General features: G+C 37.8%; 2 long non-coding RNA genes and 1 pseudogene across 3 annotated transcripts, besides 3 other annotated features; 1 reads left to right on the top strand and 2 right to left on the bottom strand.

Moving 5' to 3' along the window:
* Positions 1–26,167: 26,167 nt before the first annotated feature.
* ST13P12 (ST13, Hsp70 interacting protein pseudogene 12) lies at positions 26,168–34,705 on the bottom strand (annotated as a pseudogene).
* Positions 27,052–28,251: an enhancer, noted in NCBI's record as "P300/CBP strongly-dependent group 1 enhancer chr5:82271083-82272282 (GRCh37/hg19 assembly coordinates)". NCBI's record gives its function as "activates an origin of replication core promoter dependent on BRD2, BRD4, P300/CBP, MED14 and CDK7 cofactors, with strong dependence on P300/CBP, by STARR-seq in HCT116 cells {active_cell/tissue: HCT116}" and the evidence as "EXISTENCE:reporter gene assay evidence [ECO:0000049][PMID:35650434]".
* Positions 27,351–27,645: a silencer, noted in NCBI's record as "tiled region #2834; K562 Repressive non-DNase unmatched - State 24:Quies". NCBI's record gives its function as "represses a minimal TATA promoter and a strong SV40 promoter by Sharpr-MPRA in K562 cells {active_cell/tissue: K562}" and the evidence as "EXISTENCE:reporter gene assay evidence [ECO:0000049][PMID:27701403]".
* Positions 27,799–90,147, top strand: LOC105379051 (uncharacterized). Of its 2 annotated transcripts, none has more exons than NR_188290.1 (3): positions 27,799–28,171; positions 82,402–82,553; positions 89,624–90,147. It is a non-coding gene; the product is annotated as an uncharacterized LOC105379051 (long non-coding RNA). The 2 variants fall into 2 exon arrangements; NR_188291.1 differs by lacking the exon at positions 89,624–90,147 and adding an exon at positions 83,553–84,132.
* Positions 33,260–34,459: an enhancer, noted in NCBI's record as "P300/CBP strongly-dependent group 1 enhancer chr5:82264875-82266074 (GRCh37/hg19 assembly coordinates)". NCBI's record gives its function as "activates an origin of replication core promoter dependent on BRD2, BRD4, P300/CBP, MED14 and CDK7 cofactors, with strong dependence on P300/CBP, by STARR-seq in HCT116 cells {active_cell/tissue: HCT116}" and the evidence as "EXISTENCE:reporter gene assay evidence [ECO:0000049][PMID:35650434]".
* LOC107986430 (uncharacterized) lies at positions 78,158–97,343 on the bottom strand. The gene is made up of 3 exons (XR_001742771.2): positions 97,274–97,343; positions 91,778–91,859; positions 78,158–78,463 (listed from the first exon to the last, which is right to left on the bottom strand). It is a non-coding gene; the product is annotated as an uncharacterized LOC107986430 (long non-coding RNA).
* Between the last annotated feature and the right edge of the window lie 42,137 nt (positions 97,344–139,480).

The raw sequence follows: 139,480 nt of genomic DNA, 5'->3' as shown, positions 1-139,480 counted from the left end.
TTTAGTTGACAGTCATTTAGCTCCCCCTTGTCATTTAATAGTGGGAAAGGTAAAAGATTTTTTTGGGGGGGATGGACACCAATCCATGGAGGACACTTGATATTTTTCATTCCAGCCATTTATTTGTTCTGTTCTGATGTCTTCTTTCCTGAAATCTAACTCCATACCCCATTTCTGCAGGAAACTAATCTTACCAAATCTAGCTATCACCCCACTAAGGGCAAAATCTTCCATCTTCCAAGGTGACAGTTAATAAATGCGGCAGGATCCCACTCATCGCAAATTTGCCTGACCCCAGGTTTTGCCCTTATTTAAACAACAGTTTTAGATTTCTGGTAAACATTTCTTCACAACTATCCCAGTTTTTGATGGGGTCTGGGTGGACCCATTAACTTCAAAATTGAAAATTTCCTTCCTGTCAAGGTAAGAGAAATATTTTGGAGTGGCTGTGCTTTATGGCATATTTCAAGTGATTCTGTAAAGGTCTAAAGATATTCTGAAATAATTATTAAATATGTATGTCAATGACTTTTGTTAGAGGGCAAGCACAGGTACTTGTCAGTCTAAAGTTATGTTTTATAAGGTGCAGCATGGAAGCAGCAAAAAATCTGGGGTCAAACAGACCAGAGTTGCAACCCTGGCTTTGCCGCTTTGGGTGTTATTGAACCACTCTGTCCTGAAATTTCCTCTACGTTAGAGAATTGCTTGGAGATTTAAGGATAATACACAAAAAGTTTCTAGCAAAAGGTGCTTGGCACATAGTAGATATGATTGTTTTTATAGGTTCAAAGATTGCATCTCCTAAGCCACACTTAGGAGCAATTGATTAATACCACGTTACAGAAAAAAAAACAAAAACAATTAGAACTCATAATAAAGAGTTCTGCTATAGTTTCCCAGCCTGCATTTTTTAATGAGCTACTTTGTAGCTTGTGATCCAATGGCTGTTAGAATTCCTTTCTTAATAGTGTTTTACCTTAGGAAAAACTAGAGAAGTATCTACAACCAGTGCCCTTTTTCCTCCTAGGATACTAGAAAAGTTATATTGTCAACATTTGCTAACATTTTGAAGATTCTGAAAAGAAAAATGCTAAATCTTAACTATGTATAGTTACAAAATAGAATTCTTCTTGATGGAAAAGTTTAAAAAAATGAATTAGAAGGGGGAGGAAATTAACAGCAGAAAGGAAACTTTATATTTTGGCAAGCTCTGAAACATGCAAACATTATTCTTTCATGGTTTTCCATGAATTTGAATCTCTTGACAGTTTCTCAATTATAGCTTGTAGCTGTGGGCTTCAAAGCAATTCTGCAGTTCAGTTCACCTGTCAGTCAGTCAATAATGTTTATTGAATTCCCATGGAGGGAAGAATACTGAGTGAGGGGCCCATTTTCGTTTTCCACAGCACGAGCGCCTTGATCCCGAGAGTCTGTTATTCGGTCAGTCAGACCTGCTAATGGTCTCTCACTTTGAATCATCTGCAGCAGTGTTTGCCCCCAGTTCCTCTGAGGCTTGAGCCGACCTCCTCCCATCTGCCACCTGACATTGTGCCTCTTCCTGCCTGTACCAGATGAAAACCCTTTAGGCCGGAAGCTTTTCCAGATTAATACCAGACCCTTAATCTCATACCACCTCCACCTCCTTCCTACCCAGCGCTGCTGCCCAGCTTTACTTTATAAATATGTGTATTGTTCGGGCTGAACTGAACCAAACTGTAATCTCCCCAGGTCTAAGGCTTAGGCTCAATTATAGAATCATATGGTATCCAAGTTCAAAGGCATTTTTAAGGTTTAGCCCAATCACTGTATTTTGTTAGATTAAAGTAAATCAAAACTAAAACTCAGAAAAGGAAAATTATTTGTCATAGTATCGTGAAAAGTAGTAGCCTTTGGAGTCAGAAAAATAAAACCCAGAGCTAGTTCCTGGCTCAGCAAATTGCTGTTTGGACTTGAACAGGTCATTGAAACTCTTTGTGCCTTACTCTGTTTTAATCTGCAAAATGGGGCTCAGTAATTATTGTAGGGTTTCTGACATTTTTAGTAATGAATGTAAAATGCTCGGCAAATTTGAGTTGTTCGATAAATAGTGACAGTTCTTGAGAGTTCCAAGGTCACAGCTGATAAATACAGGCCAGGACTGGAACCTGGAACCTTTGAGTCCAAGTTTAGTGCTTATTCTTTTCACCTGGCTTAACCAATGCTTGTTTAAACTGTTCTACAATTCCTAGGACATCCAAAGGAGTACCACCTGCCTGAGGGCATTCAATAAACATCCCTTGGTGCTGGTTATTTCCCAGACAGATTAGAATTCCTTTGAGACAGGCAGGTAGGAGGGATTTTGTTATTGTTTCTTGCCTTGGGGAAAGAGTCCATCAGTAAAGTAGCAATAAAAACTCTCCCTCTATTAAGTGGAAATGATTAACACTCCTTTAGTTAGGTAATAATTTCCCACCCATTTCTGCATCTGGCCTCACACGAACCAAGCCACACAGATGGGGGACCAGAAACCTAAGGAAACAGCAACAAATTGGTGTGGTGAGTGGATGTGGTTGGAATCTTTCATCTGGTTTGTCTCAACTGGTTGTGGAAGTTATATGGGTTTTGAATAAAGTTAAAAATCCAAGCAAAATGTTATGAATATTAAGCCACAGTTATCAAAGCTTGGAGAATCTGATGAAAAATGAACCAATGTAAACCCAAACATAAGGACATTACACACCTCCTTTCCTGAAAGCCGAATGCTGGCAGGAAGAAACACTTAACTTGTTGTAGGAAAGGGAAATGCAGCCTTTCTAATTAATTATCACCTCAGTATTTATTTTTTCAATGAGTCAGTGGGCTGGAATGATGAAAGCATATGTGGCTTAGAAACTCAGGCAGGAAGGAGTGAACTGGGACTAAAAGCTGATGCTAAATGTGCCCACATTGGCTGTCCCTGTGGAATCCAAAATAAAAAATAAAAAAGAGTTTTCCAAAGCGTAAGTACTTACACAGGCTGCTAAATTGGCCCTCCACATATTTGTGGTGATTGCTTGAAAATGGTAGTTCCAGATGGAAAGTGGGGGAAAATAAATCAATATAGAAAACGATGCACATCGTCTGTTTCCTGTGTAGAGAATCTTAATAATATTGGCATTGATATGCCATGGAGTCTTGTTTTAACTCCCAGAAGTAAAACGTTTTCCATCAGCACAAATACGTGAGACAGAGCATGTAACCTCAGTCAGACCAGTGGGTGAAACTCTGCTAGCAGGTGAGATTGAGCAGAATGGAGAAGAGTCTATTTTAAGTTCCAGAATGACAGGTAAAAACTTTTTTTTCTTACCTGGTAGCAGTTCTTCGGCCATCTTCAAAGAGTCTAGTCCTATGGAATCTTTTAGATTGAATAAATCAACAGGGTTTTTTGATTCGGTGTTTTAACAAAGAAGTGATGGAACTCTTAAAACTCACTAGGGACACTGTTTGGAAGTTGTTTTGTCATAGACCATTTTTCAAAAGCTTCTATGTGGCTATAAAACTGTGGTTTCTCAGAGCCTTAACAAAATCTGAAGTTGTTTCTGAAATTTAGAAAAGGAAGATGCAAACTAATATTTTTAGCTGTCAGGTATAATTATAATGTTTATTACTTCATAGTACAAGATGTATTCATATATAAAAGAACATTTTAAAATATATTTGCTTTACAAAAGCAGCCAATACCTGAGACCCTGGAAATTTTAATCTTATTCCAAAAATCACGTCCTGTCACAACAATACAAAATTTGAAAAATGCACCAGATCATCAGTTACAAATGTTGCAAATCAACAAAATCAATGATTCTAACAGTTTAATTTAGTAGAAAAGAAACCGGACTATGTTTATTAGCTATATAAATTTGTTAAATCTGAGTTTGGTTTTAAAATAAGGGTAATAACATATCTAACAAGGCAACAATATATAAATTATATATTTGAAATTATATAATAATTGGCACTCAATAAATGATAGTTAATCCAAAGAAAAAAATATTTGCTTTAATTGCAAACACCTGTGAACAAACCATAACCTGGATGACTGAAAGCTTTTATAGTTCAACAGTGTAAATATTCATGAAAAAAAGAGAAGTTAGGCCATTAAAAAGTCTCTAGTTAAACAAAAACATTATGCTGAACTAGTAATGAATAATCTCGAATCATTCAAAGTAATACATAATAGCAGATTTGAACTTCAAATTTTAGTTAAGAGCAAGGAGTCAATTGAGAGAAGAGCTACTTATGGATTCTTGAGAGGAAAAGGGCCTTGGAGAAATACGACATGCATAACAGCAGCCCCTTGATAACTGTCTTTTCCTTGCCTGTCATGAAACAGCGAGAATACAGGCAGGGAATTCTCTTTGGAAAAGTAAGTTTTAAGGATTTTGATTTCTTGGGTTGAACAGGCAGCAACAACAGGTAAAGTGCTTGCCAAAGCAATTAAAATACATGGATGATTAAAGGCTGTTGGTGGCTGAATCAATGTCTCTCATCCTAAACATGGCAGTAATAAAGTGACAACAAACTGCCAAACCCTGGATAGAGTTGACATCCAATTTTTTTTAAATAGAAAAATGGGTACAGTGCAAGTTGAAAATGATTTTTATTTATACCAGGTTGCAAATATCTAAATGGAAATTGGCAGCATTAGATAAATAATAATCATTGTCACTAAGGCACTACTGCAAGTACACTAGAAAATGGAGAACTGTGTAAAGACTGGAATAATCCAACTACTCTAACAAATTACTTAGCTAGGAAGTTCTGGACTTAAACTGGCGGGTGCTTATATGGTTTTCTATTATATATGATTTTAAATAGCATTTAAACTCTGCTTTTAAAATGGATTAACATTTCTAGGCCTTCATTTCAAGGTGATGAACTGAGAACAGGTTTTGGTCTCCTACTTTGTATCATTCAGGGATCATCAAGAAAACAAATCATTCTGCCTTTTTAATAAAAGGAATTTAATACAGGACATCGGTTACCACATGATGGAAATGCAAAGAAGGAAAACAGGAGAAAGAGAAATAAAAGATATAAAACAGCAGAGAGCCACTATTTCTACACTCTGGTGATAGAACTCAGGAGGTAGAGCCATCCAGCTATGGTCCCAACCCTCGCCTGGGACCCTAAAAGGAGGCAGTGAGTGGGTGCTGATGTCACAGAGGAAACAAAGCCGTTGCTCAAAATGCCAAAAGAAGCAGAGAGGAGGGAGGGAAATAATCTGGCTTTTCCCCTTCTCCAATCTTGTAATCTTTGCCAGTGCCTGTTATTTGCAAAGTGGCCCAGAAGTAGACAGGGAACCCAGAAACCGAAGTTCCCTGAAATATGAAGCAGAGAGGTGATAAAAGATCAAATTGACAGTCAATCCTTCATTATCTCTAAAAATACACGTACAACATGCCTACATATGTCACTGCTCTTGAAAATAAGACATCAAACTCAGAAGACCAAAATTTGTGATGAATTCATGAACACTGGAAAGCAGACGGGATGAAACGGAACAGAGAAATTGTAGGTAAGAATGTGTGAAAGGAAACACTAATGGTGGGCCGCAGACAGAGGCAGTGGAAGCCCAGCATAGTTGGGGCCTAGGCATTGGATAAGATCATTATTTGGAGGTCATTAGTAAGGAGCAGAAATACATACTGTGCGCTGTTCATGTTTCTACTTTGGACCACAAAACCTAGGCAGGAAGTCTGCCACCAATTAGGAACAATGAAAAGGGGTACCCTGGTTGAAGAGAAAGGGCAGTGCTCCTGATGGTTGATGTTGCTTAGATGAAGGGGGAACACCCATGATCGTGAAAACAGTGACTGCCCAGTGACATATCTTGCCCCTCCCCCTTTCTCACTAAAAACAGCATGGCATTTCTTCGGAAGCTACAGAAGCAGCTCCTACTTTCTCCCAAATAAACTATACAAATGGATGCTTCCAGCAATCTAATAAGGACTGTCAGTGGTACACATGAATGCACAATCCAAAACTGTAATATATTTAAGGAATGCCTACAGCATAAATGGAGGCGGTATACACAATATCAAAGTAAACAAAGTTAGCAAAGCAACCAGAATAGAATTTAAAATATATAAAATTAAGATTATAAATAAAAAGGATATTGTGTTCATGAAATCAGTATGAGTAGTTATGAAACGAAAAGGACAGATAAATCCAAATGTATCATTATTCACACTGAATATCAAGGACGGAGAATGGAAAAGTCTAGCTTCAAGTTTTATCCATTTTTTCCAATAAGTACTGTATTGTTAAAAGTAAAAACTTTCAGTTTAAATCTTGGCTTTTAAAAATGAGACAAACTAGAAGCAAGTACCATAAGAGGAAATTCAACTCCTACATTTTTGGTACAAGAAATGATAATATGATGCCTATTAAAATTAAATCCTCCCTCCTAGATACACAGCAACTATCCAATGTCACCCTTATGAAAAATCACTTTTTAAAAGCATGGTTTGCCCTCAGTGCTTTGCTTCTCAGTGACCTCTCAGAGATGTGTGTGTGGAAGGTGGAGGAAGGTGAAGGTGTGCATCGAAGTCAGACCTGTAGATGAAGGGCCCCATCCTGCCATCGGTTTTATGCAAAGCTCCTCCCTAAGACATCATGGGAACTCAGAGCTCAGCAGGATGAATATCTAGCTATCAGGAAAGCCTTAGATGTTGATGCTTATAAGACCCACAGAGATGTCTTGCTAGAATCATTAATACGGGTTTTCCCTTTTCCTCATATCCTGGAGGTTGATCTCCCTCTTTTACTCACTTTCAACCAGGCAGGCACCACTATAACTTCAATTACTACAGTAGAACTTACTGTACACCATCAATTTTAAAATGCATGTTTTTATCAACTTTAAATCACAAAGCAACTTAGAATTAATGGCATGTCAGCTCAACTACCAACGTTCTTCTTTTCTTAGCGGTGCACAAATAATGGTTCGTCTTACAATTAATGGTATCTTAGAGTCAATGAAATTTGGAATTTGTTTACATGTTTATTTTTACCAATGAAGAAGATGTGACTGTCTTGATAATATTCCACTTATCCATTGTCCACTGAATGAGTATATTTGGGTATGATTGTATGATGGAATTTTCTTTTTTAACAGTAAAATGTTTCCAGATGCATATTTCATAAAATGCTAGAGCACTATGCTTCTTAACTAGACCAACTAGCAGAATTACCAGAGGACTTTTTAAACAATACACCTATCTGAGCTCTCCCTCTGAGGTTCTGATTTGGGATGCAGTTGAAAATCTGCACTTTAAAAAAGCTTCAGGACTGATTCTGATGATCAGAGAGCTTTTAATAAAACCATGCTGCAAATGAGGAGAACAAAAGAAGAATGTCTATCTGCTCCATAGGAACCACATGAAAAAATATTTTAGTATTTAATTATCACTATCTTAAAGCAGGTAAAGAAAAGTCTACCAAAAATGGTGTTATTTTACATCTAAATTTCTGTTGTCTTATAAAAGCAAATATATTGCATCTGCAACATAGTTTCCTAGCATCAAGTCAACTTTATGATCCAAAATTATTTAAAAGTTAATTTTCAGTGAGCGTCAAAATTTAAATAGAATTTTATCCACAGAAAAATTATATTAATTTGCATTGAGAGTTGAAAATCAATTCAGTTCAATTTAGTGCCCCTTTTAAGTTGCCTCCATGGTTTATGGCATACTGATTGTACCAGACATTATGATATTGGACTCATTTCCTGAAATACAAGGTTTTATTTATTTAATTTTGGTAGGCTTCATTGAATATGAGGAGGCATGATTTAATGGAAAGAGCCAGGAATCACAGGACACCTCCCATTAACTGTGTGACCTTAGGCAGGTCACATAATTTCTTTTGGCCCCAATTTTCCCATCTGTAAAATAATTAAGTAGGATTAGATGACCCCTAGGTTTTCTTCCACCATCAGCATTATATGGTTTTTGTGGTCTGAATGGAGACAAAGACATATTATATGTACAGCTTATTGGCAGGAACTAATTAATTTGCAATGTGACTTTAAGAGGCAACTTTGCTACTGGTGACCTTGAACTGTGATAACTCAGTGCACTAATAAATGAGTTTCAGGAAAAGATTTTCAAGTAAACTGAACTTCAAGAAAGAAAAGATTAGGAAATTAGAGAAATTAATTTGAATGAGTTTTTAAAAGTTATTCCTAGGACAGAATTAAACATAGAAGGTATCGTTCAAAAGAAGAAATTTGAAAGAAATTTCTCGATCAAGTGAAAGAGAAAAAAATTTAAATTTAGATATAAAAGTGAGAGTGCATATCAGTTCATCATACTGTTCTGAGCCAGAGAACGGACTTTTTTCCCTTCCACCACCGCATAGATGCCTGAATTACAGTCTAGACCCACCTGAGCCAGTCACTGAAGTCAGATGATCTTTATATCCTGATTGACTTTAATCTAAATTGCTGCTCCTCCCTCAATCAACGGAGATTAGATTAACAGATTAACATCAGTCAGAGTCCATACCTGGAGGCAGGACTCTGCTACACAGCGGGAGAAGGCTGATATTCCCAAAGGTAAACTTGGATGTTCTTAATATGGCGGAAGACATGAATGGATGAGTAGATACTTAATTGGCCACTAACAAACATCTATTTCCAAGTTGAACATGTATTTTTACTTAAACCTTGAAGAAAAATAAGAACTTTACAATCCCAAGATTTTGTCTTGAGGTATAGATCAACAAAAGACACAGAAGTTAAAAATATTAACCAAAAGTAAAGGAAAGATGGTGTGAATAAACTTAATCTAACATGTATGACAACATTAACGGAGAGATTAAGCACTTCAATCAGAACACCCAGGCTGAAATCTCAGTTCGTTATATGTGACCCCTGTTCTCTTATCTATGTTGAAGTCACAGTAATAATATTTGCACCATAAGGGTTTTATTTTGTGAGAATTACATGAAAAAATATATGGAAAATATTTCTCAAAGTTGGCTGTAGATGTTTCTTACATGTTAGCGGTAGCAAGATACTGATGGAACTGATAAAGACACGAAAGGCGGTTACTCTGAAAGAGCTCCAAGTGAAGGTAAGAAAAGAAACTTTCAATAGCAATTATGTCAGTGAAAAATAAAGAAAACTCAATGCTACAAAAACTACATTTTAACAATTATTGTGCCTAAAATCAGAGAACAGTTCCTTGCAAAATGACTTGAGGGTTCATGCCTGGAATATAATGCTTTGTTTAGGGCATGCATACAGTTCAGAAAAAGATACTGCCTAATTGCACATAGGTCAGTAAAGAACAACTGAGCAGAAAACTGAAGGATTGAGTTATGAGGAAAGATTAAAAGAAAAATGAAACACTTAATTGTCAGGGAAAAATTTTTTTTTTTTTTTGAGACGGAGTCTGTCGCCCAGGCTGGAGTGCAGTGACGCAATCTCCGCTCACTGCAAGCTCTGCCCTCCCGGGTTCACACCACTCTCCTGCCTCAGCCTCCCGAGTAGCTGGGACTACAGGGGCCTGCTACCATGCCTGGCTAATTTTTTGTATTTTTAGTAGAGACAGGGTTTCACCGTGTTAGCCAAGATGGTCTCGATCTCCTCACCTCATGATCTGCCTGCCTCGGCCTCCCAAAGTGCTGGGATTACAGGTGTGAGCCATTGCGACAGCCTGTCAGGGAAAACTTTCTGAGAGCTACTAATCTCCCTAAGAAAGTGGTAGAAATTTTAATATTTTGGGACCTTAAAAATAAAATCAGATCTCCAAGTCACCTAGAACCAGTCAGACATAAAATAGGCAAATAATAAATGTGTGTAGGATAAATGAAGTTCTATGAATTATTGTGTGTTAACTAATTTGCAATTGTGGATTATCTGCCAGAGTCTGTTTCAGGAGCTTGGAACATATTAGTGAACAAAAGAGAAACAGCTGCTGCTTTCCTGAAGTTTATATTTTTTATTAGCTTTCTAAGTAAACAATTTTGTAATTTCAGAGTTCTCTTCTCTTGGAAATGCAGATTGTCTGTAAGAATCTCAATTTCCTATAGGCTAGATATTCAAGTTTTTTTTTTAGATGTAATCCCCCGAGTTTAATTAAATAAATACAAATTATATATAAAATATCATTGAAATAGAGATAAAAGTCTGTCAGTTGTCAAGACTTAAATATCCACATTTTGAATTTTAAAACACCTTAATATTTCATTTTAAAATTCTTACAGATTCATTATATCCTTGACATTCATTATTGGTACATTGAAATGTGATATAATTTCATTCTTGGTAGATTCGGTCATAGTAGCATCTATGCTCCAGGTTTCATCTCCCATATAGAACCTTTTTCAAAGTAAGTGCATGCTGTGTGTCTCCTATATGGGTGTATAGAATAAAACCTAACATAATGTCATGAGGTTAAAAACATTATTTCTCCAACATCTGTGACACAATTCCTCAGTAAGAAAACTGTATTTGTTTGGAAAATATATCTTGATAATTTTACTTGGAAGTAAAAACTTCATTCCAAGGGATGTAAGTAAGAATTGCTTGTTATTCCAGAGAGGTCAGAGCAAAGGAAGAAGAGCATGAATAGGGTGGGTCTAGTCAAATGGCAGCATGAGATGTGACCTCTTCCCACGACCTTGTGAAACTTTAGGAAAGTTTGAGAATGTGTGAAATTGTTGGTTTGAATTGATCTTTTGCAGAAATCAGCTAAGAAGCAGAATTTTGGATCTAGATCAGCAGAGGCTGAAACAAGGCAGCAGGCAGCATATACAGGCACAGGGAGAAGATGCAGTGAGTTGTCAGAAATAAGCGGAAAGCGTGGAATTTCCCGGTCATGAAAATGAGGAGTGTATGCCATGTGTACCTAAATCTTGTGTTGGGAGCATGTAGGTAAGGCCAGGGAGATGTGTTGATTGGTTGATGGCTGCAGGTGGAGGTAGGAAGGCATCCAGCTGACAACTGGGTTATGATAAATACAAACAGAACTAGCAATACATCCCTTCTCCACTGCTTGGCAAATCTGTCCCTCAGTAATTCAGCCAATTGCACCTGAAGGTCTTTAAGCTAAGCATTTTGCGTTGGTGTTTGAAATGTGGTGATAGATATACCCTGACCCTTTCCAACTTTCTTGGGGCTTGATAATAGCTGCTGACATTTATTGAGCATTTACTATATGTCAAGTGTGTTAACACTGTATAAGCAATAGCCTTTCAAACCTTTACATCAACCTGTACTGCTTTTATTTTCATTTTAAAGATGAGGACCTGAGACTTACAAATGTTAACTGGCTTTGCCAAGACCACACAACTACAAAGTGATGAAACAGATTTTTTTGTTTGTTTTTGAGGTAGGGATTTGAACTCTTGCAGTCAACTACAAAATATGCATTCTTAGACGCCATGTTTATGACTTGCATATCCTGTTAATGCCCAAAGTTTTGTATTAAAAGATAGAGAACTAGGCATGTTTAGGAATGTATTCAGTTTCCAGATCAGAGAAATGTTACCTCGTTCTAAAGAGCAGTTTCTAATCCATAGCTCACAGGTTCCTAGGGTGTCGTATAATTTTTTCAAAGTTGGCATAAATCCATACATGCTCTAAGTACTTTCTGTAAATAATATGAGTGGTCACATAAATCTTAGTCATCAGACACCAAGCACCCAACAGACCAGGCTGACAGGAAATCCCATTATAGTCACTACCGGGTTTCTTTCCCCACGTTTATGTGAAGGTTCTCGGGCTTTGTACAGCACCACGGCATGAGGAGGCCCCTGTGTTTCCCATTGGTCACCACCGCAAGGCCCAGTCTATGGCCACTTGCTATCCAGTTGCTCTCTGGCTCCTGGGCTTCTGGGATCCCTGTGGTCTCAGGATCTATCAGAATGTGATCTTCAGGCAAAATTCTGCTGTAATCCCTCTAAAAATTCTTAAGACTAGGTGAATTGAATATTTTTGCCTTTGTTGGCCCAGTAACTGTTCTTTATTTTGGCAAAGCACTCAATTTCCTTTGGGAATATACATTCTTCTTATCTTCCCTTTGCTTATAAGGGAGCAATTTTTCTTGTAATAAACCCATGACCTAGTCCTGGCCAATAAGGGCATTTCATTCCTTGGACCCTGGCTAAGAGACGGAGAGGAGACTCAAGCTAGGCCGTTAAGATCCAATCCAGGAATGATGGGGACAGTAGGATAGAGGCTGTCTCTGCTGGCGTCAATAGGCCTAGAGCTGCTGGGAGCCAGGGAGAGAGCCCTCAGGAGAAAGAAACCAGCCCAGAGGGAAGCAGAGCGGAGAGATGGGAAGAGACAGATAACATTTGAGCTTTGGTTCCAGTCATGCTTGGACTTTCCAGGGGAGCCAGTAAATAAGCTTTTGTGGTGATTTTATTTTACATTACAAAGGAGTGTCCTTACTGAAAAATCTTCACTGATAACACTGAGCTCCATGCTTGAATAAAGTTAAGGGAAAAATTTTAAAAGTAACCAAAATATACATTCGATCTCAAAACATTGCTCTTCCACATACATCTTAAACATACGGTAGAAGATTGTTTACTCAGATTATACAGAAATAACTTGTTCCAAATTAATGATATTTCCAGAGTTTAGATAGGTTAATTCAAAAAGGGCATAACGATAAAAGTAACGATTTATTTATCAAATTTTCTGGTTGTTTTCTTATGGGTTTTCTTTCTGTTATATAAATTAAGAAATGAGATGCATAAAAATATGCATTTTAACCATTGCAGCTTAAATCTTTAAAACATTTGTTACTTGCCAAAATATGCAAACAGCAAAACTGATGTGTCAGTGTTTCAATTGTTTGAGACAAATCACCCTGTCAATATTACTTATTTATTCCTGTAATATGTTGTCTTCATTGTATGTCTTATAACAAATTGCCCTTCAATTATTACAGTGATTTTTTTAAAGGGATGGTCATAAAGAAAAATGGGAAGTCTCCATTTTTGATGCTTTCATTGTTTAGACTTCCAGATATATGACCTGTATTTCCAAACTTATGTGGGTGCTGCTCTAATCTATTAAAATAAAACATTTATTTCAAAGACATAGTGAATTTATAATAGCTCACTAACATTATGTATTTCCTTAATCAACAGCTATTACATAGAGTTCTCCTGATGTTTTTTATTTCTTGTAGAAAGGGCTCTTAGTTTTGAGGCGTTGGAAACCACTAATAGAAGGGATTTGGTGCCTTGCACCATAAACCAAAGAGATTCCTAAAACCCACAGGGTTCACCCACCACTAAATCCTTAGCAGTGCTCAGAGCTATGCCTTTGGAGGCACAAATTGTCTCTTATAAATTAAAGCCTTTTGTTCAAGAATTTCACTTCTTATTCTAAATTCCCTTTAAACGTCAAACCTTCAGAAAAAAACAAACAACAACAACAACAAAAATTTCAGTTCCTGTCAGGGAAAACCAACTAACTTCTGTGAACTCATTTAATTTCAGCATCCCACGTGACAGCATGAAACTTGACACATTTAGTAGACCAAACAAAATTAATAAAAAACAAAACCAAAATAAATCCATCCATCTATTCATGCGCTGCCATCACCCCTTTCTTTCCAATTTTCCCACTTAGTGTTTATTCCCTTGCATTCTGGTTGCGTATGTATGAATGTGAGTGGGCTTCCTGGCCATGGGCATCGCACACCATAGTGTCAGAGAAATCCCTATGGGAAGAAGCTAGCATTCCACAGTTGATATTTCAAGATGGGCATGGTCAGCAGGAAGTGGGTCAAAACCTGTACCAAATGCTTATTATGACTTGGTTGGAATCAGAAGCACAGCTGAGAGGCTTGAAGGTGGTGCCCAAAAGGAGTCCAGTGACTCCCACAGATACCTCGATCATAACAGGTCCTAAAAAGAAGCCACTATTTTCTTTCCCAAACCAGTTCCTTCTGCCTTCTCTCTTGCATTAACGACAATGTCACCTAAGCAGTTCCCTAAGCTAAAAAACTAGGGGTCATCTTTATTCCCTTTTCCTCATAGTCCACATCCAAATGATCACACAATTCTGATAATTAATCCCAAAAATGTCTTCAAATCTAGACTCTCCTTTGTCTCCTCAACTCAACCACTTAGACCAGTTGTTAGATTTAAATCTGTAACATTTTCTACATGAATTGTACACACTCCAGAAAGGATATAAAATTCCAGGAAACTGGTATATGAGGGTCAAAGATGTGTTTGAATCTATTTAAAGTACTTTTGCAAAGTTAAGAGACAAGGAAATGGCAAAACCAGGGCTCCAACTGGTGTTGACTGTAGATTTGTCTTCTCTTGCTACCTTCTATTGCCTGTCATTCATTATGTGTATACTAATCATTGAACTAAGAGGAAAGACCTAATATAAAACAAATAATTAGTTTTGAGAATAGTGGATCTATTGGGCCTCATTTATTGATTTATTTATAATTTGTCTCTACCCCACTGAACCGTGGGCTTCTTTCCAAAATTTGAATAGCTAATACCTAACCAAGTACCTTCACTGTGGAGATCCTCAAAAAATATTACTTTGATTGAATTTGGTTAAAAATTGTGTTATATTTCCTCCTAGAGACATTAGTCCTTGTTTGTCTTTATTAACTATTTGTAGCAACTATTAAGTACAAACATTAAACATGACCTCATCTCATGTGTCTAATAGTTGACCTCATATACTCCTAATGTTTCATATACCACGGATTTCGCATGTTCCTTGTCAATGATAGAAAATACTCTTCTCTTCATTTTTACACTTTACCCTAAAGTGGTTTTCACCACATACACAAAAAGAAACCAAGAGATCAGTCTCTCATGAAGTACCCTATAATAGGAAATACAAGAGAACTAAGCAATTTGGGAACAGTTACCATATTCTGTATGCCAAATGTTTTGGACTATGGTCATTTTGAGATGGGCATGTGAAACCAAGGGCGATTTTCAAAATGTTGAATTACCTGTTTGCCATGCCACTGACCATTCAGAAGACACTCCAGCTAGAAGACGGGAGGAAGATCCCCAAGGTCTCCTGCCCAACCAGGCCTTAATCCTTCAGTTGTTGGATCATGCGGAGGTCCCTGGATTCCCAGGGCAGGGACTGTGGCAGCTGGGGTGATGGAGGGTGTTGTGAGCGAGGGTTTAGGTAATAAGTAGTGCTTTACATGTATAGGGGCCATGGGAAACAAATCCTTGTCTATAGACATTTGGGGATGAGTTTCTTTTGGGAGTCTTTCTATTTATATTATATATCTTTATATTTATATTATGTCTATTAATCTTTATATTATATAAACTTCTATTTATATATAGTCATATAGTCTTCTATTTATATAGAAGTCTTTGATTTATATAGAATTCTAATTATATAGAGTTCTAATTATATAGTCTTCTATTTATATTATGTATCTTTCTATTTATATTATATCTATATTAGTCTTTCTATTTATATTATTTATATTAGTCTTCTTTTTATATTAGGAGTCCATATGAAAATAACATTGGGTTGGAAAAGAGGAATACAGGTGTTAGGCTTTATCATATTTTGTTGCATAAACTTGGAAAACTAACAACCATTTTGAGCATCAATCTCTTATTTGGAAAATGGTGACTAACCCTGTCTGCCTTAAGAAGCTATTATGAAGACTAGAAAAGATGGTATATTTGAAAGTGTTTTGAAAACTCAAAAAACACTAAAGACATTTAATGTAATATTACTATGGCACCAAATTTCTTAAATATAACTTATTTTAACTTTAGGAATCTAAAACCATTTTTTATTTACCTTAATTCTATTTTGAATTATATTCTCAAGATAATATGATTATTTCTTTTGTTTCTATTACACATATAAATATTTACTATTGAGACTAGTTCATTCAAAATATTTACTATTCTTGCAATGAATTGCTTTTGGCAGAATAATTTCTTTCTTAAAATCTTGATGAATAGTATTTGGTTGCACTTATAATAGCTCAGTTAATTAAAAACACACACACACACACAAAATGCGAGACCTGCAATGTGTACATCTACACTAAGCCACCATATAATGATGAGACATTCATGAACAGCAGTGACACATTTATTCACACTAAGAAAGGACAGGACAGGACAGGACAGGACAGGACAGGACAGGATAGGATAGGATAGGACAGGACATGATGCTAGTTAAATACATGGAAGAATATGTAGGATTCCGTAAGTTTTAATGCAAAGAACATGGACTTACATATGTAAATTTATCCTTTTAAGCCTATAATTATTAAGTTCCTGGGAACTTTGGTTAAGATTTTTTTTGCTTGTTTTTTTCACAATATATAATATGATTTTTATTAAGGTGTATTTAAAAAATACTTACATTGCTGAAGAGTTTTCTTCTTCCTTAATAAAACAATAATAAGCAAAATATTTTAAACAAGGCTGGGCATGGTGGCTCAGCACTTTGGGAGGCTGAGGTGTGTGGCTCACTAAGGACAGGAGTTTGAGACCAGCCTGGCCAACATGTTGAAACCCCATCTCTACTAAAAATGCAAAAATTAGCCAGGCATGGTGGCATATGCCTGTGTTCCCAGCTACTTGGGAGGCTGAGGCAGGAGAATCGCTTGAACCCAGGAGGTGGAGGTTGCAGTGAGCCAGATGGCATCACTGCACTCCAGCCTGGGCGACAGAATGAGACCCTGTCTCAAAAAAAAAAAAAAAAAATTTAAACAAGGACACTATAGTTGCTTTGCAATGTTTAAAATAATTGCCCACCTTTGCAAAAGAAAGTATATTTTCCATGTCTTTGTGAACTAATTTTATGTTATACATGTCAGCAGAAAGAAAGAAAGCTTGTAGGCACCTTTTATTTCTTTGAAGAGCCACAGTTTATCACTCTTTCTTTGACATGTAGTCATTATGCTGTTTATGAAAGTCAACTGCAGCTCCATAGGAGGTGGCTAAGAGATTTCATAGTAAGGTATAAAAGCTTCTTCCTTAGGAAATTACCTCAAAAGCATGCAATTTACTAACCCCTAGAGACATTTCATTCTGTAAATGGCTTCAAGAGAGCTCTCCTTATGTTAATTACAGCTGAAACTGGACTTAAGCATATCTGGAAAAATACTGTAAAATTACTTCAAAACTTTCCTTTTTACAAAGGCATATGTATTTGATCAATTTATGACACATTTACAATTTACAGTGTAATAAGATTATTGCACAGCATTACAGTATAATAATAAGTATAATCAAATTCCATATCAAAACCTGTGAATCTACATCATGTTACAGATACAATGGCAACTGAGAGTAATGAGCCAGTAACTGTAAAAGAAATGTTAATATTTTTTTCTCTAGTTTGCATATGCCTTTGCAAGACCCATTCATTAATTTCATGTATGGGTTTATTTTGCTAAACAAAATAAACAGTCGATGGTTAAAATATTTTTGGCTTTCACTCTCCAAACTTTGTCAACAGAGACTTTGACCTATTGTCAATCTATTGAAACTGATACTTTTTTCCAATCCCTTATGCTAAGAAGTGATTACAAATACCACGGCCAGACCACAAGGAAGCTAGTCACTAAAGTATTTACAAAGGAGACATCTATCCAAGTTGACAGACAGCTCAGTCTTCATCTTTGAACCAGTGCCTGTGGGTTCACAGTTTAAAAAGATGTGAAATATATTCTTTTTGTCCTCCTTGTCCTTACTTTAGCATGCAAGAAGACAAATATATAACCCTAAAGAAAGAGCTCATTCCAAAGAATGTTCAATTCTAGGTGACAACTGGATTTGGGGTATAAGGCTTTCCCACCAGAACTAGGCATTTCGCTGTGTCGTTAATCTTTCATTCCAAGACAACCTTTCTTCCGTTGTTTTTTTTTTGCCTTGCAGATGTTGAAAGTGCTTTCAGGTCAGATGCAAATACAGATGCATTACCACTGACAGGCTTGTCAGTCTTCTCCTGTTTAAAATGCTTTTTGGCACTTAGGGTTTTGAGACTCGTAATCACGCCTTTTCACCTTAAATTATAAAGCCCTTTTATGGCTGTTACTGGACTTTCTAGGGAGGCCTGATGCAGTGAAGCCTGAAGTTCCTGCTTAAGGCTTTGAGCATAGAGGGTTTCTAACAAAAGGTACTAAAATCTACTGCAAAACAGATGATTTTTCATTCAGGAACATGTATTCGTGAAGACCACACTGACTGAAGTGACCTTAGTGTTTCTAAGTCAGGTTGTGCTGATCTGTCTCTCTTAGCAGCTTCTGGAGATCTAAAACAGTCGTCTAGCATGATAAATCTCTGCACTCTGCATTGTTGAGGCAGACACTGTCACGGTGGAAGTAAATGAGCATGATTTATATTTACAATTCAGAAACTTTTCTTTTAAATGGAAGCAAAGCTGGGACTATGTCTATTATGCCTAAAGACTGCAGCAATATTGCAAGTAACTACAAGGCACTTATTTACATAAGTTTTTCTTTGTTATTTCCTTCTTTCTAACCTTGCTAATATTTATTTTGACTACTTGGCAAAGTGCCTCTGACTTCATCCAGGATGAGAACAAGGCTGAATGAACGATACCACCCAGGCAGTTCGTAAAACAAAACTGCTGAGAGTTTGTTTCTTCTTTCTTTTAGTATTCATAATTGCATATTATGAAAATTATAAATCATTTTCATAATTTGAGCAATGAACTGTTAGTTCCCAGGGACACTTGTTGGGTGTTCACGAGATCAACTGCATTTATAAACATTTTATTGTATTTTTTAAGTAGCCTAGTATTTGGGATTAGATTTGACAATCTGGCTGGGAATCAGTAACCTGAAGCTCACCTAGACCAAGTGACTTTGTCAAAAAGAAGCAAAGTACAATTGTGTACGGTAATTTCCTCCAGATGGTTATAGAAGCCAAATCTGATTCTTGTCAAATGATTAGTGTTAAGGTGTTTATTTACAATAAGAAAGAATTCACACTTTTCTTAGTACAAATCAGTGGTTCTCCAATTGTGGTCTCAGGAGCAGCTTTACATGGGAACTTGTTAAAAATGCAAATTCTCAAGCACCACCACACCTACTGAATTAGAAACTCTGGGAGTGGGGGCCCAGTGAAATGTGTTTTAATAAGCCCTTTGGGTGACCCTGATGTTTCAAGTTTATGAGTAATTTAAAGCAACGCTATCATAAATCTGAATAAAATCTACACAATTACTTTATAATTTTCACTTGGGTATATGGAGATATGAAGTCAAATTTTAAAAGCAAAATGTAAAGCTTCACTCTGATTTAAGCAAAAATCTTAATGGCATTGCAGCACCATCAAATCCCTTTCTTTTCACTGGTTTTGAGTTCATTTGAGGGAAAAAAGGTGACTCTAACTTGCTGAAAACAGTGTAAGTTATGTATATACTAAACGTTTGAATTCTGATTTTGATTTATTTTTCTTTCCGTAGAGCTGCCTAGTCTGTATGATTGTTGTTTGTCATTGTCAACTGCCTGCCAAATTATACAATTGAAAAATGAAAAGGAGAATTCACCTACGTAGACAGACATCTGCTAGAAATCAGTACTTTTAAATTTCACTCACTTTCTAGAATACTTCTAGAATTTTCTATGTGAAAAAGCAAAGGAATCTAAAAGGACATGCATGGTTCTTTCTTGGGTGGGAATTTTTTTTTTCATTGATGCAAAAATAGGTGTTCATATTTTCACAGTACATGTGATCTTTCAATTCATATAACTTGTGCAGATCAAATCAGTGTATTTGGGATATCCAACACCTTAAATATTTGTCTTTTTTATGCTAGAAACACTTGAATTATTCTCTTCTAGGTAATTTTAAATGTTTAATAGATTATTGTCTATATCAATAAACTATAGTCAACCTACTGATCTATTGAACACTAGGTCTTAATTTTTCTATCAAACTGCATATTTGTACCCGTTAATCAACTTCTCTTCATCTCCCACTCCCCACTAACCTTCCTGGCCTGTAGTAACCACCAATCTACCATCTATCTTTATAAGATCCACTTTTTTAGCTCTCACATATGAGTGAGAACATGTGATATTTGTATTTCTGTGCTCGGCTTATTTTACTTAACTTAATGACCTCCAGTTCTATCCATGTTGCTGCAAATGATAGAATTTCATTCATTTTTATGTCTCAATAATAGTCCATTGTGTATCTATACTGCAATTTCTTTATCCATTCATCCACTGATGGGTACTTAGGTAGGTTCCATATTTTGGCTATTGTAAATAATGCTGCAATTAACATGGGAGTGCAGCTGCCTCTTTGATATATTGATTTCCTTTCTTTTGGGTATATACCCAATAGTAGAATTGCTGGATCATATGGTAGTTCTATTTTTAGTATTTTTAGGAACCTCAAAACTGTTCTTCATTGTGGTTGTACTAATTTACGTTCCCACCAATATGAGGGTTCCTCTTTCTCCAAATTCTCACCAGAATTTGTTATCACCCGTCTTTGTGATGAAGGCCATTTTAACTGGGGTGAGATGATATCTTATTGTGGTTTTAATTTGCATCTCTCTGAAGATTAGTGATTTTGAATTTTTTTTTCATATAGCTGTTAGCCATTGGTATGTCTTCTTTTGAGAAATACCTATTCACATATTTTTCTTACTTAAATTGGATTATTGTTTTTTGCTATTGAGTTGTTTGAGTTCCTCCTATAGTGTAGTTATTAATCCCTTGTCAGATGGAAAGATTGCCAATGTTTTGTCCCATTCTGTGGGTTGTCTCTTCACTTTGTTGACTGTTTCCTTTGCTCTGCAGAAGCATTTCAGCTTGATGTAATCTCAATTGTCTATTTTTACTTTGGTTGCCTGTGCTTTTGAGATCTCACACACAAAAATATCTTTGCCCAGATCAATGTCCTGGAGTGTTTCCCCAGTGTTTTCTTCCAGCAGCTTCATAGTTTCAGGTCTTAGATTTAAGTCTAGCTTCATTCACCTGCATATACTTATCCAATATTAACAGCACCATTTATTAGAGAGACTATTGTTCCCCCATTTATTCTTGGTGCCTTTGTCAAAGGTGAATTGGGTTTAAATGTATGGATTTATATCTGGGTTCTCTATTCTGTCCCATTGTGTTTTTATGCCAGTACCACACTGATTTGATTGCTATAGCTTTGTAGTAAACTTTGAAGTCAGGTAGTGTCTTCAAATGCCTCCAGCTTTGCTCTTTTTGCTCAGGATTGCTTTGGCTGTTTGGAGTCTTTTGTAGTTCCATACAAACTTTAGTATTGTTTTTTCTATTTCTGTAAAGAGTGTCATTGGTATTTTGATGGGGCATTTGCATTGAATCTGTAAATAGATTTGGGTAGTGTGGTCATTTTAACAATGTTAATTCTTCCAATCCATGAACATGAAATGTCTTTCTATTTTTGTGTCCCTCTCAATTTCTTTCATCTGTGTTTCATAGTTTTCTTTCACTTCTTTGGTTAAATTGATATCTAGGTATTTTATATTCTTTGGAGCTTTGATGAATGGGATTCTTTTCTTTCTTTCTTTTTCAGATCAATTGCTGTTAGCATATAGAAATGCCACTGACTTTTTAGGCTGATATGTATCCTGCAACTTTACTGAATTCATTTGTCAGTTCTATGAGGTTTTGGTGGAATTTTTAGGTTTCTCTGAATATAAGAATATATCATCAGCAAACAAGGATAATTTGAGCTCTTCCTTTCCAATTTGAATGCTCATTATTTCTTTCTCTTGCCCAATTGCTCTGTCCAGGACTTACAGTATTAGGTTGAATAAAAGTAATGAAAGTGGGCATCCCTGTCTTGTTTCAGATCCTAGAGGAAAGACCTTCAATTTCTCCCCACTCAGTATGATATTTGCTGTAGGTTTGTCATATATGGCCTTTATTATTTTGAGTTATGTTCCTTCTATACCCAGTTTGATGAGGACTTTTATCATAAAGGGGTGTTGAATTTTATTGAATACTTTTTTGGCATCTATTGAAACATCATATAGTTTTTACTTTTGGTTTTGTTAATGTTATGTATAACATTTATTGATTAGTATATGTTGAATCATCCTTGCACCCCTGGGATGAATCCCACTTGATCGTAGTAAATGATCTTTATAATGCCTTATTACATTCAGGTTGCTAGTATTTTGTTGAAGATTGTTGTACCTATGTTCATTGGTGATACTGTCCTGTACTGTAGTGTTCTTTTTTTTTTTTTTTTTTTTTTTTGGTCCTGTTGTGTTCTTGTCTGGTTTGGTATTGGGGTAATTCTGGCCTTGCAAAATGAGTTTGGTAGTATTCCCTACTCTTCAATTTTTTTTGAAGAGTTAGAGTATAATTGGTATTAGTTCTTCTTTAAATGTCTGGTAGAATTTAGCAGTGAAGGCCTAAGGTCCTGAGTTTTTCTTTGATGGGAATCTTATTCTAAATTACAGCTTAATCTTGTTGCTCATTATTGGATTGTTGAGACTTTTTTATTCCTTCATGGTTCAATCTTAGTAGGTTGTATGTGTTCAGGAATTTCTCAATTTGTTGGCGTATAGTTGTTCCTAAGAGTCTCTAATGATACTTTGTATTTCTGTGGTCTCAGTTCTTATACCTCCTTTTCTATTTAATTTTATTTATTTGTATCATCTCTCTCTTTTTCTTAGTTAGACTAACTAAAGGCTTATCATCTTTTTTTATCTTTCATAAAAACACAACCTTTTGGCTGGTCATGGTGGCTCACGCCTATAATCCCAGCACTTTGGGAGGCCAAGGTAGGTGGTCAGGAGTTCGAGACCAGCCTGGCCAGCATGGTGAAACCCTGGCTCTACTAAAAATACAAAAAATTAGCCGGGCATGGTGGCACGCGCCTGTAATCCCAGCTACTCAGGAGGCTGAGGCAGGAGAATTGCTTGAACCCGGCAGGCAGAGGTTGCAGTGAGGCTGGAGTGCAGTGGTGTGATCTCAGCTCACTGCAAGCTTGCCTCCCAGGTTCATGCCATTCTCCTGCCTCAGCATCCCGAGTAGCTGGGACTACAGGTGCCCGCTACCGCACCCGGCTAATTTTTTGCATTTTTAGTGGAAACAGGTTTCACCGTGTTAGCCAGGATGGTCTCAATCTCCTGACCTCGTGATCTGCCCGCCTCGGCCTCCCAAAGTGCTAGGATTACAGGCGTGAGCCACCGCACCCGGCTCACTCTATGGCTTTTAATTGAAGAATTGAGTCCATTTATATTCAGTGTTATTCTTGATAAGTAAGACTTACTACTGTCATTTAGTTGCTTATTTTCTGGTTGTTTTATAACTTGTCTCTTCCTTCTTTCCGTCTTTCTTTGTGGTTAAGTGATTTTCTCTGGTATTATGTTTTAATTCATTGCTTTTATTTTTAGCAAATCTATTGTAGGTTCTTGCATTGCGGGTACCAATAGGCTTACAAAAAATACCTTGTAGGTATAGTAAGTTGTTTTAAGGAGGTGACAATTTATCTTTTTTTTTTTTTCTGAGATGAAGTTTCGCTCTTGTTGCCTATGCTGGAGTGCAGTGGCGCAATCTCAGCTCACTGCAGGCTCCGCCTCCCAGGTTCAAGTGATTCTTCTGCCTCAGCCTCCCGAAGAGCTGGGATTACAGGCGCCCACCACCATGCCCAGCTAATTTTTGTATTTTTAGTGGAGACAGGGTTTCACCATGTTGGCCAAGCTAGTCTCCAACTCCTGACCTCGTGATCTGCCCACCTCAGCCTCCTAAAGTGCTGGAATTACAGGCGTGAGCCACTGCGCATGGCAACAATTTATCTTAGATCACAAAGAAAAGAATAGGTAAAAAGAAAAAAAAAGGTAAAAGTTCTACACTTCAACTCCATCTCCCCTAAATTTTGACTTTTACTTGTCTCAGTCTACCTTTTTTATATTACCTACCTCTTGACAGACTACTGTAGCTATTATTATTTGGTAGATTTGTCTTTTGGGCTTCATACTAGAATTAAGAGTGGATCGTACACTGCAATTCAGTATTCTGTGTTTGTCTGTGTCCTTCTGTCAGTGGGTTTTATACCTTCAAATGCTTTTTTTTCATGTTAATGGTCTTTCTTTCTTCTTTCTTTCCTCCCTCCCTTCCTTCCTTCCTTCCTTCCTTCCTCTTTCTTTCTTTCTTTCTTTCTTTCTTTCTTTCTTTCTTTCTTTCTTTCTTTCTTTTTCTTTTCTCCCTTTCTTTCTTTCTTTTTTTTCTGCAGGAAAAACTCCCTTTAAGCATTTCTTATAAGATGAGTCTGAAGGTGGTGAATTTTCTGCACTTTTGTTTGTCTGGGAAATACCTTATCTCGCCTTCATATTGGAAGAATGACTGCTGCATGCAGTATTTTTGATGGAAGGTTTTTCTTTCAGCACTTAGAAAATGTCATTCTACTCCCTCCTGGCATGTACAGTTTCCATTGAGAAGTCTGTTGCCAGATGAATTGTACCTCTTTTGCTATTTGTGTATTTTCCCTTACTGCTTTTAGGATCCTCTCTCTATCTTTGACCTTTGAGAGTTTGATTATTGCATACTTAGGAGTAGTCTTATTTGGGTCAAATCTGTTTAGTGTTCTCTGACTTTCCTGAACCTGGATATTTATATCTTTCTCACATTTTAGAACATCTTCTGTTATTTCTTTGAATAAGTTTTCTACCCCTTGTTCTTGCTCATCTCCCACTTGAATACTAATAATTCTTAAATTTGCTCTTTTGAGGTAATTGTCTGTATCTTGCAGGTGGTCTTTTTTCCTTATCATTCTCTTTTCTCCCCTGTGTATTCTCAAATATACAGGGCCTTTCTTTGGGCTCACTGAGTCTTTCCTCTGCTTGATCCATTCTGCTATTGAGGGCCTCTAATGAATTTTTAATTCAGCAAATATATTTCTGAGTTCCAAGATTTCCGTTTGATTTTTTTGTCAGTTATTTCAATCTCATTGTTAAATTTCTCTGATAAATTTATGTTTTTATTTATAATTTTCTTTCTCATTGGAGGGGAGGGAAAGAAAGCAAGCAGAGGTGGGGGTATGGTTACACTATTTAAGGAAGAGCTGAATACAAAGACAATGAGTCTTTCATAGTCTCAACAACTCCACAATGAATGTGGATTATCTCATTTATAATTCACATTGGATCAAAAAAATTGGTTCCCCTCTGTATATATCAATTTAATTCAAACCTTATTATCTTCAAAATACAAAGATGAATACTGCAAGATAAACTCTTACTGCAATAGGTATTTTCTAAGTAGAAGACCAAACATCAAAGGGAATCCCTCTTTCCAATGTCTTTTGATATGACAAGATTTTGCCAGAGTTGAACTCTAAAACTTAAGTAAGCATTCTCATGGCCAAGTAAGAAACTAGTTGTTTTGGGTATTATCTTACAATTCACGTATGTATTACATATTAAATTAAACTCAGCATGAAATATGATTGTATAATTATGCTGTTAATGATGATAGCAGTGATGATGCTGGTAGAAAAAACCTGTCTTTAGCCCAAGAAAAGTAAGGGAGAAAAATGTAACAAGCAGAAATCAGACAGAGAGTTGGGCATTTTTTGACTAGGAAAGAGAATTTTAAGCATAGAAATATACAAAGAAAAGTACTCCCTTATTTTCCCTATATGGAAATAGTATGAAACATTTATTAGATCTACTGGACAAGAACAGAACTAAGTACTGCAACTGTACCGCAGCATTACAAAAAATTCATCCCTTCACAACAGTGTAAGATTTAAGGGCAGCCTGCCCAAGGATGCATGTTATATAAAACACAACAAGATTGCTACTGCCCTGCCAAGTACTTCCAGTCCCTACCCAGGTCCTAGTGAAATACTGGTGTTCCCAATTAGTTTTATTAAAATAATTCTTTAAAGAAAAGATAAAGCATTTAAAAAGACAAGTCAAAATGCTTCAGGAACGACATATCCAGCACAAACTTTATCCTCAAATGAGTTACGTTTGCTTCGCACTAATAAACTTTTATTTCACTCAAATTAGAGCAATAATCTTCCATACATAAATGTTTTCCCTGCCCAATAATTCAAAAAAAATCCAAAATCATTAGTAAAAAAATATAAGAATTAACAGACCCTTTAAATTTGTTTTAAATATTTTTAAGGTTTAAAAATTGTTTAAAGTTTGTAATTCCTAGTAGGAAAACATTATCTGAATGAATACCCTAATGGCAAACCACTGTAAAATGCCTCAGCTGCATTTAGGGGAGAGGGGTAGGGATTATCTTCAAAGCACCCCAGCTCTCTTGATGAGAAGGTCAGAGGTACACTGCTTTGTATTATTGTGACATCCATAAGGTGATCTAGGTTGTTTTTCCTTCAGCAAGGGCTTTATTCATCAGAAGGGCATTACACTTGACCTCCAAATTTGGCTGACAATTTACTGATAAGATTCATAACCTTTGGGTTGCTCTGGTATTGTGACATATTTGCTGGGTTCTGAGCCACATCCTGGAAGGCCACCATAACCTCTGGACCCTGCATGGCTGCAAGAACCTCTGAATCACTAAGAATTTCATTGAGTCCAGGCATTCTGGCCATTCCAGACATTCCTCAGGGAAAATTACCAGGCATTCCCCCAGGAAAGCCACCTGGAAAAGAGCTATACTGAGCTCCTTAGTGTCATCTGGCTTCTTCCTCCCTCTGGGCTCTCTCATGCTCTTCTTGAGCCTTCTTAACTCTTTCTATTCTTGCTTTGATCTCTCACCCTTCACGTTTTCACTCATACTTTCTCTGATGTTCTGCAATTTTCTGTGCCCTAGGTTGAACTTCTTTCAGCATTGCACTAGCATCTTCATCATAATCCAATTTACAGGCAAAGGCAAGATCATGTGCTGCTTCTTCCCAGTGGCCTAGAAGTATGTGTGCTTTCCCTCACCACTTGTAAGGCTGAGCTGAATCAGGATTTATTTCAATGGCTCTGTCACAGTCTCAGATAGCAGCGTTTGGCTCCTGTAATTTGACAAAGACACTTGCCCTCTTGGCATACAAAATGGCCAAGCAAGGATTCAGCCTGATGGCATCTGTGAATAAGTCAATGGCTTTCTGCAGTTCACCATCACTTAGGGCTTCAATAGCAGCCACTTTCTTATCATTTGCCTGATTCATCATCTCCTCTGTTATCTCTGCATTTTAATCTCCCAGTTCTTGAGGGGCATCAGTGTCTGGTTCAATCACACCTTCATTATCAATAACTAGATCACTTTCCTCACTTGATGGCGTTAGATATGAGTTCTAAATTTCTCTTCAAAGAATCAATATGTCAGTATGTTCGATTCTTTGCCTTCTACTTTTAAACTTAACTTCCTCATAAAGCAACCTTTTTCAATCACCTGCTCCACTCTGACTCATTCCGATTACCTGCTCCACCCTGACTCATTCTGATCACCTGCCCCACCATGACTCATTCCAATTACCTGCTCCACCCTGACTCATTCCAATTACCTGCCTGCCTTGGCTCATTCTGATCACCTGCCCCACCCTGACTCATTATGATCACCTTCCCCAACCTGACTCATTCTGATCACTTGCCCCATCCTGACTCACTCCAATTACCTGCTCCACCCTGACACGTTCCGGTTACCTGCTCCTGCCTGACTTCTCCTCCACTCTGACTTATTCCATAACCATTTTTCCCGCTAAACCACTCACCACATCACTCTCTTTAAATTAGCCAATCGGAATTAGTTTAGCCTGTGCAGTCTAACCCTAGCCAATAGGGGAACGACACAGCAGCAGGGGCCACGTGCATCAGGAATAAGAACCCCTTTCCCACCCAGGTGTGTTCTCGCTATTGTTCCATCTGCAACTGAGCACCTTTTCTGCAGAAAGTAAAGACAGCCTTGCTAAGAGATCATTTGTCTCCAAGCTGACTTTTCTTTGCAGCACCGATTATCTATTTCTAACAATTTTGGGGGCTCGTCCAGGATTACAGTCTCCTCTAGGGTGGGTCTCCAGTCCTCTCTTGTGAGAAGGCATGCCCCACTACCTCGTTTTTGGCAGCCTCAGGGGTGAGGAACCGAGATCCACCCAGTGTGATGAATAAACTGGGACTCTCAGCAACGTGGAAAGAAACTGGCTAGCAACGTAGGGTAAAGGATCCTCACATACTGCGGTAATGACTCTGCACAGACCAAGGAAGGAGAAACCATGGGAGCTGGTAAAGTACTTCCTTGGTGGTCAAATTCTGGAGGGCCAAATGTGTGTGTGTGTGCGTGAATGATCACAAACAACCCTTCTTATGGTATTGTTCATGTGGATGGTGACAAGTCCTACTGCTGGAGTGAGTGGGTCCTCTCCACGGTTCTGTGGCTACCTCATATGGCTTAGGGCAGATCCTGCTGTGGGATTTATACCGGCATACCAATGCTAAGAGGGGTCTAATTCTTCCTTGGGGGAGCAGCCAGAGAGGACAACATGAGTGGGAAGTGTGCAAAGGACCGTCAGATGGGGAAAGGGAGGAAACAGGTCAACCTTCCAGGGCAGCAAGGCAAGACATCCCTGGTTTGAGGGGTTGAGACTTCCAGGACAGGCAAGGCAAGGCACCCCTGGTTTGAGTGGTTGAGACTTCCACAAATTTCAGGGGGTTGAACCTTACACAAACCTCTGGTAGTTAGAAAAATATTCAGAACTCCCCTTTCCTTTCTTCTTGTGGGGAAGAAAGAGTAGCTCCACTCCTGCTGGTCCCTCCCCTAGGGGAAGGGGAAGGAGAGGGGGGAACAGCAGCATAAGCAGCTGGCAGAGGCAGGGAAAGACCAGCAGAGAGGAAAGAGAAACTTGGAGAGGAAGTCAGAGAGAAAGAGACAGAGAGTCAAAGAGAGAGAGAGAGAGATAGAAGTAGTAAAGAGAAAACAGTGTACCCTATTCCTTTAAGTGCCAGGATAAATTAAAAACCTATAATTGATAGTTGAAGGTCTTCTCCTTGACCCTATAACATTCCAATACCACCTTGTTGTCAGTGTAAACAAGGGTGTAGCCTGAAAGCACTGAGGCCACTGACAACCCGTAGCCTTTCCTAATCAAAAATCCTTAACCCTGTAACCTGTGGATAGCCCAAATGCATTTAATCTGTAGTGGCGACTGCTTTGTTAACAGAAGAAAGTAGAAAAATAACTTTTAGAGGAAACTTCATTGTGAGCACACCTCATCAGGTTGGAACTATCCTAAGTCAAAAAAAAAAAAAAAAAAAGCAAAAATGTAGCATACTGACTCAAGAACCTTAAAGTATGAGGCTATTCTGTTAGAAAAAGATGATTTAACATTAAACACTGAAAATTCCCTTAACCCAGCAGGCTTCCTAACAGGGGATCTAAATCTTAATTGATTACCATACAAAGGTCCAACCAGACCTAGGAGGAACTCCCTTCAGGACAGGACAATAGATGGTTCCTCCCGGGTGATTGAGGGAAAAAGACACAATGGGTATTCAGTAAGTGATAAGGAAACTCTTGTAGAAGCAGAGTTAGGAAAATTGCCTAATAGTTGGTCTGCTCAAACGTGTGAGCTGTTTGCATTCAGCCAAGCCTTAAAATACTTACAGAATCAGGAAGGAGCTATCTATACCAATTCTAAGTTAATATGGACTGAACGAAGTCTTACTAATAGCAAAGAATAATTGAAATCCCAAACTTACAAAGTTTTCAACAAAAGTAAAATTTGCTAAAAGTTAACAGTGTAACATGTATTATCCTAACTTCTAATTTTGTGGCCTAAGGCAGCCTAGTCCACAGACATGAAGGAAGTTCACTTTGGAAAAGAATGGTTATCTTTGAAAACAAAAAATGGGGGAGAATTTATGTAAAAAGAATATTATATGGTAAATTCTTGTCCTAAAACAAATTAACTGGTTGTTTAAAGAAAGGGATGTTTGCAACAAGTCAAAAAGTTGAGGCACATTGAAGAATTGTCTGTGAAAGTCGTGAAAAAAAGTTATAAAAGGGAAATGTTGTATAATTTAAAAGTAATTAGGCCTCCTGAATGTAAAACTATTGAAGAAACAGTTTATGTGCAAGGTGTGTAAGGAAAGTAAAATGTATTTTTGGTAAAAGGATTACAAGGAGGCATAAGAATATGGATTTTTACCTACATTAAAAGGTTAAAAAAATATTTTATTGGCCGGGCGCGGTGGCTCACGCCTGTAATCCCAGCACTTTGGGAGGCTGAGGTGGGCAGATCACGAGGTCAGTAGATTGAGACCATCCTGGCTAACATGGTGCAACCCCATCTCTACTAAAAATACAAAAAATTAGCTGGGTGTGGTGGCGGGCACCTATAGTCCCAGCTACTCGGGAGGCTGAGGCAGGAGAATGGCGTGAACCCGGGAGGTCGACGTTGCAGTGAGCCGAGATAGCGCCACTGCACTCCGGCCTGGGCAAAAGAGCGAGACTCCATCTCAAAAAAAAAAAAAAAAATTTGTTTTAAAGGTTTAAGCAAGTTTTGAAATGTTAATTGTAAAGGAAATTCTGTGTGTAAACATATTGGCTAAAGTTAAAGGGGTATCCAGTTTTTCTGTGAACGGGACATTAAAATAAAAGCACAACAGATTTTTCTTAAAGCACTAACCTGCTCTTTAACAAAAATTATAAATGGTTAAAAAGAGTCTATAAAAATCTTACCTTATGGTCAGACATTAAAATTGGATAAATATGTCTATAAGGTTTCATTAAAATTAAGTTTAACATTAATAACACTAATATAAAGGTGAAATTTAGTTCATCTGGTATAAAATCATACAGGAAGCATTGTTAAATATAAAATGGTGTTTGGCTTTCTTTGGTCTAAAAACTAATAAAAATAGGTGCTAAAGAAAATTTCTCAGGCTGGGCACAGTGTCTCATGCCTGTAATCCCAGCACTTTGGGAGGCTGAGGCAGGCAGATCACGAGGTCAGGAGATCAAGACCATCCTGGCTAACATGGTGAAACCCCGTCTCTACTAAAAATACAAAAAATTAGTCGGGCGTGGTGGCGGGCGCCTGTAGTCCCAGCTACTCGGGAGGCTGAGGCAGGAGAATGGCGTGAACCCGGGAGGCAGAGCTTGCAGTGAGCCGAAATCATGCCATTGCACTCCAGACTCCAGCCTGCGTGACAGAGCAAGACTCCTTCTGAAAAAAAAAGAAAAAAAAGAAAATTTCTCAGCAAGAAGGCACCAAGGACTATAAAGTCCACTGCTGATGTCCCCACATTTAAAACAAAAGATCAATTTCTTAGAAATTATTTACTTGGGTTAACCTCCACTTTCTCCTCCCTTAAAACAAGAGGTCTTTCAGCAGAGGCGCCGCCTTTGGAGTTTCCAGTACATCAGCATCGGCCTGGGGATCACGTTCTCATCAAAGGGTGGAAAGAAGGGAAACTTGAGCCAGCCTGGGAAGGACCCTGCATTGTGCTGCTAACCACCGAGATTGCTGTTTGTACAGCAGAAAAGGATGGACACATCACACCCTAGTCAAGCAAGTGCCATTATCATCAGAATCATGGGTCATTGTTCCTGGACAATCCTCTACCAAATTAAACCTAAAAAAAGCTTAGTCCATCTATCTTTTCCTTTCCTTTCCTTACCCAGTGCTTATATCCATTACTATTCCTACCACTAGCAACTCTTACCCCACTTTAGAGCACTTCTATGGTTTAGGAGCAGAAGTCACTGGAAAGGATCCTATAGGCTTCTTCAAGGTATGCTTTGTTCTCCCTCCTCCACCTCCTATGGCTGCCCCTTTCCCAAACCTATGAAATCAAACTATGACTCGCCTCATGCCAAGTGACAAAAGCAAGGTCTCAGTAGTAGAAATAGGAGACCTAAGGCAAACCATAGCCATTGAAACAGGGTATAAAGATGTAAATGCCTGGTTAAAATGGATTAAATGTTCTGTCCACATGTTAAACAAAGGCAATTGTTATGCTTGTGTGCACTGCAGGCCAGAGGCCCAGATTGTCCCCTTTCTACTAGGGCGGTCCTCCAGTCGACCGGGCGTGGGCTGCATGGCAGCTCTCTTACAGGATTCTACAGCCTGCGGTAACAAGTTGTGCCAAGTTCTCTCTCTGCTATATCCCAAATTTCAACACCCTGCAGGTCAGCCCCCGAGGGCCATCCAGCTTCCATCTCCCAACACAAAGTTCACTAAGTGTCTCAGACTGAGAGACAGGACTAGCTGGATTTCCTAGGCTGACTAAGAATCCCTAAGCCTAGCTGAGAAGGTGACCACATCCACTTTTAAACACGGGGCTTGCAACTGAGCTTACACCTGACCAATCAGAGAGCTCACTAAAATGCTGATTAGGCAAAAACAGGAGGTAAAGAAACAGCCAATCATCTATTGCCTGAGAGCACAGCGGGAAGAACAAGGATCAGGCCATAAACCCAGGCATTCTAGCAGGCAACGGCAATCCCCTTTGGGTCCCCTCCTTGTATGGGAGCTCTGTTTTCACTCTATTAAATCTTGCAACTGCACTCTTCTGGTCCTTGTTTGTTATGGCTCTAGCTGAGCTTTCGCTCGCTGTCCACCACTGCTGTTTTGCCAGTGTTGCAGACCCGCTGCTGACTTCCATCCCTCCGGATCCAGCAGGGTGTCTGCTGTGCTCCTGATCCAGCAAGGCGCCCATTGCCGCTCCCGATCGGGCTAAAGGCTTGCTATTTTTCCTGCATGGCTAAGTGCCTGGGTTTGTCCTAATCAAGCTGAACACCAGTCACTGGGTTCCACGGTTCTCTTCTGTGACCCACGGCTTCTAATAGAGCTATAACACTCACTGCATGGCCTAAGATTCCATTCCTTGGAATCCGTGAGGCCAAGAACCCCAGGTCAGAGAACACGAGGCTTGCCACCATCTTGGAAGTGGCCCACCGCCATTTTGGAAGTGGCCCACCACCATCTTGGGAGCTCTGGGAGCAAGGACCCCTGGTAACATCACGACAGGGAGGAAACTTAGTGTTCCTTGGAGACCTGAAGGGATGCAGTAAGCTTAAAAATTTTCAAAAGCTTACCAATCAGTCAGCCCTTATTCATCCCTGAGTGGATGTGTAGTAGTATTATGGTGGACCTTTACTGAACACTCTGCTGAGTAACTCAAGTGGGACTTATTCTTTAGTCCAATTGGCTATCCCTTTCACCTTGGCATTTCATCAACCAGAGAAAGGAAAAATAAGACATCGTAAAGCAAAAGAAGCCTCTTATGGGTCATTCTACTATCACGTCTATTTAGACACAATTAGAGTCCCATGGGGAATACCAGATCAATTTAAAGTCCGAAATCATATAGCTGCAGGATTTGAGTCAATATTTTAGTGGGTGACAATTAAGAAAATGTAAATTGGATAAACTACATTTATTACAACCAACAGGGATCTATTAATTACACTAGAGATGCTGTTAAAGGAATAGCTGAATAATTAGGGGCTACTAGCCAGATGGCTTGGGAAAAATAAGATAGCCTTAGTCATGATATTAGCAGAAAAAGGAGGAGTTTGTGTCATAATTAAAACTCAATGTTGCACCTTCATCCCAAACAACACTGCCCCTGATGAAAGTATGACAAAGACATTGCAAGGTCTGACTGTTCTATCCAATAAGTTAGCCAACAACTCAGGGGTAAACGACCATTTTACAGGATGGCTAGAAAAGTGGTTCGTTAAATGAAAAAGAATAATAGCCTCAATTTTTACTTCCCTCACAGCCGTAATGGGTTTACTTATTCTTGTAGGGTGCTGTGTCATACCATGCATCCATGGTTTGGTACAGAGGCTCATAAAAATGGCTCTTACTAGAACCTCCTTTAACTATCCTACACCTTATCCAGAGAAGCTGCTTCTTTTGGAAAATCAAGCAGAACAACTAAGCCAAGACATGTTAAAGAAGTTTGAAGAGAAAGAGCTGTAAGGTAAATGCAAGAGGAGGGAATGTTAGATATGAGTTATAAATTTCTCTTCAAAGAATCAATATGTCAGTATGTTCAATTCTTTGCCTTCTACTTTTAAACTTAACTTCCTCATAAAGCAACCTTTTTTGATCATCTGCTCCACTCTGACTCATTCCGATTACCTGCTCCACCCTGACTCATTCCAATTACCTGCTCTGCCCTGACTCATCCTCCACTCTGACTCATTCCATAACCATTTTTCCCGCCAAACCAGTCATCCCGTCACTCTCTTTAAATTAGCCAATTGGAATTAGTTTAGCCTGTGCAGTCTAACCCTAGCCAATAGGAGAATGACACAGCAGCAGGGGCCATGTGCATCAGGAATAAGAACCCCTTCCCCTCCCTTGTCCAGGTGTGCTCTCACCATTGTTCCATCTACAATTGAGCACACTTTCTGCAGAAAGTAAAGATGGCCTTGTTGTGAGATCACTTGTCTCCATGCTGACTTTTCTTCATGGCACTGATTATCTATTTCTAACAATGGTTCATCTGCCTTTAAGTCTTCCTCCACCTTCTTACTATCAGTTTTTTTTTTCCCCTTGGTATTTTCTTCTCATTTAGCTTTCTGAGTAGCAGGTGGTACTTTACCCCCCACGATCTCCACCCACTCCCTCAGGAAGTGCATTTCCTTGGTGTGCAGAATGGTCAGATCTGGCTTACACATTTTCACAAAGGCCCAAAGCTCGTTCACTTTGCGGGGGTCCATGGTTGGGAGGTGATGGGCAAAGCTGAGGGGCTGCAGCTCAGTTCCAGGCCCAGGCACGGCTTGACATGACCACGCAGAAGACTCTGATAAATTTATGAATTGCTTTTCTGTGTTATCTTGGAGATTACACAGAATAAAACTGGTATTTTGAATTCTTGGTGAGAGAGCTCACATACTGCCATCTTGTTAGGGTCAGCACTGGTTCCTTGTTTTGTCCATTTAGAGAGGGCATTTTTCCCTTGTGGATATATGTCTAATGTCTTTGCATTAAAGGATTATTTATTCCAGTCTTTTCTGTTTGGCTTGTTTTGGTTTTTATTGGATATATTTGCTTAGAGATTCTTTTTTTTTTTTTTTGAAATGGAGTCTCACTCTTTTTGCCCAGGCTGGAGTGCAGTGGTGTGATCTAGGGTCACTGCAACCTCTGCCTCCCGAGTTCAAGCGATTCTCCTGCCTCAGCCTCCGGAGTAGCTGGGATTACAGGTGCTCCCCCACCACACCTGGCTAATTTTTTTGTATTTTTAGTAGAGACAGGGTTTCACTATGTTTAGCCAGGCTGGTCTTGAACTCCTGGCCTCAGGTGATCCACCCACCTCAGCCTCCCAAAGTGTTGGGATTACAGGTGTGAGCCACCATGCCCGGCCCTGCTTACAGATTCTTTATTGCTAGATCACTACCTCCTTTTTCGGCTGTAGGTTTTACCTTAAGCCCGGGTTTATAATGGCTCTATAAACAATCAGAGTGTTGCTCTTCCCCAGTGAGGATTGTTGCAAATGGGGTATTTTGGTAGTGTGGGAAGGCTGGCTAGGGATTCCTGCACAGGGACCCTGTGGCATGAATCCTCTACAGCATGATGCTGCAGGACAGCCACTCCCATTTGGTGTCTCCTTTGGCTGTGTTCCAGAGCATAGTTTCCAAGACTGGTGACAGTAGTCCCACCTCCCTCCTTGGTCTTTGCTTGATCTCAGGGATATTTCTCCCTTCAGGCACTCATTTGGTTTCCTATGGAGTAAGGTGAGGACAGGTCACCTGCCAGGGAAACCAAACTGGAGGGCAAGTTTTCTGTCCACCTCAATCTCACTTTTTCCAGTGTAGAAATTATGAGCTGAGAGGAAATTTTGTGTGCATTTGATGCTGGGCAGAATGTTGGGAGGGACATCACTGTTGTAGAAATCTGATTCTCTTACCATCTACTCAGAGTTTTGTTTGTTTTTTTATACTTCTCTGTGACCACAGGAAGTATTTCATTCTCATGTTTGAGTTCTGGGATATGCTAGTGATAATCCCAGCACTATATTTTTATTTTTGGTTTTCTGCTGGGGACAGTGAAGCCAGCTTGCTTCTGTGCCTCCATTTTGGAACCAGAAGTCCACATGCATGATTCTTTAGCAATACTCATTCTTTGAAAGAGACTGGTTAGTGTTTTATAGATGAAAGACAATATTGGGGTTATTGTTTATAGATAATGCTATAATTTAGAATTTGGAGAAGAAGAAAAGGGAAACTAACAAAGCAAAGAAAAATTTTCAATGTAAAATTCCATAAGCTTAAGGGAAAAGTAGAAAATTTCACTAGGAATTGAGAAAGGATTATAGCAGAACTTTCCATTTCCTATGGGAAACAATAAACTCCATCCTTTCATATGTAAAGCTAGGTTAGCTATGTGCTCTTCACATTCAGTAGGTGGCCAGCAAATCATTTCTTTCAGGCTTGAGGCCACAATGCATTCCTTCTAAGTTTGGTAGAAAAATCATAAACTGGGTATTAGAAAATTGACTTCTATTTTCTGCTGTCTGTCTCTGGCTTAGAAACTTCATGAAAATAACACAATAATCCCTACTCATGAATTTTAATTTGTTCTTTTCTCTGCCAAATGAAGGGATGTATGAGAGAGAGACCCACTAGTGTCATCCAGCTGAACCATTCTCTGATTTTCCTTTTCCCATTGCCTGGCTTTTAAATTAAAAACTATAGATGACTTCCTAGCTTAAATAAACTAAAGTAAGTTTAACTTATTATTGTTTTGTAAAAAGAAGATGACTTTGGCTATTTAACAAGAAACGTGTTTTCTGAGTATTGCTTCCAGCACTGGTGATGGATTTATATTGAGCCATGCACTGTTCCTTGTGACTGGCTAGGGTTAAATGTTGAACTTGCACTTATGAATCAAGGGAAATCCTCCACTTAAAGTTCACATTTATGACTTTGACCTCATTAACACTGAACTTTAACCTCTAACCGGCTGAGATAATCAGCCACAAATACTCATCAGTCTAGGATAAAAGAAAGTTCCTTTGTTGTTCAGCCCAGTTGCATTTACCAGATGCATGTATTTGGATAAGCCACTTAAACTCTCAGTTTCCTCAAGTATAAAATGGCTGCTATGATTTCACTTTATAAAATACTTGCAAGTTGCTTTGTTATAACATATTTAAACCATGTAGATGAGATTCCAGTTTTTAGCAAGAGCTCAGTATTTGGTAGTTGAAGGGTAGTAGACATTGAACTGAAAAATTGGGATTGCTATTTAATGTACATAAAACTTAAAATAACAACACAGATCATATTAACATCCAAATGTGGATACAGATATTCCATGTTGGCCACTGGGAGAAATGAACCTAAAGGCAGACTGATGCTACCCTTTTCTCTCCTTGCCTCATAAGTAAGCAAATGCAAACCAGTCAGAGTCAAACAATATGAGAGTAACATGGCCAGGATTCCCAAAATTGTTATTTTAATCCCCCTATGATAGTTCCCAAGTATTAATCTCAATCTGTGAATGTAAAAATAAACTATAATGAAAGGGTCTATATGATAAGAAATTAATTTTTAAACCTGCTTTGAGAGAGGACTTCTTAGCTATGTACCTCTACTTTTCTCCATCTCTTCTTTAGGATACCCATCAAAACAATGGTGTATAAGGAGGATATTAACACAAGAGTATAGTTCGTCCACAAGTAAAAGAAAAAGCAGGATAGACAGTAGGCTCTCCAGGTATATTTAAAGTGTACGCTGGTAGAAGAACTCCTTTGCATGCATGTTGTTTGTTAATTTATAATAAGCATTATCTTCCCGTATTTGCACAAAAATGGAAACTTCTACTTGCACTGTTGACAGAAACTACGGATATAAGCCATCTTCCATCGTTCTGTTTTCTTACTTGGTAGCTGCTATCATCCACCAACTCTAATTTACCAACTACTGTTGGAGGTGAGATGCTTTCTTTTTAAACTTGCAGGTCCTTGAAAGCAAACGTGTTCACTTTTTTGGTCCTCAGGTAGATCCAGGTCTTTCAGAACCTAAGAGTAAGCATGATCTCCACAATGTAACCTTTGGTCAAAACAATGCATGGAGGTGATAAGGTGAGATATTGTGTTCCAAGTATACTAAAGCAATCAAAAACTATTTTAGTTCTTGATCTTGGAAAAATTTCTTCTTCAGCTCAGCACACCAGTGTAAAATCATCTATATCATTCAATTTTTATAAAGCTTAACGTTATAACTATGGATGACATTGTTAAATTGCATATTACAAAAAAGTTTTTGGCTGCTCAAGGTTCTGGGGCTTAGAGGCCATTGGTTGAAGCAGTTATGACTCACCCTTCTTCCCTTATAACATATCCATTTGCATTTGGATCCTGTATATTGCCACAGAAGCTTGTTGAATGAAACAAGAAAGGTCCAAGGATGTAAACCATGTCTTGTGGCTAGGCTTTTCTGATTGATGTCAGTTTTGCAGGAATGGGGTCTATGATATTAAGCACAACCTAGGAGTAAGAGGGTCTGGTCTGGTGCTGATGTGGGAGTGAAGGGTAGCAAAAGAGCTGAACTGGCAGAAGGGGGAGTGCCAGGCTACTTCTGGAATCTACTCGGATTAGTTCACACGTTGGTGTTGTATATCTACAATATATGGGTGTGTATATGGGAAAAATTTTGCATGTACTTACTCTGAAAGAACTGGAGTATTAAAGAGCTGAGACAGGACTCTTTCCCATAGGTCATCCACCCTCTTATATTCATCTTCACCATCACTACTATCCTGGGGCACACTATCATCATCTTTGGTTTATTTGTTATACTGCAGTAACCTCCAAATTGGTCTTCCACTTTCCACTTTTGCCCTGCTATTGTCCATTCCTCATTCAGCTACTAGAATCAGATCACTTTTTTTCTGTCTGAACTTCTTCAATAGTTTTGCTTTTTATATGTAATTAAATTCAAACACCTTTCTATGGCCTACAGGCCCTACATGGTTTGATCTCTGCCTATTTCGTGACCTTATCTTCTACTCTCTTCTTTGCCTATCATGCTCCAGACATGCTGGCTTCCTCTCAGCTCCTTGCACAGGCCATGCTTATTCGTGATCCAGGGCTGGGCTCACTGGCCCCTTTGCTTTCAATGGTCTTTCCACAGGTTTTCACAGGGCTGAGTCTGGCTGAGCTCAAGGGTTACCTTATCATCATTTCCCTGACATCTCCAAAATAGCCTCTCTCCACTTCCAGTTACTTCATTTGCAGCTATCAGAATCTGAAGTTTTCTTATTTATTTGTTTACACATTGACTCTTTTCTCACTAGTATAAGCTCCACGAAGGCTGCGGCTCTAACACTCTTGTTTGTCACTTGATTCATGGTATCTAAACAACGCTAGGCACATAATTGTACTCAACAAACATTTATTAAAGTCGAGTTATCAGAAATAATATTTCCTATTATTGAGAGACTATTAGGGACCAGGTAGAGTTCCAGATGCATAATATACACAGACTTAGTGAATTTTCTTCCAAACCCTGCAGCGTAAACATTACTGTCTCTAAGTAGAAGTTGAGATTCAGAAAGGTAAGTGAGTTACTCTGGTCACAGAGTTGGAAGTGGCAGAGCTGGGTTTTGATTCTCTAAGTGACTCCAAAGATCATGCTTTTTTCCAGGACAGTGTGTGTGTGTGTGTGTGTGTGTGTGTGTGTGTGTGTGTGTATCTCCTCATAAATCAGATATTTATTAATAACTATTAATAGATTTTTTTGTCTTCTAGTTATTACACCGGGTATGAGGAATAACAAGTTTTTGAGCATCAGTGTTCTACAGAATTGTGCTCAGTAAATGCAGAATGACTTACCACCTCTGTAAAATTGATAATAGTCTTGTTTTTAACAGAATCACATAAAGAATGTTTGATATAAAAATATGTACAAAACTCATGGTAGAAAAGTTATAATTCACAGAAAATTAGAATGGTAGAATTAAGTCTTTGACTTATTTAAGCAGATTTTGTGTCTATTATAATTTTTTTATTTAACAAGCAACTATAAAGCTGTTAAACTTCTCTAAGAAAAAGCCTCAAAAAGCAAACCATCCAAAAAATTCTGACTTTTGCTGTTTTCCATATGTGAGGTTATAGAAAACTTCTCATTCTTTTGAATCGTGATAAATGAGCAGTGGAATTAAAATAGCAGCAGAACCTATAATAAATTGATATTTCATACATGCAAATTCCTCTGAGATAGTCTGATTTCTCTGACAAATCTGGCCCCACCACAGTCTTGTTAGGTAGATTGACATAACCTGACAGGGTAAGCAAATCCTCTTCTTTCAAGTTGCAGCTACTGACTGGATTGAGTTATTTGGTTTTGAAAGGAAATTTATCCTCTTGAGCTTCTTATACCATAAAAGACACAAGTTCTTCCATGGAAGCAAGGTCTTCATGGGGATAGCATCTGGAACTCATTGCTGAGCAACCTTTCAGCTTCCCTATATAAACATTGCCTTTCTTCCCTTCATCTTTTTTTTCTGATGTAAAATTTGAAAGATTGGTTAGAAATCTAATTTTGATAATCAAATAATATTTACTGGAGAAATTTGCATCACAAGTTTGTTTCATTCTCATAAAACCTGAAAGATGGAAATAAGTCCCTATCAGAATACCTGTTACTCAGCTGATCTCTGATAATTTCTTTTTTTGAAGCTACCACATGTAGATAGAGATATTTAGAGCACATTTAGAAGACATGCAGGTCAGTCTTTAAGACTGGAGGAAAACGGGAATGTGTTTTTACACTTGAGGTCTGAGCACTTAAAGACTATTGAACTCACAGCAAAATGTCATAGGTTTTTGAGGTAAAGCACATGTACATTTAGTGAAAAGTCAGGTTTTCAACTGCAGTCACTTGAGAAAGAGCAATTATTTCTTGAAATGATGGTGGTCATAAGCAGTTTTATTTTCAGACATAATCTTCTGGTGCTGGGAGATTTCAGTTTCTTTGATAAGGCAATCTGTTATAGATTTTAAATCTGTTTTAGACACACAAACCTGAAGACATTTCTGTTTTCAATAAGATGCAAGACAAGTAGGAAAATGCATGTGTTCAGACACCATTTAACACTTAATACGAACTAAGAAGTATGGTTTCGTGAAAAAAAACTGTACAAATCTTTCACTAGGAACGTTATGGTTATTCTTCTAACCGGGTGGAACAGATGATAATAGGGATAACCCACTGTTGTAAGAGCTTTACATGCATTAATTCATTTTATCCTCAAAACAAGATTGTGAAATATATGTTTTTATCATCCCAATTTTGTGGATGTGGAAACTGAGACACAGAAGTTAAGTAACTTGCACAAGTTCACCCAGATAGCAAGGGGAGAGTTGTTAAGTGTTCCCAGGCAGACTGGCTCTACCACACTTCATATTGTCAGTCGGCAAATTATCAAATGATGATAGGGCAAAGATTTTTGATTCCTAGAATCTCTTTCCAATTCTCCCAGCAAGATTCTTTGTCAAGTTTCTATTTCTGTAGCTTTCATATGATTATAATGTGAACATTAGAGAGTTAAATGAGATAGTTTCTACCTAAAGTTTGGGGATATATTAGAACTGTAAGAATTGGTTTAATAATCTGTTATTTCCCCTCTTATCATTTATTTGTCACTTGTTATCAGTAAGAACATTTATAATGAGTAAAAATCTCAACTTTTAAAAGACCACTGCCTAGGATTCTTACTTTAAAAAATCCATTCTAAAGAAAAATATGAAACAGAAGCAAAGTTACACACTATGTACATTTTAAAAATAATTTATTGACCTATTGTATGAATACCAAAAAAGTATACATAATTATGCAGCTCTTTGAATTTTTACTAACTGAACACAGCCAGGTAAACAATACCCAGATCAAGAAACAAAATATCACCAGTATCCCAGAAGGCTGCCCCATGTCCACCTCCAAGAATAATCACAATCTTGACGTCTAACAGCATTGATTAGTTTCCCCTGTTTTTTTGTCTGGTTTCTTCCATTCAACATTATGTTTGTGATATTTACACATACTGTTATGAGTAGTTCTAGATCAATTATTCTAATTATTGCACAGTATTCTATTGTGTGAATATGTCACAATTTATTAATCCATTCATTTTTGGTTGGCATTTGGATAGTTTCCAGTTTATACAGTGTTGCTATGAACAGTCTAATTTATATCTTTTCGTGAACATATGTATATATTTTCTTTGGATATATACTTAGAAGAATTGCTAGATCACAAAGTAGATGTGTGTGTGTGTGTGTGTGTGTGCGTGCATGTGTGTGTTTAGTTTTAATGGATAGTGCCAAACATTTTCCAAAGTGGCTGAATTAGTTTTTTGCTTCCACCAGCAATTTTTGAGCATGTCAGTTGATTCGCACCCTCACTAAATGCCAAAAATGATATTCTCTATTTTTCATTTTAGCTTTTCTAGTGAGTGCACGGTGTTTTGTCATCATAGTTTTATATGCATCTTCTTCACGACTTAATGATATTTTCGTATGTTTATTGGTCATCTGTCCATCCTCTTTTGTGTAGTGTATGTTAAAATATTATGCCACTTTTCAATTGAATTGTCTCTGTCTGATTGATTTGTAGACTTTCATAGAATCTAGATGGTTGTCCTTTATTAGCTATGTATAGCAAATATTTTTCTCCCATTTCAAATTTTCACTTTTTATTGTCCTAATGGTTGTTTTAGATAAATAGTTCTTAATTTTTATTAAGTATAATTTAACATTTGCAAAAGTGTTTTTGATTTATGCGTTTCAGTGTCGTATTTAAAAGAAAAATTGTGCCTACTCCAAGATTGCAATTTTTTCTCCTATATTTGAATTTAAATGCTTTACTTCTCATTTAGGCCTGCCCTCCATCTAAAATTAATTATTTTTCCATGATATGAGGTAGAGGTCCAGATGCATTATTTTGGCACATACACAGCAATTGCCCCAGAACCATTATTCAAAAGAGCATCCTTTAGCACTCTTTGCATTGTTGTCTTTGTCATAAGTTTACTAACTATATATGTGAACGTTTCTGGACTCTCTACATTTCCCCCCACATATTTGTTATTTATTATTGTGCCAACAACATTGTCATAATTACTAAAGCTTTATAGAAATTTAGGTCTTGATATTTGATATTATAAGTCCTCCAGCTTGGTTCTTTGTCTTCAGATTACCTTGTCTCTTTCTGCCCTTTTGCACTTCTTTTCAAATAAATTTTAAAAATAGCTACTCCATTTATGAAAAAAAGTATAAGCATTTTAATTATGATTGACTTGAATTTATAGATTAATTTTGGGAAGAATTGAAATCTTTATAATATTGAGTCTTCCAACTAATTGATGTGATATGCTTCTCATTTATTTGCTTTTCTTTAATTTTTCTCCATAATATTTGATAGTGTTTAATATAGAGATCTTAGATATCTTCTTAGATTTACTACTGAGTATTAGTTTTTGATGCTATTGTAAATTATGTTTTTAAAATATCTATTTCTGATTCTTGCTAATATTAGACAATTGATATTGTTTATTAATAATTTTCTATTGGCTGGTCATGGTGGCTCATGCTTGTAATCCCAGCACTTTGGGAGGCTGAGGCAGTTGGACCACTTGAGCCCAGGAGTTTGACATCAGCCTGGGCATTATGGCAAAACCCCATCTCTACTAAAAATACAAAAATTGGCCAGGTGTGGTGGTGCGTGCCTGTAGTCCGAGCTGCCTGGGAGGTTGAAGTGGAAGGATCACTTAAGCCTGGGAGTTGGAGGTTTCAGTGAGCCGATCACACCACTGCACTCCAGCCTGGGCAAACAAGTGAAATCCTGTCTGAAAAAAAAATTGTCTATTGGTGTTTTATCCTGCATACTTGATAAACTCATTTATTAGGTTCAGTGGATTTTTGGTGAGATCATAGTATTTTCTACATGGATGGTCATGTGGTCTGTGAATAATGACAGTTTTACTTCCTTTCCAAACTGGATGCTGTTATTTATCTTGCCTTACTGCACTTGCTAGAACTTCCAGTACAAGGTTGAATAGAAGTAGTGAAAGTGGATTTCATTCTTGTTGCTAGGATTAGGAGGGAAAGCATTCAGTCTTTCACCAGTAATTATGTGAGTTATAGGTTTTTCATGGATACCCTTTATTAGGTTGATAAATCTTAAATTCCAACTGTGCCAATAATTTTTTTTTCTTTTTAATCAAGAATATGTTTAGATTTTTCAAATGCTTTCTGTGTATCCATTTACATACTTTATGGTTTTGGGTGTTTCTTTTTTTAGTTTTCTAATGTGGTGAATTATATTGATCAATATAAAATATGAAACAAAATTTGCATTTCTAGGATAATCCCCATTTGGGCATGATGTATTCTTTCTTATATAATGTTTGATTTGCTTTGCTAATATTTTGTTTAGAACTTTTGCATCTATGTTCATGAAACACATGCTTGGTAGTTTTGCTTTCTTACAATGTCTTTTTCAGGTTTGGGTATCAGGATAAGGCTGACCTCATATAATAAGTGAAGTCTTTTCTCTTTCTTTTATTTCTGGAATAATAAAGAATTGGTATAATATTTTCCTCAAATATTTGGTAGAATTTACCAATGAAGCTTTTGGTGCATGGAGGTTTATAAAGTTAATTGATTAATTCGTTAATTTATTGTGTGTAAGATTTTAACTATAATTTTTTTCTTTTTACATCCAGAATATAAACCATATTAAATATTAATATAATTTTCAATTTTAAAAATAGATATAGAACTATTTAGGATGTCTATTTTTTCTCAAGGAGTTTTGGTAACTTGGTATCTTTAAAGGCATTTGTTCATTTCATCTAAATTGTCAAATTTATTTGTATGAACTTGTTCTCAATCATCCCTTACTTTTCTCTTAATAGCTGTAACAATGTTACCTCTCTCATTCCTGGTATTGCCAATTTGTCTTCTCTTTTTTTCCTGTAATCAATCTGGATAGAGATTTATCAATTTTATTGATCTTCCAAAAAACAGCTTCTGTTTTCATTGATTTATATTTTGATATTTATCACTTTCTTTATTCCGTTCACTTCCAGTTTCATTTGATTTCCTTTTTTCATTTTCTTAAGGTGGGCCTTTCTATTTTTTTAATATTGGCATTTAGGGATGCATATTTCCCTCAGCAGTATATCACATATTACCCATAGCAGTATGTCACATATTTTATATATTTTTATTTTTATTCAGTTTAAAATTCTTTCTTATTTCTTTTGATTTTTTAATGACTTGTAGTCTTTTTAGAAGTCTGTTACTTAGTTTCCAAAAATTTGAGGATTTCTAGATATCTTTATTATTTAATTCTAAATTAATTCCATTTAGGTCAAAAAACAAACCTTGTATAACTGGAATTTTAAAAAAGGAATTGAGACTTATTCTGTGGTCCAGAATATGGTATATCTTGGTAAATGTCCCATGATCATTTGAAAATAAATTATATTGGCTGGGAGCGGTGGCTCACGCCTGTAATCCCAGCACTTTGGGAGGCCGAGGCGGGTGGATCACAAGGTCAGAAGATCAAGACCATCCTGGCTAACACCGTGAAACCCCGTCTCTACTAAAAATACAAAAAAAATTAGCCAGGTGTAGTGGCAGGCTCCTGTAGTCCCCAGCTACTCAGGAGGCTGAGGCAGGAGAATGGCGTGAACCTGGGAGGCGGAGCTTGCAGTGAGCTGAGATGCACCACTGCACTCCAGCCTGGGCAACAGAGCGAGACTCCGTCCCGAAAAAAAAAAAAAAAAAAAGAAAAGAAATTATATTTTGCTATTGTTGAGTGGATGGTTTGCAAATGTCAACTTGGTCTTACTGTGGTTTGTTTTTTGTGTTTATTGTATTGTTCACATCTTCTATATTACTGATTTTCTGCCCACTTAATGAGACAAAGGTATTAGAATTTTTTTTACTATAATTGTAGTATCGTCTCTTTCTCCTTACAGTTCTAACAATTTTTGCTTTATATGATTTGAAGTTTATTAGGTGCATAAACTTTTAAGATTGTTATCTGTTTGATGAATTAACTTATTTATCACGAAATGGCCTCCTTTATCCTATGTAATATTTATCTGTTCTGAGACCTACTTTGAATTTTGTCAACTTGGGAGTGTGTATTCATGTTTACGGCATAAAGGGAGTGTGGAGTTATGTAATTAGGCCAGAAAGATAAGCAGTGTTTTAATTTTTTTTGTTTTTTGAATTCCGTTTTTAGTCCTTCATTGGTTTATTAGCTATAACTCTTTGTTATTTTTAGTGGGTGCTTTAGGATTTATAGTGTACATTTTTAACCTATCACAGTTTAACACAGTTTAACATTCAAGGGATATTATAGCCCTTCATAATACTATAAGAATTTTAAAATAGTATACTTCCATTTTTCCTTTTTCAGTTTTTGTGGTGGTGTTGTCAAGCATTTTACTTTTACATATGTCATATACCTCATATTATATTATTATTTTTGCTTAAACAGTTAACTATTGATGATTGTTTTCAATTACAAGAAAAAGCTATTATATATTTACTGATATGATCCTCATTTCCAATGATTTTCATTCCATTGTGTAGATTCACATCTTCATTTGGTACTACTTTCTTTCTGTCTGAAAGGCTTGAATGTTTCTGGAGGCAGTTAGTTCATCCAGTTTTTATATGTCTGACATATTTTCACTTTATTTCAGCAAAAAATGATTTTGCTGGCTATAACATTATAGGTTGACAGTTTTTTCTTCTTTCAGTAATTTAAAGATGTTGCTCCATTGTCTTCACAATTGCATTGTTTCTAATGAGAAATATGCTGTCCACTTTATCTTTCTCTGCATGTAATGTGTCTCTTTTCTTTGGCTGGTTTTAGGACTTTCTCTTGTCAATGATTTTGAGCAATTTGATTACAATGTGTGTCTGTGTAATTTTCTTTTTCTTTCCTTTTTTTGGAGACAGGGTCTTGCTCTGTTGCCCAGGTTGGAGTGGAATGGTGCAATCATGGCTCACTGCAATCTCAACCTCCTGGGCTCAAGTGATCTTCCCATCTCAACTTTCCAAGTAGCTGGGACCACAGGTGTGCACCACCACACCCATGCTTGGTTTATTCTTTTGTATTTTTTGTAGAGACAGGGTTTCGCCATGTTGCCCAGGCTGGTCTTGAACTCCTGGGCTCAAATGATCTGCCTGCCTTGGCCTCCTAAAGTGCTGAGATTACAGGTGTGAACCACCACAGCTGCTCATTTTCTTTATGTTTATGATGTTTGGGGTTCATTAATATTTTTATATCTGTGAGTTTATAGTTATAAAATTTGGAACATTTTCAGCTATTCTTGAAATAGTTTTTTTGTCTTTTTTCTTTCTCCTATTATTTGGGGTCTTCCTTTAAAGATATACTAGGCTACTTTAAGTTGTCTCACAGTTCATAGATATACTATTTATTTGTTCTCTTTTTCCTTTATGTAAAATTTTGGATAGTTTCTATTGCCATGCCTTTAATTTTGCTATTTTTTGTTCTCTACAATGTATAATCTACCATTTATTCTACCCAGCATAGTTTTCATATCACACATTATAGTTTTCATCTCTAAGAGTTTGACTTCTTGTGTTTGTTATATATTTTCTTCATCTCTACGTAGCTTTTGACCATATGAAATAGTTATATTAACAGTTTGAATATCTTTGTCTTCTGTGGCTGACATCAGTATCAGTTCTGGTTTTGATTGATTTTCCCCCCTTATTATTCATTACATTTTTCTCTTTCTTTTTATGTCTAGTAATGGGATGCCAAGCACTGTGGATTTCATGCTGTTAGGTGCTGGATATTTTTATAATCCTAAAAATATTATTGAGACTTGTTCTGGGGTGCTAAGTTACTTAGGAAATAGTTTGATCCTTTGGAGTCTTGGTTTTAAGATTTGTTAGGCAGGACTAGATTCATGTATAAGTTAAGACTAATTGTTCTCTACTCTTAGGTAAGACCATTCTGAGTACTCTACCTGATAACCTCTGAACTGTGAGATTTTTCTGTCTGACTGGTGATGACAGACAATGTTTCTGACCCTGTGTGAGTGGCGAGTTCTGTTCTTTCTTATCTTTTTGAGTAGTTCTTTCCCCAGCTTTGGGTGGTTCCCTAACATGCATGTGCTTAACAATACTCTGCTGAGCCCTATAAAGGGCTCAAGAGTTGTTTTCTGTGCAGTTTTCTCTTCTCTGTTTTTCTGTCCTTCAAGCTCTAGTTACCTTTATTCCCCCAGATCCTCAGCTGCATTGTCTCAGCTCAGGAAATCTGCTGGACTGTCTAAGTTCTCCCTCCCTGTGCCAAGGCCTATAAATTCGCCCTCCCATGGCAGTAAGCTGGGGCAACTGGCTCACTTTGTTTCCTATCTCTCATGGATCACTGTCTTTTGTTGATTGATAGAATGTCTTAAACATCATCGTTTCAAGTATTTGCTGATTTTTTATTGTTTTAGGCGGGCAGGTAAATCCAGTCCCTATTACTCTATTTTGACTGAAAGGAGAAATCCCATTCATAATTTTTCAAATAAATAACTGATATATCACAACTTTCAAATAAAATAATTTACTCTTTGTGAAATTGTTATGATTTTATGAACTGTTTCTTTTTAATCTGTCACATTCTTCATTTACATCAATCAGTCCAAAACTTGCTCATCTTTTGATTTTCATCTCAGATATTGTATCTCTTGTAGCCAGAAGGTTCTTTCTCCTCTGAATTGTCATTACCTTTCTTTTTTTTATTTTTTATTCATTTATTTTTGAGATGGAGTCTTGCTTTGTCCCCCAGGCTGGAGTGCAATGGTGCAATCTCAGCTCACTGCAACCTCTGTCTTCTGGGTTCAAGTGATTCTCCTGCCTCAGCCTCCTGAGTAGCTGGGATTACAGGCACCTGCCACCAGGCCCGGCTAATTTTTGTATTTTTAGTAGAGACGGGGTTTCACCATGTTGGTCAGGCTGGTCTGGAACTCCTGACCTCAGGTGATCAGCCCGCCTCGGCCTCCCAAAGTGCTGGGATCATAGGTGTGAGCCACCACACCCGGCCCAAGTGTCATTACCTTTCTTATACCTTATCTATACTTTATCTATATATTAGTTTCCTCCCTCCTACTAAAGTCTGAATTATTAGAAGGAAGGTTTTGAATTCTTATTTTTTGTATCTGTCACAGTAACATACAGCATGCTTAGTGCATTGTAGTTATATAATTTTCAAGGGAAAAAAGTGATGTCTGTGATGTGAGATAAAATAGGTAGCTGAAACATTAGATAGCTGTGATATTCCCTTCATAAATCTTATGTTTTAATTATTTCAATTTGTTACTTAGATTAAGGAACTGTATTTGTCTCCTAAAATGTGAGTACAACTAATATGTTCCCTATTAGTAAATGACTAAATAGTATATTTTGAAACATTTTATACTAATGGAAAGAGAAAAACATTTAGCTTTAAAACTAAAATGAGGTCCCTGTCTCTGGCCGCCTGACTCTTTTTTATTTTTATTTTTAGATGGAGTTTCACTCTCTTGCCCAGGCTGGAGTGCAGTGGTGTGATCTGGGCTCACTGCAAGCTCTGCCTCCCAGCTTCATGCCATTCTCCTGCCTCAGCCTCCCAAGTAGCTGGGACTACAGGCGCCCGCCACCACGCCTGGCTAACTTTTTGTATTTTTAGTAGAGACGGGGTTTCCCCGTGTTAGCCAGGATGGTCTCGATCTCCTGACCTCATGATCTGTCTGCCTCGGCCTGCCAGAGTGCTGGGATTACAGGTGTGAGCCACCGAGCCCAGCCCTGACTCTTAATTTTTAAATTACTCAATATGTTCCTGTATAAAATCACCTGAAGTCAGTGATCACTATTAACATACCATATGTTCTGCAAGCAGGAAGAAGATTCTGCTGTCAGTAAAAAGGAATCCCTTGGAAATCCTTTGGCCATCAATCATTAATACTACTGGAATTTCATCTTAACCTAAACTTACTTTGCATTTGCCAGTAAATCTACATTATAATAGAATAAACTATACTACAAATAGCATGATACACATATATATCATGTACCAATACACAAATCTGGATTTCTTAGCATTTAGGCCTTTGAGCAAATTTGGAGCAAATAAACATATATTTTCTTGCAATTTCTTCAAATCACTTTATATGATGGTAATATACTGCAATGGTAAATAATTGGAAAGCAGATACTAAACATTATATTTATTAAATGTAAATAATTTGAAGGTAGAAATCAACCTTTATTCTCTTCTTTTACTGATTGAATTTATTTTCTCTCTACATTCTCTTCTTTTACTGATTGAATTTATTTTCTCTCTACTTTTTTCAATGGCAGCAAAAAGAGATGGTGCTTTCAATGTACCTTTTTTTTCTCAGCCAACAAGAACTTGTTGAGTAAAGTGGGAGGATATAGACAAAAAATAAATACTGTACATTGTTTTAAGTATTTAGTATTAAGTTTTAAGTTTTTAAGTTAATTAAGTATTAAGTATTTAGTTTTAAGTTTAAGTATTGTAATGAAGATGTATTCAAGTAACAGGGCAAAACAGGGGAGAAATCCATGACCCAAAAAAGGCTCTGCAAAAGAGATGATTAAGATGAGTCTTCAAGAATAAATAGGGCATTATTAAAGGATCAGCTCAGGAATAATTTAGGCAGAGCAAATAATCTAAGCCAAATGAAAGCTGAGAAGCATAATACTTCTTGGTGCTCTATGAGAATTGCCAGCAATTTGGTATGGCTAAGGCATGGAGCAGAGGAGAAAGGAAAAGAATAGAGGTGGGAGAAAGGGGTGTAAAATAGGAAGGGAAGCTGAAAGAGGTGAGATTAGAGAAACAGGCAGGGGCTGGGGAGTGAAGGCCTTGAAGTTTACTTACAAAGAGGTTTAGTTAAGCAGGATATCTCAACTGGAGAATGCTGCTCACATCTTGGGCAGGACAATTCTTACTTGTTCTGGCCTTTCCAAGCATTGCAGGGCAGGATAGGCTTTCTTCTGTTCACCCACAAAGTGTTAGTCATGCTGACCAGCCATTGGGACAACCAGAAAAGGCCCTCCAGGCAGTATTTCCAAAGCCCTTGGAGTGATACCATCCCTGCTTCAGAACCACTGAAGGATAGAGATCTGATAGGTGTTAAACAGGGCAGGGTTGTGACTAGACCTGTGTTCACTTTTTCTTTATTCCCTTCTTTCTTCTCTTATTTTTGAATACTTACCGTGAAAGAATTTACAGGGAGTGAGAGTATGCCTTAAGCATAGTATATATAACTATGGGAGCTGTTCCTTCTGTTTCTTTTAAAACAATGAAGGTTGTACATACATATTTCTCTCCAGTGCTGGGGTAACTTTTATGAATAGAAGTAATTTATATCACTGAAGTGAATTTTCAGAAGCGTTAGAAGGATTATTATACAACTGACACATGATTACTGAGGACAAATTAGAAAACATAAATAAACTAATCTGAAGCAAATAAATATCCAACCATATTTCTTCAACCTGGGATAAGCAGTTAACATTATGCTGTATTCTTTCTGTTTTAAACCTATTGTAAACATGTTTTACATATTTAAACCTATATGTAAACATGTTTCCAGTCAATAAATACCCACACTGTATGTTTAGGCAGACATTATTATAGTTCGTGACATGAACACACTTTACTACAATTTATTCAACCACTATTTGACTTTAGCATTATACTAATTTTCCATTATAAACAATTTTATTATGGGATAAACCTCAAATACATTTGTCTAATTATTTTCTTATCTGAAATGAGTCAGATGGTCTTCTCATTTTAAGCTTTTAAGAATACATATTTTCAAATTTTCTTCCAGAAAGTTTTTTCACAAATTAGCAATATCAAAGAGTGGCCACTTTGCTGAGATCTTTGGAAAATACTGTTTTCATGTAAAAATCTCTTTTAAAATTTCTTTGCAATTGGAAAAGAAAAAACTAACAAGACCCTCAAATGCCATTATTATGTGCATTTATTTGACTATTTGTGGAGTTGGATTTTTTTATGTTTCATATGCTTATGAATCATTTCTATTTCATCTTCTATAGATTGTCTCTTTATGCCTTTTGAGCATTTTTAAATTACAGTGATCATCTTTTTATAGATGGTATAAATATTAAGTCTTCGCCATATATAAACTTTGTCATTTGAACTTTCAATATTGTTTATGGTGTTTGTTTAGACATTCTAAAAACTCATAAATGATGAGCATAATCAACATTTAATTTTTTTTGTTTTCTTTTAGAAACAGCTTATATAATCCAAGGTTAAATTTTTATTTATAATTGTTTTAGTAATTTTTTTTGTTTTACATTTTGATTTTTCATCTATATGTAATTAATTTTCCTTTAGGTTATATAACTTTGTACTTTCCCAAATGTTTGGCTATTATCTTACTATTAGTTATTTTTTCTCTTTTCTTAAATTACAATTCCAATATTATACCTTTTACAATTAATAATGTTTAATATTATCATATTACCAGGTCCAAATTTGCCTTAATTGTCTCATAAATGTTAGTTTGTTTGAATCGGGAGACAAATTGCATCCACATGTTGGATTGGTTCAGGTTTCTGAAATTTCTTTTAATCTATAGATTCCTCCTCCATCTCTTCTCTTCTCCTTGTAATTCATTCGTTTAGGAAATTGAATCATTTGTCCTATAGTTTCCATAGCCTGGATTTTGCTGATTGCATCCCTGTAGTATTAGTTCACATATCCACTGGACTGTGTTTTCTTGTAAATTAGAAGTTCTTTTTTTTATTATTATACTTTAAGCTCTAGGGTACATGTGCACAAACGTGCAGGTCTGTTACATATGTATACATGTGCCATGTTGGTGTGCTGCACCCATTAACTCACCATTTACATTAGGTCTATCTCCTAATGCTATCCCTCACTCCCTCCCCCCATGCCACGACAGGCCCCGGTGTGTGATGCTCCCCATCCTGTGTCCAAGTGTTCTCATTGTTCAGTTCCCACCTATGAGTGAGAACATGCGGTGTTTGGTTTTCTGTCCTTGAGATAGTTTGCTGAGAATGATGGTTTCCAGCTTCATCCATGTCCCTACAAAGGACATGAACTCTTCCTTTTTTTATGGCTGCATAGTATTCCATGGTGTATATGCGCCACATTTTCTTTTTTTTTTTTCCCCATGGTATATATTTGTTTTAATAGACTATTTAAAATGACTTAACATTGAGTAAAGTTGATAATCTAGGAAGATAAGCATATTCGTCTTATGAAATTGCTAGGTTTGGCTACCATTTCTTTTTCTTTTTTTAATTTTATTATTATTATACTTTAAGTTTTAGGGTACATGTGCACAACGTGCAGGTTTGTTACATATGTATACATGTGCCATGTTGGTGTGCTGCACCCATTAACTCGTCATTTAGCATTAGGTATATCTCCTAATGCTATCCGTCCCCCCTCCCCCCAGCCCACAATAGTCCCCGGTGTGTGATGTTCCCCTTCCTGTGTCCATGTGTTCTCATTGTTCAATTCCCACCTATGAGTGAGAACATGCGGTGTTTGGTTTTTTGTCCTTGCGATAGTTTGCTGAGAATGATGGTTTCCAGTTTCATCCATGTCCCTACAAAGGACATGAACTCATCATTTTTTATGGCTGCATAGTATTCCATGGTGTATATGTGCCACATTTTCTTAATCCAGTCTATCATTGTTGGACATTTAGGTTGGTTCCAAGTCTTTGCTATTGTGAATAGTGCCTCTATAAACATACGTGTGCATGTGTCTTTATAGCAGCATGATTTATAATCCTTTGGGTATATACCCAGTAATGGGATGGCTGGGTCAAATGGTATTTCTAGTTCTAGATCCCTGAGGAATTGCCACACTGATTTCTAGAATGGTTGAACTAGTTTACAGTCCCACCAACAGTGTAAAAGTGTTCCTATTTCTCCACATCCTCTCCAGCACCTGTTGTTTCCTGATTTTAATGATCGCCATTCTAACTGGTGTGAGATGATATCTCATTGTGGTTTTGATTTGCATTTCTCTGATGGCCAGTGATGATGAGCATTTTTTCCTGTGTCTGTTGGCTGGGAGCTGTAGACTGGAGCTGTTCCTATTCGGCCATCTTGGAACTGCCTCAAGTCGATGATGAGCATTTTTTCATGTGTCTGTTGGCTGCATAAATGTCTTCTTTTGAGAAGTGGCTGTTCATATCCTTCACCCACTTTTTGATGGGGTTGTTTGATTTTTTTCTTGTAAACTTGTTTTAGTTCTTTGGAGATTCTCGATATTAGCCCTTTGTCAGATGGGTAGATTGCAAACATTTTCTCCCATTCTGTAGGTTGCCTGTTCACTCTGATGGTAGTTTGTTTTGTTGTGCAGAAGCTCTTTAGTTTAATCAGATCCCATTTGTTTATTTTGGCTTTTGTTGCCATTGCTTTCGGTGTTTCAGACATGAAGTCCTTGCCCACGCCTATGTCCTGAATGGTATTGCCTAGGTTTTCTTCTAGGGTTTTTATGGTTTTAGGTCTAATATTTAAGTCTTTAATCCATCTTGAATTAATTTTTGTATAAGGTGTAAGGAAGAGATCCAGTTTCAGCTTTCTACATATGGCTAGCCAGTTTTCCCAGCACCATTTATTAAATAGGGAATCCTTTCCCCATTTCTTGTTTTTGTCAGGTTTTATCAAAGATCAGATGTTTGTAGATGTGTGGTATTATTTCTGAGGGCTCTCTTCTGTTCCATTTCTCTATATCTCTGTTTTGGTACCAGTACCATGCTGTTTTGGTTACTGTAGCCTTGTAGTATAGTTTGAAGTCAGGTAGTGTGATGCCTCCAGCTTTGTTCTTTTTGCGTAGTATTGTCTTGGCAATGTGGGCTCTTTTTTGGTTCCATATGAACTTTAAAGTAGTTTTTTCCAATTCTGTGAAGAAAGTCATTGGTAGCTTGATGGGGATGGCATTGAATCTGTAAATTACCTTGGGCAGTATGGCCATTTTCACGATATTGATTCTTCCTATCCATGAGCGTGGAATGTTCTTCCATTTGTTTGTGTCTTCTTTATTTCATTGAGCAGTGGTTTGTAGTTCTCCTTGAAGAGGTCCTTCACATCTCTTGTAAGTTGGATTCCTAGGTATTTTATTCTCTTTGAAGCAATTGTGAATGGGAGTTCACTCATGATTTGACTCTCTGTCTGTTATTGGTGTATAGGAATGCTTGTGATTTTTGCACATTGATTTTGTATCCTGAGACTTTGCTGAAGTTGCTTATCAGCTTAAGGAGATTTGGGGCTGAGACGGTGGGGTTTTCTAAGTATAGAATCATGTCATCCGCAAACAGGGACAATTTGACTTCCTCTTTTCCTAATTGAATAACTTTTATTTCTTTGTCCTGCCTGATTGCCCTGGCCAGAACTTCCAACACTATGTTGAATAAGAGTGGTGAGAGAGGGCATTCCTGTCTTGTGCCAGTTTTCAAAGGGAATGCTTCCAGTTTTTGCCCATTCAGTATGATATTGGCTGTGGGTTTGTCATAAATAGCTCATATTATTTTGAGATACATTCCATCGATACTTACTTTATTAAGAGTTTTTAGCATGAAGGGGTGTGGAATTTTGTCAAAGGCCTTTTCTGCATCTATTGAGATAATCATGTCGTTTTTGTCTTTAGTTCTGTTTATATGATGGATTACATTTATTGACTTACGTATGTTGAACCAGCCTTGCATCCCAGAGATGAAGCTGACTGGATCGTGGTGGATAAGCTTTTTGATGTGCTGCTGGATTAGGTTTTTCAGTATTTTATTGAGGATTTTTGCGTTGATGTTCATCAGGGATATTGGCCTAAAATTTTCTTTTTTTATTGTGTCTCTGACAGGTTTTGGTATCAGGATGATGCTGGCCTCATAAAATGAGTTAGGGAGGAGTCCCTCTTTTTCTATTGATTGGAATAGTTTCAGAAGGAATGGTAACATCTCCTCCTTGTACCTCTGGTAGAATTCGGCTGTCAATCCTTCTGGTCCTGGACTTTTTGGTTGGTAGGCTATTAATTACTGACTCAATTTCAGAACCTGTTATTTCTCTATTCAGGGATTCAACTTCTTCCTGGTTTAGTCTTGGGAGGGTGGATGTGTCCAGGAATTTATCCATTTCTTCTAGATTTTCTAGTTTATTTGCGTAGAGGTGTTTATTGTATCCTCTGATGGTAGTTTGTATTTCTGAGGGATCAGTAGTGATAACCCCTTTATCATTTTTGCATCTATTTGATTCTTCTCTCTTTTCTTCTTTATTAGTCTTGCTAGCGGTCTATCTACTTTGTTGATCTTTTCAAAAAACCAGCTCCTGGATTCATTAATTTTTTGAAGGGTTTTTTGTGTCTATATCTCCGTCAGTTCTGCTCTGATCTTAGTTACTTCTTGTCTTCTGCTAGTGTCTGAATGTGTTTGCTCTTGCTTTTCTAGTTCTTTTAATTGTGATGTTAGGGTGTCAATTTTAGATCTTTCCTGCATTCTCTTGTGGGCATTTTGTGCTATAAATTTCCCTCTACACACTGCTTTAAATGTGTCCCAGAGATTCTGGTACCTTGTGTTTTTTTCTCATTGGTTTCAAAGAACATCTTTATTTCTGTCTTCATTTAGTTATGTACCCAATAGTCTTTCAACAATAGGTTGTTCGGTTTCTATGTAGTTGAGCAGTTTTGAGTGAGTTTCTTAATCCTGAGTTCTAGTTTGATTGCACTGTGGTCTGAGAGACAGTTTGTTATAATTTCTGTTCTTTTACATTTGCTGAGGAGTGCTTTACTTCCAACTATGTGGTCAGTCTTGGAATAGGTGTGGTGTGGTGCTGAAAAGAATGTATATTCTGTTGATGTGGGGTGGAGAGTTCTGTAGATGTCTATTAGGACTGCTTGGTGCAGAGCTGAGTTCAATTCCTGGATATCCTTGTTAACTTTCTGTCTCATTGATCTGTCTAATGTTGACAGTGGGGTGTTAAAGTCTCCCATTATTATTGTGTGGGAGTCTGAGTCTCTTTGTAGGTCTCTAAGGACTTGCTTTATGAATCTGGATGCTCCTGTATTGGGTGTGTATATATTTAAGATAGCTTTTCTTCTTGAATTGATCCCTTTGCTGTTACGTAATAGCCTTCTTTGTCTCTTTTGATCTTTCTTGGTTTAAAGTCTGTTTTATCAGAGACTAGGATTGCAACTCCACTATTTTTGTTTTCCATTTGCTTGGTAGATCTTCCTCCATCCATTTATTTTGAGCCTATTTGTGTCTCTGCACGTAAGATGGGGCTCCTGAACACAGCACACTAATGGTCCTTTAATCTTTATCCAATTTGCCAGGCTGTGTCTTTTACTTGGAGCATTTAGCCCATTTACATTTAAGGTTAATGTTGTTATGTGTGAATTTGATCCTGTCATTATGATGTTAGCTGGTTATTTTGCTCATTAGTTGATGCAGTTTCTTCCTAGCATCAATGGTCTTTACAATTTGACATGTTTTTGCAGTGGCTGGTACTGGCTGTTCCTTTCCATGTTCAGTGCTTCCTTCAGGAGCTCTTGTAAGGCAGGCCTGGTGGTGACAAAATCTCTCAGCATTTGCTTGTCTGTAAAGGATTTTATTTCTCCTTCACTTATGAAGCTTAGTTTGGCTGGATATGAAATTCTGGTTGAAAATTCTTTTCTTTAAGAATGTTGAATATTGGCCCCCACTCTCTTCTGGCTTGTAGAGTTTCTGCCGAGAGATCCACTGTTAGTCTGATGGGCTTCCCTTTGTGGGTAACCCAACCTCTCTCTCTGGCTGCCCTTAACATTTTTTCCTTCATTTCAACTTTGGTGAATCTGACAATTATGTCTTGGAGTTGCTCTTCTCGAGGAGTATCTTTGTGGCGTTCTCTGTATTTCCTGAATTTGAATATTGGCCTGCCTTGCTAGGTTGGGGAAGTTCTCCTGGATAACATCCTGAAGAGTGTTTTCCAGCTTGGTTCCATTCTCCCTGTCATTTTCAGGTACACCAATCAGACGTAGATTTGGTCTTTTTACATAGTTCCATATTTCTTGGAGGCTTTGTTCATTTCTTTTTACTTTTTTTTCTTTAAACTTGTCACTTTGTTTCATTCACTTGATCTTCAATCACTGATACCCTTTCTTCTAGTTGATCAAATTGGCTACTGAAGCTTTTATATGTGTCATGTAGTTCTCGTGCCATGGTTTTCAGCTCCATCAGCTTATTTAAGGACTTCTCTACACTGGTTGTTCTAGTTAGCCATTTGTCTAATCTTTTTTCAAGATTTTTAGCTTCTTTGCGATGGGTTCGAACATCCTCCTTTAGCTCAGGGAAGTTTGATCGTCTGAAGCCTTCTTCTCTCAACTTGTCATAGTCATTCTTCATCCAGCTTTGTTCCATTGCTGGGAAGGAGCTGCATTCCTTTGGAGGAGAAGAGGTGCTTGGATTTTTAGAATGTTCAGCTTTTCTGCTCTGGTTTCTCCCCATCTTTGTGGTTTTATCTACCTTTGGTCTTTGATGATGGTGATGTAAAGATGGGGTTTTGGTGTGGATGTCCTTTCTGTTTGTTAGTTTTCCTTTTAACAGTCAGGACCTTCAGCTGCAGGTCTGTTGGAGTTTGCTGGAGGTCCACTCCAGACCCTGTATGCCTGGGTATCACCAGCGGAGGCTGCAGAACAGCAAATATTGCAGAACAGCAATAGTTGCTGCCTGATCGTTCCTCTGGAAGCTTTGTCTCAGAGGGGCACCATGGTGTGTGAGGTGTCAGTTGGCCCCTACTGGGAGGTGCGTCCCAGTTAGGCTACTCGGGGGTCAGGGACCTACTTGAGGAGGCAGTCTGTCTGTTCTCAGATCTCAAACTCCGTGCTGGGAGAACCACTACTCTCTTCAAAGCTATCAGACAGGGACACTTAAGGCTGCAGAAGTTTCTGCTGCCTTTTGTTCAGCTATGCCCTGCCCCCAGAGGTGGAGTCTACAGAGACAGGTAGGCCTCCTTGAGCTGTGGTGGGATCCACCCAGTTCCAGCTTCCCGGCCACTTAGTTTGCTTACTCAAGCCTCAGCAATGGCAGACGCCCCTCCCCTAGCCTCGCTGCTGCCTTGCAGTTCGATCTCAGACTGCTGTGCTAGCAATGAGCGAGGGTCTGTGGGTGTGGGACGCTCCAAGCCAGGTGTGGGATATAATCTCCTGGTGTGCAGTTTGCTAAGACCATTGGAAAAGCGCAGTATTAGGGTGGGAGTGACCTGATTTTCCAGGTGCCGTGTGTCACAGTTTCCCTTGGCTAGGAAAGGGAATTCCCTGACCCCTTGTGCTTCCCCAGGGATGTGATGCCTCGTCCTGCTTCATCTCTCACTCGGTGGGCTGCACCCATTTTCTGACAAGCCCCAGTGAGATGAACCTGGTACCTCAGTTGGAAATGCAGAAATCTCCCATCTTCTGCATTGCTCATGCTGGGAGCTGTAGACTGGAGCTGCTCCTATTTGGCCATCCTACTGTTAGTTATTAATCTTTTACATACTAATTGCAAATCCTACCTTTGTCAATTCAATTGTTATATAAATAATTGAACCAGTTTTGGGATTTTTTAACTTGGTCAATTTTTAAATTTTAATTTTTAATACACAATATTGGTATATAAGAAAGAGTTGTATGTGTTTATTTTATAGCTTGCCACCATGTTGAACTCTACCATTAATTTTTTTTAAGTTTTAAAATAGATTCCTTTGAAATTACTGGGTAAAAAATTTCATTATTTAGAATTTTGTTACCTTCTATTTTCTTTCTTCTTCTTCTTCTTTTTCTTTTTTCTTTTTTTTATGGAATTTCACTCTTGTTGCCCTGGCTGGAAGGCAATGGCACAATTTTGGCTCACCACAACCTCCGCCTCCTGGGTTCAAGTGATTCTCCTGCCTCAGCCTCCTGAGTAGCTGGGATTACAGGTACACACCACAAGACCTAGCTAATTTTGTATTTTTTAGTGGAGACGGGGTTTCACCATGTTGACCAGGCTAGTCTCGAGCTCCTGACCTCAGATGATCCACCCACCTCAGCCTCCTGCAGTGCTGGGATTACAGGTGTGAGCAACACACCCAGTCTATTTTCTTTAACTAATTTATTTTCTTTAACTAATTATTAATTGTATTGGCTAGAACATCTAAAACAATATTAAATAATAATAATTTACAATCCTTATCTTGTTATAAACTTTAATGGTAAGTTTCTAGTATTTTGCAAGTAATGATGACTGTCTGAAACAGTTATTTATGGCAAAGACATGGGTCACCCTAAATGTTCATCAATGATAGACTGGATAAAGAAAAGGTAGTACATATACACCAAGGAATACTATGCAGCCATAAAAAAGAACAAGATCATATTCTTTGCAGGGACATAATTGGAGTTGGAGGCCATTATTCTTAGAAAACTAACACAAGAACAGAAAACCAAATGCTACATTTCTCACTTATAAGTGGGAGCTAAATGATGAGAACACATGGACACAGAGGGGAACAACACATATTGGGGCCCTTTGGAGGGTGGGAGGAGAGGGAGATGATCAAGATAAATACCTAAGAGGCACTACTAGGCTTAATACCTGGGTGATGAAAAAATCTGTACAACAAACCCCCATGATACAAGTTTACCTATGTAACAAACCTGCACTTGTACTTATAATGGAAAATTGGTATAATGCTAAATTTTAACTTAAAAGTTAAAACAGAAATGAAAAACTAGGAAAGAAAACTTTCAGTTGTTTAAGAAAACATTTATTATGTTAAAGAAGTAGATATTTCTTCTTGTTTTACCAAAAATTTTATTTTAGTCAACAATATTTCACCAAATGTCCTTTCAGTTTCTATCAGGGTAAGATCTCCTCTGTTCTATTAATAGCTTTTAAAATAGTGAACTATCTTTATAGGCACTTTTTTAGACCAACTATTTTAGACATAGTGTAGATATTGGGGCATATGATTTACTAATATTAATTTAATATTTTATACCTATAAATAACTAAGCTAACATTCTACTTTTCTTTTTGTGATTTATCTTTGGGTTTGGTATTAGGTCCTAATAGCTTGGAGTTACAGAATAGCTCGATGTTCCCTTGAATAGTTATAAATAGCCTTTTCAACTTCCTAACCTTCTAGTATATTTTAATTAAATTAAACACATTTACAATCAGGTCCTTAGAAAGAGAAAGAAGGTACTTTGTTTGTTTTAGACTTAAAGTAAAACAATAAAGTGAAACCACATAGTCCACTTCCCTCTTCTCTCAGCTGTGGTCTACAGATAGGAGACTCACAATTTTTCCCAGAATGGATGTAACAGGTGTGATATAAATGACCTCTTTTAGACTCTGACTTAAAATGTCTACACTATCTTTGTTGAATGGTATGTTAAAAGAACATATTTACTATGTGAAGGCTAGACTTGTCAATATAATGCTCACTTTTTGTTTCCAAGGGGTAATTAACAATGAAAATATTTGGTTAAAAAATTAAATCCCCAAATGTATAACTTACCTTACTTTTTTTTAAAACTTGAACTGCCTAGACAACAGCTATAAGTACTTTAAATATCCTGCAAAATTTTATAGTCTCGATACAGTATATTTGGAAGTTGAATTTCTTTTCTAAGTTGTTGAAAGAGTTTAAGTATTATTGGAATCCCATTTCAGGAAGAATAATAAAATTTACCTCTAAAGCTATCTGGACCATAAAGATTGTTTTCTTTGTATTTGTTCAACTGCTAGCAATTTGCTATATCTTCCAATGAAGTCCTGTGTACACTTAACTTTTAGAAATTCCTCAAAATATTTGACTTATTGATGATTTTCTTCTCCCTTTTCTATCATTAAGATATATATTTTTTCTATTTTTTATTTTAAATATTTCAGTGGGGTGTTGTGAGAAAGCAAATGCAAACTGATGCGTAGGAAAAGATGTCTTTATGAGTTGATTAGAGGGGGGAGAAAAAAATCATGGTGGTACTTCTCCTGCCTAACACAGGATCTAAATTGGATTGTTTTTGTAATGCTCTTCCAGACACATGCACATAACAATATCAGTGAACTCTCAATTTTCATGCCGGCAGTAGCATTTGATGGTGAGTACTTTAGCATATGTTTTCTTGATTAATTCAATACCTGGTGTTAATAGTAAAGAGCTTGATCCTGGAGAAACAGACTCCAGGGAATCTGTTATGAGAGACTTGGATATTTCGTTTATAGGGCAATGAGATATGACTTTCCTTCTTCACAATTTTGCTTAGAGGTAGTCCATTACACTTCAAGAAAGATTAAGGGAGGTTGTTTCAAGGGACCAGGAAAATCAATGCTAAGTGATTTCAAAATCAGACAGATGTGGGCTCAAATACTATTTTCACTCTGTTTTTGTTGTGTAAACTTGGGCAAAATAAACCTAGCCTGGAGTCAGGGAGATCTGCCTCCTATGAAGACAGACATTCTTCTTATCTTCCTGCGGGTACACTGATGGCTCCAGAGCAAAAGGACTGATTGTTTGTTTCAGCATCTTGATGTTTGATTGTTGTTGATGTTTCATCATCTTGAGAGTTTGCAGCTTTACAATTTGTTGTAAGGGCATCACAACTGAGCAGCATGTTTCTTGGTGGAATGGTCTTGAGAAGCATGGAAGGCACTGCTCCATGAGATGAGAAGCCATGACCAGACAGCCACAGTTCCACTTTAAGCTGTCATGTGCTGTCAGTGTAGTCCCACTCATCCCCTTCTCTGGAAACTATACTCTTTCACCCACCTGGCCACCAGGACATTCGAGGGTCACATGACTTGCCACCCTTGCCACAGTGGGCTGGCACAGAGGTGGGCAATCAGCTCAAGCTAGGACTGTTAGGAGTAGCAAATCCATATGGGTCTACAGCAACCTCCATTTTTGCCTTGTCAGAAGAAAGCATTCAACCAAGGGGCATAAGGCAGAGTGAGAAACTGAGGCAAGTTTTACAGCAGGAATGAAAGTTTATTGAAAAGTTTTAGGTCAGGAATGAAAGGAAGTAAAGTACAATTGGAAGAGGGCGAAGTGAGCTGCTTAAGAGATTCAAGTACCTGGTTTGACTGTTGACTTGGGATTTGATATGTTGGCATTCCACACCTGCAGTGGCCTGCTAGCACTTGGGAGGGGCTGCATATGCAGTGTGTTTAAGTTGTACGTATGCTCACTTGAGGCGTTTTTCCCTTACCAGTCGAGTGTTCCTAGAGAAAGGTCATATACCAGTTAAACTCCGCCATTTTGCATCTTAGTGTGGATGCTTGAGCCTGCTTGCCCGACTCCTGAAATCTTATCAGGAAGCTGCTGATCATCAGTTTCAGGTTTTCTATCTATTGAGAGTCTGCCTTTCCCTGGCACCAGCTGTGACCAATTATTACTTTAGAGCGACAGTTAACAACCACCTGACCATTATCTGATGGCTGCCTGACATTCCTGGTGTGTGGGGAACGCTCTCCTGCCCTGCTTTTGTCTAACTACCTACTGTAACAGGACTATCAGTCCCATTCAAATTGAGACCAAGAAATAGTTGCAGTTTCTCTCCAGGTAGCTAGATCTGTGTCATGTAAACTTCAAAGTCCTGTCACTGAGTTGGACCAGCAGAAGAAGCTGAGAGAGAGAGACAGAGAGAGAGAAGGGGGAGGGAGAGGAAGAGGGGAAAGGTAGAAGAGGGAGATGGAGGGAAGGGGAGAGAATTATGCATCAAGGAGCAGATATGAAAGACAGAGGGAGCTTCCTGATGACACTCGAATCTCTGGTTCCAGTCTTTTCTGAGGCAAGGGTGCCTTTCTGCCCTTAGTTTCTACAGGTCATCTCCTAGTCATTATAACAAATGTCTTTTTCTTGGCTTAAGCTGAAATAATTGCTTTCTGTTACTTACAAGCAACAAATATAAGCACGCATGATACACCCTGAGGGATATGCAGGATGTTTGGAGCAGGAGTCTTCTCTGTAGGGGGTTGAGGCACATCAGCTCTATAGTATTGGGGAATTAATGTTAATGTGACTCATTTGTGCCCCTAGGCTGGTGGGGTCTAGGGACATCTAGGTTACATATTTTAAGTAATATAAAAGCCAGAAACAGTCTTTGTTGCAAAATCCACATTGTCTGTAATGTAAAAACATATTAATTGCTTAAACGCTTTCACTGTACTTGAGACCAGAAAGAAACTTCTCCCAGGAGCCTTCATAGAGAAAACTCTGTGTAATGTACTGGAAAGAAACACAATACCAAACAATCATACTTTTTAGTATATTTGTTCTCGCATGCAGTTCCCAGCTTTACATGAGCTCTTAGTAAGATCAAAGTAAATAAAGATTTCCCTCTACTGGGTCCAGGCATTACCTCAGAATAAAAAATAATAAAAAACTAGGCCATAGAAATAAAACTTCTCAGGGAATTTACTGAACCTTGTGTTCTTAAGAGTCATTAGTCAGGTTGGTAACAACAACAAAAAGCTTTGAATCAGAATTTTCCCTCACAGGAAGAGAGCACACATGATTACAATAAGCAAGATCAGGCCACTCAGAATGAACACTCACCTAAGATAACTGGAAAAGGGCGGACATGATTTCTACCAGAGCAAATGATTTCTCTTGAGAATATGGACAAAATTTTGCCTGGTGTTTGTAGATTTGTCCACAAATGGTAAAAAGATTTGCTATTTAAATGCTTAATTTTTCATAAAATATTTTTAATAGAAAAATCACAACCAACCACGTGAGTTATTATTCTACTTTATTCTTTTAAATTTAACCTCTCTTTTTCTCTCTTGTTCACTTGCTTTTTCTAGCTATCAATCATAAAAATAATAAATGGTAGTGAATAAAATTTAAATTCTTCAGAAGAGTATAAGTTGACAGCTAAAAGTCCTCCAACTCATCTTTATTTCCACTTAATAGAGCAAAGCACAGCTCATAATTTCTTCTTTTATCAAATTTAATGTGCTTACTAGCGTGTGTGATTAATATGTATGCAAAAGTTACCCATAATATGATTAGTGAATAAATATTGCAGAGCAATATATATTATATACCCATTTTTATTTTTTTATTTATTTTTTTCCATTTTTAAAAATTTTTTATTTATTATTATTATACTTTAAGTTTTAGGGTACATGTGCACAATGTGCAGGTTACATATGTATACATGTGCCATGCTGGTGCGCTACACCCACTAACTCGTCATCTAGCATTAGGTATATCTCCCAATGCTAACCCTCCCCTCTCCCCCCAACCCACAACAGTCCCCAGAGTGTGATGTTCCCCTTCCTGTGTCCATGTGTTCTCATTGTTCAATTCCCACCTATGAGTGAGAATATGCGGTGTTTGGTTTTTTGTTCTTGCGATAGTTTACTGAGAATGATGATTTCCAATTTCATCCATGTCCCTACAAAGGACATGAACTCATCATTTTTTATGGCTGCATAGTATTCCATGGTGTATATGTGCCACATTTTCTTAATCCAGTCTATCATTGTTGGACATTTGGGTTGGTTCCAAGTCTTTGCTATTGTGAATAATGCCGCAATAAACATATGTGTGCATGTGTCTTTATAGCAGCATGATTTATAGTCCTTTGGGTATATACCCAGTAATGGGATGGCTGGGTCAAATGGTATTTCTAGTTCTAGATCCCTGAGGAATCGCCACACTGACTTCCAGAATGGTTGAACTAGCTTACAGTCCCAACAGTGTAAAAGTGTTCCTATTTCTCCACATCCTCTCCAGCACCTGTTGTTTCCTGACTTTTGAATGATTGCCATTCTAACTGGTGTGATATGGTATCTCATTGTGATTTTGATTTGCATTTCTCTGATGGCCAGTGATGGTGAGCATTTTTTCATGTGTTTTTTGGCTGCATAAATGTCTTCTTTTGAGAAGTGTCTGTTCATGTCCTTTGCCCACTTTTTGATGGGGTTGTTTGTTTTTTTCTTGTAAAGTTGTTTGAGTTCATTGTAGATTCTGGATATTAGCCCTTTGTCAGATGAGTAGGTTGCGAAAATTTTCTCCCATTTTGTGGGTTGCCTGTTGACTCTGATGGTAGTTTCTTTTGCTGTGCAGGAGCTCTTTAGTTTAATTAGATCCCATTTGTCAATTTTGGCTTTTGTTGCCATTGCTTTTGGCGTTTTAGACATGAAGTCCTTGCCCACGCCTATGTCCTGAATGGTAATGCCTAGGTTTTCTTCTAGGGTTTTTATGGTTTTAGTTCTAACATTTAAGTCTTTAATCCATCTTGAATTAATTTTTGTATAAGGTGTAAGGAAGGGATCCAGTTTCAGCTTTCTACATATAGCTAGCCAATTTTCCCAGCACCATTTATTAAATAGGGAATCCTTTCCCCATTGCTTGTTTTTCTCAGGTTTGTCAAAGATCAGATAGTTGTAGATATGCGGTGTTATTTCTAAGGGCTCTGTTCTGTTCCATTGATCCATATATCTGTTTTGGTACCAGTACCATGCTGTTTTGGTTACTGTAGCCTTGTAGTATAGTTTGAAGTCAGGTAGTGTGATGCCTCCAACTTTGTTCTTTTGGCTTAGGATTGACTTGGTGATGCGGGCTCTTTTTTGGTTCCATATGAACTTTAAAGTAGTTTTTTCCAATTCTGTGAAGAAAGGCATTGGTAGCTTGATGGGGATGGCATTGAATCTATAAATTACCTTGAGCAGTATGGCCATTTTCACGATATTGATTCTTCCTACCCATGAGCATGGAATGTTCTTCCATTTGTTTGTATCCTCTTTTATTTCCTTGAGCAGTGGTTTGTAGTTCTCCTTGAAGAGGTCCTTCACATCCCTTGTAAGTTGGATTCCTAGGTATTTTATTCTCTTTGAAGCAATTGTGAATGGGAGTTCACTCATGATTTGGCTCTCTGTTTGTCTGCTGTTGGCATATAAGAATGCTTGTGATTTTTGTACATTGATTTTATATCCTGAGACTTTGCTGAAGTTTCTTATCAGCTTAAGGGGATTTTGGGCTGAGACAATTGGGTTTTCTAGATATACAATCATGTCATCTGCAAACAGGGACAATTTGACTTCCTCTCTTCCTAATTGAATACCCTTTATTTCTTTCTCCTGCCTAATTGCCCTGGCCAGAACTTCCAACACTATGTTGAATAGGAGTGGTGAGAGAGGGCATCCCTGTCTTGTGCCAGTTTTCAAAGGGAATGCTTCCAGTTTTTGCCCATTCAGTATGATATTGGCTGTGGGTTTGTCATAGATAGCCATTATTATTTTGAAATACGTCCCATCAATACCTAATTTATTGAGAGTTTTTAGCATGAAGGTTGTTGAATTTTGTCAAAGGCCTTTTCTGCATCTATTGAGATAATCATGTGGTTTTTGTCTTTGGTTCTGTTTATATGCTGGATTACATTTATTGATTTGCGTATATTGAACCAGCCTTGCATCCCAGAGATGAAGCCCACTTGATCATGGTGGATAAGCTTTTTGATGTGCTGCTGGATTCGGTTTGCCAGTATTTTATTGAGGATTTTTGCATGAATGTTCATCAAGGATATTGGTCTAAAATTCTCTTTTTTGGTTGTGTCTCTGCCCGGCTTTGGTATCAGGATGATGCTGGCCTCATAAAATGAGTTAGGGAGGATTCCCTCTTTTTATATTTATTGGAATAGTTTCAGAAGGAATGGTACCAGTTCCTCCTTGTACCTCTGGTAGAATTCGGCTGTGAATCCATCTGGTCCTGGACTCTTTTTGGTTGGTAAGCTATTGATTATTGCCACAATTTCACATCCTGTTATTAGTCTATTCAGATATTCAACTTCTTCCTGGTTTAGTCTTGGGAGAGTGTATGTGTCGAGGAATTTATCCATTTCTTCTAGATTTTCTAGTTTATTTGCATAGAGGTGTTTGTAGTATTCTCTGATGGTAGTTTGTGTTTCTGTGGGATCAGTGGTATATCCCCTTTATCATTTTTTATTGCATCAATTTGATTCTTCTCTCTTTTTTTCTTTATTAGTCTTGCTAGCGGTCTATCAATTTTGTTGATCCTTTCAAAAAACCAGCTCCTGGATTCAGTAATTTTTTGAAAGGTTTTTTGTGTCTCTATTTCCTTCAGTTCTGCTCTGATTTTAGTTTTTTCTTGCCTTCTGCTAGCTTTTGAATGTGTTTGCTCTTGCTTTTCTAGTTCTTTTAATTGTGATGTTAGGGTGTCAATTTTGGATCTTTCCTGCTTTCTCTTGTGGGCATGTAGTGCTATAAATTTCCCTCTACACACTGCTTTGAATGTGTCCCAGAGATTCTTGTGTGTTGTGTCTTTGTTCTCGTTGGTTTCAAAGAACATCTTTATTTCTACCTTCATTTCGTTATGTACCCAGTAGTCACTCAGGAGCAGGTTGTACAGTTTCCAAGTAGTTGAGCGGTTTTGAGTGAGATTCTTAATCCTGAGTTCTAGTTTGATTGCACTGTGGTCTGAGAGATAGTTTGTTATAATTTCTGTTCTTTTACATTTGCTGAGGAGAGCTTTACTTCCAACTATGTGGTCAATTTTGGAATAGGTGTGGTGTGGTGCTGAAAAAAATGTATATTCTGTTGATTTGGGGTGGAGAGTTCTGTGGATGTCTATTAGGTCCGCTTGGTGCAGAGCTGAGTTCAATTCCTGGGTATCCTTGTTGACTTTCTGTCTTGTTGATCTGTCTAATGTTGACAGTGGGGTGTTAAAGTCTCCCATTATTAATGTGTGGGAGTCTAAGTCTCTTTGTAGGTCACTCAGGACTTGCTTTATGAATCTGGGTGCTCCTGTATTGGGTGCATATATATTTAGGATAGTCATCTCTTCTTGTTGAATTGATCCTTTTACCATTATGTAATGGCCTTCTTTGTCTCTTTTGATCTTTGTTGGTTTATAGTCTGTTTTATCAGAGACTAGGATTGCAACCCCTGCCTTTTTTTGTTTTCCATTTGCTTGGTAGATCTTCCTCCATCCCTTTATTTTGAGCCTATGTGTGTCTCTGCACGTGAGATGGGTTTCCTGAATACAGCACACTGTCGGGTCTTGACTCTTTATCCAATTTGCCAGTCTGTGTCTTTTAATTGGAGCATTTAGTCCATTTACATTTAAAGTTAATATTGTTATGTGTGAATTTGATCCTGTCATTATGATGTTAGCTGGTTATTTTGCTCATTAGTTGATGCAGTTTCTTCCTAGTCTCAATGGTCTTTACATTTTGGCATGATTTTGCAGCGGCTGGTACCGGTTGTTCCTTTCCATGTTTAGCACTTCCTTCAGGAGCTCTTTTAGGGCAGGCCTGGTGGTGACAAAATCTCTCAGCATTTGCTTATCTGTAAAGTATTTTATTTCTCCTTCACTTATGAAGCTTAGTTTGGCTGGATATGAAATTCTGGGTTGAAAATTCTTTTCTTTAAGAATGTTGAATATTGGCCCCCACTCTCTTCTGGCTTGTAGAGTTTCTGCCGAGAGATCAGCTGTTAGTCTGATGGGCTTCCCTTTGAGGGTAACCCGACCTTTCTCTCTGGCTGCCCTTAACATTTTTTCCTTCATTTCAACTTTGGTGAATCTGACAATTATGTGTCTTGGAGTTGCTCTTCTTGAGGAGTATGTTTGTGGCGTTCTCTGTATTTCCTGAATCTGAATGTTGGCCTGCCTTGATAGATTGGGGAAGTTCTCCTGGATAATATCCTGCAGAGTGTTTTCCAACTTGGTTCCATTCTCCCCGTCACTTTCAGGTACTAATCAGACGTAGATTTGGTCTTTTCACATAGTCCCATATTTCTTGGAGGCCTTGCTCATTTCTTTTTATTCTTTTTTCTCTAAACTTCCCTTCTCGCTTCATTTCATTCATTTCATCTTCCATCACTGATACCCTTTCTTCCAGTTGATCGCATTGGCTCCTGAGGCTTCTGCATTCTTCACGTAGTTCTCGAGCCTTGGTTTTCAGCTCCATCAGCTCCTTTAAGCACTTCTCTGTATTATTTATTCTAGTTATACATTCTTCTAAATTTTTTTCAAAGTTTTCAACTTCTTTGCCTTTGGTTTGAATGTCCTCCCGTAGCTCGGAGTAATTTGATCATCTGAAGCCTTCTTCTCTCAGCTTGTCAAAGTCATTCTCCATCCAGCTTTGTTCCGTTACTGGTGAGGAACTGCGTTCCTTTGGAGGAGGAGAGGTGCTCTGCTTTTTAGAGTTTCCAGTTTTTCTGCTCTGTTTTTTCCCCATCTTTGTGGTTTTCTCTACTTTTGGTCTTTGATGATGGTGATGTACAGATGGGTTTTTGGTGTGGATGTCCTTTCTGTTTGTTAGTTTTCCTTCTAACAGACAGGACCCTCAGCTGTAGGTCTGTTGGAGTACCCGGCTGTGTGAGGTGTCAGTCTGCCCCTGCTGGGGGGTGCCTCCCAGTTAGGCTGCTCGGGGCACAGGGGTCAGGGACCCACTTGAGGAGGCAGTCTGCCCATTCTCAGATCTCCAGCTGTGTGCTGGGAGACCACTGCTCTCTTCAAAGCTGTCAGACAGGGACACTTAAGTCTGCAGTGGTTACTGCTTTTTGTTTGTCTGTGCCCTGCCCCCCAGAGGTGGAGCCTACAGAGGCAGGCAGGCCTCCTTGAGCTGAGGTGGGCTCCACCCAGTTCGAGCTTCCAGGCTGCTTTGTTTACCTAAGCAAGCCTGGGCAATGGCGGGCGCCCCTCCCCCAGCCTCGCTGCCGCCTTGCAGTTTGATCTCAGACTGCTGTGCTAGCAATCAGCGAGACTCCGTGGGCGTAGGACCCTCGGAGCCGGGTGCCGGACACAATCTCCTGGTGCGCTGTTTTTTAAGCCCTTTGGTAAAGCGCAGTATTTGGGTGGGAGTGACTCGATCTTCCAGGTGCTGTCTGTCATCCCTTTCTTTGACTAGGAAAGGGAACTCCCTGACCCCCTGCGCTTCCGAATGAGGCAATGCCTCGCCCTGCTTCGGCTGGCGCATGGTGCGCACACCCACTGACCTGCGCCCACTGTCTGGCACTCCCTGGTGAGATGAACCCGGTACCTCAGATGGAAATGCAGAAATCACCCATCTTCTGCGTCGCTCACGCTGGGAGCTGTAGACCGGAGCTGTTCCTATTTGGCCATCTTGGCTCCTCTCCCATATACCCATTTTTATAACAATAGTAACTTGATAATATATATGTAAAATAAATTTGAAAAAATAAGACGCCATATGGTTAACTGTGCTTGTCTCTCTGGGCTACTGTTACCAAGGACTCTCATCTAGTTCTATTGTGTTTGAATATCACAACATGCATGTATTATATATTTTTGAAAAGATAGGAACAAAAAGTAAAATTCATTGTCAATTTGGGAAAAAACGTAGGACAAACCATGCTCACTTTTTTCAAAATGTGTTTTGTAACTTTCACTGATTTGCTTCTCATGAGTCTCTACTTTCTAACTTGCTTCTTTGTGACTCTTAATTCACCACCGTAATAATCCTCTCAATCATCTCATAAAGATAAATAATGTTTGCCATTTGATATCCGTTCATTAAATATCTGCTAATGTCTTGACAGATGAAGACATAAAGAAATTAACTGTCAGAATTATGCTTTATGATAATCAAACTTTAGCCCTGATCTTTTAGGATACATGGTATCTATAAGTCACATCTTAATAGTAGCACTCCTGCACACTCCTCTTTATTTCAGAAAAATAATGAGGTATGTAAACACTTGTAAAGGACAAGATCATTTCCAAAGTAGTTAGCTCTTACAACTTATCCATCACAGGGAATCTCTCATTTTGTAGCAGAGATTTTGACACCCATGAATGTGAAGCCTGCACCACCCTCAAAGGAGGAAGAAGTTAAATGTCTCCTCCTTAGGAAGTGAAGCTCATAATTTTCTCCTTGAATATAGGCCTTAGGCAAGTTCTTTCAGACCCTGCATTTCCTTTAAGGAAACAGTGAAAGGCCAACAAATTGGCAATCCCAAAATTAAAATTAGTGCTCTCACAAGTAGACCCTGTCCTCCCATTGTTCCAAATAGTTCAGTGTAACAGCTAAATAGCAGTTTTAGCATCTACATCATGTTATTTAGGGTTCAACCGTAATTCCCTTCCTAATTTCAATTACCATAATAATTCTCTGGTAGAATAACTTTCTAAAAGTCAAAAATCAAAGCAGTTTCTACTGAGAGCTCCCAGGTCTGGCTAATTGCACAAATCAACATTGACCTCACTGGTCTATCTGGTTTTATATGTACTCACAGTCTTGTGTGGCTCTTTTCCGATTCCAAATAAAGGAATGAATCATATCTGGGATCTGGCGAGTAATCAACAATGACAAAGTTATTTTGTGGAAGGTTCTCTCCCTCTTCTTCAAAATGAAACCCAAGTGGTTACTGAAGAGGAAATAAAGTCTTGCAGTTCTTGTATCTTCCAGTATATTTTGATAAGGAATGACAAGAGTCTACATAGTTTACATTTTTTGGTATGCACAGAATATTCTTTATTTTAGAGCACAGGTATCTTTTCCTAACTTCTGTCCGGCTGCCAAGTGATCACATTCACGTCTTTGTGTTTTGTGTAGTCTCTCCGCCTCTAGAGCAAGTGGTATTTTATTTTATGAAAAGATAATCCTAGCAGCCTTTCACTTAAACAACGGCATACATCCTAGTTTTAACTTAAAGGACACTTTTTAGGAAACGCCCTCATGATCTGAATGCTTTGTTGGCTTGGAGCACCGTTAGGATCTTCCTTGAGCAACTCCTGTCAGAGACTGTACCAAGAGTGGTCTCTAATCACTAACCTGGATAATTTTGACCTTCTTTGTTTTATGACGCTATATTTCAATTTTGGGTCAGACAGAAAGATGCCACTTGAAGTAACTCCATCCACGAATCAGTTGGAGCACACGATAGCATTATTTCTGAATCTGGCAACAAAAGGGGTGATGAAGCCAGCTGTAGGCTGATTCAGGCAGCAGAGAACATCTGGGAGTATGTGCGTTCATTATAATACTGGGTGGAATAACATGGCATCCTGGTGGTCAGATTATACATCATGAGATCTGTAAAGTCTGGAGGAGAAATGTGATGTGTCTCTTACCTATGAAGATGGTCATAAGACACCTCTCCATTATCTCCATGAGGTTGTGGAATGTCACAGATTGAATTGTGTCCCCCAAAATTTGTATGTTGACAAATTGTTCAGGTTAAGAATGCCAGGAACTAGATTAGTTGTTGCTTTACTGAAGAGGAAATAAGTCTTAGTAAGGATCACGTTCTTAACCTGATCCTAGTGTGTATTTGCAGATAGAGCTTTTGAAGAGTGATAAAACTTAAATGAGGTCATAAGGGTGGGAACTTAATCCAATATGAGAACAGGGAGAGATGGCACAGATGCACGTGCACAAAGCAAAGGCTATGTGAGGGCACAGGGGGAAGACAGTCACCTGCAAGCCATAAGGAGAGACTGCAGGAGAAACCAATCCTGAGAAAAACCTAGATCTTAGATGTTCAGCCTCCAGAACTGTAAAGAAATTAATTTTGGTTGTTTTTGTCACCCAGCCTGTAACATTGAGTTACGGTAGCCCTAGCTGAGTAATACATGAACCAAAGCTATTTCCTTAGTTGGCAAGGACCACTTCCAATAGCAAAGTGCAGGAGGAGTGTGCCATCCAGACATTTAAAATGGTAGTGGTCACAGGAGGTATCTGAAAACACCTTGTGTCATACCATATCTCCATATCTACAATGGGGAAAGAAGAAAACTTGCAGTTCATTACAAGATTTCTTGGGGCAAATGTTGAAAATACTTAAAGTAGAACAAGATGTTACAGAACGATGTTTGTTCCCATATGTGATTCATAATTATTCAAAATGTATGTTGCTAAGTCTCTATATTACTGTAAGGGCACAGCTAATGGGACTCTCTAGAATATTAGCAGTTACTTTGTATATCACAAGTTTTTGTTAGTGTGTTACAGACTAGGAATAACACTGAAATAAATGCCATAATCTGGCAATAAAGCCCGAGGGAAGTAAACCTATCTTTGACACACTGCGTTTTAAAAAACTAAGTTAGTGTAGCAAATTTAAGCAAAGGCAGGGATAAAGCCCCCCTTCTGTGAATTGCAGTGTGTTATTACTAGAAAACCTAGATTCTGGGTGTAGACCTGACCCAGAGATTTCCCTTCAGTAAACCAGGCTTGCATGATAACATCCGTACAATTATTATACTTTTACTGCACTGACGGCTCTTTCCATATTTTTATGATAAAACAATGTAGTAGGCCAGGCGTGGTGGCTCACACCTGTAATCCTAGCACTTTGGGAGGCCGAGGCAGGTGGATCACCTGAGTTCAGGAGTTCGAGACCAGCCTGACCAACATGGTGAAACCCCCATCTCTACTAAAAATACAAAAACTAGCCAGTAGTGGTGGTGCACGCCTGTAATCCCAGCTACTCAGGAGGCTGAGGCAGGAGAATCTCTTGAACCCAGGAGGCGGAGGTTGCAATGAGCCAAGGTCACTCCACTACTGCACCCCAGCCTGGGCAACAGAGTGAGACTCTGTCTCAAAAAAAAAAAAAAAAGACAGAAAAACAAAACAAACAAACAAAAAACCAATATTGTTTGGAGCCAGTATTTTTATCAGTTCTTATTGCTTAAAAGTGCCCTGCATGACAAATCACTGAAAGCAACAACTAATCTAGTTCCTGGCGTTCTTAACCTGAACAATTTTTAATTTTATCATTATTATTATTATTATTTTTACAATCAGTTATAAGCACATGCAGAATGTGATCAAGAACTAGTTGATTCTGTCTATGGCTTTTACTTAGTCGTGGCTTAAATGCTAACTTGGTTCCATCTTTTAAGAGAGACCCACAATATTTTCCATCATTATTCTCATGCAGAAAACAAGTTTTAAGCACCTTCTGCTCTCCATTGTCCTTCAGAAAAGACATTGCTTTGAAGGGACTTCCACAGCAGTTTTTTTCTAGAACAAGTGAGCATCGAAAGGATGAGAGGTAAAGAACAGGGCACAATACTTCTCATAAAGAGCCACTTCTGCAAAACAACTGTGATCAACAAGCGGTTTCTGAGCTCCTGTATCCAATGGATGTTTCTGTGTTGAGGCCATCTGGTAAAAACCCAGAGAGTCTACAGACTCAGTGCTGGGAGTGTTGACTGGTGGAATCCCAGGCTCTTTGTTGGGTGGCTCTGGATCTAACCCCTACTATTTGCAAGTGTCCTATACATATATGTAATGGTAATAACACTTTATATCTTTATGTATCTTATTGTTTTCATTATTTCCCACCTCCAGGGGTTTTCATCTGTCTATTGGGACTGACCTTAAGCTACATATCCCAGAGTTTTGTCTGGTCTTCTAATTGACTTCAACTTCTTTTTTTTCTAGTAAAAAAAAAATTAGAGGCAGGATTTCACTATGTTACCCAGGCTGGTCTTGAGCTCCTGGCCTCAAGCAGTCCCCCTGTCTCAGTGTCCCAAAGTGTTGAGATTACAGGTATGAGCCACCATTCCCATCTAAGTCCGCTTAAATCTGCAGAGACTTACCCTGAGTTCTCACTCTTCAGATCTTTTATTACTCTCAGGAAAGGTGAAACATTAAATTCCCAAGACTGCCATACTGATGTAAGCCTTAAAACCAGGCCACAGAGTGATACTTTTTTGTCCAATATAATATTGAGGCAGTGGGAATTATCAGACATCTTAAAATCAGACTTCACTCACCATGAACATACCAATTCTGGTTGTCTACAGATGGTTATTAAGAATTTTTAAGTTTTAAAAAAATCTAAGTTAATATTACTCATTCAAGGGGGTCTGATCTCTAAAAATAATTTTAAAATCCTGTGTTTTGAATTCAATGACAAACTAAAATTAAGAGAAGCTTATCTGGGTATTCTGAATGTTTATGGCTGAACAATACCTTAGGATTTTAGTGCTTCCAACTATTTCATTGGAACCAAAAAATGCCATGTTACTGTCATGTGCTAGTTAGAAAAGGAAGAAAAGATAATTTAGAAATAATGGCTTTGCACTAAGTAAACACCAAATCACATAGTTAGGTATCACTTCAAATTGAATCTTCAAAAGCCCACAGAGGTGGGGCATGTAAGCTCTCTGTCTTGTGAGAGGTAACATCATTTCCTCAAATATCATCTGTCACATAATCCGTTAATTTTGATTTTTAAAATCATTTCTGTAATTTTGTTTAAATTTATTTATAAATCTGTTTTGATTTATAGTTGTGTCAGAACTGTGAGAAAACAGAGATTGCAACTAATTTCTTTTTATATCTGTACACTTTGGCATTATAATAAATATTGTAGTTAATATTAATAGTTGGTGAAACTAAGTCTAATAGGGAGACCAGAGATTAAGTTTTTACAATTGATAATAGAAGTCACAGGAAATACTCCCTTCAGTGAAAGTATTTAACACATTCTTCTCATCTTCTGGAAGTGATGGATGACAGTACCAGAACTTCAAGAAGCAGAGGTAATTCTGTGAAAAACAATCAATTAGCGGGGTCAAATTATGCCATCAATCACTTATATATAGATAGCTCCATTAACATTTATAATCTGATAAAAGTTTTGGCTCTCCAGCTAGTCCCCATAAATTATATCTGCAACACCCCAAATTTGTATAGTGTTCAGCCTCAATTTAAAGCAATTTGAAATTAAATTGGCAAGGGTGTGGTGGGTGAAAATTGAACAGCAAAGCAGTATGGACCCCAGGGTAAAGTTAAATTTGAGGCCGGGCGCGGTGGCTCACGCCTGGAATCCCAGCACTTTGGGAGCTTGAGGCGGACAGATCACGAATTCAGGAGATCAAGACCATCCTGGCTAACATGGTGAAACCCCATCTCTACTAAAAATACAATAACAACAACAAAAAATTAGCCACGCGTGGTGGCGGACACCTGTAGTCCCAGTTATTTGGGAGGCTGAAGCAGGAGAATGGCCTGAACCTGGGAGGTGGAGCTTGCAGTGAGCTGAGATCGTGCCACTGCACTCCAGCCTGGGCGACAGAGCAAGACTCCGTCTCAAAAAAAAAAAAAAAAATATATATATATATATATATATATATTTGAACCAGAGCCTGTTTATCTACCGTCTAGCCCTATTGACGTCTAAAAGCTTGCCAATCACACTTTGGGTTTTGGTTTTGTTTTTAAGAAATGAAACACTTCAGATACTGTCAAAGGCAGCACTGTACCCTAATGACTATTGTGATTCTGGTGCATCTCTTTTCCATTCCTTTTCTTACGATATTAAATTATATGTGTATTCGTGTATAATACATAGCTTTGTTTTACAGATTTTCAAAATTTACGTAAATGGTATTATATTGTATAACTGTGTTGTTGATTATGGCTACAACAATGCTATCTAGCAAACTACCCCAAAACTAGGTGATTCACAATAAGCATTTTTTCCCAAACTCATGAGGTTGCAAGTCAGCTAAAGTTTGGTTAATCAGATGGGCTCAGACAGGTAGCTGTGCAGAGTAGGCTGTGGGTCTTCTGGGTGTGGCTGTGTTCATGTCTGTTCCATATGTGTTTGTTCTGGGTTTGGGATGAAGAGGTAGAGGCTACCTGGGCCTTGCTCATCTCACAGAAGATCACCTGAATATAAGAGGATAGGAAGAAAGACGCCATGTCTCTGAGGTCTCCCTTGAAACTGACACATGGTCACTTCTGCCCACTTTTCACGAACCAAAGCCAATGATACAGCTAAACCTAGTTTCAGCGGGGCAAGGATATGTAATCCACAATTCTAGAGGAAGTTACTACAAAGCCACATGGCAAAAAGAACAGGGCATACAAAAAAAGTTAAAAAATAATTCAATATATCATAATATCATTTTGCAACTTGATTTTTCCCAAACACTAGATTTAGAAGGCCATCTATTTCAATACATGTTTTTCTTCATGTGTCCTTAATTGCTATATGGAATTCCATGGTATTAACACAGCAGTCATCCTTCAGGTCTTAGTTCAGACGTATCCTCAGGAAAGACCTTTCTGATAACTTTCCTGACAACTTCCCCTAACACACTCTTACTCTGTATAAGTCAGTTCCCCTAATGTGGCATTCTTAAAGCAAGAAGTACTTTTCTTTATAATGCTTTATATTATTTTTAATTGTGTATTATTTTAATTATTTGGTTAATTTCTTTCTTCCCCACTGGACTACAAGCCAAAGGAAGTGATAATGTTTATTTTGCTCACTAGTGTGTCCTCAGTGCCTAGCACAAAAGAGATCGAAACATGCTTGATGAATGAAGAATGTTCCTATGCAAACATTTCCAACCGCATAATTTTAGTAGAATTACTGTATCTAACTGTATGCACTGGTGAAACTTGTAGGAGGCAGGATTTCAGAATCAAAACCCCTGCCAGAGAAAGCAGGAAACTGGAGGTTGGTGCACACAGGGTATCTGACTTGGGAGCTGTAGTAATGCCGGAGTCCTTGCAGCCAGTGGCAGTCACTGCTCTTCTGTTCTCTGTCAATAAAGAATTAAATATGCATGTTTATGGGGCTCAGGGTTATTTTTCTTTGAGAGAGTTAATTGATGGAAGGTTAAATAAAGCCACAAGTTTTTACTTAAAGGAAACAGAGAAAAATGAAGAATTACTTTAATTATAAGCAGCGTGTCAAAAGAAATGTTTTCCAAATTAATCTTTTCTGGGAGTGAAACAACTCTTACTATAATTCATCTTAACTCCTCTGAAAAAACAGAGTTGGGGGAAATCCTACCCAATCCTTCTCTTGTACACACACACCCACACCCACACAGTGTGTTCAAGTCAACTCCCACTTAGATTGCAATAAACGACATGAACGAATTATAGACATTAAAGCTTTTCTTTCCAAGGTTTTTGCTTTCAAAATATTTGTTTTTGCTTTTCAAAAAAGGTTTGCTTTTCAAAATATTTGTTTTCCCATGTTTGGTGTGAGAACCACCCTTTTCTTATTAAAGAAGAGGCTCATTCTAGAGAGTGACTGCAAAAGCCTCCCTCCCACCATCACCACCTGATACCCCACATCCTAAGGGTCAAAGGTCAGATATGTTACACAACGAATTGTGTCTTTTAAAGGGAGCACGACTGAAATATTTCTGGATAGAAAAGGCAGAACATTCTTAGAATATCTTGACTGTTAACATTTGTTCCTAATCTATCAAAATTCTCTTACTCATGTTTGCAGAGTTGCTGAGTATTTTCTGAAGCCTTTTCAGAGTTGGAAATCAGTCAAATCCTAGTAGTAGCTAGGATTTAAAGGGATGGAGGAGGTGTCCTGTTGATGTCTCTTTTTCCTTCAACATCAACAAGAAAACCCAAGGTCTTTTTTTCTTAGAGGTTAGTGGGTTATTTTCCCCTTGGCCTTCCTAATGGAAATATGTGTTGAAGGGGGAGGGTGATAGAAAAATAGGAGAGAGAAGGGGATATTTGGGGAGACGAAGGCATGACTCTAAGATTGAGGAAAGACTGAGGATGGTAAATGTAGGGTAAGTGTCAGGATTTAAGTAGCATCCTCCGACTAACTGCCATGAGCTCTGTATGGTGACATCGTTGCCGTCCTGCAATCGGAAACCCCAAGAAAAGCAAAAGGAAAGAAAGTAAGAAGAAAGAGTGGGTGAAAAATTTGAGGTGTCCCATACAATAAGCTTTCGTGGCCAAGAGGCAAAATCTTTGAGGGTTTTGCAGTTGCTTTCAGACTGGCCATGGCTTTGTTGTTGTTGTTTGTTTGTTTCTAACTTTACATACTTAGATTCTCTGGAGGTTCAAGAAGAGAGTTCACCATGTGTTGGCCTTGCCTGGTGTGATTTATAGTAATCAGTAACCCTCTGCAGCATTTAACGACACTTGGACAAAGCATACTCAAAGAATACAGGACGGGCTGGGCACAGCTCATGCTATAATCCCAGCACTTTAGGAGGCTGAGGCAGGAGAGTCACTTGAGGCCAGGAGTTTGAGACCAGCCTGGGCAACATGGTGAGACCGAATCGCCACAGAAAATTTAAAAATTAGCTGGGCATGGTGGTGTGCACCTGTAGACCCAGCTACTTGGGTAGCTGAGGTGGGAGGATCACTTGAGTCTAGGAGTTCCAAGCTGCAGTGAGCCAAGGTCACACCATTGCACTCTAGCCTGGGTGACAGAGCAAGACCCTGTCTCTAAAAAAAAAAAAAAAGAGAGAGAGAGAGAATACAGGATAACATCATGAAAACTTCCTAAAATACTGAGGAGTTGTCCAAGGAATGTTAGGTCTATAAGCAGTAGCAGAGTAGAATTGCAGCCAACAGAGTAACTGAGGGTGAGTGGTAAATCTAAAGCTGGCTGTAAGGAGGCAGCAGGGAATAAAATGCCAAAAGCAGCAGATCCTCTATTTGTATCTCTATTCGTATCTCAGCTGAGGAGGGCGACCAGATGCATGAAAACAACTGACCAAGAGCCTGGAAAGAGAACATTAGGTTGTTTCTTCCTCCCCACATGCAAGGGAAATGGTCATAGTCTTAGAAATAGATTGGAATAGATATTCTCTGCTCACCATCTACCACCCCATAATACCGGCACTGAGCATCTGTTTTGGTGATTTGCTAAGGGTCAATTAAGCTTTAGAAGCTCTTAGCATAAAAATATGATGAGTCCTCCACGTTAGTGATCAGAATAAGACCTAAAGAGTGAAGCACAACTTGCAGGAATGCTGAAATCAAAATTGCTTTTTTCTAGATGTTTTGATTGCTAAAACCTGTGTGATTTCACGAAGCTTAACTTTGCTCATTGGCATGGGGTTGGTGGCTCAGCTTTGCTAGTGTCTGTGCCCAAGCTGAGTCGGCCTGCTGGTTTATCTACCGTGGACGTGTCCAGATCCAGAAGCTGGAAATGGCAGATGGAGAGGGGACAGCACTCATAAGGCTTGCACAGGTTCACTGTGGAAAGACTTTCTGAATCCATTTCCCTCCGAAGGGGCCACAGATCCTAGGCCTCAGCACCCCTAGGCAGGCGGTAGCCCTCCTTCTCACCAGGGGCTGCTGCATTGGAGCCGTGGAAGTGCCCTGGTGGTCACTTTGCAGTTTAACTTCCAGGCTGCACAGTAACACCACTGGAGGGAAAATGTCTGTGTTTGAAGTAATCATAGGCTTTCTCCTCTAATACCAGCCTGCCCTGCCAACGTGCCAGCAGCACAAAGGGCCCCACTATTTATCCTCCATCACAGAGTAAGTGGCCTATCCCCCCGCCGCTTGGCTCCAAGCTCCCTGTCTGGACAGGACACAGCTGGGCTTTCATCTAAGGAGGGGAGAACTCCAGCTGATTACTTTTGTTTGGCCTTCACTGAAGACAACAGAGCAGGAGGTACTTTTGCATTTTGTCTTGTGGTGAAAGTCCCAATGTGGGGTAACTCAAGAAGATTTTCTCCTCAAGCAAAGGCTAACTCGTGGGGAAGAATCACAATTTTTTAAAAATGACCATTAAGAAGATCAGCCAGAATTTTATGCAGAAAACATGTATTACTTGCATCATCAGAAAAATAAAACTGCATTAACTTAAAGAGGAAAAAAGAGGAAATTATCTGAATATTTTAAGCAATTATCTTAAGGATAAATTGGGTTTTCTCCTCACTCTCTCAATGGCAGTCTCCTATAACCTAATGGCCCCAACTTTCACCTGTAAACTGGAGTTCCCAAAATTTATATCCTCACACCCATCTTTCATATAAGCCTCCAACTTACATATACCCAACTGACTACTTGGCATCTCACTTTATGTATATCACAACCTCTTCACATTTAACACCTCAAATACTGAAATTCTTTCTTCTTTCATGATCTTCCCCCAATTTTTACCTCCTTCTAGATTCTTTCCTTCTAGATTCTTGCTTTTACCTCCTTCTAGATTCCTTCCATACAATCAATTATCATTCCCATTGTTCAAGTTACCCTATGTCTCCTCTTTTCCTTCTTCCTTTATCCTATCAATTTATCTTATTATAACAGCTAACTTTTACTGAGCATAAATTCTGTGCCAGATATTATTCTAATTGCTTTATACGTACTATTACATTTAATCCTCACAACTCCAATAAATAAGTGCTATTATAACCCCCACTTTACAGATAAAGAAACAGAAGTACAGAGATGTTTTATAATTCTCTATATAATGTCATAAAAATAGGCTAGTAGGAGATCAATGATTTGGATCCAGGCTGATTTGCTCCAGAGCCTAGGCTCTTAACCTCAATGCTATACTGCTTTCTAAAATTATTGTGTATTTATATAAATTTAAATGTGTGCATTTTCATCCCATAGATACTACCTAAAGTTCTGACCATGATGTAGGTAGATAATTCATCCTTCAGAATTAAGTTTCTAATGCACAAATGTTTTCTTGTCACCATCCACTTAATTTCAACGGATCATTTTCTGAATTTGTCATTTTCAGAGGCGTATTGCTACATTTGGGGCAATGCGTACATATGTGGTTTCGTTAGCTCCAGCGGGGGCTAATCCTCTGACAGAGCCACCTCTCACACGAAACACTGAATGGAGGCGATCCCGAGATGGATGGAGCAGCAGCAGCGCAGGTTGCTGCAGGTAAGCGAAGCCACTCAGAGAAGTGCCAGGCTGGGTTCAGGAAAGCATGTGTCCATGAAACATGAGGGAATATTTCCTTCTTCACATGATCAGGGCAGGATGCAGTTGTGCTCAAACCATGACTGAAAAAATTCTGCAGTAATTAGAGATGCAAGTTTATTCTACTGCACCACCAGAAATTCCAGTCTGCAAAAGCATGTAAGAAACTCACAGATATCGGAAAGATGGGTCTGGAGGACAAAGTTCAAACTATTGCCATGTCAACAACACCATTTTTCCATTCTCTGATGTCATCTACCTTCCCTTCACCTCATGCTCTGCTCTAGCTCTAAAGGCTTTGTGCTCAGAGCACACTTTCCTCTTTCATGCCTCCTTATCTAAATATTCCACTCCTTCTGCCTAGGATACCCTTTCATATCTTGTCTTTTTGGAAAGTCTGTCTTTTTTTTTAAATTAGGGTTAAGTTCAAAGATCATGTTCATCTCTCATGCCACCCCTACCCTTTGCACTGGATAGATAAGCTGCTCTTCTTCATTATCCTGTATTCCTACACTTGCCTAAAGCACATCCCAGCGTGGTGTGGAATATGTAATACTGTACTTAATAGTTCATTCTTCTGTCTCCCTCTCCAGACTTACGAGCTCCTTAAAAGTAGGGTCTCAGCCCTGGTCATCCAGTACATAACACATCGGAGGTCCTCTATAGATATTGAAATGATGGAAGAAAGACTGTTTCTAAACTATTGAGATGGTCAGGTCACAAATATGGTTTTGAATTAGCTAAATTACCTGGATAGTATGTTCTCTTTACTTTATCATTTTTTTTGTTATGAAGGACAAAACATCAGAAAGCTTTATTTCAGCTAGTTGTTTCCTTTTTCTCAAATACATGGAAATACCTATTATAAAAACTTTTAGCTGAGATGCTTTAATGGAATCTCAGGGTAAAGGAAAGGAAAGGGGTTTCTCTGTGCCAGCAACTTAATGTTTCCTGTTTCAGCTGTGCTGCCAGAGATTGTAATTCAGGAACCAATCTCAAGCTGAGCAGAGGAAAAAATGAGATGCTTCATGAAAATGGCCAAATGTCATCACCAGCTATTTTGTGAGAAGAGCTATGTTAGGAGCCATCCACATGTAAAATGGACTTTCACCAAATTCCATCCATCTGCCGGTCATGGAAGCTCACAACATGTATGTCTCCTGAGGGAGCCTTTTCGTTTTGTGCTTTTTCTGGCACTAAGAAATACAGACACTTGTGATTTACTACTGGGCACTTATAGGAATGGAGTCAACTATTTCCTAAGAAACTCAAAGACTGAAATGAGAAATTCAGAAAATAAAAATATTTTCTGTGTTAGAAAACTATATACCAGAAAGCCTGAAAAGTGAGGCAAAGGGCACGAAATTCTGGTTAATAAGATGTTGTAGATTAGTGAGAACTTGAAAATGTTTTTGCTTCTAGTATATTTTTTGGAATTTCTAAACTATATTAGCTCCCTTTCTTACCTTAGGAATTACAGTATTGTGATCATGTGAGAAGATAGTTCTAAATATTAATAAATATTTTTAACTTCATCAAATACGTCTTTGAAGATTTCGTGTTTTGATGTTTGAGGTCATAGTACCATAACATAGAGCAGGGATGCAGCATTGAAGAATTAAAGGGCGCCAAGTTAGAAATCTAAGAATCCAACTTTATCATTTATCAATTCCATACCCTCGAGCCAGTCATTTAACCTCCAAAGTTTCAGGTACTTTAGCTGTAAAATAAATGGAAAAGGATATCTCTACCATGTTACACTCTGTATTCCTACCCAGCTCAAAAACAGGAACTTACTAATACTTCTCACCACACAGGCAAGTCTTTGGGACTGCTGTGATTTGGTTATTTGTTTGTCCTCACCCAAAGCTCATGTTGAAATTTGATCCCCAATTTGTGGTGGTGTGGTTGGGCCTAGTGGAAGATATTTGGGTCCTGGGGGCAGATTCTTCATGAAAGGCTTGGTGCTATCCTCCAGGTAATGAGTGTGCGTTCTCCTTCTGGCTAGACAGAATTAGTCCTCATGGGAATGGGTTATTTCCCTTGAGCATGGGTTGTTATAAAGAAAGAGAGGTCCCACTTCCTGTTTGGTCCCACTTCATACATGCCTGCTTCCCCTTTGACTTCCTAGGCCATGTTTTGATGCAGCACAAAAGCCCTCACCAGAAGCCAAGCAGATGCTGGTGCCATGCTTCTTGTACAACCTGCAGCACTATGAGCCAATTAAGCCTCTTTTCTTTATGAACTGTCCAGCCTCAGGCATCCCTTTACAGCACCCCAAATGGGTTAAGACAGGGATCAAGCACCAGCTATTCTCTTTACTTCTTACTTCTCCTCCTAGGAAGAAGGAATGACTTAACTGATTGAAGCAATTAGAGTCAAACATCTATTAGTCATGGTTTCTGTTTTTGGAAGAGATAATGCATCAATTGTCACTGTTTATGTGTGGTCTTTTTTTTTTTTTTTTTGAGACAAGACTTTTAGCTTTGTTGTCAATTGCTCCAGAATCAAGAAGCGGGGTGGGGCAGGGTGGGGGATAAGTCATTAACTGGTAATCTGCAGTGATCTCAACAATAATATTTGTGATGTCAGTTCCGGATCAAGAGAGTAGAATGAGCAACAAACTTCCCATCAATCTCAGGACTCCCTGGAAATCCTAGTGATTTTAAGATATATAAAAGTAACAAAAAATGGATTTCATTAACAAAGAAGATAATTGGAGAGAGTTAACATCTGAACAGAGATTCCAACACATTTTTGAAATACAGAAAGAGAATAAAAACCTATTGAAATATGAAATGGAGCAGAGCAAAGTGCAGATGCAAATCCAGTAAGAGCAGACTGCAGTGGAGGTGGAGGTGAAAGTCAGTATTCTCACTGGAGGCACCAAATGAAGTTGGCAAATGAGGCAGAAGGCAGACATGGGAAGTCGAGCAAACGGGATTATCCGGAGGTCTTTGAACCAAATTTCTCCCCAGTGCCTCTCATCCCTCTTTCCCTACACCAGCAAGTGGAATCTCCTTGATAAATAAAGTGGCTGAACTGCTTAGGCTTTTATTGGGGGTATAGAGGTTTAAAACCTCTTTGTTTTAGCATTTAGGGAAACTGCAACCTGTCAGCTGATATCCATATCACTCATATTGAAACAAAGCAGGTCGTTTAACACGCCCTTGCCTACATACATAAACTGCCAGTCAAATTTCAAAGCAGTGAAGGGGAGTTTTTGAGAAAAGACCTATTCACACAGCAGCGGAGGAAACCTACACAAATTAACTAGAATAATGAGCCCCATTCTTTATTCTTAAAAGTGATTGGATAACAAATATACATGTTATATATATATATATATATATTTATATATATATATATATATATATATATATATATATATATATATATGTATGAAAACCAAAAGCACAAAGTAAAAGACCAAATTAATAAAACAGAAAAACCAACTCTGCAGAAAACAGAAGATAACTTAATAATAACAGCATTTATATTGCACTTATTTGAAGTCAGGCATTATTCCAAGAGCTTTATATATATTAACTCATTTCTTCCTGAGAACTATCTTACAAAATATGAATTTTTACCATCTCCATTTAACAAATAAGAAAACTGAAGCACAGGGAGGTGGAATGAGTTACTGCTGTGTGAAAGGGCTGTATACGGGAAGCAGTCCCCAAATGCTGCAGGAGTTGAGAAACCAAAGAGCCATGCAGACAAATTCAGTTTGCCGATAAAGGGTGCTTCATTGAGGGAACTTGCAGACAGAAATGCGGTCTTGAGCAGCAGCAAGACAGGTAGATCTCCACACTGTTACTCCCCAGATCCAAGGCTTGTAGACCACAGGGAAAGGGTGTATGTGCTCCAGCAACACAAAGGCACCCTCCAGAAGAGGCAAGAATACTATACGCATCACAGCCTATAATTTCTGCAACAACATCAAGGTTGACAAGTTCTTACACTAAGGACAGTAAATAAAGCAGGAATCAAGGAGCATTCATGATACTGGAGCTAATCAGAAATCAACATGGCAGATTAGCATGAAAATAGGGCCACTTTGGTTTCCACAGTTACCCACAGTTATAGCTAAGTGGTGGAGCCCATGATTCTATCCGGGTCAGCTTGGCCCCAGAGTTTGCTCTCTAATTATCTGCCAATTTTAATTGGTATCCTAGTCACGATGTGAGAAATCATTACACTCATGTAATAAGAATAGAATGCAATGAATAAGGAACAGTTCATCTATAATAAAGAAACTTTAGAGATTCAAAACATGACAGCTAAAATAGAAAAGTTCAATAGGGCCAGGCACAGTGGCTCACACCTGTAATCCCAGCACTTTGGGAGGCTGAGGCAGGCAGATTACTTGAGCTCAGGAGTTCAAGACCAGCCTGGACAACATGGTGAAACCCTGTCTCTACCCAAAATACAAAAATTAGCCAGGTGCAGTGGTGTGCACCTGTAGTCCCAGCTACTTGGGAGGCTGAGGCAGGAGAATCCCTTGAACCCAGGAGGCAGAGGCTGCAGTGAGCTGAGATAGTGCCTGGGCAACAGAGTGAGACCCTGTCTCAAAAAAGGAAAAGAAAAGAAAAAGAAAGATTCAATAGGACTTAGAGGACTGGAAGATAAAAGTAAAGTAATCTCAAAGAAAATAGAGTAAAAGAAATAGAAAAGATGAGGTAAAACTAAGAGACATAAAAGACCAATCTAGGAGGTTTAATATTTAACTAAAAAGATCTTCAGAAAAAATGTGTGTGTGTGTTTGTGTGTGTGTGTTTTAACAATTACCATTATGTGGTAGGATTTCAGAACACCAAGCATTCTACACGTTTTTGAAGATAAAGCATGTCTCCTATCAATAAACAAAGATTAGACTAGTCTTAAACATCTCAACAGCAAGGACTAGATATTGGAAGACAGTGTAGAAATTCCTTCAAGATTTTGAAGGAAAATAGTTTCCAACCTAGAATTCTGTGCACAGTCATAATATAAAATACATGAAAGAAAAGTTAATACACTTAGAAACGTGAAACATTAATGTTATAAATACATTTTCAATGCCACAAAAGAAATAGCACTCAAACATTAATTTTCTCAGCAAGGCAATTTTACTTCTATAGAAGGGTATGACTCGCGGATGGAGCAATGGTGAGAGCACACTTGAAGAAGGGAGGAGAAGAGATTTTTTTTCCTGATGCAGGTAGCCCCTACTGCTGTGTCATTCTCCTGCTGGCTAGGGTTGGACCGCACAGTCTAAGCTAATTCTGATTGGCTATTTTAAAGAGAGAGGGGGTAGGAGTTGGAGTCATGGAGTGAGTAGTTTGGTGGGAAGGGTGGTTACAGAACAGGTGATTCAGGATGATTCAGGTCAGAGCAAGAGACCAGGGTCGACTCCGGACGGAGGAGGTGACCAGGGGAACAGATGTGAACTACTGATTTGAACTCGTGGAAAAGGTTGTTTACTGAAACGAGGGGTGAGGAGAACAAGGAAGTTAAACTTTAAAATGGAGAACAAAGAACTGAACATACTGACATACTGATTCTTTGAAGAGAAATTTAGAACTCACTGTATTCAATATTAAGATCTAAGACTATTAACCTGCAATGTTTAAGACCGTACTCAAACATACATGGGATTGATGATTAGGAAAAGGACATAGAATCAAGGAAACAGGTTTCAACCTAGGAGAACAACAAAGAGGAGACCAAGGATGGAAGGTCTGCTACTGATCTTCAGAGCCCTGGTCCAGATTGTAACAAGGGGATAAAGACCTCAGGAGGTGGAAAAGGTAGAAGAAGCTGTTTTGTTTTGTTTTGTTTTGGAGACGAAGTCTTGCTCTGTCGCCCAGGCTGGAGTGCAGTGGCACGATCTCGGCTCACTGCAAGCTCCGCCTCCTGGGTTCATGCCATTCTCCTGCCTCAGCCTCCTGAGTAGCTGGGACTACAGGTGTCCGCCACCATGCCCGGCTAATTTTTTTTTTTTTTGTATTTTTAGTAGAGACAGGGTTTCACCATGTTAGCCAGGATGGTCTCGATCTCCTGACCTTGTGATCTGCCTGCCTCAGCCTCCCAAAGTGCTGCAATTACAAGCATGAGTCACCGTGCATGGCCAGGTAGCGGAAGATTTATCCATCATGGTCGAAAGACTGAATAAGCTTGATGAGAAAAGTTGAAGGAACCCAGGGCAAACCAATACTCTTATTCCAAAAATGAAGCCTTAAATATGACATGATTATTTAGTGATTGAGAATCTAGTTGATCTTGATCCCAAGAACAGTCTCTTTCAAGTAGGTCAATCAATAGTCATGATTTGAACGTGCTGAAAAGAAAGTGTAATTCTTAGGTTATGTACTAAAAAGTACCAATACTGTCATAATGTGTAGGCCATTTCTTGACTTCTAAATTTTATAGTCAACTTATGGACAAAGCACAGAGGCCTTAATTCTAATTACACAACATATTACATAATATAAATAGCAGCAACGTTGATGGTATTCAAGATACAGTCAGCAGAAAGTGGGAGAGAGAAAGTGGTGAGAGAAAGTGGTAAGATAAAGTGAAAGTGCAGTGTACTAAAATCCTCCCTTATTTAGAATGGGGTTCCAGATACAGTTGAACCAAAACAAATTAGAAATATATAGAATTTAAAGTTACTAAGATAATCCATCCTCAAAAAAATTAAAGTTCTAATATAAGTAATAAACATTGGAAGGAAAAGAAGATGCTGGCAGTGAGCTGAATTTTCATTCTTTGTAGCAGGCAGCCAATGGATCATGTCTGAACATTTTAAGTTAAGAATAGATTTAAAAATCTCTACTTTAGAGTTTAAATGTAACCAGCTGAATAACTAAAAACAAATTTAAAGTAAGTTGCTTTTGGGAAGCAGGATTGAGTTGAGGGAGGGAGTAATAGATTTGCTTTTCAATATTAGCTCTATATTATTTGATGTTTTAGCATTTGCTGGTATTATTTGATTTTTAAATGTTACTTATATCCTTAAATAACAACTCATCTCTATTTTATAGGACAGGACTAATGGGAAGATTGGATGGGATAATGGATCTCCTAAAGTATCACACACCTATAGCAACACGCAAACAAAGGATACCAATAAAGTAATACTATCGTGAAAGGTATTAGAAAATGTGAGGTGCTATACAAATACCAGTTATTACAGATAAGTACCACAGAATTTGGAGTGCACCTATGTTGAGCCCTAGCTATTTCACTTACTATAAAATCAATGTATCCTCACTGTGTCTTCAGTGAAATGTAAAATGGAGTCTGTATAGGGGTTAGGAACACAGACTCTAGAGTTTGACTGCCTGAGTTTAAATACCAACTCTACTATTTACTAGCTGTGTGACCTTAGGTAAATTACTGAATCCTTCTGTGTCTCAATTTTCTCATTAGTAAAATGGGATCAATGTGAAGATTAAATGAGTTAATGCATATAAAGCCCGTAGAAGAGTGCCTCTCTCAAAGTAACCCTATATACATGTTTGCTGTTTCAACTGCATAATAATATTAAAAGATTTTTTTCAATCTTTCATATTATTTAATTTCTTTTTTATATATGTAGGTGTCAGGAAATCCTAATGCATGATAGTTGTGCAACCTTCTTAGGTCACTGGCAAACCATGATGTGTGTAAGCTTAAAGCATAATTAATTACAGAAAAACACTGAAATTTAGAAGAAATTCTGACCCAGACACACACACAAGCTCATGCTTCCATACGTTAGCCAGGGACTGAACATTTATTAAACACCTTCCCATGCTGGGACACTGTTCAAGACTGTTAAGGCTACAAATATGTGGAAGACCTGGCCATCAAGGAGCTTACAGATACTCATGGATCTACATGTGGGGAGGAAACAAGCAAGCTACTTCTGGAACCATTTGGCGGCTTGGCAGCTTGCTACAGAGAAGCTGAAGGGTAGAGCTGAGCCCTACCTCCTGCTCTGTGAGGCGAATGATGATCCGTCAGGAGCATAGAAGGGAGAACCTCCTCCTCCACTCTCCACCCGCCCCAAACACACAGTCTTTCCCACGCAACACAGGCTTGCCTCCTTAGGCTCAGCAGAAGGGGGAATGAGCTTCCAGGAGTAACACCCAGCTCCGAGCCTCACTAGAGGACCACCCTGGAAAAGGACCTGCTTTACCCAAGTCTTCTCTGCCACAGTGAGGAAGCCGCCCCCACCCCACCAACCACAGGTGCTCTCCCAACCCAAATCAAAAAGCCACTGGTACTATCACTAACCTCTGTCATCCTGCCCCAACCAAAAAGATATCACTTGCCTGCCGGCTTTGTCACGTAACTTATTTCTGCATTCAGGACTCACACAGGTCTACCTGCAATTCCCTTTCATGTTTAGGGCCTGCTGAGGACTGAGCAGCGTGAAAAAATTGACTCAGTCATTTTTCAACATTATTAACACCAATTTCTAATTTGTAAATAATACTGTTAGAAGTGCTAGAATGTACATTGAGTCCTAGTGAATAAATTACATCCTGAGAACACCAATAATGAGAAGGAAATTACAGTGACACCTCCAAGAAATAGGAACACTCTTAAGTGGCAACTGGGAGATGGAAGCAGCAGCGAAGGGCAAACCCTGGATGTACCATGTGGATAATGAGATGTGTTGGTCATGAGCTTAGGGGCAGCACAGTGACTCTCCTGTGCTCTGGGTGTGTGTGCTCTGGGAGGAAGTCTCTGTGTGTGGTGAGGCAACTGGGTCACATCCCGAGAGTGGTGGTTTCTATGTAAAGCAGATGGGAGCTGGAGGAGGTGGGAGAAATGAGCTGTGTGAGTGAAACAGCTGTTTGAATGAAACATCCAACAGAGGATGACTCTGCCTTCTGGCTACCAAGGGTGGGGCTCCTGCTGTTCCATTTATGGTAAGAGACCAGATACTTGGGTAGGCAGCATAGAGAGACTCAGCTATGTTAGGGCAGGGCCTACGTGGAATCAAATATCAGTGGTATCTTACATTTGCCCAACACATTATGACCTACAAAGTACTTGCAGATTCTTGATCTGATTTATGCCACACATTGGCCTGTGCTCTTGGCAGGGCACGTGTATTATCATCACTCTACGGGGAAGGAGATCCATACATGATCATATGACCAGTAGAAGAGCTAAGACAAACAAGTTGCCCTTTGGACTCCTACCGTGGTGTTCCTTGCTCCACGTCACACTGCCTTTCCTGGGAGATTTGTCAGGGCAGCTCTCAGTGAGCACTTTGTTGAGATTCTGCTCTCGGGAAGAGAGAAGTTAATTAGTTAAAGATGATTTCCATCACCTGAACCCAAGTCACGCACCAAACGTGAGCCATAAATGCTAAGAGGAGGTGATAGTTAATGCAAAGAAATGATGAGGAAGAATGAGTTGTTTCCATTGGCACATTAAATGGTAGCCTGTGGACTCCCCAAATAATTGATTACCCTCAGAAAACATTATTTACTTTGGTTTAGAATTGAATGAGGTTCGTTTGACCACTATTATATTTCTTGGTAAATAAAAACTGAAAAGAAAGACAATTTATTTAAATATAATGAGTTCTTTAAAAATATAAAAGACTACGTTCAAAGAATTATTGTTATTTGTTATTAACAATACCCTAAAATTCAACATTATCCCAAACTGAGTAGGCTGTACATTAAATTGTTCATGAGTCAAATAAGAAATGAATACTCTACTGAAACCAAAGCAAAATTATTTTATCCCCAGTAAGAAAATTCTCCTTTTTACCACCCCCAGAGTTTCCACACAGATTAGATAATGGCCTATTTTATTTTAACAAAGCTTTTGGCAAAATGTTGACAAGCCACAAATGTGGCCTCTGAACCCAGGGACCAAAAAGACTAATACTGTTCCTTTGAGAAACACACAGTTTGTCCAACAATCAGAAGAAAAATAGAAAACCATACTTGAATCCAACCTGGAGTCACAAGTTAGTGAATTCAACTGTCTCAATTATAGGGTGAAACTTTTCATAAGTCAGTTGCCATCAAGTCCCAAAGCACCATATCTATTTTTATTTTTACTATATTTTGTGGTGGTCCCCAAGATAAATTAATGGCTAGCTTAGTGTTTTCAGTTGTTTATTCATTCATCACTCTTATGGGAACACAGAAACATTCGGGCTGTGCAATTCAGTCAGATTATATAAAACCTCCCTTAAATAACAAGACAGATACATCTGGTCCCTTTCACAGGGTAGTCACATAGCTGGCTAGAGTCAAATCTGGCTAATTAATCAGAAAGAATAAAGACTAGAGATCTTGTATTCAACTATGTATGTATAACTATGAGCAATGGAATTGAAAACTCATTCTAGATCCCACGAGGCTTTCAGAAGGAAAGTACAGAGAATGTAACTTGTATTTGACTTAATAGTTTTGTCACTTTAACCAAAATGTTATTCTTGGTCCTAGGAAGACAATGATATTAATGATATTCCTTATCATACACATATTTTCTCTGTATAACTATAGGTTTAAAATTTCAATCATGAGATGATGGTTTATGAAAGTTTGTGGGCTTGCATCCCTATCTCTTATGTGCCTGAAGAACGGTTGGGCTTGTTTGGTTAGTGCCTCAGCAGCAAAAAATTGTCCACACAGTGTATCAAGTCCATTCATCCATCTCATTCATGGTGCAAATATGGCCATGTGGCTTGTTCAGTCCCTCTAGAAACCATGTATTTTATACAGTGACAAACTTCCATCTGGCCAGCCTTGACTAGAACACAAAAGATATTGGACCTTCATGGATGGTTCATCCCGGACCTGTCGCCTGTCAGTGAAAAAACAGCTCTTGAGATCAACCAGCTGTGGGCCCTGTACCATTATCTCTCTCTGCAATCACCTAACGTGGCTGTGTAGTCCATTTCACACAGCCAGTGAACACACAACAGAAAACCCAGAGAGCCTTCAGGAAGTCAGCCTGTGTTCAAAGCTTCCACTAACAGCCACCTGCACCGACTGCACCACTTCTCTGCCCTGGCGCATGTTGTGCACCCTCTTTTGGACTTTTTTTTAGGATAGCAGAGCTTCTCGTCCCCTCTGATCCTGATTCTACAAGGCTTTTATTTACTAAGTAGAGCACAGCAAGCAACGTATACCAGAGCCAAACTCACATGGTAGAAATTCCCTGAGGGTATTATACTAAACACACTGCCTCCTTCCTATGAATGATAAAGTGAGAAGAGTGACAAATCTGCATTCTGCTTCATTACACAAAACATACAACCCCTCAGGGCTTCATCTGAGAGGAATCTAAGGACTAATACAATATCATAGAAGTTCCACACCATAAATGAAGAAACTGATACATCAAGAAGTAGTAAAGTAATTAATCCAGGTCAATAAATAGAGTAATGCATTCATTTCCTATTGCTGCTGTAAGAAATTACCACAAGCTTGAAACAGCACAAATTTGTTATCTTAGAGTTCTGGAGGTCAGGAGCCCAAACTGAGTTGGCAGTGCTGAATTCCTTCTGGAGGTCCCAGGAGAGAATCCATTTCCTTGCCTTTTCTAGCATCTATAGGTTACTGGCAGTTTTTGGCTCATGGCCCCATTAACCATCTTCAAAGCCAGCAGCATGGTATTATCAAATCTTTTTCCTCTATGAGCTCTGCTTCTGTTGTCTTGTCTCTTCTCTGACTCTGACACTTCTTCCTCTCTCTTATACAAACCCCTGTGATTGCATTTGTCCCACCTGGCTAATCCAGAATAACCTCTCCATCTCAAAATCCTTAATTTAATCACAAACTCAAATTTATTTTGCCATGTAAAGTAACATTCACAGGTTTGGGGGATTGTAGGGCATGGACATTTTTGGAGGGAAGAGCATTATTCTGCCTACCACAAATGACAACCAAAAAGTCTAATCTTCATCAGTGACTAAGGATCTAGCAAATATGTGTGTTAATTTCATTCAAACTACATTTAGTAACTAGATGCCAGGTACCATAACTGATAAACATCACAAAGCAAAGAATAGGCATAAAATGCTCATATATATATATACATATATATATATATATACACATATATATATATATATATATATATATATATATATAGAGAGAGAGAGAGAGAGAGAGAGAGAGAGAGAGAGAGAGATGGAGTCTCGCTCTGTCACCCAGGCTGGAGTGCAGTGGCACAATCTCGGCTCACTGCAACATCTGCCTCCTGAGTTCAAGCGATTCTCCCAGCCTCCTGAGTAGCTGGGACTACAGGCACACGCCACCATGCCCAGCTAATTTTTGTATTTTTAGTAGAGACGGGGTTGCACCACGTTGGCCAAGATGGTCTCGATCCGTTGACCTCATGATCCGCCTGCCTCAGCATCCCCAAGTGTTGGGATTATAGGCATGAGCCACTGCACCCAGCCCCAAAGATATATTTTAAATGTAAGTCATAAATAAGGAAGACCTTTTAAGATCCTTTAGAATGGAAAAACTATTAATAGTGAACTGTGGTAACATACAAGACACAAAGAGCTCATATTTCTAATATTTTTTAAAAATGATTTTATAAATAAAAAAGAATGATATGAACAACCCAACAGAAAACAGGGGCAAAATGAGCAATTTATGTACCAAGGCATACAAATGAGCAATGCATATATTGTGAGAAGTCTTCTTTTATATCTCAGATCAGCAAGTACTATGTGCTGAATGTTTGTGTTTCCCCAGCAGTCATATGTTAAAGTGTTAACCCCCAAGGTGATTGATAGTAGTTGAAGGTGGGGGCTTTGGGAGGACATCAGGGTTATATTAAGTAATGGGAGTGGAGCCTCCATAATGGGTTAGTGCCCTTATGAGATGGATGGACCAGAGCTTTTATTCTTCACCAGGTGTGGCTACAAGGAGAAGATAGCTGTCTGCAAACTGTCCTCATCAGACACTAGATCTGCTGGTATCTTGATCTTGGACTTGGAAGCCTCCAGATCTGTGAGAAATAAATGTTTGTTGTTTAAGCCACCCAATATATGGTATTCTGTTGTAGCAGCCTGAACTGACTAAGACAGCAAAATTAAAAAGATTAATGATAGTCTTTACAACGGCCTAAAAGGCCTGCATGATCTGGCTCCTTTATCTCACTCTGCCCCTCTTATCTAATCCCCTTCTTCTGCTTCCACCTCACTTGTTATTCCAGCCAGAAAAGTGTCCTCTCACACATTATAGATCATGTACGTATATTTATACACATATACACATAAAAATTTGGCCAAGCAATGCCACTTATAGAAGTTTTTATACAAATGAAAAAAGTTATGCATACAAAAATAAAAATGTTTCCAGGTAGAGATTTGGTTAAATTAATTATTATATATTCATAAAACTAAATACTATGCAACAGCTGGTCTAAGTGTATATGTAAAATATTTCTCACATGCATTGACATGGAAAGGTTCCTGAAGTGTATCTGTTAATATAATTCATAACATATATGTTTATTTATTACATAGTTATTAATTATAATTTATATTATTTATAAAATAAATATATCCGCATACATATCCCTTCCAAAACATCTGGAAATGATTAGAAGAGGAATGAACATTATTTTTCATTTACCTGATTATTAACACATATTACCCCAGAAGAAACACTTATCCAAATCATTTAAGAAATTTTTTTTCTTTAAGTCAGAAAGAAAATACCTTTTCTCTCTGTATTTTCTCTATATGCCGGCTTCTTAGGACCATTCTAGCAACAGTTGGCTTTGTGAAAATCATTGGAAAATCTCATTCTTTTTGGTCTATATTTTGCTATTCTGAGTAAACATCATCTGTTATATAGATGACACTGAAAGCCCTCTGAATATTTTCATTTTGCTATGTATTACATAGAAAAGACTTAAGCGTTCTTATAATTTTTATAAGCATATAATCCCCCTTTCTCATGATAAAATATAGACCTAATAAAAGCAAAACTTTCTAAAAATATTTTAGATGTATAAGCTCGGTGAGACTATCTGGAAACTACAAATTTCTGCTACAATCCTAATTGTGGCCCAACTAAGTTATAGCAAATTTTATTGAAGAAAATGCATGGATAACTTTTTTCCTTACAAAAACTCAAAAGAGCATGATCTCTGTAGATACAATTTCTTCTAGTTTTTACATGTAAATTATTCTTACTCTCTCTAAAATGGTTTCTAACCGCTAGAATTACCAGACAAAATTATTTTGAATAACCATATTCTCTATTTTTATATTTAACAGAATTATTTCAAATTATCATTTCCAATGTTATTTTTAACTTAGCATTTTTTTTAAATCTACAGATCCATACATAAAATACTGTGGACATTTTCCATCTGGGCAACATCCTGTCTTGTAATACATGTTCAGGATGGTCTCAATGCCCTAACAGAAACAGCACTGAATTAGGTCATGTTGAAGCAGATTAAATTTGAATTAGAGGCACTTCTGGCATTAACATAGATGTGTTAATATTTCCCTCTTCTACTTTTGAAATCAAACAAATAAAAAAATAAGAAATACAAAAAGAACCTACATATTCCATTTTTGGCAAAACTAGGAAGCAAATTTACTGCAGTCTTCAAAATAAGTTTAAAGGCTGCCAAAAGCAACAAGACCAGACAAAAGCCACATATAAAACATGAGGAGAAGAAGCAAAGAGACTCACGAGAGGATCCCATGGCAGCAGATTTCAGAAAATTGCACTTCCTGCAGGTGAGAGGTTATCTGAGAAGTGCAGAAGCTGTATTCATGCTGGCAGCAATGGGTGTAGATCCTGTGTGATCGGGGGTGGCAACAAGAGCCTTCATGGACCCAGTGACTCTCAGAGAAACAAAAGTGCAGGGCTATGGAAGAACCACACAGATGAGCCATATTGGAAGAAAGAAGTCTGTCTCTAAGAAAGAAAAAAAGGAATTAAGAGTCTGAAAGGGTACAGTTATGTTTTTTCTCTTAATGGAACTTTCTGAAAACAAGTTGCTCAGAAAAATTCAAATTGTTCATTAATGAAAGGAATTAGCATAGCACTGACACCAAGATTATATAAGAGAAGATGTAAGAAAGAAATAGCAGTAAACCTTCCAAACACAAAGGACACAAGCCAGAAAAAATGTTGACAGAGCAAATAAAAATTGTAGCCAAATGTTTTATTGTGAATTTTAAAATTAAAAAAAAAATCACTAGTCTTTATGAAGGAAAATTATAAAGGAGAAGTACAAAGAAGGAAAAAATGGAAGAAGCACACAGAGAAAAGAATGTAAAAAGCAAGTAGGAAACTTAGAGAATAGTAATGAGAAAACTGGAGGGAAAAGGTGTAGCATAAAAACAAGTAAAGAAGATTCAACATAGTCCTTTGAAGCTGTCAAAGAGGGAAATAACCAAGTAAAACAGAACAAATTGCTAATGGTATAATTGAAGAAAACTTTCCTAATGTAAAAGATGACCTACAATCACATACTGAAAGAGTACACTCTGTGTCCAGGAATAATAACCCACAACAGTTAACACCAAGACCCATCCAGTAAGTATACTGAATGTAAAGATAAAGAAAGAATCGCAGACAAAATCGTCAGATAATTTACAACAGGAAAAAATGTATAGGTGTTCCTCAGACTTCTCCATACCTTCATCCAATGCCAAAATTCTTAAAGTAACACCTGTAATATTCTCAAGGAAAGAAATGTGAGCTAAAGATTTTATATACAGCCAAACTATTCTTCAAATATAAAGGGTACAAACAAAAAGTCTTGAACATTCTGGAATCCAGAAAATGTTGTCCTTCAAAGTCCTTATTGATAAAATTGCTAGAAGACAGACTCCAGCCAGCCAAAGTCCAGGAATTACAACAAAGGTGTTCATGGTGGTCACAGAATATGTTTAGATGCAATTCAAAATTAAAAACAAATGTGGAGCTAATGTAACCAAATAGAATGTTAATTTTATAAGTGCTGAAAATGTAGAAATGATACAGCTAAGACAAATTGGAAAAGGAAAGAGGGAACTAGAGTAAATTTCCCCTTTACCTCTTTTAAAGCTAAAGGAGAGCATTTAAATCAAACGAACCAAGTAATCAACATTGTAAGTCTATATAACAGAAAAATTAAATGCTAAGAAGGATAATATTATTAATTAAATCTGTGGTAGATGACTTTATAGATACAACACCAAAGGCATAATCCATGAAAGTAATGATTGATAAGCTAGACTTCACTAAAATAAAATAATTTTTGCTTTGCAAAAGATATTGTCAAAAGAATGAGAAGACAAAGCACAGATTGAGAGAAAATATTTTCAAAAGATATATCTGATAAAGGACTGTTATCCAAACATTTAAAAATTACTAAAAATCAGCAATAAGAAAGCAAACAACCTGATTGAAAAATGGACAAAAGACCTGAAGGGACACCTCATCAAAGAGGCTATACAGATGCAAAGTAAGCATATTAAAATATATCCAACATCATATGTCATTAAAGAAGTGCAAATTAAAACAACAATGAGATACCACTACATATCTACTAGAATGTTCAAAATCCAAAACACTGACAGCATCAAATGGTGGCAAGGATTTGGTTCTCTCATTCATTTCTTGTGGGAATGCACAATGGTACGGCCACTTTGGAAGACAGTTTGGCAGCTTTTTACAAAACTAAAAATGCTGTTATCATACAATCTATAAGCAGTCATACTCCTTGGTATTTACTCAAAAGAGGTGAAAGTTTATGTCCACACAAAACCCTTCACATGGATGTTTATAGCAGCTTTATTCATAATGATCAAAACTTAGAGGCAACCAAGAAGTCCTTCAGTAGGTGAATGGATAAATAAGCTGTAGTACATCTAGACAATGCAGTGTTATTCAGTGATAAAAATAAATGAGCTACCAAGCCATAAAAAAGCAGGGAGGAAATTTGAATGCGTATTACTAAGTGAAAGAACCCAATTTGATAAGTTTACATACTGTATGATTCCAACTCTGTGACATTCTGGAGCAAGCAAAACTATGGAAACAGTAAAAAGATTGGTTGTTTCCAGGGGCTATGGAGTGGGAAGGATAAATAGGCAGAGCACAGGGGATTTTTAGGGCAGTGAAATTATTCTATATAATACTATAATGGTAGAGACACGTCATTACACATTTGTCTAAACCCATGAAATATACGATATCAATAGTGAACTCTAACGTAAACTACAGAATTTGGGTGATGATAATGTGTCAGTGTAGGCTCATCACTTATAACAAATGTACCACTGCAGCATGTGATATCAAAAGTGGGGGAGGTTATGTGTATGGGGGAAGAAGACAGGATATATGGGTACTCTATATTTTCTACTCAGTCTTGCTGTGAATCTAAAACTGCTTTAAAAAATAAAGTTTATTGATTTAAACAATAAAAATTTGGGTGGTAGAGGAAAGGAAGGGAGAGGAAAGAGAAGAAAATGCCAACCCTGCATTGCTTATAGAAGAAGCTAACATATATACTGTCTAAAGAGTTAAAAAAAAAGAGTGCTACATATAAAAGTAAGTACATATAAGAGTGCTACTTTAAAAAGTAAATCCCTGATTAAAATATGTAACTTCCTAAATTTTAGAGTTACTGCATAAGTAAAACAAAGCAAAAATATGAGACCACATGAAAGATATTTGATTTTTTTAACTATAAAAACACAATCCATACTCCAAGAATGGTAGAGTAAAAACCTCCAAAAATTCCCTTCTTCAAAAAGATCAATGAGAACACTAGGACAATCAATGTTTTAGAGCTCTTAAAATTTATCAAAGACTGGCGACCAACAAGAAAAATGTCTGAATCTAAGTAAGAACAATGGGTTTTGTGGCTTTTTAACTTCCCTATTATCATCGTCCTCTCCCAGCTCTATGGGAGCCTTGATAACCAACAGCCTTGAAACCATGTTGGCTGTACAGACTTGAAGACCTGAAGCCACTGGAGGCAGCAGAATGGTTTTGGAACTCCCACCAAAAGCCTCACTAGAGAAAATTGTCACTCTTTGACCTATCTGGCAAGTTTCTGAAAATCTCAATTCTCAAGGCTTGTCTTTATTTGACATTACTCAGAGCTCACACTTTGTTAACATCTGCCCACAGGGAATCTGTGGAAAACAACCAGTAGTGATTGTTTAACATGGTGGCTGCCTGAGACAGCATTACTAGTTGGAGCTAACAAGAGGCTGACCAAAAAACTTCCAAGGAATAAAGGGAATGAAATGTCTTTGGGGGACTTGAAAAGCTCTGACATATTCCTGGTAATCTAGTAGATTATGTACTTGCATAAGGCTGTATGAATGCCCAAGGAAGATATTAAAAGGCTCTCTTCTCTCACTTCTTCATTACCTTGAGTTTCTGAACAAGCAGGAAGTAAAGGCTAATGGAGAGCTATAAACTGCTTGCCAAATATTGAAAACATACTTTAACATACACACAGAGCCTCTTAGCAAAGGCTAGGAGATGTATGGTTTAAGGAAATTTGAGAAATGCTCTGTCCAATCATTAACTGACCACTGAGCTAATCTAGCACAAAGTTTGCTGGCTAAACAAAGAATACAGACTTTATAGAATTAGCCTAGGAAAGTCACTAAACCAACAAACTGTAAAAACAATATATGTTGGAGAAAGGGGGGTATCTGATTTCCAGATTTGCCACATTTTATGATTTAAAATGTTCAGTTTTCAGCAAAAAACCATGATATATGCAAAGAAAAAGGAAAATATGGATCATACACAGAAATAAAAAAGTCATCAATAGAAATTGTCACTAAGGAAGCCAAGACGTTTGACTTACTAAGCAAGATGTTAAATTAGCTATTTATAAATGTTTAAAGAACTAAAGGTAACCATGTGTAAAGAATTAAAAGATAATCTGAGAATAATATCTCACCAAATAAGAAATATCAATAAAGAGATAGAAAATATATATATATATATATATATATATATATTTTTTTTTTTTTTTTTTTTTTTTTTTACAAAAAACCACATAGCTATCTTGGAGCTGAAAAGTACAATAACTGAAATAAAAAATGTACTAAAAGCACTCAATAGTAGATTTTAACCAACAGAAGAAAGAACCAGCAAACTCTAAGATAGGGTGATTAAAATTATCCAGTCTAAAGAATAGAAAAAAAAAGAATGAAGAAAACTTAACGGTGCCTCAGAGACCTAAGGAATACCATCAATGAGAGTCCAACATGCACACAATGAGAGTCCAGAAAGTCAAGACAGATGGGGGCAGAAGGAATATTTGAAGAAAAAATGGTAAAAACTTTCTCAAGTTTGATGAAAAAGCTGCACATCCAAGAAATTCAATAAACTCCAAATATTATAAACTCAATGTGATACTCACCTAGACAGACAGTTGAAAGACAAAGAGAGAATCTTGAAATCAACAAGAGAAAAGTAACTAATCATATACAAGTTTTCCTCAATAAGATTAACAACTGACATCTCATTCAGAACCATGGAACCCAGAAAATAGTGGGATGACATAGTCACAGTGCTCAAGACACAATACAACATGAAATAATATAAAGAAATCAAGACCAAACCAATCTATTATATCATTAAAAATAATAGGCCTGAAAAAGCCTAATTTTAAAAGTATATTTTCACATTGGACCACATAGCCAAACTCAACCCCATAATATTTAAAACAAATATACTTTTTTAAAAAGACTCAAAAACATTGAAAATAAAATATTTGGTAGTAATATACCAGGCAAGTGGCGACAAAAATAAAGTAGTGGTCAATTTGAAATTCAAGTCCAAAAACATTAAATGAACCAAAGAAGGGCTTTTTATAATAGAAAAGTCAGTTTATATTTAATGAAGATAAAACCAATAACAATATCTATGGCTCAATAACTAAGCAGCAACATTTAAAAAGCATAAATAAAAGAGATTTGTGGAACAGTAGAAACACATAAACAATACGAAATCTTATTTATTTCTTTCAGTTTGTGACATTTCTATAGACAAAAAAATAAAGATATGAAAGAGCAAAATAATATGAGAAATAAGACATCTTTGAGTGATATGAATCAAGTTCTGTCCACTAAAAAGAAAGTTTGGGCCTTCTTTCTTAGAACATTCATAAAATATTGGGCCATAATAAAACTATAGTAAATTCTAAAAGGTGGAGTAGTGTCTAGAGCACACTTTATTTATGATGCAATTAAACTAGAAAGGAATCACAGAAGTTGAATTCATGTCTCACATTAACACCAGGATAGATGCAAAATAAATGAAATACTTGATGTCAAACATGAAACTGTAAAAGAACTACTATAGGAGAATTCATTTAAACCTTCTAATGAGGAAGAATTTTAAAATTATGACTAAAAATATAGATGCCACAAAATATAAGTAATATATAATATAGTCAAACACATAAAATAACATTTATGAAAAAATCTTTATGTCAAAAAGATATAAACAAATTCTAATGACAATGTTAATCTTGGAGAATACCACCATTGTGTTGCAAACAACAGCTTCTCTAATATATAAGGAGTTTTTAGAAGTTAATTTTAAAAAAATTGATGGCTCAGTAGAAAAGTAAGGAAAAACTATCAACAGATCACTCTTAAAAGAATAATATAAATAGGCCTTAAACATAAAAAATTCCCTGATGAATGAAACAATAATATAGAAATTTAGAGTAAGTTAGGAGAAAATTGGATGGACTAAAATTTGCAGTTCAATCCCATTACAAAGAATAATACCAGGTTTCTTTGTAACAAATTAATACAGTCCTTGATGCACAGTAGATTTTCTTTTTTTTTTTTTTTTGGCCTCTTTTTTTTATTGCACTTTAAGTTCTGGATTACATGTGCAGAACATACATGTTTGTTACATAGGTATACAAGTGTCATGGTGATTTGCCGCACACATCAACCCACCACCTACATCAGGTATTTCTCCTAATGTTATCCCTCCCTTAGCCCGCCACCCCCCGCAGGCCCTAGTGTATGATGTTCCCCTCCCTGTGTCCATGGTTCTCATTGTTCAATTCCCACTTATGAGTGAGAACATGTGGTGTTTGTTTTTCTGATCATGTGATAGTTTGCTGAGAATGATGGTTTCCAGCTTCATCCATGTCCCTGCAAAGGGTGTGAACTCATCCTTTTTTTTATGGCTGCATAGTATTCCATGGTGTATATGAGCCACATTTTCTTAACCCAGTATATCACTGATGGACATTTGGGTTGGTTCCAAATGTTTGCTATTGTGAATAGTGCCGCAATAAACATACGTGATGCACAGTAGATTTTCAATAAATACTTGAATAAGTAACAGAAGTCCCTTTTATCCTCTTTGTTGATAGTCTTTAGAAACCTGTGCCTTTCTCTGTCAGTTAGCTCTTATGTAACAAACCAATCCAAAATTTAGCAGCACAAGCAATAAAGATGTATTATTGTTATTAGACAAACCATAACCAGCCTATGGTTTAAAGACATATTATAGACAAACCATAACCAGCCTATGGTTTATACACATATTATAGACAAAGCATAACCAGCCTATAGTTTGTCTAGGCAGTGCTGAAGATCTGAACCAGGCTTAGCTAATCTTGGGTGAGCTCACTCAAGCATCTGGAGTCAGCTGTGTCTGGGTTATTGGTTGGAACTGTGGAATGACTAGGTCTCTCAGATTAGATCAGGCTTGCTCATACAGTAGCAGGAGAGTTCAAGAAAGTGGAAGTATGCAAGACCTCTTGAGGCCTAAGCTCAGAACTGGCACCATCAACCATTACTTCTGTGCATTTTATAGGCCAAAGTATGTCACAGGACCAATTCCGATTCTAGTGATGAGGAAATAGACTCCAAGTCTTAATGTATGGAATATCCAATCCATATTCCAAAGACACGGATATTTAAAAAAGGTAAGATTTGGGAATATTTTTGCAATTGGTCTCCCATACTTTCCACCAATGAACCTACAGAAATGTGAGAAAAAGTATAGTGTATTAAGAACGGGGTACCCAGAAATAGAACATTGGGCAGATCCCAAAACAGCACCCAGACCTTGCATTTCTGATTGCTTTAAAAACAAAAGACAAACCTTAATTCCTTCCTTCCTTCCTTCTCTTGCTCTCACTAGTTCGTTCACTCTACATTCTGACTTGCATTCTCTCTATTCTATTTTTTAATATTACCATGTTCACGTAGTCCTGTCCAAAATCCTCTATTTCCTTCCTTTCTCTCCTTCAACTTCTTTAGCAATCTCTCATGCTCCTCACTTACAGTATGTGTTTACTGAATTTAAATAACTAATTTCATAGGATCACCATTACTGTTGTTGTTGTTAATTATTCATAACTCCATGTTTTTGTAGTTCAGGGTAACTTCTTTCCGAGTCATTTACGTACATCTTATCAAGTGATAAAGTGCTGTGCCAGGAGACATTTCTGACAATGATGATCAAGCAACTGTCATTTCATTCTTAGCATTTAAAAACTTTTCAAACATCTTTCGTATTCATTAGATCATTTAGTTTTTTTCTACAAAAGTAATTATTTTAAAGTAAATATTTATGCTTGGTTGGCCTTCAAGTTTGAGAACTTTGTGCATTTAGGTCAGTGTTTCTTAAATTTCAATAGAATGCAGCATTTAAAGGAAAAAGATTGTCATGAACCACTAATGTAATAATTATTATATATTTTATGATAGTAAAAGCAAGTTTTTTTAATTAAAAAATTTTTAATTGACACATGATAATTGTATGTATTTACAGGGTACAGAGTGATATTTTGACATATGTGTATAATGTATAAAAATCAAATCAGAGTAATCAGCATATCCATCATTTTTTTGTGTTGGAAACATTCAAAATTCTATCTTTTAGCTATTTGAAAATATACCATAAGTTATTATTAATTATAGTCACCCTACAGTGACGTATAACACTAGAAGTTGTTCCTCCTATGTAGCTGCAATTTTGTATCCTTTAACCACCTTCTTCCTATCACTCCCTCCCTACCACTCTTCGTAGCCTCCAGTAACCACAGCTCTGCTCTCTACTTCTATGAGCTCCACTTTTTTAGCTCCCACATATGAATTAGAACATGTGGTAATTATCGTTCTGTGCCTGACTTATTTCACTTAACATAATGTCTTCCAAGGTCATCCATGTTGCTGAAAATGACAGGATTTCCTTCTTTTTTAGGGCCACATAGTATTCCATTGTGTATATATACCACATTTTCTTTATCCATTTATCCATTGACACTGAGGTTGATTCCATATCTTGGCTGTTGGGAATAGTACTGCAATAAATGTGGGGGTGCAGATGTCCCTGTGATATACTGATTTCTCTTCTTTTGGATAAATACCCAGCAGTGGGATTGCTGGATCAGATGGTAGTTCTACTTTTAGTTTTTTTGAGGTACCTCCCTACTGTTTTCTATAGTGGCTGTATACTACATTCCCATCGATGATGTATGAAAGCTCCCTTTTCTCCACACCTTCCCCAGCATTTGATATTTTTTGTCTTTTTGATAATAACTGCTCTAACTGGGGTGAGATGATATCTCATTGTGATTTTGATTTTGAAAGCAAGTTAAGCTGCATTTAAATTTGTCAGGTTTTGTGACCTGATTGTAGCATAGGTTAGGAAATAACTTAGAGCAGTAGTTTAGCCTCTCTCTTCATAAAGCTGTTTTTAAATCCTGTGGTTTGATCTAATGAACAAAGATTCCAATTGCTCTGGATTTCAGATTGTGCAGATGCTAAAAGGAAGAACAGTGCTTCTGTGAATATTCAGCTATTCTGCAGGTGCTAATTTTTCCTTCAAAACTGATTTTGAAACGAGAGTCATGGGTACATTTTGGCCTGGGGCAGGACAGGGAAGAATAGGAAAACATTCCTTCTTACTTCTTCCAACCTCAGCCTTGCCCTTGTGTCCATACACATCTCTAACTGAAAACTGGCTGCTTGAGACAGCTGCTCAGACTTGCATCTTTTTTTTTTTGGACAGTCAAGCTCTGTTGTCCAGGCTGGAGTGCAGTGGCGTGATCTTGGCTCACTGCAACCTCTGCCTCCCAGGTTCAAGCGATTCTCCTGCCTCAGCCTCCTGAGTAGCTGGGACGACAGGCATGTGCCACCACGTCCGGCTAATTTTTTGTATTTTTAGTAGAGATGGGGCTTCACCGTGTTAGCCAGGCTGGTCTCGATCTCCTGACCTTGTGATCCACCCGCCTCTGCCTCCCAAAGTGCTGGGATTACAGGCATGAGCCACAGCGCCCGGCCACATCTTGAAGACTAAAGCTAAAGGATTCTATTAGGGATTCCATAAAAGATCCTATTATTTGCCTGTATAACCTACAAAAAATAAATTCTAGCAAAAGACCAGCATATTGTATTGTAATGGAAAGAACATTCAATTAGTCAAAATCTTAGGTCATATTCTCAAACCTTTCATTGCTAATCTAATCCCTGAGCTATTTTGTAAACCTAGGCTGGCAACAGAAGTTTGGAATGCAACCCTTGTAATTTATGGGTACCAGAAGGAAATGGTCAAAATTCCCCATGCCCTAGCTTTTAAAGATTAGTGAAAAAGGATAGAATGAAATTATTTGACACTATTTGGTCCTCACTCATAAGCCTAATTACCTCATCAATACCTCTCCATGTCAGCTTTGCTTGCTGTGGGGTATTTAGCAGCATGTGATGGAGCAGCCCCTTCCTACTCCTGGGCCCAGGAAATTCACTCATAGGACTAGAGAGAATCAACCTATCTTCATAAATTTGAAATATTGTAATTTGAAGTATTGTAAAACAAAGGTAAGCTCATGTTCTATTGTAGATAAAACAAAAAAATTAAAACCAAATGAGAATATTTTGATTATCAGTAGTTTCTGTTGTCTGTACTCACATTATACCATTAGTGCCCAGGAAAAAAAAGTAGGAAATAGTTTAGTTGTTGTTGTTATTGTTACCTATCAGGCAAAAACAAAACAAAACAAAAAAACCCTCAACTTGAAATTGCAGATTTGATTACAACACTGGATTGTGATATTTTGACTCCTCTATGCTCCAAATAGACTGAGACGTTGGATGGCAGGCCCATTCCAGCAGACACCATAGTCTGAGAACTGATTACACATTGTGACATTCTAAAAGATTTTGAAAACATAGGAAATATTCTTTTGTCAGAGCAAAGAGAAGAAAATGAAAAACTTTTTGTAGGATAAAGTGAATAAATACAAGTGGCAGGTAGAAATTAAAATTACACTTTTTCCTAAGTTTGGATGAGATGAATCAGGGGTACCTTTGTTTAAACTCAGTGCCTGGCATAGAGTGGACAATCAGTAAATGCATTTTTTTTTAATGAATAAAAATGATTGACCTACTAATATACACTTGGCTTAAGGCTTAGCATACTCTCATCACTCTATTAAATATATGTGAATAATTCAACTTGTCTTGCTTTTAATTTTACTTTTTGTTGATAATCTTTTGTAGATAAATTGATTCTTTTTTTAAAAGTAAATAATGAGATAAATAATGAAGAGAGAAGACCTAAGCCCATTTCTAAGCTCTGAGGAGTGAATGAACTGGTAGGTTACAGGAGGGTCAAGGGTTCAAAGACAGACCCAGGACTGGCCTCATCGTGGAGGTTGTCCAGGCGCCCTTTCTTTTCCCCTTTGCCTCCTCTTTTTTCTCCTCTTTCTTGTGTGACTAGCCAAAAAAAGTGACAATTTTTATGCATACAAAGAGATTAATCATTTTTGAATTAAAAACATTTTTTAACTGCAATCTGAGCAGATCTAAAACCTGCTAAATCAGTCTACATTTCAGCTGTTGAATACTGGCCACAAACATAACTTGGTAGGAAACACAAGCTAGGGAAAACAACTCAAGGGAGGGAAAGCAAAGGCATTTGCTCTAACTAGCAGAGGGATGAGTGGGTGGGGAGTAGATTTGAAACAGCCCTTGTCTAGGATTGTGAAAATGGGCGAGAAGGAGGGGGGAAAGGGGAAATTTCACTTGGCGTCTGGCCATGGTTATTTAGAGTTCAATCACATTAGGCTTTTCAATCAGGGTGAGTAACTTCCCTGCAGAAATTAATATCTATAAAGCCATCATAACTACTTGTCTGGTGGATAGACACTAGAGGAAGACGGGCCAATCTTCTTCAAGAATCTAACAAAGACTTCTGTCACATTCTCTTGCCTCAGAGTTCATGTTTGCAGGTTTCTGCCTGCCTACATTTATAACACAGTGAAAAATAGCAGGTTTTAAGAAAAATGAATAAAATAGCTTAAATGTAATCTTGCCTTTATTTAAATATTTACATTCAACCAAATAGCTTGCTTTGGTGATCTTTCCTTTCAGGAAAATAGTTGACAGAAAAAAAAAAAAGATTTCTAGTTTCAACATGCTTATCTGCTCACTTTTGAGTCTGCAGTTTGCCCTGACACAATGCACTAGAACATAGGGGTGCAGAATATAAGAGATATTCTTGGAAAAAGGCAAGTATGAAAACTGCCATTTATTTTCAAAGGTCAGATTGAGGCTACATACCTTTTGTGTTTAGGAGAGACAAATTGATCAGTATGCAGAAGATACATTATTCTGTGGAATTAGTATTTCACATATCAAACTCAAACATTGTCATTTCAAAGTTTGGTAGTTTGATAGGTGCAAGTTATTTACCTAAATAATTAAGTTTTTCTTTAAAAAATGAAATTAACCTAATAATAACATCAATATCCTTTCAGATGTATAATGTATATGTATAATGTGAGGAATTAGCACCTACTTAAACCTAGTGGGACTCAGGTACTTTAGAGACCTTTACATAAGGATTTTCTCTGCTCTGTTTCCTCTTATTTGTCAGAAGGCACAAGCTTATTAATTAATCTGCCTCTTTCTCCTTAATGCCTTAGAGTGGCATTTTCAAAGGTAGGTCCAAGTACCCTCTGCATCTGAGTAATATGGACAACTTAGTACAATGCAGATTTCTGGGTCCCAGCCCAGATCTTCTGAGTTTTTGGAATTGAGGCCCAGGAGTTTGCATTCCCAGTAAATCCACCAGGTGATGCACACTAGAATTCCAGGATTTTTTCATAGTGGGAAAATTTATTTTCCAGAGAATAGCACGTTTGACTTAAAAGTGGGGTATGGACAGAGAACTCAGAACTTTCTAGCCAAGGGAACCCAACCGTGCTTCAAGTAGAGGTTTTGTAAACGTATACACTTAAAAATGTATGTTTACAATAGCATCTTACGGGAATTTAATCATATTAGTAACTCATTGGCAAAGTAGACTGGGCATTGTCAGATATATGCCTAAAGTAAGAAATACATACTTTTCCTTACATGAAGTTTAAAAGTAATATAACCTTGCTTCATCCATGCGTGTTCACAGAGACCTGAGTTTCCTGTGAATGTGCACCACAGGAGACTTTTTGTCATACCATGGACTTGCGGAACTCAGCAATGTCCTCATCCTACGACTGTTAAACACACTTACTTGTATTTGACCACTAACAGAACTTGATAATAACACTTAAGTAGCTTGATAGGGAACGCTGTAAACTTTGGTGAGACTATTCATATATAATTAAGCAAGTCTTTCACAAATGTCTATAAAGTCAGGAAATTTGATTTAGATCATACGAAGAGACAAATATCAGCCCTGAGATGGTCTGCCACTTGCCTCGTCTGTGTCTACAGCAGGACTGGTGGTTCTCAGCCCCAGTTGCATATTATAATCTTCCACAGAACAAAAAAAAATAGCTCATATCTAAGCCTCCCCCTGGAACTTCTGATGTATTTAAATGGAGGTAGAAGAACAATGAGAACTGTAAAGGAATATCTTCAGTTCCAGCAAGTGAAGAGGGGTACATTTTGAGGAAAAAAGTTGACATACAATGTACAGTAGCCAACTCACAGCACCCAGCACATTCTGCTAGTGAAGACTGTAGTCTCAGAACAGCAATAGTAAAGGTGTAAGCTTGTGACGATGGGGAGAGCAGTAAGGGAGCCATCATCCCAGTAGAGATGTCAGCATTTTTCTGGAAGTGCAAGGATGATTGATGTTTGTTAAGGTGGAAGAGAAGAAGATGAAGCCTGAGATGCAAGGGGAGAGGGTTGTAGGCAAGAAGCATGCCCATTGGTCCTGCACAGCACCAGAGGGGTGTGGCTCTTAGGATTACAGGGAGAGCAGGAAATGGGAGTGAAACAGGAGACACAGAATAGGAGGTTAATAAAAGTATCAAATACTGAACAGGCTACCCTGACATGGCCCTCTCCTCCCCTGTATGCAGCACTCTGGGAAGCCAGGGATGTACTTCTACAGCAAATAAACAAAGAAGAAAGGTCTCTACTCATGGTATTAAGCGAACACTCTAAGGAGAACCAGACAACCAGGAAGGGCACTGGAGCAAATGCCCTCTGTGTAGTGTCATTTTGAAGACCCCTAGTGTGAAAGGTGGCTCCAAAACCACTCACCCTTAATGTATCTTGCCAATTGGTAAACCCCACCCACTCTCATAGAGCCCATAGATGGACTCAAAATTTTATGGCCTCCAGCTTCAATAGAAACAAACAAACAAGCAAACAATGCTCACCAAATGAAAAAATTCTGCAACAAATAAAGAGAAAGATCAAAATTAACAAGAAGAAAGAAGTGATTCTGGAGAAAACATAGTTAATTCAGAATTTAGGGAAAAAAATCCTTGTAATTAATATTAGAGAAATGAGAGATTTTACATCCAAAACAAAAGCAGACTGCTGCAAACAAGAGAAGAACAATTAGAGAACAAAAATATCTCTAGATACTTAAATAATGTTTTCTGAAATGAAAGAAAAATGGAATCATTAGAAGAGATTGTTGAATAAACTAGAAGAAAGATAAACATCAAAAGAAGAAAATATGAGAGAAAAGTTAAGACACATACTAACATCTGTATTTATTTAAAAGGTCAGCATCCTATATTTAGGAATTTTAGAAAGAGAAGAGAGAAAACAGAGGGAAGGAAATAAAAATAAGAGATTTCTCAGAGTGGGAGATAAATGTCCTTTGACTAAAAAAGCCCAGTGGTCCTCAGTGCATTGACCATTAGAGCCCACTCTTATCGTCACAGTCATAGTGTTAAAAATTTCAGAATCCCAAGGAGAAAGTTATCCTAATAGTTTCCAGGGGAAGAAATAGCACATCAACAACATAATAAGTGTAAATTTGGCATCGGTCATCCATTCACCAATTTTGAAGGCTAAAAAGTAATGGAGCAATATCTTCAAAGCTAAAAGTGGAATTACTTTTAACTTAGAATAGCATAAGTAGTCAAACTATCTGTCCAAAGAAGGACACATTTTTTCAACCTTAAGGCCCCTGGAAGATACTTTCTGCTGCCATTTCTTAGAATATTATTGGAGAGTATGTTGTAGCATGATGAGATCGTAAACCAAGAGAGAGGAAAACATGAGCTCTCGAAACATGATCCAGTCCAGGAGAGGCCTGGGCAGCAAGCACAATGAAGAGAAATTAGAACAACTTGGAGGAGAATAATGAAAGGCTTTGGAAGAAAGATATCAAGGGGGAAAAAAGGAGATTTAATACTATTTTTGTATTAAAATAATTTAGGAGACAGAAAGGCAGTCAATGTAAGAAAGAAGGAAAAGCATTTAGGAACTTTTAACAAAACAAACCACGTAAGAAACTAAGTGTAATGATAATACACTACTTGGCGCTACAGTGCGACTTATTGCCATTAAAATGTAAATAGTGGTTAATGACTTTCAAATTTAATAGACAACGTAAAGAGTTCATATTATACAATTATTAGAAATACAGGCTCTAAAAATCATACTGGCTGTGTGCATCCAGAAATTTACTTAATTTCTATGTTACTCAATTTCCTTTCTGTAACATGAGAATAACAATAGTTATCTATGTTATAGTCTTGCGAGGCTTAAATGAGCTACTTTATACAAAGTATGTAGCATAGTGCTTGACACACATAGTAAGGCCTCAACAGGGGTCAGCTGAAACAAGAACACACACAAGTATTTATTGACACAGAAGAAAAATGAAATGTTATCAAATTTATCAATATAAATATATAACTACAAATGACTAAAAGTGGGGAGGAATAGTGAATTGGAGTTAAGAGATAAGGCTTATAGTTAATAAAAACAAAAATAAAGGCAACTGAGAGAGAAACAAAAATTGGCAATATAAATGTGTAATGGAGCTAAATTATAATACATCAGACTGAAAAGCTAATAATAGATTATAACTAATAAATCAAAAACTAGCATGTAAGATTATAATGTAAAGCTATACAAGGAACCTGGAAGAAATAAAGGTGGTTCTCTTTGAGCATCGAGGAAGGTAAAGGAGGAGTCAGAGTGGGAGGTGAGAGTGGGAGACTGTTGCTTTGCATTTTAAACCCTTTTGTAGTGTTTTATATTTTAATTATATACATGCATTACTTTTATTAAAAAATAAATGTTTTTTGCACATGGGAATTTCCTATGTGATTAAAAATGTATTTCAAATAAAAAAATACATATGTTTAACAAGAAATAAAATTAACACTAAGTTACCAAGAATTCTTGCTATGAATTTCAGGAAACTCAGAGAGTATGGAAAATATGAAAACTATGGAGAAGGAATGCCAATTTCTGGCATTGACAAAATTTGACCATTTTAAAATGATTTAGTAATTGACTATAAGAGACAGAGATAACGCTTACTTTTATTGATAAAGTCAAGCAAATATCACAGTGTATCTGAAAAACAAGTGAGGTTTAATGTCAATCAGTTTTTACTTCTGTTACCTCTTAAAATTATCAAGCTTAGTTTGGGGAGGTGTTCAACTATTAACTTTAAGCACTTTGGGGTACCTTTTGTTGCCCAGTTCATTCTTCTTCTGGTCTCTTTCTTTCCTGGCTGCTCTCTATGAATATTTGGCATCATTAGAGTTCCTTTCCCATGTTCCCAAAGGATAAGCACATATGTAGTCAGTCCTGGAAACTTGATCTTTATCCTGAATCTTTGTTGAAAAGCAACTAGAGATGGATCATGTGCACACTCTTCTTTAATTAACAAACCCCCATGACATGAGTTTACCTATATAACAAAACCTGCACATGTACCCATGAACTGAAAGTAAAAGTTAAGAAAATGTGGGATTAGGCATGGTGGTTCAAGTCTGTAATCCCAGCATTTTGGGAGGCTGAGTTGGGAGGATTGCTGGGGCCCAGGTGTTTGACACTAGCCTGGGCAGCATAGTGAGATCCTGTCTCTACAAAAAATACAAAAAAAAAAAAAGCAGCCAGGCATGGTGGCACATGCCTGTGGTTGTAGCTACTTGGGATACTGAGGTGGGAGGATTGCGTGAGTGCCACTGCCCTAAAGTGGGTGACAGAGTGCGACCCTGTCTCAAAAGAAGAAAAAAAATGGAATACACACTTAAAATAGTAATGCTTGTTTTGGTGAATTTCATCAACGCTTCTCAATTTGGGCCTCATAGAACATGTACTTTTTTATTTTAGCTATTTGATTTCTTTTATTCTTTGGTCAGATTCTAAGACCTTAACACTCATGATTCTATTCAGTTGTTTGCATAGGCTAGAGGTGTCAATGATGAAAACACTTCTAGCTGCCAAAGCTAACCAGAGTTTCTCAGAAACTGGAAGGAAACCCTGCCCTGGCAGCTTTTGTTGGATGCCTAGAAACCATATTCTTCATATATTTGTGTTTCAAGAGCTTGGCTAAAATATGCTATCTGCTGGAAATCTCAAATGGTTGCCTCTTTTCTAAATGGTACAGCAAGGCTCACATGAAATTTCTACCTTTAATGAAAGGTGAGATTAAAACATAAATATGAGGTACTTTTGGAAGTAATCTCATCAGCAGCTATGGCTCCATTCTCATTACTTTGCAGTTTTATTTGGCATCCCCATATTTCCTTTCCTTTGTCTTCATCACACATTATTTAGCTGATCTTCATGCTTAGAGGAAACATGTGATTTGAACTAGGTACTTTAAAGGAGTGTGATAGGAACTGTTCTCTCTTGGTGGCAGTACACTGCTAGATTGGAGACTGCTAGTTCTTATGCTGAGTCCTATGGGGTCAGGAGCAGAAAACTCAGGTTGGAGGAAAGAGCCACAGAGGTTGCCACCAGCACCTCCAGAATGGAAGAGGAGCAAGGAAGGCAAATGTGGCTGAAGGCCAGCAAGGGAAGGAGTACCAGGAGGTGAGGTTAGAGAGATGAATGGGATGCTGAGGGAAGCAGGTAGATTTTCTAGGACCTTAGAAGACTCTGAAGAACTTTTATGTACTCTGGGAGAGATGGGAGGTAATGGAAAGTTATAAGCAGAAGAAATGAGACTTTTAAAGGATCATTCTGACTGCTCTACTGAGAGTAGACACTATAGGGTAAGAGTGAAACAGGGAGGCCAAAATAAGACCATTACTATCAACCAGGTCACAGATGACGATTGCTTGGACCAGGAAGGTGGTGGTGAAGGGAATGAGAAGTGATTGGACTCTGGATCTGTTTTGAAGAGAGAATCAACAGGATGTGCCTATCATTTGAATGCTGAGAAATAAGAGAAAGAGTGGAGTCAAGAATGATTCCAAGGTTATGGCCTGAGCAACTGGAAGAGGTTGGTGCCACTTTCTGAGATGGAAATGTCTTCAGGTTGGTGGATAGAGCAGGAGTTCAATATAAAACATTCCAAATTTGAGAAATCTGTTACATATACAAATGGAAAGTTTATATGAGCAACCAAGAAATAAACATCTAGCTTTATTATATTGATTCAAAAAATTGAGTTTATACAGACTAAATATCATAAGATAAATTTATAGCTTGATGATAATCCTGGATCTTACCTATAAAAATGATATGACGGGTCTTCTGTATTTTGTTGCACAACAACTAAAAACATTTCTAAGGAGATCCTCAAAATAAAGCATAATAGTGAAGCTTGAAGATATAATCTTTTACCCTTGTTCCCAAAATTGACACCAATGAGCCTCAAAAGCCCGAGGGCCCTTACCATCAGATCATCCATTGTTATAATAAAGCGTGTCATGTCAAACTTCATTAGGCGTTTCCACAAAGCATATTTTACACCTGACTTGCCCCTAAGCATTTAGATGTTTATTTCTACCTGAAGCCACCTGTAAAGTTAGATTAGATAATTCTTAAGAGTTTGATTTTACTCAGGTGTACTGACAAGCACAAACAATAACTCTTTGGGAAATTTCAAGATTTCAGTTGTTCTTTGTCTGTGCAAGTTAAATCAACCACAAAAAATTTTTACAACACAGACTTTCATTTATTTTTCTCTTTACTGAAAATTTCGAGGTCAGTCTCTGAGATTTGGAAGCAATCTTATTAGCTCTGTGCCCTAAGGCAAATCCACAGTGGAGATAGGAGTGCACTGTGAGACCCTGAAGGACTTGAGGCCTGACAATTTTCCCTTGCAGCCCTCCTGTCCTCTTTCTCTGCATTTCTTCTCCCCACTGCTTCTTGCAAATAACCTTAGCCCCTAACACATCCTCCCCACCACTCTCAATAAACTCCAGACTGTCCAACTATCCACACTGCAAGAACAATCTCTTTAGTTCTATTTCTGAAACTAGTGTTCATTGACTGGCCCCTTACCACTAAAGTCTCATAAAACCTCACCCTCCTTCCCCAAATTAGAACACTTCTTTCTAGCCTTCCTACGACTGACATTTTCAAATAAAGGTTTATGTTAACTGACCCATGAAGCCACAGTTATCCTGTGCCCTGTGGAATTCCATTACTCCTACTACATGGCCTCTCTTTCTGGCAGAGTTAAGTGGTTGCTGGCAAGAAGAGAGGCATGAAGAAGTGTATTGGGAGATATGAATTCCAGGACAAAGGAAAAGCATGATCTGAGCAAGAAGTGTCTTCATTGTGGCTGTGAAAGATACAGTGAACAATTAAAGTCATCCAATTCATAGAAAATTTGAAAGCAAATAATTACAAGGAATAGATCTCATAGGGCCTCAAACATCTGATTCAAGAGTTTGAAAATTCCTCAGCTGGATAGTAACATAGTCATTTAAACGAACAAGCAAACAAAAGCCAGCATGGGACATTCCTTCAGAGTTTACAAAATTATTTCCTATATATGCTCTAATTTAGCGATTTTTTTTGTCATGAATTTTCCTCTGGCAAAAATATTTAATCTGGAGCAGAGAGAGGAAATACTGGAGATAAAAAGACCTGTTTGAAGCCATTAGAATGGTGCCTGGGATTTTAAGTCTGAGTGACAGGCTGGGGATAGAGAAGCCATAACTACCAAATGTAGAGAACAGTGTCCAAATGAAGGAGGACACTGAAAGCACATGGCGATGATTCCTTTTTAGAAAATATTGAATTTGAAGTGGCAACCAGAAATGCAGACATATTTCCATGCCATCAGATTTATGAGACTCTATTAGACACACGTTGCTACCTATTTGGAAGTTATATATTTGGAAATTTGTATGTGATAACCAAATAAGATCAAGTAAAAAAAAAAAAGTCCAAGAACAGAATTAAGAAGAAAAGCCAGAGAATATTATGAATGTTATGGAGATTGTTACTTGCTCTGATTGTTCCAGATTGTAACCTCAGCATCTAGAACTCTACCGGGCACCCAGTAGGTTCTCATGAGTGTAGGTCGACTACATGAATAAGGCATGCCAAAGTGCCCTCCAGTGGGCAATGTTCTCTGCCTATCAGGACAGACTCTGCAACTATTCCTGAAAAGATGAATGCCAGAGAAAGTAAAGCAAGAAAGGTGTGCTAAAATAATTGCTCTGTTCAATTTTTCAACAGTACCTTATGCTTTAGAGCCATCCAAAAAAGGGCAAAAAGGGGAAGAAAAGGGAAAAAAAATATTGCTAGTGAGGTCAGTTCTCAAAACCAGCGTGGTTTTGGTTTCTTTTTGTTTGTGTTTTTAATGAGTAATCCTTTGTCAAATTTATCCATTGACTGTCAACAATTCAACCCTTTCTATTAATTTATAACCAAAGGAAATTCCTGGGAGATTTTTGAAGTTTTCCTTTACCCATTATTGAGATGAGCCATGGGCTGCACCATGCTTACATAACCTTTAGAGTAAAGTCTGAAGAAATAAAAAGTGACTCAAATGGCAGTTTTATGAGACTTCTGCAGGGTGGGTTTCAGGATGATGCTTTGAGTCTGCATTTGAGATCATAGTTTATTTTCAGCCCAGGCTATGTGAAGGATTTGTTTTACTTTTAGCACATCAACATAATGGAAGGGGTCTGAATGTGTTTTCTTTAAATCATTTCAAACTTTTTTGTGGAGCCAGGAATAGCCAATGAACAAACAAATAAATGAAGGAAAAAGTTGAATTTTATGAGACAACATTTTATAACATAAAAAAGTCTGAATTATCAAGTACATACAAATAAGCCTATTTTTTTCCCACAAAATTAAAAGGAGAAAAAAAAATTTGGGAGTGGATGTAGGGTAGTGAGAAATCAGCATACATCAGCTCATTTACTTAAACAAAGATAAAGAATATTTTGTACTCAGAGAGTTGTATGACATGGACACGTATTGTTTCTCTAGTGGGCATGTACTGTTTCCTCTTTCTGTTAATACCAACTGCCCTTGCTCCTCCTCTTCCTCTGGAACCTCTCTCCTAATCTCCTCTCCCCTCCTCAATCCAGCCTGTGGTTCCTATGAAAGCCACGAAGTTCTTACAAGGCAGCACTGTTGATTAGTTTTTTTTATTAGCTCAGGGATAGACACCTTCTTCAGACTGAGCCATTCAAAGCTCTTTCCTGAGCAATTTCAACCCTCAGGTAAAGAAGAGACTCAGTACCTCTGTAGTGCATAAGAACTACACAATGGGAAATTGAGAAGCTGTCAGCTCACATTCCACACCTCCAGCTTACCTCGTGAAGAAGGTAAGTCTTCAGTGAAACAGAATGAACCAACCCCCTGAGAAGAGCAAAAGTGAGTCAAGGTGAGGAAGAATGAGAGAGAGAAAGAGAGAGAGAGCGAGAAAGCGATCTTGCAAAAATCAGGCCAAGATGTCCTGTTGATCTAAGGCTAGATGCATTTGCATCCTTCCTGTTTCTTCAATCTTGAATTTTCATTAACCAATGCATCTCTTTGCCTATTTTGGCTGTCTGAATTAGTTGAAGTTGATTTTCTGTTACTTGAAAACAAATAAAAAGTCAGAACTTCCTGGCCTTCCAAAACAAAAATACAAATAAGAACTAATATAATTGATACCACATAGATGTGCATGGGCTGGGTGGATTCTACAATTATAATGCCATGCAGACTTATGAAAAGAAGATTGACTGTAGCTTCCAAGAGTCCATGAGATTTAAGAGTGTGGACAGCACAAAATTAAGATGAGCTGAGAACAGCCAAGAGTTTGATATAGTGTAAGTAGCAACATATTTATTTAGAGAACTAAAGGTGAACAACCCCATTATAGATTCTTCTTTCAAAGTAGATTTATATGTATCTCACACAGAGAATAAATGAACTAAATTGGTATTCTCCCCTGCTTTGAGTCAATCAGCCTTCCTAAATTGCTTCCTAAATTAAAAAGAGAATAGGATCCCTTCTGAGAAGTTTTAACAACAAGCTAATGAACTATTATGGTATGGAAAAGCTGTAGATATTACAAATCCTATCTGCAGTCTGACCCAAGATTTTATATGACTTGACTTGAAACTTATGCAGCTCCACAGTGAAGAGGAATTCTTCCCAATTATCAATCGATGGGGCATTCCTTGGGGAGTTTACACAATCTTCATCTGCTCTACAGAGGAAAACAAAAACATATCCCCACCCCCGCCAAAGCATAAATAAACCTTTAAAATTCAAGTAAAAGGAGGGTGGAAGTGGAGAAGAAAATTCTGGTTACAAACCACCAAACCTGTAATTTTACACTCTACAACCATCTAAATAAACAAAATCATGCAGTATAAACACTGCTGATAAAGGACTACCACACAGTGTTTAATAGTCCTGGGGAGGAAAAAAGCGTAAATACGTTTTTTATTCACAAAAGAAACTTCATAGTTTCCGAAAAATTATTTTTAAAGAAACTAGGGAATGTCTCTCTGCTTTCCCATTTAAAGTAAGTATCATACATAAGTGGACGAATTTAGGAAGATAAAGATATTTGTGAATCAAGAGTGTTCACAATTCCTACAGAAGTGTTTAGTTTGAGTAACTTTCTAAAACTTTAAGGTAGAAAATAATCATTAAATATAGTGTGTCCTTAATATTATACAGAATGCTAAAACTGTCCAACACTAAGCATGAGGATAAATTTTTGTGAATAGTTCTTTTTTCATTCACTTGAACCTATAAGCATATATTTATTGTCAGACTATGTAATTGCAGTTCTTGGTTGAGGAAAAATGATCAGTTAAAAGTGGTTTAATATATCTTTCTGGCAGAAAACAATAAATTATTTGAAGCCAATGAGAACAAAGGTAAAACATACCAGAATCTCTGGGACACAGTTAAGGTAGCATTAAGAGTGAAGTTTATAGCACTAAATGTTCAAATCAAAAAGTTAGAAAGATCTCAAATTAAGAACCCAACATCACAACTATAGGAACTAGAGAAAGAAGAGCAAACCAACCCCAAAGCTAGCAAAAGACAAGAAATAACCAAAATCAGAGCTGAACTACTGAAGACAATTGAGACACAAAAAAAAATACTAAAGATCAACAAATCCAGGAGTTGGTTCTTTGAAAAAATTAATAAGATAGACAAGCTGCTAGTTAGACTAATAAAGAAAAAAAAAAAAGAAGATCTAAATAAACATAATCAGAAATGACAGAGGAGACATTACCACTGACCCCACAGAAATACAAAATACCCTCAGAGACTACTAAGAACACCTCTATGAACACTAAAAAATTTAGAAGAAACAGATAAATTCCTGGATACACACAACCTCCCAAGACTGCTCCAGGAAGAAATTGAATCCCTGAACATACCAATAACAAGTTCTGAAATTGAATCAATAATAATTTAAAAAACCTTACCCACCCAAAAAAGCCAGGACCAGTCAGATTCACTGACAAATTTTGCCAGATGTGTAAAGAAGAGCTGGTACCATTCCTACTGAAACTATTCCAAAAAATTAAGGAGGGGGACCTCCTCCTTGACTAATTCTATGAGGTCAGCAATCATCCTGATACCAAAACCTAGCAGAGACACAATTAAAAAAAGAAAACTTCAGGCCAATATCATTGATGAACATAGATGCAAAAATCTTCAACAAAATACTAGCAAATCAAATCCAGCAGCATGTCAAAAAGTTAATCCACCACAATCAAGTAGGTTTCTTCCATAAGGTGCAAGGTTGGTTCACCATACACAAATCAGTAATGTGATTCATCATATAAGCAGAACCAAAACCAAAGCTGTATGATTATCTCAATAGATGCAACAAAAGCTTTTGATAAAATTCAACACCCCTTTATGTTAAAAATCCTCAATAAACTAGGCATTGAAGGAACATACACATATAACTGTGTGTTATATAGGTAAACACACAGTTTACCTATATAACAATCCTACACATGCAGCCCTGAACCTAAAATAAAAGTTAAAAAAAAGAGTCTGATTGTTATTGGAAAACATCAGAATAATAAATTACCTTGATTAGAGTAAGACACATTAACAAAATATCATTTAATCCTCAAAATAAAAAATATATCTTCCTGTGAAAAATTACTACACTCTAGCATCTCTAACAGCAGTACTTGCAACTGCCACTCTGGAGACTCAGAGAAAGGAAATTCTGGTAGCGGTCCTCTCAGAAGCTCATGACTATTGATACCTATCATAGCAATTTCACCGTACTTGTAATGCAGTTGATCTCTTTCTTTACCATTGCTCTCTCTGCCAATATTGCTCTCACTCCCCATTTGGGTGTGAGAGTTTCTAAAAAAAGAAACTCTTCTTTCTTTTTTTAGACTTCCACTTAATCACAGCTGCTTTTTTTCTTCTTTCTTTGTGCATTTCAGTTTCTTTTTTCCTTTCCAATTACTCATTTCCTCTGCTGATTATTTTCTAATTTTCAGTCTTTCTGAGAAGATCTTTTGGTTCTGGTAGTTGGTATTAACTTTGCTGGAGAGAGTGCTTATACCAAGCTACCTTATTAGTTATTGGCCAACCTATAGATTGTCTCTTCCTAAGTCAGAAACTTACTCTTGATCTAACTAGCAGCACCTAGGGTGTCAGGGTCATGTAACCATTTTTCTTAAGGGATGTGTGGCTTGAGGATCACTTGGTGAAATAGAAACTCATACTCCTTTGTTTCTCTGTCACAGCTGCTATGGGAGTTGTGCAGAACACACAGAACTTTTCAGAGCTTCTGAAGTCAAAAATGAACTAAAAAAGGAAAATTTTAATCGTTCAAATAGCTGACGGCAGGCCCAATACAAATGCTGCTGCTGCTGGCACCCAAATGGATCATCCAGGAGCCTAGGGGTTAACCTGCCCCACCCACCACCACTAGTGTCTGTGCATGTTGTCCAGGGATTTGGGAATAGACTTGCCCTGCTCACTGCCACTGGCACAGATGAGCACCATGCAGGGATCTCAAGACAGGCCTGCCCTTCCTATAACCACCAAAGCTAGCACCCATGTGCACCATCTGGAGGATGGGGGATCAACCCTCCCCACCCACTACCAACCTGCCCACTGTACTGCCCATGTACATTGTCTAGGGGCTGGGTATAGGCTCAATCCAACTGCCACTACTGACTCATATACTTGTAGTGCAAGGGTATAAGGACTAGCCTGTCCAGTCTACCACCAGTGCCTGCACATGCCTCCTGGGGCCTAAGGACTGAACTGCCCAGCCCACTGCTACTGGTGCCCACATGAGCCACTCAGCAGCCCAAGGTTTGGACTGTCAATGCTACTGCCACTGCTAATGCCACACATGACCCACACACCTGGCCTGCTCCTGGCACTGCTGGCACTTTAGCATGTTACCTGGTGGCTGCAGGACCAACCCCCTCTGGGCTTACAACTGCCAGTGCCAGCATACACCACCAAGGAGCCTGAGGACCAGCACACCTGGCCCATCACTGCCATCACTGGTGCCAGAGGACTGATCAGCCTGGTGCCCGTCTTCCCAGGAAAGCCTCACCACAGTCTTCACTAAGACCTGCAGCCTAAGCCACCAAGGAACTCACAGATATCAATAATGCTGATTACAACCAAACAAGGAACACACAGATATCAATAATGCTGATTACAACCAAAGAAATACAGAGACTACACTACTGTGCCCACCCAGAATCAAAGCCAAAGCACCCTACCCAACCAACAGTATAGATATATGATATAGTTTGTACATTTGTCCCCACCCAAATCTCATGTTGAGATGTAATCCTCAGTGTTGGAGATGGGGCCTGGTAAGAGGCAATTTTATCACAGGGACAAATTTCTCATGAAAGATTTAGCACCATCTCCTTGGTGCTGTCCTCACAATAGTGAGTGAATTCTTGTGAGATCTGGTTCTTTAAAAGTGTGTGGCACCTCCCCTCCCTTGCTTTCACCACAGGACATGCCTGCTCCCCTTTGACTTCCACCATGACTGTAAGCTTCTAGAGGCCTCCCTAAAATCTGTGCAGTTGCCAGCATCAGGCTTCCTATAAAGTCTACGGAACTGTGAGCCAACTAAACCTCTTTTCTTTATAAATACCCAGTCTCAGGTATTCTCTGTAGCAATGCAAGAGCAACCTAATGTAATATATCTACAGGAAAAAGTCTTTACCTACAAAAGCAAATTCATAAAATTGGATGAAGCTACTGTTACAACAGATGCACAGGTATCAACCTAAAAATACAAGAAACATGGAAGTGCAAGAAAACATGACACTTCCAAAAGAACACAATAATTATCCGGTAAGATTCCAAAGAAAAGAAAGTCTGTGCAATGCCTGAAAAAGATTCAAAATACTGATATTAGTATTTTGAAACCAGTGAGATACAAGATAACACAGATAACCAATACAAAGAACAAAGAACAATTCATGTTCTGAATGAGAAATTTAATTAAGAGATAGAAATAATAAAAAAAAGAACAAAACCAAAATTTTGGAACTAAAGAATTTAATGAATAAAATTAAAAATACAATCAAGAGCTTCCACAATAGACTAGATCAAGTAGAAGAAGGAATTTCTAAACTTGAAGAAAAATCTTTTGAAAGAATCTAGTCAGACAAAAAATAAAGAATTTTTAAAAATGAAGAAAGCCTATATGACATATGAGACATGTTAAAGTGGTCAAATATTTCCATTTTTGGAGTTCCTAAAGGAGAAGATATGGGAAAAGTCATAGACAATCTATTTAATGAAATAATAGCTAAAAACTTATGAAGTCCTGCAAAGGATATATACATCCAGATACAGGAAGCTCCAAGATCTACACATAGATTCAACCAACAAGGGGTCTCCAAGACCCCTTTTGGTCAGACTGTCAAAAGTCAAAGACAAAGAGAATTCTCAAAACAGCAAGAGAAAAGCATCAAGTTACATATATGGGAATTATCATCAGACTAACAATGGATTGCTCAGCAGAAACCTTGCAGACCAGGAGATAATGGAGAGATATATTCAAAGTACTGAAAGAAAAAACTTCCAGCCAAGAATACTTTACCTAACAATTCTATCCTTCAAAACTAAAGGAGAAATATAAAGTCTTTCCTTAAAAAGCAAAAACAGGTAATTCATTGCCACTAGACCAGCCCTACAAGAAATGCCCACGGGAGTTCTACATCTGAAAGCAAAAAGGAAGATATCTACCATTGTGAAAACACATGAAAGTATAAAACTCATGGGTAGAACATATACACAAATGAGAAAAAATCCAAATGTTATCACTACAAAAAACCTCACCTATTAATAACAACCTTGAATATAAATGGTTTAAATCCATTAATTAAAATACATCCTGATTGAATGGATTTTGAAAAAATTTAATATCCAACTATTTCCTGTCTACAAGAAACTCCCTTCACCTGTAAAGACACACATAGATTGAAAGTGAAGGGATGGAAAAATATTCCATATAAATTGAAACCAAAAGCATGCAGAAGTAGCTATATTTATGTTAGAGGAAACAGACTTTCTTTATATTTATGTTAGAGAGAAACAAACAAAGAAGGCCATTATATAATAATAAAGAGATCGATTCAGAAAAAGAATATAAAAACTGTAAATATATATTCACCTAGGAAGGGAGCAGCCCGATATATAAAGCAAATATTATTAGGGCTAAAAAGAGAGCTAGACTCCAGTACAGTAATAGTTGGGGACTTCAACATTCCACTTTCAGCATTAGACAGAGAGTCTAGACAGAAAATCAACAAAGAAACATTGGATTTAATCTGTATTATAGACCAAATGAACATAACAGACATTTACCAAATATTTGATTCAACAGTTGCAGAATACACTTTCTTCTCATTAGTAAACAGAACATTCTCCAGGATAGAATATATGTTAGGCCACAAAACAAGTCTCAAGAAATCTGTAAAAATCAAATTTATGCCAAGTATCATCTGAGAGCACAATGGAATAAAACTAAAAATCAATGACAAGATTTTTTTACTTTAGAAATACTACAAATGCATGGAAATTAAATAACATGCTCCGAATGACCATTAGGTCAATGAAAAAGGTAAAAGTAAAATAAAAAAAATTCTTGAAACAAATGAAAATGGAAACACAACATGCCAAAACCTATGGGATATAGCAAAAGCAGTGGTAAGAGAAAAGTTTATAACAATAAATACCTAGGTCAACAAAGTAGAAAAATTTCAAATAAACAACCTAATGGTATACCTCAAGGAACTACAAAAGCAAAAACAATTTCAACCCAAAGCTAATAGAAGAAAAGAAATAATAAAGACCAGAGCAGAACTAAATGACATACAGACAAAAAAAAAAAAAATACAAAAGATCAACCAAAGGTGGTTTTTTTGAAAAGATAAACAAAATTGATAAACTGCTAGCTACACTAACCAAGAAAAAAGAGAAACAACCCACATAAATAAAATAAAACAAAGAGAAAGGAGATATTACAACTCAGATACAAAAGATCATTAGAGACTGTTATGAACAACTATACACTAACAAATTGGAAAACCTAGAAAAATATGGGATACATTTCTGGACACATACAACCCACCAAAATTAAACCAGGAAGAAAAATTGAAAAGACCAGTAATGAGTAGTGAGGTTGCATCAGTAACAGCCTCTCAAAAAACAAAAGCCCAGGACCGAATGGCTTTACTCCTGAATTCTACCAAATTTATAATGAACTAACACCAATTCTTCTCAAATGATTCAAAAAAAAAAAAAAAAAATTGAAGGAGAAAGAATGCTTCCTATTCATTCTACAAGACCTGCATGACCCTGATACCAAAACAGACAAGGACATAACAACAAAAAAGAAAACTACTGGCCAATATCCCTGGTGAACATAGATGCAAAAAAATACTCTCAATATAATAGTAGCAAACTGAATCCAACAATACATCAAAAAGGTAATATACCATGATTAAGTGAGGTTTATCCCAGGGATGCAGAGATAGTTCAATATATGCAAATCAATAAATGTGATATATTACATTAACAGAATGAAGGACAAAAACTCTATTGTCATCTCAATAGACGCAGAAAAAGCATCTGATGAAACTCAATATCCCTTTATGATAAAAACTCTCAACAAAATAGGTATAGAAGGAACATGCCTCAACATAATAAAGGATATATATGACAGACTCACAGCTAATATTGTACTGAATGGGGAAAAGCTAACAGACTTTCCTCTAAGAACTGGAACAAGGCAATAATGCCCACTTTTGCCAACTTACTCAAAACAGTATTGGAAGTCCTAGCCAGAGCAATCAGGCAAAAGAAAGAAATAAAAGACATCTGAATTGGAAAAGAGGGGATTGAACTGTCCTTTTTTGCGATGATATAATCTTGTGTGCTAAAAAAACCCTAAATACTCCAACAAAAATGCTTAGAACTGATAGAATAAATTCAGTAAAGTTGCAGGATACAAAAATCACATACAATAATCAGTAGCATTTCTTTAAACCAATAACTAGGGGAAAAATAAATTGAGAAAGTAATCCTATTTACAATAGTTACAAAAAAGAGTAAAAATACCTAGGAATACATTTAACCAAGGAGGTGAAAGACGTCTACAATGAAAAGCATAAAACACTATGAAAAATTTTGAAGAGAACACAAATGGAAAGACTGCCCATGCTCATGGATCAGAGGAGTTAATATTGCTAAGATGGCCACACTATCTAAAGCAATTTAATCCCTATCAAAATACCAATGACATTCTTTACAGAAATAGAAAAAATAATCCTGAAAATTATAAGAAATCATAAAAGATCGTGTGATTATATAATGAAAGCAATCCTGAGCAAAAAGAACAATACTGGAGGCATCACACTACCTGACTTTAAAATATACTACAAAGCAATAGTAACCCAAACAGCATGATATTAGTATAAAAACAGACACATAGACCAATGGAACAGAATTAAAAACCCAGAAATAAACCCATGTATTTACAGCCAACTGATTTTTGACAAAGGTGCCTAGAACATACATTAGGGAAAAGATACCTTCTATAATAAATGATGGTGGGAAAACTAGACATCCATATACAGAAGAATAAAATTTAACACCCTATCTCTCACCATATACAAAAGTCAACTCCAAATGAATTAAGGCTTAAACATAAGACTCAAAAATATAAAACTAGTAGGAAAAAATCAACTCAAAATAAACTAAAGGCTTAAACATAAGACCCCAAAATATAAAATTCCTGGAAGACAGCACAGGGGAAAATGCTTAAGGACATAGGTCTAGGCCAAGATTTTATGACTAAGACTTCAAAAGCACAGGCAACAAAAACAAAAACAGACAAATGAGACTGTATTAAACTAAAAAGCTTCCATACAGCAACAGGAACAATGAATAGAATGAAGAGACAGCCTGTAGAATGGAAGAAAACGATAATGTTGGTGGAAATGTAAAATTAATAAAGCTATTATAAAAAATAATATGGAGATTTCTCAAAAAAAAACTACCACATGATCTAACAATTTCACTTAAGGGTATTTGTTTAAAGGAAGGGAAATCGGTGTATCAAAGGGACACCTGCATCTCCATATCTATTGCAGCACTATTCCGAACAGCCAAGATATGGAATTAACTTTAGTATCCATCAATGAATAAATAACAAAAAATAGTATATATCCGCAATGCAATACTGTTCAGCCATCAAAAACCATGACAACCTGTCATTTGCAGCAACATGGATGAGCCTGCAGGTCATTATATTAAGTGAAATAAACTAGTCATGTAGTCATTGTCTAACTCATCTGGGTATTATACAATTCTATAGGAGTATGCAACTTTGATTGAGTTTTTATTGACTAGGCTATTTTGCAACTTAATGGTAATAGAGATTAACGTATAGAGAAAAACTGGTATTAATGCAAGTGATTCTGGACTGAGAGAAATGCAAATTATTCCTGCCTACTGCAATAAACTAATTTGGTTTAGAATAGATGCAACTTATTTTTATCAGGTAGAAAAGGTAACCCCAAACATTACAGTTTATTGGCCTGTAGGATATTAACCAATTTTTTGTTTAGTAGTAAATTAATTTTATTATGCCTTTGACTATTCAAATATCTGGCCTTCAAATTCTCCTCTGAACCAGTCATACTGTTTCCTTCTTTAATTAATGAATTGAAAAAATTATTTGATTTGGGCGAATTTTATAGTTTTATGAAAGTCATGTTTTTAACTTTTAGAAAATCGTACTTTTGGGTCATTCAGGAGCATGGACAGCACCAACCACTCTCTCCAGCTGGAAATAGTCTCTTAAATTTCCATGACATTCCATTCTTCTAGTCTTTCTCCTACTTCACTGGGCCACTCTTTCTTGATTTTGTTTGCCAGGTCCTTCCCTTCTATTCATTATTTAGATATTGGGGTTCCTTCGGGCTTCACTAGAAGCCCTATTCTCTTTTTTATATTCTTTCTCTAGATGATTTCATCTACTCTCCTGCTTTCATCTACACACTGAAATGCACCAATTTGTATCTCTAGGTCAGTCCTCTTTCTACATATTCAGGTATCTACACAACAGGTCCATTTGAGTGATTTGTACTGCCTCAAATTTATTAGTGCTCAGAAAAAACTCTATTAATAATACACAAGCATATTTTAATAAAGATAGAAATACCACAATAATACTTTAATAATCTTGATGAAATATTCTGAGGCCATGGTGAAATATAATGAGGTATTTGTGCTAAAACAGACTACACATTTGTAGTGACTGGGATCTTCTTGTCTACCAGATTCTGTGTCTTCGTTTTCTGATGATATTGAATAAAAAATGTAAACATTTTGCATATTGATCTTCCTATTTCTGTAACTGAGGCAGACCACCTGCCTTCTGTATTCTTTGTTTAGACTGAAGAGTATAGTTGATAAAATTTTAATTCTTCCTCATATCAATTTTGTATATTAGGATATCCTTAAATCTCCTAAAACACATACTTGTAGATTTTTTTTTTAGCCTGGGTGACTATGAATTAATTAATTACATAATTAGGTAGAGTTAACTACCCTGAAGTAGCTAATCACTTCGCTACTTTGTGGGGTGGCTGAGACCTATCTGTTCTGATACTCATGAGGAACCAAGAAGTTTGTGGGAAATAACTCATCCCAAAGAAATACAGAGAGGTAGAGATGCCTGCACAGTGATATTGAAGAAGAGGGGTGATTCTGAACACAAATTTCACCTAGACTATACTCTGGCTCAATTTCTGTGGACTCATGACTGAGCTTGTAGAAGATAAAATTTTAATGAAAGAACAAGTTTAAAAAGCTGTTTTTCCTTACATGTCTCTGGGGCATCAAGCTGTTAGGCACCAGGAGTGGCATGGATGGTGGTGACAGCAGAACTGGCAAAGAAAGCAGTAACTTTAGTGGAAGCAGAGTTTGCTGCAGCTGTGGCTGGATGTCAGCGCTCTCGACATTGGACATAGTTACCCTTGATATTTATGTAGTGACCTCTTTTTCTGCAGGTAGGAGTAGTCTCAGCCTGGAATGCAGTGGCAGCAGCAGAAGCAGGTGCAGTGGTGTTTCTGGCAGGAGACACAGTTACTACTGTTGGCATCAACTGCAGCCAGGGTATTCATTGCAAGGATTCAAGACAAAGGAGGTATAGAATGCAGGAATGCAAGAAGTTGAGAGGCTTACTTCTCACCACACATAGGAGAAACCCTCTGGGAACCACAGCTCTACTGGTAAAATTTTAAGGGGGAGAGAGCAGTTCTTTCAGTGCACAAGAGGGTGGACCTTGAAAAACATTATTTGGCTGCTGATTTTCATGTTCCACCTCCAGGCTGGTATGACTTAGGAAACACAGGAAACAGGTACCATACCAGCAGCTACACCTTTCTGGCTGAAGTCACTCACTGATTCTGTTTGAGGGGCTAAGGCCAAGAAATCTCTGCTGCCAACACATGCTGCTTTGAGCTGCATTCTGCAATGTTCTGTCATTTCAGTGACCAATGTCAAGACCAATGTTTATGGAAGAATAAGAGTTGATGTCTTCAACAAGGAATGAAAATCTAAAATTTTCCCATACTAAACAGTCCATTCCACTCTGAAGGCCTGACACATGCATGGTGTCTTTCTGAGAAAAGCAGCTGCAGGGGGCGGGATTCCCTGGACACAGATACTCATGTTTTCTGCCATGTGACCCTGCCCCAGCCACAGTTAACTGGACTAGGGACTGATGCCTAATACAAACAAAAATAGCCCATTTAAAGGCCACGACAAAAATTTTCAGTAAGGATGGTCACTGGCTGAACTAATCAGATTCTCTCTCTGGGTGAGTTTGAAGGCCAGACATCCAGAAAGATTTGGCAGGGTGGAGTTGCACAGGATGAGAGAGACAGAGAGAAAGAAGGGGTTGATGTAGTCACTTACCATGAATAAGAAGAAGCCCAAAAACGAAGCAGATAAGAGTAGAGGGGGATATGGAGCCAAGATGGCCGAATAGGAACAGCTCCGGTCTACAGCTCCCAGCGTGAGCGAGGCAGAAGACGGGTGATTTCTGCATTTCCATCTGAGGTACCGGGTTCATCTCACTAGGGAGTGCCAGACAGTGGGCGCAGGTCAGTGGGTGCGTGCACCGTGCGTGAGCCGAAGCAGGGCGAGGCATTGCGCTTTTCCGACGGGCTTAAAAAACGGCGCACCAGGAGACTATATCCTGCACCTGGCTCGGAGGGTCCTACGCCCACGGAGTCTCGCTGATTGCTAGCACAGCGGTCTGAGATCAAACTGCAAGGCCGCAGCGAGGCTGGGGGAGGGGCGCCCGCCATTGCCCAGGCTTGCTGAGGTAAACAAAGCAGCTGGGAAGCTCGAACTGGGTGGAGCCCACCACAGCTCAAGGAAGCCTGCCTGCCTCTGTAGGCTCCACCTCTGGGGCAGGGCACAGACAAACAAAAAGACAGCACTAACCTCTGCAGACTTAAATGTCCCTGTCTGACAGCTTTGAAGAGAGCAGTGGTTCTCCCAGCACGCAGCTGGAGATCTGAGAACGGGCAGACTGCCTCCTCAAGTGGGTCCCTGACCCCTGACCCCCGAGCAGCCTAACTGGGAGGCACCCCCCAGCAGGGGCAGACTGACACCTCACACAGACCTGCAGCTGCGGGTCCTGTCTGTTAGAAGGAAAACTAACAAACAGAAAGGACATCCACACCAAAAACCCAGCTGTACGTCACCATCATCAAAGACCAAAAGTAGATAAAACCACAACGATGGGGAAAAAACAGAGCAGAAAAACTGGAAACTCTAAAAAGCAGAGTGCCTCTCCTCCTCCAAAGGAACGCAGTTCCTCACCAGCAATGGAACAAAGCTGGACAGAGAATGACTTTGATGAGCTGAGAGAAGAAGGCTTCAGATGATCAAATTACTCCGAGCTACGGGAGGACATTCAAACCAAAGGCAAAGAAGTTGAAAACTTTGAAAAAAATTTAGAAGAATGTATAACTAGAATAACCAATACAGAGAAGTGCTTAAAGGAGCTGATGGAGCTGAAAACCAAGGCTCAAGAAATACGCGAAGAATGCAGAAGCCTCAGGAGCTGATGCGATCAACTGGAAGAAAGGGTATCAGCGATGGAAGATGAAATGAATGAAACGAAGCGAGAAGGGAAGTTTAGAGAAAAAAGAATAAAAAGAAACGAGCAAAGCCTCCAAGAAATATGGGACTATGTGAAAAGACCAAATCTACGTCTGACTGGTGTACCTGAAAGTGACAGGGAGAATGGAACCAAGTTGGAAAACACTCTGCAGGATATTATCCAGGAGAACTTCCCCAATTTAGCAAGGCAGGCCAACATTCAGATTCAGGAAATACAGAGAATGCCACAAAGATACTCCTCGAGAAGAGCAACTCCAAGACACATAATTGTCAGATTCACCAAAGTTGAAATGAAGGAAAAAATGTTAAGGGCAGCCAGAGAGAAAGGTCGGGTTACCCTCAAAGGGAAGCCCATCAGACTAACAGTGGATCTCTCAGCAGAAACTCTACAAGCTAGAAGAGAGTGGGGGCCAATATTCAACATTCTTAAAGAAAAGAATTTTCAACCCAGAATTTCATATCCAGCCAAACTAAGCTTCATAAGTGAAGGAGAAATAAAATACTTTACAGACAAGCAAATGCTCAGAGATTTTGTCACCACCAGGCCTGCCCTAAAAGAGCTCCTGAAGGAAGTGGTAAACATGGAAAGGAACAACCGGTACCAGCCACTGCAAAATCATGCCAAAATGTAAAGACCATCGAGATTAGGAAGAAACTGCATCAACTAACAAGCAAAATAACCAGCTAACATCATAATGACAGGATCAAATTCACACATAACAATATTAACTTTAAATGTAAATGGACTAAATGCTCCAATTAAAAGACACAGACTGGCAAATTGGATAAAGAGTCAAGACACATCAGTGTGCTGTATTCAGGAAACCCATCTCACGTGCAGAGACACACATAGGCTCAAAATAAAAGGATGGAGGAAGATCTACCAAGCAAATGGAAAACAAAAAAAGGCAGGGGTTGCAATCCTAGTCTCTGATAAAACAGGCTTTAAACCAACAAAGATCAAAAGAGACAAAGAAGGCCATTACATAATGGTAAAGGGATCAATTCAACAAGAAGAGCTAACTTTCCTAAATATATATGCACCCAATACAGGAGCACCCAGATTCATAAAGCAAGTCCTGAATGACCTACAAAGAGACTTAGACTCCCACACATTAATAATGGGAGACTTTAACACCCCACTGTCAACATTAGACAGATCAACGAGACAGAAAGTCAACAAGGATACCCAGGAATTGAACTCAGCTCTGCACCAAGCAGACCTAATAGACATCTACAGAACTCTCCACCCCAAATCAACAGAATATACATTTTTTTCAGCACCACACCACACCTATTCCAAAACTGACCACATACTTGGAAGTAAAGCTCTCCTCAGCAAATGTAAAAGAACAGAAATTATAACAAACTATCTCTCAGACCACAGTGCAATCAAACTAGAACTCAGGATTAAGAATCTCACTCAAAACTGCTCAACTACATGGAAAATGAACAACCTGCTCCTGAAAGACTACTGGGTACATAACAAAATGAAGGCAGAAATAAAGATGTTCTTTGAAACCAACGAGAACAAAGACACAACATACCAGAATCTCTGGGATGCATTCAAAGCAGTGTGTAGAGGGAAATTTATAGCACTACATGCCCACAAGAGAAAGCAGGAAAGATCCAAAATTGACAACCTAACATCACAATTAAAAGAACTAGAAAAGCAAGAGCAAGCACATTCAAAAGCTAGCAGAAGGCAAGAAATAACTAAAATCAGAGCAGAACTGAAGGAAATAGAGACACAAAAAACCCTTCAAAAAATTAATGAATCCAGGAGCTGGTTTTTTGAAAGGATCAACAAAATTGATAAACCGCTAGCAAGACTAATAAAGAAAAAAAGAGAGAAGAATCAAATAGATTCAATAAAAAATGATAAAGGGGATATCACCACTGATCCCACAGAAATTCAAAGTACCATCAGAGAATACTACAAACACCTCTATGCAAATAAACTAGAAAATCTAGAAGAAATGGATAAATTCCTCGACACATACACTCTCCCAAGACTAAACCAGGAAGAAGTTGAATCTCTGAATAGACCAATAACAGGATCTGAAATTGTGGCAATAATCAATAGCTTACAAACCAAAAAGAGTCCAGGACCAGATGGATTCACAGCCGAATTCTACCAGAGGTACAAGGAGGAACTGGTACCATTCCTTCTGAAACTATTCCAATAAATATAAAAAGAGGGAATCCTCCCTAACTCATTTTATGAGGCCAGCATCATCCTGATACCAAAGCCGGGCAGAGACACAACCAAAAAAGAGAATTTTAGACCAATATCCTTGATGAACATTCATGCAAAAATCCTCAATAAAATACTGGCAAACCGAATCCAGCAGCACATCAAAAAGCTTATCCACCATGATCAAGTGGGCTTCATCCCTGGGATTCAAGGCTGGTTCAATATATGCAAATCAATAAATGTAATCCAGCATATAAACAGAACCAAAGACAAAAACCACATGATTATCTCAATAGATGCAGAAAAGGCCTTTGACAAAATTCAACAACCTTCATGCTAAAAACTCTCAATAAATTAGGTATTGATGGGATGTATTTCAAAATAATAAGAGCTATCTATGACCAACCCACAGCCAATATCATACTGAATGGGCAAAAACTGGAAGCATTCCCTTTGAAAACTGGCACAAGACAGGGATGCCCTCTCTCACCGCTCCTATTCAACATAGTGTTGGAAGTTCTGGCCAGGGCAATTAGGCAGGAGAAGGAAATAAAGGGTATTCAATTAGGAAGAGAGGAAGTCAAATTGTCCCTGTTTGCAGATGACATGATTGTATATCTAGAAAACCCCATTGTCTCAGCCCAAAATCTCCTTAAGCTGATAAGCAACTTCAGCAAAGTCTCAGGATACAAAATCAATGTACAAAAATCACAAGCATTCTTATACAACAACAACAGACAAACAGAGAGCCAAATCATGAGTGAACTCCCATTCACAATTGCTTCAAAGAGAATAAAATACCTAGGAATCCAACTTACAAGGGATGTGAAGGACCTCTTCAAGGAGAACTATAAACCACTTCTCAAGGAAATAAAAGAGGATACAAACAAATGGAAGAACATTCCATGCTCATGGGTAGGAAGAATCAATATCGTGAAAATGGCCGTACTGCCCAAGGTAATTTACAGATTCGATGCCATCCCCATCAAGCTACCAATGCCTTTCTTCACAGAATTGGAAAAAACTACTTTAAACTTCATATGGAACCAAAAAAGAGCCCGCATCGCCAAGTCAATCCTAAGCCAAAAGAACAAAGCTGGAGGCATCACACTATCTGACTTCAAACTATACTACAAGGCTACAGTAACCAAAACAGCATGGTACTGTTACCAAAACAGAGATATAGATCAATGGAACAGAACAGAGCCCTCAGGAATAACGCCGCATATCTACAACTATCTGGTCTTTGACAAACCTGAGAAAAACAAGCAATGAGGAAAGGATTCCCTATTTAATAAATGGTGCTGGGAAAACTGGCTAGCCATATGTAGAAAGCTGAAACTGGATCCCTTCCTTACACCTTATACAAAAATCAATTCAAGATGGATTAAAGACTTAAACGTTAGACCTAAAACCATAAAAACCCTAGAAGAAAACCTAGTCATTACCATTCAGGACATAGGCATGGGCAAGGACTTCATGTCTAAAACACCAAAAGCAATGGCAACAAAAGACAAAATTGACAAATGGGATCTAATTAAACTAAAGAGCTTCTGCACAGCAAAAGAAACTACCATCAGAGTGAACAGGCAACCTACAAAATGGGAGAAAAGTTTCGCAACCTACTCATCTGACAAAGGGCTAATATCCAGAATCTACAATGAACTCAAACAAATTTACAAGAAAAAAACAAACAACCCCATCAAAAAGTGGGCAAAGGACATGAACAGACACTTCTCAAAAGAAGACATTTATGCAGCCAAAAAACACATGAAAAAATGCTCACCATCACTGGCCATCAGAGAAATGCAAATCAAAACCACAGTGAGATACCATCTCACACCAGTTAGAATGGCAATCATTCAAAAGTCAGGAAACAACAGGTGCTGGAGAGGATGTGGAGAAATAGGAACACTTTTACACTGTTGGTGGGACTGTAAACTAGTTCAACCATTGTGGAAGTCAGTGTGGCGATTCCTCAGGGATCTAGAACTAGAAATACCATTTGACCCAGCCATCCCATTACTGGGTATATACCCAAAGGACTATAAATCATGCTGCTATAAAGACACATGCACACGTACGTTTATTGCGGCATTATTCACAATAGCAAAGACTTGGAACCAACCCAAATGTCCAACAACGATAGACTGGATTAAGAAAATGTGGCACATATACACCATGGAATACTATGCAGCCATGAAAAATGATGAGTTCATGTCCTTTGTAGGGACATGGATGAAATTGGAAATCATCATTCTCAGTAAACTATCGCCAAGGACAAAAAACCAAACACCGCATATGCTCACTCATAGGTGGGAATTGAACAATGAGAACACATGGACACAGGAAGGGGAACATCACACTCTGGGGCCTGTTGTGGGGTGGGGAGAGGGGAGGGATAGCATTGGGAGATATACCTAATGCTAGATGACGAGTCAGTGGGTGCAGCACACCAGCATGGCACATGTATACATATGTAACCTGCACATTGTGCACATGTACCCTAAAACTTAAAGTATAATAATAATAAAAATAAATAAATAAATAAATAAAAAGAAGAGTAGAGGGAACTAGTCTGAAAGGGTCAATAGTCTCAGAAGAAGTAAAAGCAGATAACTTGAATCACTACTAGGACAGCATATTAGAGTGGAGGCATTGTGTTCTGATGCCACTTTAAATCCTGTTCTAGTTCCTTGAAGCCTGAGTGAGCAGCTCTATTAAACTGTCAAATAATGTATTAGTTGAATGTAAATGAATAAGACCATGATAAAGTCAAGAGGGAAATCATAGTATTCAAGAGGTGGACCGTTTAATATGCAAATTGTCTTTTGTATATTTTCAGAAAATGCCCAGGATTTTTGTTTTCCGCTTATGTGAGAAAGTATTTATAGGTAGGACAGATAACCCACACTTCAAATATGTAATACATATATATCAGTATAAAACTCTTTCGTTATTTTCTGTCATTCTTATTTCAACGGGCATCCTTATATTTAACTACCACTACAAGGTTCTCATTTTCTCAGAACCTGAAAGAGGTGAATGACTGCTCATTTCACCAGGACTCTTTAAAATAAAATTCCATAACCGTGAGGTAACTTAAGTGTGTTCCTGTTCATGGCCACCTACAAAAACATAAGACAAAGGCGAAGAGGCAAGTGAACAGGTGGTAAGTTTGTGTTGCCAACCAGAAACTGCATGTACATATATGTTTGAATATATTTTCTAAAAGAATAAAGAATAACCAGCAGGAAGACCAAAATTAGTCTTTCATAGCCCACCTTCCTACTTGTAGTTTAAAGTTTGTTCCTCCTTTCCACATCTATGCTTTTCCTTGACAACAGCTTATACCATATGATCCGTATAAAGAGGGCAGCCGTCAACTGAGGGTCTAATGACACCTCACCTTCATGAGGTGCTGATGGATCAGGATGACCTGCTCACACCTCTCAGACATTCTGGAAAAAATAGAGTGTAAAAATAGAATGAACCACCAACTGTGTTCACAAGTTCTAATTTACCATGAGGACAAATGTTAGGCATTAAACGTCAACAGAGCTTCTGGTGATCCTCACTGAAGCAGAATGTCGATATAATTTAATAGAGTTGCGTTTAAAGATCATGCCTACAGATATTGTAATTTCTTTTAGCTGCCCAAAATACTACTTCCATAAAGTCAAAGTTTAATTCATTTCTTGACCAAATGATTCTAAAGTATATCTGGAAGACTAAGCAAGTAAGATCCACCAATAAAATCCTAAGGAAAAAATAACAGTAATTATTTCATAGTATAGCTTTGCCCCACTAGATATTAAATTGCTTTATGTAACTACAGCAATTAAAACTCTGTGATTTTGGTGTAGACCTCCAAACTGAGATATTTTTACATAATCACACCAAAAGGACCCTGCTATAGTATAAAAAACATTTCTTATTACCAAGAAATGTGTATTGAAAAAATTCTTGACCCTTATTCTATCTTTAACCCTTAAACCAATGAGGAAAAACTTTTACTTTGTTTAATACCACACTGTTGGCATATTAAAATTAAATATATATCAGTTTTACAGTCATATTAACTCAATAAAATATTTCAAAAGCCTGTAATAACTTAGCCTCCAATAATATATTTATTTTATCCTTATTAACTATGATTATAAATATAATATAATTAACATAATCATTGAACGTATTGAATAAATGGTCATCATTTATATGAGGTCTGAATATCCCCCCATTCCCACATCTACTGCTCCATTGTACCTACTTTGCATTCATTCAAATAGATTTAGAATAATGAGAAAGTCCACAAAAATGGAAATGTGTATCTTTTAGATTTTCAGTAAGTGCCATTAGTAAACAGTCAAATCATTCACTAATTGAATGTAAATGAACAAGATCATAGCCACATCAAGAGAGAAATCACAGTATTGAGGGCCAGACCATTTAACATGTAAATGAGAAAAACTCTCAGAAGATGCACAGATTTCTTTGCTTACTTGACTTCTCTGATGAAATATTCATGAGTAGGATAGATAAAGCATATTACATATAAATAGGTAATAGGTTAGGCCAGTATAAAACTTTTTCGTTATTTTCTTGCTTGGGTCATGAGGGAAGGCTACATGCTGGTTTACAAAGTGGATATTTTACCAACTCAGAAAGAATAGTCCTTCTCTCAGTAATCCTGGAAAATGATTACTTTTGGAGCAGAAAATGAGTGTGGAGAGGCCTAAAGAGCTTTGTTTGTGAGTATGGGGAATGTGAGGGAGAACGGTCCAGCAGTAGGGTGGTGATAAAGACAGACATGGAGCAACTGGGACATGGAAGTTCCGTATTTTGCATATGGAAGTTACTATGAGAAGAAAAATAGTGCAGCATGTGGGCAGTCAGTCTCTAGGCAGCAAGTCATGTTCAGCCACTGTGGATTTCTCTGGTCTTAGGAAGTACATCTGGATTTCCCATTACTAATGATTTGAGAGCAGCCAGGGATGAGCCCAGGTCTTGTGAGAACTCTGTTCTCTCCCTGGAATGGACAAAGGCATCGTAGGGGACATCAGAAGAGGGTGACGATGGACAGAGTTGGCTCAGGGAGTAGATGAGGGAATCTATTTTACATAGTACTCATGTGTGATTTATATGTATCATTGCTTTTTAGTCTGTATGGAAGCATCATCACTAGAAAACAATAATATCAATATTGACACATTCAAATGGCTGCTACAAAAGCATAACATCAAAATTTCATGTACCCTACAGAAAAATGAAACAGAATATGTGACGTTTTTATTTTATTTTGGTTTTGCCACAAAGCCCTTTACTCAAACAAAATCCAACAGAGAAGTCCAAAGTTTGTTAAAAAATAAAAGCTGGTCTGGT

The sequence above is a fragment of the Homo sapiens genome, chromosome 5 (genome assembly GCF_000001405.40).
Source record: "Homo sapiens chromosome 5, GRCh38.p14 Primary Assembly".
Classification (NCBI taxonomy): domain Eukaryota; kingdom Metazoa; phylum Chordata; class Mammalia; order Primates; family Hominidae; genus Homo; species Homo sapiens.
The sequence above is the reverse complement of the archived record's forward strand: the minus strand, read 5'-3'. Positions and strand labels throughout refer to the sequence as shown.